Source organism: Apteryx rowi, unplaced genomic scaffold (genome assembly GCF_003343035.1).
Source record: "Apteryx rowi isolate R43461 unplaced genomic scaffold, aptRow1 scaffold_66, whole genome shotgun sequence".
Classification (NCBI taxonomy): Eukaryota; Metazoa; Chordata; class Aves; order Apterygiformes; family Apterygidae; genus Apteryx; species Apteryx rowi.
The window spans coordinates 2,074,460-2,197,920 of NW_020450938.1; the positions used below are offsets into that span (position 1 = coordinate 2,074,460).

At 41.4% G+C, this 123,461-nt stretch overlaps 3 protein-coding genes across 3 annotated transcripts; 2 read left to right on the top strand and 1 right to left on the bottom strand.

Moving 5' to 3' along the window:
• Positions 1-43,608: 43,608 nt before the first annotated feature.
• UNC93A (unc-93 homolog A) lies at positions 43,609-63,513 on the top strand. Its single transcript, XM_026085097.1, has 9 exons — positions 43,609-43,695; positions 46,621-46,802; positions 47,589-47,818; positions 50,743-50,871; positions 53,784-54,001; positions 55,082-55,217; positions 56,679-56,810; positions 62,141-62,373; positions 63,370-63,513. The coding sequence occupies exons 1-9, from the start codon at positions 43,609-43,611 to the stop codon at positions 63,511-63,513; spliced, it is 1,491 nt and encodes a 496-aa protein (XP_025940882.1).
• Positions 63,514-69,823: 6,310 nt separating this feature from the next.
• Positions 69,824-71,482, top strand: TTLL2 (tubulin tyrosine ligase like 2). The gene has a single exon (XM_026085111.1). The coding sequence runs from the start codon at positions 69,824-69,826 to the stop codon at positions 71,480-71,482; it is 1,659 nt and encodes a 552-aa protein (XP_025940896.1).
• Positions 71,483-78,036: 6,554 nt separating this feature from the next.
• Positions 78,037-112,671, bottom strand: LOC112975267. Its single transcript, XM_026085109.1, is given in 19 exon segments — positions 78,037-78,228; positions 79,364-79,484; positions 79,838-79,922; positions 80,626-80,766; positions 82,929-83,033; positions 84,443-84,592; positions 84,840-84,925; positions 85,341-85,485; positions 86,313-86,471; positions 92,023-92,169; positions 94,130-94,345; positions 99,326-99,491; positions 103,210-103,318; positions 104,192-104,206; positions 104,521-105,943; positions 107,729-107,837; positions 110,101-110,230; positions 111,520-111,615; positions 112,578-112,671. Coding segments are annotated over 19 exon segments (3,687 nt in total). The 3' UTR covers positions 78,037-78,038.
• Between the last annotated feature and the right edge of the window lie 10,790 nt (positions 112,672-123,461).

A 123,461-nucleotide genomic window follows, 5' to 3' on the forward strand; every position in this document is an offset into this window, starting at 1 on the left:
TACCTGGGTCAAGCACTGGGGTGGCAGAGACTGGGTAGATGCAGCAGCACCAGCCATAGTGAGAACCTCTGTCCCCACCTCTGACCAGCCCCCAAAATGGACAACTGCCTCATACCCTAGATCAGAGCACCCTCATATCCCCTGAACGTCCCAGAGGTTATTTCCATCTCCTCTCGTGTGAAAGTCTTGTTGTGTAAAGGAGTAAAGGGGACAGGGATGCAAAGCAGTTCAGCAGTGACAGAGGATGCTTCTATCCCCCCCGTGAAAACACCACCAGTATAAGGTCTTCTCATACAGTGGCAGGTTTTTAGGGGTCTTTTGCTCAGGGCTCTTTTCTTTTAAGGAATTGAAATCCTTAAATCAGGCAGCAATGAAGAGGGGGCCGGGTCGCTGCAGCATCATACATGCTGCACATGCAGGGCCACGATGTTGCATGTGACTGACATCTTCTGCACTCGCAGCTCTGGTAGGAGTCAGGGTGTCCTAATGGTGCTGAATATCTCTCTAGACTGGATCAACACTGTCAACTAACTACTTCAGAAATAATTGCAGCCATGTTAACAAGGCATCAAGCACTTTCAGGGCTGCACTCATTCTCTTCCCTTTTTTGAATGCTATTCTGAATTGAAACCATCTATTTCCCCCAGTCCAACCCCCCCTTTTTTGGCTCCTTATTTTCCTCTTAAATGTTACAGAAATTGCTTTCCTGGGACATGAAAACTAATGTATGCAAATTGTTACACAGCATTACCACTGCTGTGGTGCCACTATATTGCTGAGATAGTTAATTACCAGGATAATGCAGTTTGTCTGCTCTCTATCCCCTTGTGCTGCTTCTAAAAGGAAACAAAGGAAACGACATCAGAGAGACAAAGAGAGAGAGAACTCGGTCACCTGTTAATAACTGCCATAAAGGAAATAAAGGATTAAAGATCATTCGCAGCACACATGGCACACGGCTTTGTACGGCACAGATGCTGAAGAAGATCTTGGAGCTGGGTCTGCACCTGGCCACATTATTCATCAAGAGATAAACCTTGAGGCCCTTTCCTAATTTACACTGAATTACTTTTATGCCGAAAGGAATTTCACAGAAGTGAGACCTGAGAGAAACCAAGGCCACCAGCAAGAGCACTGAGCTTGCATTCACATAACACCTCTAGTCTTGGTTCTGCCACTTACATGTGGCTGTCACAATAGCAGGTGACTTAAATTGCCATTGCCTTCCTGGTCTGTGAAAGGAGAGATAACGTTGTCTCCCAGAAAGTATTTTGGGACCTACCTTAGAGCTGAAATTCTACTTCCCTGGTGTCTCCCAACAGGGCAATATGTTCTCAATAAATGTAAGAAGTCAGTTTCTCACAGGAGGTAAGTAACGTTGTCATCACCAGGCTTTTCATGCTCATTGCAATCAATGGTGACTTTTCTGAAAGCTGATGACAGAGAGTGGTTCCTGAATAAAAATGACATGATTTGGTCTTAGGAAGCATAAAGAGACTTAAAAAAATAAAAATCAAGAAGTCCTATGGATTCTAATAATTACATCCTTTTTACAGCTGTTCCGTGGGATTTAATAGCAATTTTAATAGGATGGTTTAAACTGCCATATTGAATATACGATTGTTTATTGCATTTACAGAGCTATTTATTTATTTTTAAAACCATTTCTATTGATCTCATTTAATCTCTTTATAATCGCGTTTGTTCTGTTCCTCCCAAGTTCCAAAAGATGTTTCCATAGAGGAGGGCTGTCCCAGTAGATGACACCCATTAAAAGGGTCGGTTGTTTTGAAAGAAGGAAAAAGAGACAGTGAGAAAATCCAGCACTCACTGAGCGGGTAGGCAATAGCACCCCACCTCCCGCTATCTCCAGCCAATAGCACTACGTGGCGATGAGGTAATGCGTGATTCGATACTCTATGGCAGTGCTTCCCTGGTTTATTAGTCTCCTTAAACCCGACAGAACCAGGAGGCTTCTCTCTCTGCAGTGCGAGTACGAATGAGCATCTGAATTCAGATCTTCACTGTCAAAGGGGAAGTGTGTGGGGGGGGGGGGGGAGCGTGCCAGCGCTCAAGCTTTTCTTCCCTCATTTGTAACACATAAGCAAGGCTGAAGGGTTTTACTCACAGCAGTTAAAGGAAATCTGAACAGGTGTTTTGGTTCATGCTGCAAAAAATCCCCAGGATGGACTGGTTCTGAAGGCTTCTAAGTAAATTTACCTGCCCTTTGTGTATCACTCACATGCCAGCTTACTCTCCTTTTTTCATCTTAACACACTCAAGAAAAGAAAAAAAAAAAAATGTGACTCGGTACTTAAAATATATCAGTGGGGAAAAAGACCATACAAACGACACTGTTTTCCTCAGCTGGTGTATTCTGCCTGCATTTCAATCATGCCTGTGTACTTTCTTTGACAGGAAGAACAGCTTCTCCTGTTGGGGCCACCACTGCTACGGCAGGCAGGCAGTGTATGGGCCTGACTCCCCTAACAACAGAGCATTTTCAAGTAAACCTTGAAAGCAGATTCTGTATTATGGACAATGCTTTTGGAGGGAGAAAATAATTCCTGTCTTAACTCCCAGGCCCCAGGCTACCTCTGCAAAGTTTTAACATTCTTACTAACTGAATGCATTTGGTGAGAAGTGACATTAAGAAAAAGGAGTGGTTGCACACAACAAGTCTGACCCCGATGTCCTGTCTGCACCCAGAGCAAGAGCCAGCCTGGTAGCATTTTTCAGTCACTCTTCTGACTGCAAGAGCAATTTAAAATGGATTAACTGCCCTCTATACTTGTGCATCACCAGCCAGATAATTGTCCTCGGCTGGCCGAACATTTTTAAGTGCTTATTTTTCTGCTAAAAAAAGTATTTCTCCCTTCAATCAAGCACAATTACCCCAACCATCTTTTTTAATCGTTGTCTTTCCAGAAGATATATTCCTTAGGGGCTTTTTGCCAATATCAGTGGATGTTTTATTAAGGGCTTGTATTGAGCTGCTGGAGCTGGTGGCCATCTTTTATCTCCAGCAAGCCAGTGTTAAAACCTTATGGACGTGGATATTCAGATTGCTTGTGGGCATGGGGGAAATGGGACAGAAATGGAAACCTAGAAACACACATGTGAATAGCAGTTGTGCCTCTTGAATTAAAGCCAAAACTCCACAGATGCCCAGCTGGGAGAGTCCATATGGAGCCTCTGGGGCTGGGAGCCATGGAGATGTTACTTATTTTTGAGATGTCTTCCAATTTTAATTGCTGAAGTAGTCCCTTTTCTTTATCTCAACAGGAGTTACAGTGGGAGACCAGAGATACACAGCTTGGCTGTTATTCTAGTATAAATCCACCCTGACAAGGGCAGTGGGAAATCAAAATCCGCTGCCACCTTACACAGCTCTCRGCTCCAGTCCAATCAGGAAGAAACAAAAGGAGAAATAGGAGTGTGTTTCATATTTGCAGCGCATCTGCTTCAGTGCACCCAGATACACAGATAAAAGTTCAGTGAGAAGAATGAACTGAACAGGAACTTAAAGAAATTCCCCCCTAAGGGTACAGTCCGGTGACTCTCTGCTTAAAGGGAAGAGATGTGCTGGCTTTGTATAGCATGTTATAGAAGAGGGAGAAGACTCAAATGCAAGAGACAAAAAGCTTTTATACAGCAAAAAAGACAAAAATGCTTCTTGCTCAATTAAACTCAAAAAATGATTTAAAGTCTGTCTTCACATGTATTTTAAATAAATTTTGCATTATAGTAGGTATTATAATTTCTGTCTTCTCTCTATTCGGTAACTGGCTTGGTTAAGTATGTCCTTGTTCATAGAGGGGGATTTCTTTTGCCTCTTCCTTTTTGCCCTCTCAGAAAAAAAGGGTATTTTGGACAGATTTCTGCACTCGCTTTCTCTGCAGTAGTCTTGCAACATAAGTGTAGCATTATTCTTGGCAATGACAGCAACACTGTCCCTAGTTCCTCTTCACCAGGCAATGCAGCACGGATACACAGAGCTGTGATGGGGATGCTCTTCAAGGTGTTTGTCTGATGTCCAAATAGCATCATTGTACATTGGTGAAAATATTTATCAATTTACTCCATGTTGCCCTGTTATATAAAAGGTCTCTGCCTTTGCACAAATGCTGCCTCTGTGGGATACAGGGGCTGCCATTTGCTACCTGAGGGCTGTTCTAGCCTGTCTGAGTTGCAGGGGGCCAAAAGAAGCCTCCTGTTAGATAACAACAATTGGAGAATACAGTCAAACAGCCACATCTATCTTCCCTCATGTTAAGTTCCCACCTTACCTGATCCTTATTCCTAAACCCAGAGGAGGGATTAGTTTCTCCATGCTGCAGAAACAGTGGAACAGAATGAGTGTGCGGCGCAAAGCTGGACCACCTGAAATTTTCCTTGCTTCCAGCTGCCTCAGAAAGAATGAACCTAGCCTCCAGAATTCAGAACAGGATCCTGATTTTGATGCAGTAGTTAACGGTTTTGAATGCAAGGATTTTGTTCTTGTTGGAACTAGGCGCAATAATCCGATCAGCTCAGAACTTGACCACCAYGCAACCTGCAGGGATTACAGCTGCCACACTTGATTTGGGCCCATGTTCAGGTTAAACTGTGTATGTTCAAGAGTGCTTCCTCCTACAGGGGAATATTGTGAATAAGAGCAGAGGAAGAGTCTGATCCCTGGAACATTTACAGATATTCAAAATTTTCTCGTTGAAGAAACTGTAAAAACTGTCCCTGTTGTGGGAGGAGGAGAGGAAACAAGACCCTCTAGCAAAAACAGAGTCACTAGACTGTCAGTCATGACCAAGAGAGGAACATCTCGAGGAGAAACAGCCATATTGTTTGGCAAAGCAGTGAGACAAAGAGGACTACATTAATGAGGCAGAGCGAGTCAAAAGGTATGCAAGCTATCAGGAGGAAATAAGGTTCAGGGGAAGAAAGATGATATGCAGACATCTAGTTCGTATGACCAAGAAAAGACATATGGAGGGAGAAAAGGACTCTGTAAAAGAAGGCGGGAGGTAAATGCAGAGGGAATGGAAGCAGTGAAGTCAGTTTTCTTAGCCAAAGGCAAAGTACATGCCTGATGATTTGGAGCACTTCTCTCTGAGGATGACCCACTTGAAAGACCTCTCAGTGAAACCTGCTTTCCAGAAACCCATGAGTTCTCAGCCTCTCAGGGTCAGGGGCCCTTAAGAAAGGCAAGCAACAGCACTAGCGATTTTGGCCTACCCATGTAAAAGGAGCTAAATTGCCTCACTACTGCTTGGACTGCCTTGTCCCAGAAGAGCTGCCTACAGCTGCTCCAAAGCAGAAGGAAACTGGGAAATTTTTATATAGGGGAGAGCATCATCATGCCTGAAGGAACACAGAACTTAGGGCAGCGCAGCAGACACATGTGTGCTCCTAGAAACAGGACTTTCCCCAGGGTTAAAGAGCTGGGTGCAGGCTGGGGATGGCATGGGAAGGAAGCAGATAGGAACCATGGACATTTATAAACAATGGAATGGCATGAGGCCATTGGCAGGGAGAGTAAGGATATCTCAGTGAGAAGGTGGAACAAAAAGTCCAAATCCTAGACACCAGGTCCTTGGTGTGTGAGTGTAAGCAGGCTGCCATGCCTCCCTCCCTCCATCATCCTGTGACAAACATCACCCCACATGACACAACCCCATGTGTCTGTCATGCAGTGGGGGAACAGCCATACCTTGTCTCAGCTTCCCATCAACACTAGTTCACCTAATGGTCTTCTAGTGTTTCATAAGCYGTAAGTAAGCTACAGGAAAATCAAAGCATCTTAGCTCTATGTTTACAGTGTAGTTTCCTCCTGTCCTTATCTTATATAACTTTTTTAGCCATTTGTGAGAATATTTTAGCTTTCTCTGTTCCTATCCCTTTCAGCTTCCAAGTGCTGATTTAAATGCAACTCTTCAGATTCTGTTCATTAAATGCTAAACTGTGTGTGTGTATTTCCCTTGGCAAAACAATCTATCTGCTGAGATCCTTTGCTCTGCAGAGGTGACTCTTGCATACTTGAAAGACAGGGAGATAAAGCTAAGAGAAAAAGCTAACAGGCAACAAGGGGAGACTCAATGACCACAGAAACTGGACATCTGTGATGAGATATAAATTGAAAATGAGAGATAGCACTGACATTCTGTTCTTCTACACACAGAGGTGATATCATTCACCTTGTCTAATGAGCAGTGTGCCACAAAACTGGCAAAGAGTGGGATCCAGCAGCACTGAATAATCTTCTAGTGCAAGCTGAACTAACAGGTGAGCTTCATCTGGTGATGAGCAAACATGCTCAGCAAACACAGCAGAAGGATCCCATGATTGTTACATGAGGGGGAAAACAAACTGAATTGCATTTATTGAAAGGGACACAGACAAGAGGTCCTTCTAAATTCTTAGAATTTTCACCTCTGCTCACAATTTTTATGAGTCACCTGGTGGAAGATTGAAACTGAAACCTGGTTCCCTAATAATTTCTTCCCTCCCCACACAACAACCCTCCCTGTTTTTGGCCGTTGGGCTGTGCCAGCACTGATCACTTTGGAATTAGAGAAACACTGATCACTTTGGAATTAGAGAAACACATCTGTGCTTTGTGCTTTTTCATGGGCTATGTTTCAGTGGTGCAACTTAACAGCCACAGAAGTGTCATAGATGCAAAAGGATCAGTCACTTACACAGAGAACAAGAATATTGAGTAAAAGAAGTGCTAATTCTCAAAAGCAATGTGAGAATTTTGGAAGATGTGTACCATCTTCAAGCTTCAGTGCACTGGTCAGCTATTAAATGTGGTGGGTAGGAAGAAGTCATCACTAGCAGCAATTATCCCATAGCTACCTTATGTGGGGTGGGATTTTTTTTTTTTGCACCTTTCTCTGATGTGGTTGACTCTGGTCACTCTTGGATACACTGTACTGGACAACAGAAGCCATGGCACTGGCCAAATACAACAACTATGTTTATCTTCCTATTTCTCTAGTACTGAGAGGTGTCTACAACACCTTTCCTACCAAACCCTTGATATGTTTTACAAGCTTTAAGCACAAGACCCTCAAAAGGTACCATGCGCCTCACTCCAGTGCAGTTCAGAGGGAGTTAGGTACATACTTTTGACCTGCTCTGGACATGCTTTGTGCACTTTGGTCCTGCTGAATTCAGCAGGAGTTCAAGATGTGCAGCAGCATACACGAATAAGATTGAACTCCCATTAATGTCAATGGAAAAGGTTTTATTAGCTTCAGTAGTATGAACAGGGTCCTAGCTGATTAAGCCTTGCTAGGCAGTATGAGGCTGGTAATGACTTAATGCTCTGCAAGACAAGGAACAGTGCTAAAGAAGTGAAGGGGAACAAGCACATCAAATTGAAGCCACAGGGAGAGGTAACAAACAACACAACACTCAAGCCACAAACTGGCCAGAAAGGTAGTAACAACTGTCCTGTAGAGGAAAAAATGCTCTGCTCAGATTCAGGTTAGACAGCAGTAAAAGGCATGTGCAATATAGTCTTATTTATCACAATTGTTTCATTTATCTCTGTTCGACAGGAAGGAAATAATAATAACAGTAAATGATAATGTTTTACATTTTTGTGGCACTACTCATTTCAAATTGCGAAACAGTAATTTAAGCATTTCAGTACAAAGGGTAGTTTATATGTGGGTCACTGAACCACTGAAATGCAGTCTCTGAAAAAATAACATGGCTTGCAACAGCAGTGGGAAAATGTGGTTTTGGTGAAGAATGCTGAAAGAAATAGCTGCTCCAGTGAACAATGACAGGAAAAGCTCATTGTTTGCACTGAGCTGGGAGATTCTTGGTGCCTAARCCAGAGTCCAGAAGGCACCTGTGCTTTACACCACCTGGCACACTCGCTTCCTTAGGAAGAAGAGAGGTTGAGTCATAAAAAATGATGTATATTTTGTTTTGAAAAACAGTTCCCTGTCTGCTGGTATGGCCCTTGAGCGCTAGAAGGAAACGAAGAGGAGAAAGGGCTTAGAATGTGCCCAAATATGGATTTGGGATTGTCAAGCCAGTACTAGTAGCCTCGGGGACCCTGGTGTGTAGCCAAGCCCTGCTGTGCTGCTCATATACACAATAAAAAAAGTGATTGCCTCCTTCTTAACAGTTATTGTGTTACACTTATGAGAAATGAGCGTCACCTTCAGAAAAAAAAAAAAGCCATAATCTCCCCACTCCTCAGCATTAGTGTTGCCTGCAAAAGACTTAGCTCCAGAAGTGAAATTACTGAGCCACTCCCCGGCACCTCTGGGTCAGTATTTCCACACATCCTTCGCTCTGTGTGGATGGGGGGAGTGCCTATTTGCTGGCTTGTCTCAGAGCTAGGTAGCATTACAGTTTCTACAGCCTCTCTGCTCCCCTGGGGTATATTTTAGAAAAGAATATTTTAGAAAAGAAAAGGAAGCAGGACTATGTGGAGACTGTGAGAGGGGGGTGAAGAGGTTTGACTTCTCCAGTATGTCTTTGAAGGACAAAGCAGGGAACAGGAAGAATGGCTTCAAAGTAGAGAACGAATTCCTAACATCATTTAAATGAAACAGGTTTCTCCTCGTTTATGCTGTCAGGATATTAATCACTTTTAAAACAGGTTAATCCAAGAAGTAACCAAGTGGTAAGAGAAGAAGAAAAGACTATCATTGCTGATGCTCCTTTTATCTTCCTATTTCTGCATCTCCGACTACAAGCTGTTTCCTCCCAGCTAGGACAGAAACACCAGCTGGTGCTGGCCCATGATTCATGGGGACTCTGCCTGCAGTGTGCTGGGCAGGACCTTGGTAGCCTCAGAGGCCAAGTTAAGAATCTTCCATCACAGGAGAGGAAAAGATCTGGAAGATATCCCTGACTAAGGAACCACTCCACCCTTCCCCTGCCTGAAATACCCCAGGAGTCAAATACTGGTGAAACAGAAACTCTGAGAAACCCATGGCAGAAGACTCTCCTTGGGATTGCTCATCACAGGGGATGGGGCTTGCCTGCATGCGCCATTGATAGCAGGCCCTGAAAAGGGGCCAGGCAGAGGGGGTGTGCAAGGCCCACACAGCTCCTTCCCATTCTCTGAGGGCCCCACTTTCTTGCAAGTGTCAGCAAGCCCCACAGAAACATCTGGCTGTAAGGAGCACTGTGCAGACCTGGAGGCAGCCGTCACAGGCTAGCCAGCAAGCAAGTGCCAGGCATTTGCCATAAACAATGTTGATCACAGCAGCCATACAGTGTCCTGCTCTTGGAGGTCTTTTGAAAAAGTCTCTCAGCTTTAAGAACTTTACTTGGAAATAAGAAAAACCCACAACTTTTAGATCAAAATCTTAATCAGACTGGCTTAATCCTAAAGGGGGTGAAGGGTGGGGCAAGGTATTTTGTATATGTACAACATACAAATATTTTATATATGCTTCATGAGGGTGACTGGGCAGTCACCTGACTGGTGATATTGCCCAGTTAGAAAACCACTTGTTTTCCAGCACTGTAGGCCCATCCCCCAGCCCCTTTTTTTCCTGCCAGAGTCTGTCAGCTTCAAATGATATTAAAATAGATGTGTTTAAAAAAACAGCACACTATCAAAGCAGAATTTACACACATATAAATGTGTCAGCTATCTATTTTTGCTTCATTTTCTCTGACTTTCTTTCACAATGAAACCTCTGGAAAAATTGGCAACGTTTACATGAAATTTGAGTTAAACAAAGAAAAAAAAAACCGCAACACATCCAACAGTGATTTTGATAATAGAATGATTATTGTGCGACTCACCCGTATAAATACAACTGAGAGTTCATCAAATATGCACTTGGGCTCTGGGCTGCCCACCTACACTCAATTTCCTCTGACTGTGGAATGTCCTTTGGCAGCTTTGCAGCTGACGAATACCCAGGAGTCCAAGGAAAACACTACAACTTGTACAGTATTATTGGTCTAAATGCTGTGGCTCATATTTCAGCCAGACAGCACAAGGTTAGTTGTAAAATACAACCACACCTTGTGAGAGACAAGAATTCATAGGGTTCTGGCTGGGAATCTGTGCTCAGATAGTACTGATATATATGTGTTATTAAAACTGCTATATAGACATTACACTGAAAGGCATCTACAAATTTTTCCTTTCTGTCCCAACCTCTTGGCTCACAAGCCAAGCGGTGTGCTAGTTAAAGAGGAGTCTGAATGGCTACATGCCCATACATAACAACGTATGAGTGCTGATGGAAATACTGCCCCTTAACTCAGGTACCCATCCGCATTACTCAAGTGCCATGCCTAGTGTGCATTCATCACTCCTGTGCCATGCTCCCCAGTGGAGCTGTGACCACCCCTGTAGAAATCCCTTGCTAGTCATTCGACAGGCTTCTGCTGCACATTAAGCTTCCTGTAAGAGTGACAGGAGGCTGCTGTAACAGGTTTTTTCCTTCGCTTCCAGCATCCTTCTTTAGCCAGTGGTATATACTATCCTGGGGAAGGGACCTTCTATTCAGCTTGATTTAGGCTCCCCCAGAGATCAGAAGTGACCCTTACAGTTATTCAAAATATACCTGTATACACTTCTCCATCTTTTTTTGTATTCATTTAGCTTAGCTCATAACCCTTTAAGCAATTCAGTCCCTCTTCTACATGTGCCTTTTCCTCAGAATTGGACCCTCTGGAAGCAGACTGAGCCTCTCTCTCTGTAGGCAAAGGCATCCGTTCTCCCTTTCCTCCTGCTTTGGTGCTCTCCTTACCCATCTCAGTCAGAGCACAGACATTAATCCTAAAAACTTCTGTTTGTTTTTCCACTTCTTCCCAAAGGGGGAAGGGAAGGTTTTCTATTTGACTTACTGCACAGTGAAGCATTTCAGGAGAACCTGTTCCACATTCATTATTCAGAAGTCTTAAGAAATCATAGCAGTTCCCCAAACTGTGACACTGGTCCCCTGAGTTTGTCAGCACTGACCCATCAAATGAGAAACAGTCTTTACTTCAGTGACTGCTGGAGAGGCCTGAACTCAGCAGAATCTAGTAAAATCCCAAGCAATATTATCTCAGAAAGAACACATAAAAATATCAGGATAAGAAATCTTGAACTAAAAATATCCCAAACCCAGAACAGTGGACTTGTAGAAAGGTGCAGGAGCAGAGTACTTGAGCACAGGGGAGTTTGGAGTAGCAGTTCAGTAAAACCCATCTGGCACACTAGGTTGCTTATTTGACTTTAAGGAAAAACAAAGGTTCGCTTCTGATTGTGGGTGCATTAAAGCACCAACTGGTTCCACATTTAGATAGCTATTGGGCCTCTCACTTATTTCTTAGTCATTAAAAATAAAAACCCATAACCTACACAATAACCGAGTAGGATTAGGCTTGCCTCTGTTCCCCAAACGGTAGCTGACTCCAAAGTAGCCCTCGTTCAACAAGACAGATTGTTCCCTCCTGGGCTCCAGTTTCCAGAGGACCATGTAACAACCACTTTCTCAGCACAAATTCCTTTGCTGAAACAAACTCAAAACTAGTATGTGTAAACAAACACCAGACTGCTGGCTCCACCCGTTTACTTCACTGTGTATTATTATTTGTACCATAGTTGCAGCTACAATATACTAGGTGCCTTCTGAACCCAAAAGGGAAACTGATGCTTTTCCTGAGCAGTCAGAGTCTTAGGCCACAGCACAGAATCCATTAAAAGTGACAGGTTAGGGCCAGATATAAGTCCACAACACAAACAATCAGATCACCCTGATCCAAAATCCCCTGAAATTACTGGAAAGACTCTGCTGACTTAACAGGTCCTGCCTGAATAAAAGAGAAAGAAAGTGAAACCTTACAGGGCATTTTATCCATCTTAGTTTATTTCCTTTACGGAACTGACTTGTGCCTTTTTCACACAAGCCAGCAAACCTTCCCACGGCCCTGCCTTTTTTTCACTTATCTCTTCCCTCCCAGCTTTGAAAAAAGGCTGATACCACCAGATTATTTTTCAGCACTGTCACCAACTTGGTCATGACTGCCACTTGCTCCAGCAAAGCAAACCAGAACCCTCCCCTCTCCCAGGGCCCTTTCTGCAGTCACGCAGGGGAAAGGCTACTGAATTGCAGGGTGAGGAAGGTGTGATCCTGGCGCTCCACACTTACCACCCCACCTGCTCCGCCAGGATGGAAATGGCTGGTCTCCTGGGAGGCAAGAGGGCAGCCCTGCTGCTGGGGAGATGGCTTTCCTGCCCCTCAGTATCTGCACATACCTTGTGTTACTTTGCTTTTGCATGAAAATGAGGCTTTCTGCCTAGGTTTTTAACAATGCTTTGTATTTTAGGATTACAAAACCACATATCAGGACACTACACAATTTTACTGTCTTTTTAAGGTGAAAAATTCCAGAGCTTTCACTTTTCAGCTTAACTTCTTAGCTCCCAGGATAGATTGTCATTTGTCTTCTTCAGAACCCAAATCACTTAGGACTTGACTAATGCAGGGATGGCCTTGACCTCTGTCCCTAGACACAGGGATGGAGCTATAGCGCGCAGCAGTGAAGACTGCTGAAGAGTTATGCTAGGAGCTGAACAGATTGCTTTCTTCTATCTCAAACGCCATGTGAGCAGTGAGCTCAGAGACAGTCAACAAACTATTCATTATCTCCTGTGTTTCAGTCAATATTAAGCACAACATTAGTGCTTTAAGACACAGAAAGTAGCAAGAGTAGACTATCATAACAATGCCCTGCTTCAGTGGAACAAAATAGATTTGTACAAGAACAAGCAACATCATTTTTCAGGGGGATTATTTTACATGAAGACATTAAATGCTGGGGGGAGAAAACCCCAAACCCTGAATCATCTACCAAAAGAACCACTCTTATTATCTAGGAGTTGCTTTCCCAATTCGCATTTGAAAAAAAAAAACAACGTATTTTTATCTCCTTCAAAAAGACAACAGTACCAAGCACTTAAGTCATGCATGTGTGTGCACAAGTGCATATATCACCTGCATTCACTGCACATGCCCCCAGATCACATGCCAGCTGATCCAGCAATGGGACATACAGTGCTGTGCAAGTCATAACAAAGACTGCAATGTGGAGAGCAGCCTATCTGACTGGGAGTGATGTGACACTGCTAGAACTGTAAATAAAGCAACAGCTTTGGAAAGGCACCTTTTCCTTTTAAACATCAAGAGCAGGAGGCAGGGGGAACCCAAACCCTCTCTCTATCCAGCACTGCTACTAACCTGCTCCCTTGCCCTGCCAGAGAGGCTGAACCTGAAGGTGCCTCTTTGCTGGGAGTCCTGACATACCAGGTGTAATACGGGTTTCTCCTGAAGAAACAGAATGGCCTGTTGAGGGCTGGACTAATTCACACATGGATCTGTTTGGCTTTGGATTTGGTAACACCTCCCAGGCCAGCGCAACTAGCCAGACCTCAATTGCTAGGGTACCTGAGGCTGCTAATAACTTCCTTAGCTCTGAGATACCTTTAGCAAATACCTCTTCTGCCTCAAATCATACTTACTTGCTGAGCTCAACAATGAGCTAACACAGGACAGAGAAAACATCTTATTTTCATCCCTGCAGCAGGTTAAAATAGTCATATCCTGAGAAAAGGCAGTCACTAGAGAGTGTCATCATCATCTTTCCACACAACTGGAGCTACTTAGCATAAACCAGTTAAGTCTGAGAAAGGAGTTTGTTTCAATAAGCAGTAAAATACACATTTCATTGATGTCTTTAGAAATGCTGTTCAAGCTCTCTGGGACAGAACTTTAACTAATATAGGTCAGTTCCACCATAACCAATCAAACATTAAGCACTTTACACCAGGAGGAATCTGTCTCTTTTTGTAATCTTTGGATGGCAGGATACTAATCTAGTAACCTTTGGACTGGTGGTACCAAGGGATCTGATCTGTTTCTGGAAAAAAAGGGCTAAAATACCCTTCCCAGTATAGCCTTTGCTTATCAGATCAGGCACTGTATAAAAAATTAGTTTGGCTCAAAGGGAACTATCATCTTTGGCCTAAAGATTGTGGTGATGTGATAAACAGAAAATGTAATTAATCAGGAGTGTTATATGTCTAATTTGTGCAACCTTGTAGCTGAGCAGCTATAAATTATATCACCATATTCAATTACTTGAAACATTTCCTGTATCAAAAAACCTCTACAATCTGTAGGGACATCTCCCAATTTCAGATGTACGTTTGTTAATCACTGCTTTAATTTTTCACTTGAAAGGAAAGAATAGAATCTGTACAGAGCAGGAAGTTCAAAAAACMTTTCAATCTGGAGTACTAAACCATTTGAGCATCTTTGTGAGCTTTGAGCTCATAACAACAAATATCCAGTGTAAACAGGCATCTTAAAGATACAGCTACCTTGTACATACAGACATTTTCAGTTAAAAGCCATTCCATCAAAAAATGCTGATTAAATCAAAGCCAAAATGTTTCTCCAAGATATACTTATTTTGATGAAATTTATGACAGGAAGTCTCAAAGGTCTAAAGTGGACTCTGGTAGTTTCTTGAGAGATAACCTGAACTGAAAGCCCAATCTTTTCCAATTCAGTAACTCATTTGAAAAGCTTTGAATTTATTCCAAAGCACAATGCAAACAAAATCTGACACTTAAAAAGTTGTTGCAAAAACTATGCACTATGGCACTTTTTACAAGGCAAGAGAGGACACAGAATGGCAAATGCTGTCTCTTGGCAGGGCATCTTCCAAATCAGTCTTGGGCACAAAGGCTCACCCCAGCTGCTAAGCCTCTTGGTCTGTCATACTGGAAAAGGCACTATGCTCTCCAAGGCACTGAGACAGCAGAAGCTAGAGGTACAGGCCACAGAGACATCAATATAAAGGATGCTGAGAGCAGGAATGAAACAAGAGGTGCAAAGAAGCCTACTTTGATCTTGGCCTCCTCAATACCTGAAAGTGAAACCTGTTAAGCATCTCTGCAGCTGCATCTGGATGCGTGGCACTCCTTCATGCTGACATGAGCATCTCTACCTTGAGCCTTGCTGTACTGTACAGCATGAGCCTTTGCTCAGACTCCACTTCCTTCATCTCAGACTAACAGAGTCCTCTCTTTCATGTCCCAGCATTTCATTAGTATTTACAGCACTAAGGCAAGTAAGACAGCAAAGGCTATGGACAAGTGGTTATGGCAAACACTTTGTGAGCTGCAGAGTCATAGGCCTCTTTCTGATAATGTTTGCACCATCTGTAACCCCAGTGATTTATATTAAGTTACTCTGGCATGACAACAGTAATTGGGAGTAGCCGGTCCTCTTGGTTTAACTCTAAGAAAAAACACGTATTGATTGCCCTTTCTGACTTTGGATTTATCTTCTTTAAATTTCCCATCATTATATCTCCAGCACTGGCAAGAACTAAAGGTAGTGCAGATAAGACACTAGCTGCTGCTCTGTTACCAAAAGCCACTTTGAACAAGAATATGGACAGAGGTGGTTAAAAGGCTGATAGCTGGTATTTGCTTGTGCTGTCACTATTGCTGGCTCTAGAAGAAAGTTCACAGATTTTACTTCAGATTGCCAAATGCTGGAAGAAAAAACAACACTGCTGCATACTTATCCCCCTGGAGAAAGGAAGGGGCAGAGGTGTGCAGCGAATTAGTAAGAGCAGTGAGCTTCAGTGGTTAGACTCCTTGTGCTTTCATCTGAGGAAGAGCTGTCATAATACACAATCTGGACAGAGAGTTAGACTTAGCTAATCCACGCTCGGCAAAGCACATAGATGTCTCGCTGTTTGAAGTCTGAGAGTTGATCTTCTAGGCCAGTACCATAGTCACTGCTGTTATGCTAATATTAAGATTTTCTGCAAAACTGAGTAGGAAGGGGCAAGCTATTGGGAAGCAAATTATGTGAAAAAACAACAGGTCAGAATGCTTTTAGCTGTGTCTAAGGAATGACAAGCTCAGCAGAAGATGTAGTCCCCTTGGTCCTCAGTAAACTCTGAACTTGAGCACTCTCCTAAATGGCACCAACTGCCCATGGCCCAGAGGGACTCTCCCGGTAGTGGAGACTCACTGTGCCAGACAATAGCCTTTCTTTCCCAATGTCTTGGGCAAGCTTTTGAACCATCAGGAAGGGCACATCCTGCTGGGACTCTACCTCTTCAGTTTCTAGGGCTTTCAGTCCAGTATCTTTCATTAGCTCTGCCATGGTTGACACACTCACCCACATTAAAGTAAAATAGTGACAATAAACTAGAGAGCTATGTAAATAAAGGCCCCTTTTACAAACAAAGCTACATTTAAAATACTGTCAGGGAAGGATTACAACAGAAATGAAGCTCTCACTAAGCATTTATTAATGTACCAATAGCAGCTAGGTCCCCTGCAACTAACTGTTCAGGAGGAAGCTCTAGGTAGGAAAAACATTGCTCCCAGTTTCAGCAAAGAGCCATTCATCTCCTATTGAGTAGTCYTCCCAGGAGGTCCTGGTTCTCAAGTCTTTTGCCTCTTAGCAAGTTTGACTTCTTCCCTTCCTCTCTTTCTGAGATTCTCACCCATATCCACACACAAAGCTCAGATGCTAATTTGTTCTTCACTGACTATTCTTCCCTTGCTTCTTCTTCCTCTTTGAAGTCTGCAGTTATCTGCTATGGAAAAATCCCATTTACCCAAAGTATGGTGCAAACCTCGTACACCAGAACCCTTTTCTTGCTGAATTAAGAAAACAAAACTTTCCTGCTGACTCATGATGAACTAGTAACAAAAATATTCCTTTGCTGTTACTTATGCAAGACATAAATCACTTCTAAGAAATTTGTCACCTACTTATTGTTAGATGTGCAAATTGTATAACTATTAGTGGAACAAGCTCAACCTCATTAAAAACAACATCTCAGAAAAACTATAAAAAGGAGAATTGGAAAACAGTGCATGAGGGCTATCACATCACAAATACCTTTGTATGAATAACAACTACCAGGATCAGCAGGAGTAAGCCTGCTCCATGAAGGGGGACAAACCAGGAGCTAACAGTGACCCCAGCATAGGCTATGCCCCCACCAAGGGGACACCATCTCACAGACGCTGAACACAGCAGGCAGAGCTGTGGGCTGGTAACAGGGTCCAGTGACAGCCCCAGACATGGCAAGCAGTGAACCAGGTCCAGAGTCCACCCGGGAGACAGAGACAGGACTGGAAGCAAGCTACCTACAACATAGGTCCAAGGTCCATACAGGAAACAGGCCTGAAGCTACATATCTCTACAGCATATCTCAGGCCAGGATTGACAGCCTAGGGTTGAGCTGAAATGAGGCTCCCAGGTCATGGGCAGAGGGTGTGGGTGTAGGTCCCAGGTGGGGCTGGTCAGAGCCCTTAAGGCCTATTGGTGTCCTCAGGACCCTGACAACAACCTCTCCAGTGAAGTGAGGACTGATCACCCTCAGTTTGGCTCCTTCCTATGTTTCAGCATAGTATGAGTATGTTACATAAGTGTAATGAGAACAGTGTTAGTAAAAGAGAAATATTAGCAAGAAAAGTCTATCAGTTGTCTACTCTGCAATAAGTAAAATTTGCAAGTGTTAGTAATGTATTTAATTGTAACATATCTCCATCTTTCTACCCCAGTCTTCTTTTCTGTCTTGCAAGGCTCAGTACAATTTCAACCCACTCTCCAAATTAACAAATTTGTCCATTAATCTAATTTTTATATTTCATCTGAAGTTTCTCTCACAGTCCCCTTTGTCTATCTTTCATTCTGCTCCCTACACACTTCTYAAGCTACACTTTCTTTGAAACTTAGTTCTGGTAAAATATCAGCAGAGCACAAGCTAATGAGAAATGACATGAGAACATTAGGAGCATCTCTATGACCCTTTTTTTTCCATTAGAACCTGTGTTGTTGGAAGCAAAGGCCACATTGCTCTCCACCGTTAGAGCTCTAAATACACTGCAGAAACTTCCATAACATCATCAATAACAACAGGCATTAGATAACTAGACTGAAATCCTGTAACAGAAGTGTGGAATATCATTGTTATGTTTATTTTTCAATAGCTATATGCACAGAACAGACATGATGAACTTCAAAATCCTGGCAAAAAAACTGTGATGGCTAATACACATGTCTGAAGTCAAGTCTATATATTCTTTTTTATGCGCCTGTGGTAAAAACACTCTGATTTTTGGTGGGCTTTGTGGCTGCTTAACTTGTCAATAAACCAGCCTGGTTTTGTTTCTGTTCTCATGCTTCCTGATTCCTGACTGGCAGGAGAGAGAAATGAACACAAAGGTGGTGTATTGGCAGGGAATTCTGCACTGTCCCAGCTGGAAAGTTTCCCCACCACAGAATCAAGCAGCTCAGGATTTCCTCCTACCATGCAATTGCTTTAAAATGTTTTCACCTACACTCAGCCCACTGGCACTATCATTTCCCGTTCATCAGGAAACAGTGGAAGGTGAATGGAAGATTTCCATATCTTCTATGACTGGGGCATGCTATGAAGTTCAAGGGACATTTGAATCTAAAAACACCCCCAAAKAATAAAAAACACATTTCTTCCAGGTAAAACAAAGAGAAAAGATGTATTGGACTCTAGGTTACTCCCATGGATTTTTTGTCTTACAATGATAGCGATGAGGAGATGGATTTCTAATAGTCTTTGTCTCTTAGCAATGCAGTGTGGCAGAGAGCTGTGATAAGTCAACTTTATCTGTTGGTAGCTCATAGCGGTCCTCAAAAAGGTCCTTAAGGCTATGCTGAAAACTCAGGGGGAATATAAAGAATCAGGAGCTAACAGGAGAGGCTGCCTCTTCCTTTGACAGACCCTTTGAAGCCCAACGCCAGCTAGAGCCCTAGGCTCTGTTTCTCTCTCCTAATCTTAACTATAACCATAGAAGTGGGCTAATCTCCAAACACTCCCACCTGTGGCACAAATAATGACAATCTGAAAGGAGAATTATTTTGCAACTAAACCATACTTTGGCAGCCCCTTTGCAGACCTATGCCAGCTGCAGCTCTAGGCTTTGTCCCTTATCCAACCCTAACCCTAACCCTAATCCTAGGTTATAGCTGTGGCTGAATGCAAGCTCAGAACCCCTACCAGGACCTGCAGAAAAAAGCTCTCAGGATAGTTTTCTTTGCAGCCCACATCATCCTTAGGCAGCCCCTTTGCAGACCCCTAACCCTGCAGGTCTAGGCTCAGGCTCTCACCCAGCCCTAGCCCCAGGATTTTGCCTGGGCCACAGAAGTCTTACACCATTGTCAGGCAGCCCCTCCAGCCCCATGTCCGCTGCTGTAGGCTTTGTTCTTCATCTAACCCTAAGGCTAGGCCCTGGCCTTGGCCTCAGCTGATCCTTACACTACAATACCCATCCATGGCCAGCATGAACAAGATCTCAGGAGGAGAAATCTTTTCACAGCTAACATCATCCTTTGTTGCAACCCCACACCAGCTGGAGTTTAAGGCTTTGCCTTTCTCCCATCCTAATCCTTACCCTAGGCCTTGGCCTTGACTGAACCAAAGCCCTAGTCCCCCAGCCATAGCCCCCCTGAACAAGATGTCCATGGAGAATTTCTTCTGCAGCATACACCATCTTTTGGCAGCTCGCTTGCAGCTTCATGTCAGCTGGTGCTCTAGGCTTTGTCTCTCTCCTGACCCTAACCCTAACCCTCACATTAACCCTAGGCTTGGGTTCATCCCCTCTCCATGACCCCCAGGTGTGTCCCAGATGAACAAGCTTTCAAGGCAGAAATCTTTTTGCAGCCTACTCCTTCCTTGGGCAGTCCCCTTGCAGGCAATGCTCCAGTCAAGAGTTTGAGGCTTTGCCTATCTCCTAATCCTGTCCCTAGTCATCAGCTGATCTCTCAGTCCTCATGTCATGAGCTGTTCCTGTCGACAGGGTAGCTAGAATTATCCCTGTGCACCAGGCTGAAGTGCAACAAGGAATTCAGATGTATTTTCCTGGGATCCGGTTCTAAGTTTTATAACTGCTACTCACCTGCCAAGTCAGTCCCATGCACTCCCTGGAAATAGAGACAATGATTGGCAACATTTTGTTTACTGTCAGGTCTATGTTGTGAGATAGTGAAGTGCACTAAGAACAAGAAGATAACCAGGAAACAGAGTGCCTATGCAGATATCAGCCTCCTAGCTGCACCCTTCTGCTGTGCTAGGAAATCTCCTGGACACAGACACAAAGTGCAGACTCCTTCCTTCTTCAGAAGAACAGCAGCAGAGCAGCAGAGCCTACCTTGTGCTGAAGTTACAAAGGGGTTGCTAGAATAATTCATTCATCACAGTGGGGCTGTAATGTGATCTTCTTCCAGTCATGACTGAAGGTCAAGATGACTCTTTCTGGGGCTCCAGCTGACTGTAGTGTGCCATCAGTGATCATTACACAAATACTCTCCATTACAGATGAGTGTTTGATGGACTCTTATATAAGATACTCTGACATGCTGAAAAGACAGTCAGAATTAGCCTGTCTTGTCAATGAGTGCATATGGCAAGCCTGATTTTCACTCTGATACTCATAGCACTTCCTTAATTGAGCCCTGTGAAGCCCTATAATTTGGGGATAAAAAGACAGAGGCTACAGTTGCCCTGTAAACTTTAGCCCTTAAAACCGCAGTAGCAGATTTCTTTATGAATACTTGCTACAGCTTTATGTCTAAAAAAAAAAAAAAACCCACAAAAATGCAAGAAACACAAAAACACAAGAGCTGCTTTAGGAAACAGCCAGGGACACAAGACAAGATGAGAGGTTCCATTTTCAGTTGACCTCAGAGACAAAATGAAAGGTTTTACAAGTACAATACTGCAGTCCTTAAGGTGAGAACCACATCATGGAACATCTCTGGAGCCATATGGTTTTGATAGCGCTGGCAGCATCTTTTACATCCCATTATAAACCAACCTTCCCACACTTCAGAAAATGTTGGGCTAGGAGCAGATGAAATGAATAGACTTTCTGGATATTTATCCCTTTTGCTTCTGATATTTGTATTTAGTGCAGCCTGTGATATGCCTGAATAGCCGTTGACAGGCATGACACAGTGTCTCTGATTACATGAACACTATCAGTTGATGCAGTGCCATCAAATGCTGCACAATAAGTGCTTATATCCGGCTGCCCTCCTAAGACTCTCTGTCTCTTATTTCTCTCTCTCTCTCTCTCTCTTTCTCCCTCTCTCTTTCTGTCATTTACCTTTCAGACTGATTTCAGCATCACTATTCCTCCCTTCTCCTCCCTGAAAGAATATTTTGGAATGTATAGCTGATCACTGTCAACTATAATTGCTCAAAAATGTAAATGTGCTTCAGAGAAGAGGAAATACGGTATCTGTGACTCATACTTCAGGCAAAGTCTCTAGTTCAAGAGGAAAATGAAAAGACAGGCCCTAAAAAAAAGTAGAAGGCCGGAATAACAAAGTTAAACAGGAAGAGATATTGAATACAGTCAACAAGCTTTAGAAGTAGAAAACTTCTGATCCACAAGAAGGTAACAATAGGCTAAGAAACTAATTATTCCAGATGCACTGTATATCCTGCACACAAGTGGAACAGCAGACCTCAGCTCACAGAAGCATACAGCCTCTTTCAGTTTACATAAATAAAGGCCAGATTCTGACATACATACAATGAACAACACCTGACCCCCTAACAACTCCATTCACTTACGTGTGAGTCACCCCACCAGAGAGCACCTGGCTCTCTGCCAGAATCTCTCTCTCCTTAGAAACAATTGTGTCCAACTCTGGTATTTCCTTTCTTTTTTGCTGATGTCCCTCATGTTGAGTCACTGAGGTCACACACCATGGCTTTAAAGGGGCCATGAGCTCTGTGCAGAGTCAGTGGGACAAACCTTTGTCATCCTTCCGTTACTGCTCATGACCAAGACTTTTGGGCTAATGAAACAATGCAGTGACAGCCGGGGCACGTCACTCCCTCTTCCTCTCTGTTCTGATGACACTAATTCATGCAACACGCTCACTCTAGGCTTCTGCACAGCTGCTGGTGGCATTTGGGGGCCATAAACAAGACTGAAGGCAGTCTAATCTCAAAGCAATACAGTACTTCACATTTCAAGTCCTTCTACATACATCTGCAATCCATGTTTTAACATCTCTGTAATGACCTAATGTAGTTTCTGATGGGCTGGAAGTGTTTCCATGGAAGACTGGCTTTGAAACAAAAAAGCATAACAGGTGGTTGCCCAGGGCAGCAAAATATTAGGAGCTGCAAACTGTCAGTGCAGTGTGTGAACGGCTGCAGGTCCAGAAAGGCTGGATGTTTTCCAATAATGCCACTGACGTCAGCATTGGATGCGCCACTTCTACGCACCTCTCCTCAGTCTGAAAGGTGCAGTGCCAATGATGATCACAGAAAAAAATATGGTCAATGAATATAGGGAAGGACCTGAATCATTGAGCCTTAATATGCTTAAGCTGGAGCTTTCACTTTAAAAGATACCTCAGCAATTACATTTTTCCAGGCAACTTAAAAAGGACTGAGAGTATCCTGCTACTGTCCCTTTCACTGAATACCTAAGTAAAAGCCTAGTGTATTACTTAAATAAAATTACTTTATTGCAGAGAAAAACACAAGCCACGAAGTTCACATCTGCATTTAGATGCTAATTTCCATTGTGTTTTGATCTTGATGTTCAGTGTGCTCATTCAAGGTAGAGGCCAGTCACAGAATCCAGCTCAGATCTTCTCAGATTAGTGCCCAGGCCTGGGTGTTTTTTCAATATGAATCCATCTCCATTTTTTGCATTACTATTTCGTTTTGTTTTGTTTTTTTTCCTGGGGATAGTGCAGACATGGTTCTCCACTACCACAAATTAAAAAAAAAAAAACACATTTCCTAAGTTTGGGGAATTCGGAGAGGGGCTGGCACACTGGGAACACAAGGGATAAGCCCTGCCCCAGGAAACACCCTGCCTGATCATGGTGTCTTTCATACCACTGCTGTTAATATACTAAGCAGCTTAGCACGCTTCCTACTGAGTCACTACTCTGACCTGGCATGGGGCATTAGGTTACAGAAAGTGCTCTTGAGATAAACCCCAAACTTCGGGAATATTAATAAGCATAGTTCCAGCTAAGCACCTGGCCTACCTGCAGCTTCAATAGAATAGCCCTTCCCTATGCTATTCCGAAAAGACRTGGTGTTCTCTGTTCTTTGTTCTTCAGAGCTCTTTTGACTGTGTTGTGTGTATTCAAAATACTATTGTTTAGGGTCACTGGAAAGACTCAAGTTAACTTCAAAGAGCACTGGATGGGGCCTTACTCCTCGTGTTCCTTTTCATAAAAGGCAAATCAGGCAATTTACATAGCTGTAATAAAAAGTCTAAGGCTTTCTGCCCTCCTTTCCCCGCAAGCACCTTGGAACAACCAGCAAAACCAGTACCTCTGCAGAATCCAGGCACCAATGCATACTGGGGGAGACCCTGTAGTGTTAGGTTAATGCCCATGACTGATAATGTTCATATGTATTCCCCTGTAACTTGACTGGGGAGCTGTCCATAACCAATGACACAGCAGTGAAAACAGTTTAAGAAGGCTGGGGTTGTTTCCAACTTAAAGGAGACTGCTTACCATGCAGAACAGTCTCCAAAAAGGCACTGTTTGCACCAATACAATCTGCTCAAACAGCTAGCTGAGGTAGCATTTTATGCCTACCTTGGCTGATCTTAATGTAAAGACATACCCTTTGGGATGATGTTTGGGAGTTGATTAGTGTCTCTATTTATTAGACCTGATTTTCCAATCCCTGACTTTTGATTACTCATTGACATTTGTGCAAAGTGGCCGCAAAATGCTTCCAGGAAGCAAAAGGGCAGCAATTTTTATCCCCCTTTCCCCTTGAAGAGATATAAGTAGATGAAATGCCTACCTAAAGAAATATGGCCTGTTGTTATTTGGGTGAAATATGTGCATAAATAAGTTGTCTGCACAGCACAACCCTTCAAGAAGTCAATCTAGCAGTCGTCGGTTTGTGTTTTGTTTTTCAGCATTAATGCCCTGTGAATGCTGATGGTACTGAAAACAATTGCTAATGCTGCTACATTTCACTTGCTATAGGGAAAAAAAAAAAGGAGTAATTGACTACAAAAATCCAGGTACACTGCTCATAAGACCACATACTCTGAATGCCAGTTCAATTTCTGGGGGAGATGTTAAGCAGAAGAAGAGGCCTTCCGTGTTTTATGAAGGTGACTATAGTCAGCGTTTGCTCTGGAAACCTGTTGCACAGCCAGGCCTCCCAGGGAACAATGGCATTGCCCCTTTATCCCATACTCCCCACCCCTCTCTTTAGACACTTGCTTACCCAGGCTGCCCTTATACGAGTGGTGGGCTGGATCTGCAGCCCTTTTGGGGTTAGCTTTTGTTGCAGCCCTGGATGGACCTGCACTGTGGATAAATCAAAAATCAAGTGGGAAAGACCTGCTCCGATGCGCCTCACCCCAGCTTACTTTGAAAAAAAAACCCAAAGTTCTGCAAAATCTGCTCGTGGGAGATGTCAGCAGTTCACAGCCCCTCTGCAGATACCAGCAAACCTCCCCTGTCACGCACTGGCCTAATTTTAGTAGCTTGGACGTGGTCGCTGCCCTCACAGCGCTCGCTGGCTCTGAATACTGCTCCGTTTGCCTTGGGCCACAGGCTCACGCTGGAGGAGGACCAGCAAAAGTAATTTGCAGCTTGGTGTGCAGCCAGCAAACACAGTTGCACGGCTGGCATTGTTTCGCTGCGCTCCTCGGCTCCATGGACAGGCATGCAGCTTGCTTTATTCACGGGCTGCTTCTTCCTTTTTGCTTTCTTTCTTTCTTTTTTTATGACTACTTGGGAGCTGCCAAGCTTTGCCTTGAACGCGGGGGTCTGCGTTTCCACCCTGAGAGCCTCGAGTTTGGCCACCAGGCCTTTCCCAAGCACCGTTTGCATCTGATATCACACATAAAAAAATTTGCTCACATTTTATTTTCAGCCCCGGTGAATGAGCCAGCCCTGTCCAGCCCCCTGCCCCCGGCTGCGGACATCTGACGTGAGCGGAGACATCACTGCCTGAGGGGGACTTGTACCTCGGCGCTGGCTCTTAATTGACTTGCTGGCTTTTTCCCAGCAATAAGAAAAGCACACGATAATTTTGCAGTTTTCCTGCTGGTCATCTGAAGTCTTATATTTTCAAACAGCAAGCCAAGCTCTGGGTGCTCTTTGTGCGTGTTCGTTGAACACAAACCTGAGCGACGAATCAGGTCATGTAAATGCATGAAAACCCCCGGCACGCGCGCATACCTAAGAGGCACGAGGGTAGAGACCGCTGCGCCAGGCCGGCGGTGGGCTCGCCGCAGCAGCAGGGCTGCGGGGCCGCAGCAGGAGATGAGCAGGGCCCCTGGGAGGTTTCGTGGTGGCGACTGGCGTGTCACCGGCGCGAAGCGCTCGCCGGCGCTCGGGGTGAAAATGAGGACAGTGGCGCCGGGGGGCTGCAGCAGAGCTGAACTGGGACAACCGTGGGGACCTCCCTGGGAATACTCACAGGGTGTAATTAGCAGAGCTCTGACACAGTCACAGGAAAATAAGACAGCATCAGTTATTTCCAGAGGAAAAGGTAACAGCCGTCAGAAAGAGTACACCAGTAATCTTGAGGAAAAGAAAAAAAGCAAAAAAAAAGGCAGTTGCTGTCTCACTGGGATTAGCTTTACTAACTCTTTCTGCTCCACGGGGCAGACCTATGAGCAGCTTTACGCGAGGGCTGCACAGTGCGGCGGGCACAGCCACGGAGAAGGTTAATTCGTGCCGCGGCGGTTTTGGGCGGTTGCTGGGAGACGGTGTCCTGCCCTCCGCAAGGGGGGAGCGGCGGGGTGATGTCGCGTCACTCCTATAGGGCTTGTTTGCGTTTAGTTGCCTGAGTTTCCTCAAGAACCTGCTGAGAGAACAGCAAAGCCGGTTGGAAGAGAAGCAAGTTTCCTTGCAGCTCGAGCAGCTGTAGCTGCCTCTTCACTTAAAGGCTTTGCTTTTTCTCCACTTTCTCCTTCGGATTCCTCAATCTTTTTGCTTCTCCCTTCATACAATCAACTATCCCTTGCCGGAGGAAAGCTTGAAGGGTGTCAGGTGACTTCAAAGAGCATGAGGGTAAAATCTGTGCCACCCAGCAGCAAGTTTTCCTTCATGCTTATTTTTCCACACACAGCACACTGAAGATTCAAGTTTCACATGTGAAAAGATGGGCTCTGAGCTGTCATTCCACTACCTGGGAGCAAGGTTACAACAGTTCCATGAAAACATGGAAAAGTAAATTAGAAATTAGGAATTATTAGGGAAGAAATAGAGAGCAAAACAGAAAGAAAACAGCATTATGTCAATACAGCTCTAAGGGCAGACTGAACAAATACTGGAGGGAATAGATCTATCAAAGGTTACTAAACAGACAAACCACATCAGACTCAGGAAACTGTCTAACTTGAAAACAACTAGATATTGGAAGACCACTTGAGAGGAGCATCACATGCTCTTGCCCAAACCTTACTCTTCCCTGTGCATCTGCCTGTGGCCCAATCAGAAACAGGCTATTGGTGCAGAGGGATCCCTGGTCTGAACCAAAACAGCTGTTCTTATGTCCCGGCTTGGGTGCGTCACTCACATGTAATGACCATTCATTTAATAGCCAAGGGACAGGCACTTCTCAGAGATACAGGGAGTGTTTCTCTCAGTGTAAACGGGGACAAAACACCATTCTTCTAATTCACAGCAGCAGAAGTGACAGAGCAGGTTGTACCGGATTCTGCTCTCACTGTCTGGAAATCCGCTGACACTCATGAAATACTTTGCTAGGAGACCAGAAACAAGGCTGAAGGTGCAAGGCATTGGCAGATTTGACCCAGAAGGTTTCTGAATTACTTGTTCTGCTTCATTCCTACTCTTTCCTGTTTGGCAAATTCATTCCAGTTGAAAGGTCAGAAAGTCTCACAATGTTATGTTTGACTAATTGAGCACACAACTTTGTGTTCAGCCTCCTCGATTGTTTGGACACGGTCAGGAGAGTCAGACTGATTTTTGTTAACTGGAACATGATGTCTGGGACTGGGGCATTTCCAACATTGCTACTTTCAGAGCTACAAGTAGCTGGGAACTGTCAGACTGGCCTGGCTGCTCTCAAGTAGAAATGCTGTTGATTCCAGGCTGTGCCGGTGGCAGTTGTGTCTGGTTTGCTAAAAACAAGCATTTAAAATCATAGATGGTTCCTGAAAACTCCTCTGCTTCCAGCCCTTCTTCCAGGCGCCAAGTTTTCCTTATTTAGCCTGAAGAGTAGTCCCTCCTTTTCTGCCTGCCCAGGCTAAGTCAGACCTGGATGGCTCCRTCCAGTTGTATGCCGAAGGCTGTCACCCTTGTGCACTCCTCAATCACTGCTCCCAGAACTAGCCAGTACCCCTTTGACAGCGGCAACTTGGTGTTGCTGTTTTTTCCTCCATAACCATCACTAGGAAGCATGGCTTATAAAAATACTTGTGCAGAGGTTGATTTAGTTTATGTTTTCACCTGGAAAAAAAAGTGGCATGCTGATGGAGGTTCTCTCTCTCTCTCTCTCTCTCTCTCTCTCTCTTTTTAGTCTTCATGCTATTTGGTATTTTAAAGTCCCAGTTTCTAGACTTGTGTACAAGAATCTCAGCTTTCATTTTAAAAAACACAGTTAGCTGTTAGTCCTCATAACTATTAAAAGTGAAGCTTGTATCTCCAAAACCAGGTGGCAAATGAAATTCTTACAGTTCTGATTCTTGAAATCTTATTATTTTGAAGACAAAATAATGATTTTATTTTCATGATGATGTTATTTATAATAATGATTCTAGCCGAATAATTTTTGAGTATGTAGAACTGGTAGTACTGTCTTCATGATTTGATAAGCACAGGGAATGGAGGACACTAAAAAATCATTTTGAACAGCCTGGGGCCGAAAGCAGTAGTCTCTCCTCCAGATTGCCAGCTGCTAGAACAGTATCATCGTGCACGAATGTACACTCCTGAGTGAATAACATACATGGGACCTAAATATCTTAGTCTGCACCCTGAACAACAATCAGAATGCATATTTTGTATCCCATTTCCATCTTTGGAGAAAATAAACCTCCTAGAAAATTAACAGGAAACAACCCTTTTACTGAAAGACTAACACAGGGCATGGGACTAACCAGGGCATGGTGGGTTATTGAGTTTAGTCTGACAGGTGTCATTTATTACTCTCATAAATTGATTTTTTTTTTTTATTTTTTAATTTAGCTGAGTTTCCCTCAGATCACTTTCTCTAATAAACATCCCAGAATGTCATTCCTCTGATAGTTTGACAGCATTCTCACATGGAGCCTCTATTTAATCATGACTGCTTCATACCTATTTAATCATGCACCATCTTTGTCCTTTAACTTACATAAATTTTCTCCTTCTCTAGTGTTTATTGGTAGATAGCAAGCACATGCTTCTCATCCTTTGTTTTGCTTTCCTTGCCTCTTCCTATCTAACAGACTTTCTCCCTCCCTCAACATCTTGCCTCTATTCAGTATGACTGAATGCGATTGCATGTGGTATCTCCAAAGGAAGGGTTCTTTTTCTAGGATGACATCAGTATTCTTCTGCCTCAGCACACTGAATTTCTTAGATTTTCAGGAAGGGAAAAAAGTAATCCCAGTTCACAACACTCAAATACATGATAGCTCAGTACTCAAATCTGAAGTAGTCAAAGTAAAAGAGAAGAAGCTGCCATTTAGATTCAAAATAATCCAGCCATAAAAGGACGCCAGATATCTTTTAATACCTAAGTGCCAAGCAACAGCCAATGAAGTTTATGGACAATTGAGCACAGTCATGGTAAACCAGGATAGCATCCGATTTTACACAGTGCCTTCTAGAGCTAGAGCATCTTAAAGTTCTTTAAATAGAATTGCTTCCCAGATGGCTGCATTTAGTAATTTACACCTATACATAGCAATAAGAGGCTAGGGAATGCCTCCTGTAGCTCCCATCTCCTCTGAGGGACTTTATGCAAGTATGCTGAGACATGTCTAATGTACCTCTGCAACACTGGACCCAGGCAAAACAAGGGCTAATTGCTTGGGCTGGAAACCTGAGGATGAAGTGGGGGATTACATTTACCCCAAAACACCTCCCTGCTCTGTAAATGGGCTAGTGATTAGAGTACTCCTGCTGTGGGACACAGAAATTCAATTCCTTCTTATTTCTGCAGCGATTCAAACCCATTTCTCTCACCTCCTGCAAGAAAGGTGCCCAGCCTGCTAGCTTATGGGCTGTACTGGTTGTATGATACACTTCTCCCTCTTCCATTTACAAAAAGACCAGAAAATTCATTAGGTGAGAGGGAAGAAAAAAAGCATGTGAATGATTCTGTACCCCAGTGACACAGGTTTAACATTGTGGGGAAAGAGCAAACAGACAGACTTGTTACTGGACCTTGTATTTTATCCAGTGTACTGGTTAATATGAAATACCAAAACATGGAACAAGGACCAACTCTACGTCTCTTCTCCCAAGCACCTAAAAGCAAGGGTTGAGAATTACAAAGCTTTATGTTCTTCTGTGGCTCTGTTCCTAATTCCCCAGCAATAAAACAAAAAAAGTCGGGGGGAGAGGAGTGGTTCATAATATGTTGCTTCTCCTATCCTGTGCTTCTCTGGCAAGTGTATGAGGAGAGGAATGTTTACTTTTAGAATCGTTTTGGATAGACCAGCAATCTGGTACTCTTAAGCACTTATCAGCAAGGGAGAAGTCTCCTAGAAATTATGCCTGCCTTTACAGGCATTTCATACAGTCCCATTAAAATATTTTGGTTTTCAAAAGGTTCCAAAAGAGGCAGGAAAAAAAAAAAGAGATTAATTACATAGATGCAGTAACACTCAGCAATTGTAAATTGACCTAGACCCATTGACTTTAGTGAAAGTACATTGGTTTAATATAAGTACAGATTTATCCTTTGAGGCTGATACAGTCCTAGATTTTCTCCTCTCATTACAAACTTACCCGTACCTGTAAGACTTGACTCTGACAATAGTGCTTCTCTTCAAACAGTAATAGCTGGTCAGCCAGCAATATTGCTTCCCCTCAAACAGCATTTATGAGAAACAGAGGAAGCACCATATATGGCTTTGTGCTTTTGGTGACATTCAACCCACTTAATTCAAACTCACCAGGTCTATTGGATTCCTCAACACAAGTGCCCCAAATGTGATGTGCATGTCTGTGCACATGGACATTCCAGGTAATTAGTAAAAACTCACATTGGGGGTGCTTAGAGTATCAAGCATGAGAGAAATATTATGGTGTGTAATCCAGAAGGCTTTAATATGTTTATATGTGGGGTGAAGAGATCATTTGTATTTCATTTGCTTATAACATACCTGTAGATGTCTGTTTGACTGGGAGGCTTGAGTAAAGTAGAACTTGAGCATGGATGAGTGCTGTTATTTGTACAGTGTTGTGATTTGAGGGCAACCAGAAGCCATACAATAAATTCTTTCCTGTAGCACTGGGCATTAAACACTGCTTTGAGATTTGAAGTTTTCCATTTGGAGAAAACAAACGTRTCTGGAACCCTCTTCCAATGGTGACTTTCCAATGAATCGGTAAAGGTCTGATGCTGCCTAGACAGGCAGGCTTGCCCAGTACAATAAATGCATAGATTCTCATCTATTCTTACAGATGGCAAGACTGCATAAGGAAGTATATGATACAGCATTACTTTCATTCCCATCACAAATAACCTGTGCCTTGGCTGCGTAGCTGACAGACTGATGGTACTATGCCAGGACATTTCTGTCCAGCTTTAGGTCTGAGATCATGTTAGATTTCCTCTGGCCCAAAGTCCCCTTCTCCCCAGATGTGAGCTGGGCCCTCCATGCTCAGAACGGAACAGCGCAGAATGGGGCCATTACATCGCTCCTTTCACAACAGTGTACCTAGGGAGTTCCTCAGCACCAGCTCCCCACAGCCATCCTGGGAGGTGGCTACATGGTACATTACATGATAAGATGTTTACATGATTACAGATGTTATTTGATTGCCTCATTTCTGAATACAGTGCAATGTTAGTAGCCACACATGGACAAAATGGTATTTCATGTTCCCAAATCATCAAATTCCAGCCTTCATTTTTAAACTCAATAGCTCAGCCAGTGACAAATTAGATCAGTTGATAGGTCTAGCCCAGGTTTATAAAGCTATTTGGTGTATTAGGTGGCAAAAGCAGTGAGTGCATCCAAACACAGAATGCCATGACACAGTATCTACATGTTACCCCCTCACATCCTTTTGAATCTGCTTTGAACTGTACGGATCCTCATACTGCCTTTGCAGCTTTTAAAGTGATGTCTGGCTTCCATTTTCATTAGGCCACTGCTACCACACTTCTAAGGGGAGCCTTTGGAAGGCAGCTTTGTCTTTTTATGTGCTTCGTGACACTAAATAAGTTTTCACAGAAAGCTCTTAGGAAAAAGGAGAAAGTCAGAAGAGGCAGAACTCCCTTTGATAATTCACCATACCCAGCTTAAGTTAAACAGATTCAATGCTGAAAGGACAGGTTGCCAGGTTCAAGTTGACAGGTCAACTATGTCTGCTATGTTCAGCTTCTCTCTTTATCCACTCATGACTTACAGACTGGGAGGGTTGGGGAGGGGGGAGATGATACGATAAATAGGATAAAATAAAGACCAGCCATGAAGTAGGTGAGGATCTCTGAATAGATATGGAGGAAGCACAGAGAAAAATTAGTATCTTGAACAAATCCAGGGAAGTAACTGAGGCAAGGAATCAAGTCAGTTYGGTAACTGAGATTTGCTCTGATGGAGAGTTCAACTGGACTGAAAGAGTACATCAAAAATTGAAAAGCAGATCAAAAAGTGTTTGAATTCTTAAAGAAAATTCTTAAAATTCATTAGCATTTGGAGCATCAGAATGCTCCACCCAAGGAAAAAAAGGCATGTGCCAGCTCTAAAGGAAAAATAGATAAGCCTCCCCCAAAATTAAAAACATTTTTTTGCCATGACATGTATACTAACTCTATATCTAGATCTGAATTCTCAGTCCTCCAAAGAACAAGGTATTTAAACTTAGTGATTTGCACTAGCCTGTTATCTACAAATGGATTCAAAATATGAACTCAAAACCAAGACTAAGGCAAAATTCAGGACTATAACCCTGATTTTTGACCACAGTCATTTCTAACAGGTGCTTATATTAACATCTACCTGTCATAAATTTCAAAATGGACTCTGGAGAAGCAGGTTCTCCTTTCTCTATGAGGCCACTCTTCACTTTAAGGCTCCATATGGTACCCAAGCAGTCTGTAAAATAACAAGCTCTCTCCATAAGCATCTAATAGTTGAACATGTTGCTCATCTGTGTCTCTGGGAAATGTCTCAGCAACAGGGCTTCCTGGATTAGGGCTGAAATTCATCAGCAGAGCCATCTGCAGGAAATTCCCCACTGTCCAGTATTATTTCATTCAAGCTAAATAGGTGGCAGTCCTCAATATAGCAACTTTAACTTCAGTCCAGTTTACACAGTTCTAAGACTTATATGGTTTTTCTTTTCAGGTAGTGTTTTAGTAATGTTACAATCTATTGCACACAATTAATGAGCAGAAAAAAACACCAATTCCATAAGTTTATGTCAAGAGCCAGCTGAACTCATAAACCATTCCACCCCTTTCAATGATGAAGTAGAAGGATCTTCGTTCTGGCCAGCCTTAAGTACCTAGCACCGGCCCTCTGAATCACTATCTGGAAGTGCCACTAATTCTCGATTAATAGAGAGGGCATTTAGGAAACCTGACTGACCAGTTGAGTTGAGTAGCTGAGGTGCCTGGAATCTGGCATCACAATAAATGTTTTCCCCCGTTCCGCTGAAGTTTGTGCAGGTAGGGTGTTTTTTTCTCCTAATAAGAGAAGATTAACATAAAATTGAAAATATGTAGTAAAACTGAATGATTATTATTGCACTGGACAAAGGAAAACATTTCCCCACCATGAGGGTAGCACAGCACAGGAACAGGTTACCAGTAAGGCTGTGGAGTCTGCATCCTTGGAGGTTTTCCAAACCTCGGGTGAACAAAAAGTCGTGGCTGATCTGACCTAGTGCTGGTGACAGCACTGCTTGGAGTGGGAGGTTGGACTAGGTGACCTCCAGAAGTCCTTCCCAACCAACATTTCTGTGATTCTATGACTTTTATCCAAAGGGATCAGCCTATTTGTCTCAGATCTGCAGCAAACATACAATATAACACAGTTTGATTTTTACTTCTCTCAAATATACATACATTTTCAGTAGTGTCTCAATTATAAAAGTCAATTTCACAGTCAGTAAATGGTTCATTTATTGATTCTCATCTACTAAATCCAAGCAGCTCCACAAATAACAATATAGTGGTGGTGTACTGAGGGCTGAAAGAAATTACTCACATTTACAGAGAGAAAAAGCACAAAGCTACAAATTGACGGTCTCTCTCCAGTACTGGAACGATAATTTCAAATGTCAAAAACCTTTGACATATACCTCATAGATTACATCTTCAGGAGAGCTGTGCTTCTGTTTAAACACTGAAATGAAAGGACTTTTACCCATTTTAAATTATAATTTCAACAGACTCTTTAGGCTGCAGTATTTAATCTATTTCTGAGATTTAAGTTACTCACGCTGCCAAAATATTCTGTCTTAGTAAAAGCTGATCTCCTTTGGAATTCTGCACCTACACCCGAGACTTAAATAGAAAGGAGGAAGATTTAAAAGTATAATTAATTAAAATGCCATATCAGGACCTTGACTTGTAAAGCACCAAAGAATGCTTGTGACCCAAAATGCAGGCTTAAGCCCATTGCAAACCCAAGCCATGAATGCTTTAGCCTGTGGTATTAAGGCCCTGCTGGTGCTCCAATAGCAATGTAAAGGACAGGAAATAGCTTGCACCATTATATATCAAATTACACCACCAGTTATAGCCTCTACCATTATATAACAAGCTGTGCCTCATTGCAGCCCCAGTTCCACTGGATTTACAATCCCCAAAACTGACATTAACCACTGGATTCATACTGAGGTCCCACTGATTTTTACCATTCCCCTCCACAATAGGAGGATCTTCTGGGGAAATAACATGTGCACCCTGCACCACCAAAATCCCTGGCACGTCAAAGGCACCAGTTCCTCTGAGCTGTTGCCAGACGCCAGAGTTTAAAGCTGCCTCAACACTCAACACAGACTCAGGTTAAGGGAGTTGCAGGTGTCTCTTCTCTGGCTCTTCCCTGCTCTGTCCCCATCCAGCCATTCATTGTTCCTCGCACTTACATAGCCCTGAGGTTTCTGTATAAAAGATGCTTTCTCAGCTACTAGAAGATATTTTGTAGTTTACATATCCTTAAGTTATACATGAATTTAAACAGATGTTAAGAACCTCAGATCTAAACTCTTTAAATAAAACATAGATATAGCACTGCTATGTCACGAATCTGTTGCCACCACTTCCAACTTCTCAAAATCATCAAAACTATGCCAGCAATCCCAAGTACATCCACAATGAGCTTCACCAGTTAGATCCCAGCTCCACCGCTTTTCCCTTGGCAGCTTTCTCACTACAACATTTGTGCAACAAGTGCTGGGGTTTTCTGACCCTTCAGCATTGTTCTGCATGATTTGCATAAATGGGCTAACTGAAAAGAGCTTCAGTCCTTCACCCCTCCTTTGTGACTTTGTGACCACTCCAGGTAAAAGGCTAAGCCTTTTACAAGGTCTTAAAAGCCTTCTCATAAGTTGATAATCTAAAGCGACCTCATTTTGTAGGTCCTGGATTCAAATTCTTAGTGTTCAGATGCCCTTGTTATCAGCAGAACAATTGCTAGAAACAGTCTTACAGGACAAGAAACACTAGTTTGGCTAGTGCTTTCTACAGGTCCATAAGTATCAGCAAGGTTCAGTTTGTGTTAATAACAGTATTCAGTGAAATTATGTGATGCTGGGGAAGATAAAAATCAATGGCCAGTAGTCAAATGTATATGAAGCAGCTGCAGTTTCCAGGACAACTTCAACCCCACCTTATTCCTCACAGTACTTTAATGGGATAGCAGCCCTGAACCAGGACTAGATTTGACCCACTGGGACCTTGTTGAAATTAGTGAAAAAGACAGGCTACAGGGAATCTGATGTATTTATGAGCAAAGCCAGAATCATTTGTGGCTGAAAATAAAGATTAATTACCATTCATTACAGGTTTTTGTAGCATGGATTTTATATGTTTATTGTAAGCCTCTTCATGCATATTCTGCTTCTTTAATAGATAGCTGTGAATGTGTGTCTTCTGCCTCTGATCATTAAAAGATGTGAAGACTTCAATTGTTCAAGGGCTTGGTAATTGGAAAGACGGATCACCGGTTTGCCTGCTATTCTCTAACAGCTCCAATAAACTCTGTGGTGCTCCTTCTTTATGTAATGTGATTTCACTCCCTAATTTTCTTCTCTTCACTTGTACAGTGCAGAGCAGAGATTTCACAAAGAAAACACATATTCTCTGTAGGGTACTCTGGATTTCTTTCCATTGGTCTGTTTAAGAAAAATACTTACAGTCGCTTAAAATGCTACCTCTGGAAGAAAATGTTTAAGATAAAACTTAATTAATTCAGTCTTTAATGATGAATAATTAAAACTGCTATACCTCCAGAGGGCTGGCATGGAAGAATCTGAGTTTAAYGTCACTTTTATTATTTCTGACAGTTAAGCATATTAAAATTTCTTCTTAAAGTAGCCACAGAAATATTTAGTCCACTCTGGCCTGCTTGTTGGCCTTAGGGAATCTAGCAAACAGAATAGATATACCTTTTATCATAGAAAGCCTACTGCAGTTAGAACTAGATACTGCTTCCAGATTTCCTGCCTGCTGCTCTGACAGCTTTTCCTACACAGTTCTCCTGAACTGTCCCATAGTACTTGGAAGTCTTTAGCCTCCTGCTCAAACTGACTTCACCAAGCTTTAGGTCTCTCATGTGGGAATGCCAAGGACATCTGACAGTGCAGTCCACAGGTATATGAAGGGCTGAAGCTGTTGTCACCAAAGTCAGCAGTCTTTCAGTGATTACAGTGAATGCTGGAACAGACTCCAGGAGTGACTCTTGGTATGAAAAAAAAAAAAAAAAAGGACAATTTTCCAGAGATATGATCCAAGCTGAAGCTATCTGTGTGCAGTGACTATTCCTGCAATATTGCTAAATGACTCCAGAACTGGTAATAAAATGTCACTTTTCACCTTCATGTCCCCACTAAGAGCCCACAAGATCATGTTGAGGGTTGCTGACAGTCCTCACCATCCTGACATTATTGAATGGCTTCTGTGAAATGGGCAGAGTGACTCTGATTGATTAGCACCCTGTGCACTTCTCTGGAAGCAGGAGCACTTCTGTAGAATATTAACAGTTCATAATAAATGAATATGCACACAAGAACACATTACTCAAAAAGTATTTACTCAAGGGAAGTTGTATGTGCCCTGTCTTGCTAAATAGTGTGTGTTTCTTAGTTCAAGAATCACATCAGAAGCTGACAAAATAAAGAAAACAAGGATGGGGTAGGAAGACGAGTTTTGCAACTCTCATGAGCACACTGGGGCTGTTTCCTGAGAGATCTGGGCAAGATTAGAAGCACGCAGCAGGGCTTGCAAATAGCCATAAAACGGACAGAAGTTGCAGAACTCGTTCAGAGCAGTGACTGTCAAGACGTTCCAGGCTGGACTCCAGTACCTGTTTCCAGGGAGCTCTGTCATCAGCTTCATAATCTCAATGTACGGGAATCTATTTGAAAAGGTAATTTGATTGGACTCCAGGAGACACAGTCTAATGGACCTGTGATTGGAGGGATGTATGTGGGAGAAGGCAGGGCTGCAGAGGGGGAAGAAGAGTCAGGGAGGGCTGGCAGAGAAAATATATCCTGGATGGCTGCATAATTTACCAATACTTGGGCAAGGGAAGGAGTCTGTTGCTTAGGCCTGGGAGAGACTCTCTGTCACCCTGAGGGAATGTTATGAAGCTTCCCCATATTTTGTGGCACAGAAAAGACCAGGTAAAACAGCAGTACCTTCTCCCATGCACACCAGGCAGTTGGTGATATCTACGAGCATATGGAAGCAGTTTTATCATCAACATTTGCTTCAGGAAAAAGCCAACAACAAAAACACCTGTTCTGATGAATTCTAATTGGATATCTTTACTTGTCTATAACAACCCATTTCAGTAACACCCTACTGCACACCAGCCTGTACAGAACAGAACTTTTTTTTCTGTTTTGCTCTCAAGAGCCCCTGCTTGCACTTCTGCAGCTTGTTAGTTCCTGCTCCTATGTGTGGTTATACTGTATTCAGAGACAAAAAGTACTAGTGAGTGGGAGCAAGGCTTACAGAGGAAGAGTCTAGTGCTACCTCTTCCTTGTCTCCATCAAAGATATTTGTATCCAGGGCAAGTGGGTGGTAAATATTCCTCTTATGCTAGTCACCTGCCCTGGGTGCAAACAATACACAGATGAAGGGTGAAGGGCACTGGAGAGTCAGAACCTCCATGTCCAGAACATCTACACAGATGTGCCTTTAAGCAGCCCTGCTCTCTGGGATCAAGCACCAAAATTTGTGTATTAAGCCAATAGAGACAGCCAGTGATGTTTTACAGTTAACTGTCCACTCTTCTTCCCCTTTTACCTCCACAAGGAGATAAATTGATCACAAGTCCTTATGAGAGCCTTTCAAAAGCATGGACTTCCTGGCTGAGCATTATAGCCCCTTTTTTTGTGTTAGCTTGATAGTGGACATTAATAAAATGAGCAGCCACCTGTGAACCAAAAAGAAAGGTGAAGATACATGTCTGSCAAGTGGTCTGTCTGGGTTACTGATTCTCAGTTGCAGTGGGAGCAGTCCTCCCAGCCCATATCATGGGTGTGTGCAAGGAATTTCTGATGCACATTTATGTGAACAACTAACATGCAGTCAAGCAGTTTCCAGTAAATAGCACTTAAGATTTCAGAGCCGACTGCCCTACAAAAGTCACATGCAGGATCTGCCTCCCTGCCCTGTCATTAGAAAAGCACGAATCACAACAGTGGCATGTTTATCTTAGCAGGGTGTTAAATCCTACCAAATTGAGTCACAGCCACTGTTTTAGGATTAGAAATAGGTTTATCCCAGTTATTCTGAAACATCCAAAATGCAGGATGAACATGTAAGTTCACAGCGCTCAGGCAACAGTTTTAGGACAGTAAAATGTGAATAGGCTGAATCTGAGCCAGATGAGAGTGCCCTTATACAAAAGAATGAATGCAAGACAATCACAATGGAGAAGCAGGTGATTGTTCACTGGCAACTGTTAGCCTGGGGATGCTGATCTCCCTAGGTGTCCTCTGCAGAGAGAGCTGCTCTTCCACAGGGTGAGATCCTTGGGGGGCAGCTCCAAGCAGGAGCTTAACTTCAAAATGCTTGAATCCCTCCCTAGGCTAGAATGAGCATCTGTGAACACTCTCATAGATGTGTTCATGTATTGAAAGCTGACTGTAGTAACATCTATAGTAAGTCCAACACTTTGCGGAACTGTTTCTCTGTCTCTTAAAAATTTATGGGTGAGTTTGGCTGGCATCATATCATCCCATCCCAAATCAACTCCTGCCTTTATTGTAGAGACAACGTAAGTTATTTGGACAGCTGGATCCAACAGAGCAGACAAATAACCTGCAAGGGAAGGCTGCACAGTCCTACTGATAGATAAGGAGGGAGTGGCAGTCAAACCTTTGGCCTGCACCCTCTCCACTCTCTCTGTTTGGACCCCTCTTCTACCATGAGCTGGCCCCCACTGCAGAAGGCAAGACATTTCTCCTCCTTGTCCTTGAGGAATGGTAGTGGAGTTAGAAAAAGGTCTAGCAAGATATTATGAACAATGTGGGGGCAGGGAGAGAAAGGGACCTTCCAGCCAGCAAGGCTAAAAGCAATGCAACAAACCATGAGCTGGGAACACATCCAGGGATTTTCAGGTGGTTCCTCTAAGAAGTAAAGAGTCTGTTGGCATTCAGGAGAGGAGTGGAGGAGGGAAAAGCAGAAAGACAAAGGTGAGGTGATGACCAGGAAATGACAAAGCAGTAATGGAGGACGGGCTAAATCAAGGACAGAGAGCAAGATTGAGGTAGACAGTTGGATGCCTCTGGAGAAAGACAGAGGACATCATCAGGTAGGATTCAGACAGAAGTAGCATATTGATGTCTGTTGCAGCCATGCATGTAGAGGGGTCTTTGGAGAACAGATGAAAAAAACAATATCTATGGATACATTGCAAGGTGGAAAAGGAGAAGTGTTTGAAAGGAAAGAGAGGAAAGACAGCATACTTGGAGACGTGAGCTGAAGTGCTCGAGTAGGGGAAGATTTTTAGACCTTTAGAGGAGCACAGGAGGAATTCACACTGCTGGGGTTTTTGCTAAATAGTAGTTACTGGCACTATAAAAATCACTGTTTTCTTCTGACTCTGTGGGTGGAATGAGTTCACTGACTGGCAACTCCCCTCAGGCCCATCTCCTCGGAGAAGACAGCTTTTGCTTCATGATTTATTCAGCTTGGTATTATGAATCTTACCTCTCTGGAGTCCTGACCCTCTCTCGACATTTGATAGTCTGTATTTTCTAAGGCCACCAACCACAGGTAGCTGTGTCCCAGGCAGCACTCACCTGAGTGGTGCTGATGCAACCTCACAAACATCAAGAGAAGTCAAAAACGGTTTGACTCAGGCAGAATTGAGYACAGCCCTGAGGAAATGGGTGAGCTTAACCTTGCTGAGGTAAACTCCCCAAATCAAGAACCCCCTGTCAGGAATGGCACAGCTTTACAAGGCATATATGTCACATTTAGCAATCCTTGCCTGAACTCCAAAATCAGCATGGCATCAAAGTAGGTGTGGGAGGGGAGAAGAGTAGAGCAACACAGCCAGGCTTTCACAGTAAGAAAGGAAACACTTGGTAGGCAGCTTGTACCAAGCAGTCATGAATTTTAATTACCCTCTTTTCTTCTGAGAGGAGAACTCAGACATTGGACTGATGGGCTGGAACACTGCAGGCATTTCAGGACAGGCTAGTTCCCTGAGACAGAATTACTTTGGGAAAGAAAGAGTGGTCACAGTACAGTTAGACTTGTCTGGGAATCTCCAAGGAATCAGCCATGCTCTCCTACACCGGCTGCAAACTGTGAAAGATGTTTGGTATCTAGATCATTTAATGTTGCCTCATGAATCAGCCTTATGTTTTACAAGAACTCTACTCTCTGGAGAAGTAATTTATTTCCTCAGGACACTCACACCGCTACAGCCTAGGAAGAATATCTTCTGTTTGACAGCCTCAGAAGGTGAGTGTTTGGAGTGGTGTTAGATATGTTAAAGGAGGGTCTTGATTACCCCATAATAGGCTCTGGAAGAAAATTCAGGACTCGTCCGTTTAACAAAATGGATTGTATAGCAGGAACATGAGTTCCACCAGCTGGGAGTATTAGCCAGGTGGTTCTCCTGAACTTGCCAGGTAAGACCATGCAATCTGTTGTCTTTGCCTGAAGGGCTGCTTAGAGATAGCAGCCCACATTTAAGAGCTCCAGCACAAGCTAGTATGCTAAGGGCTTTGTAGTACTGCTACAACTCTGGATAATAGACTCTGTCCTGATGTTCCCCTCTAGTACATCTGTAATGCCCTCACCATGGAAAAAGGGCAGGAATATCTCTCCAAGTGGGAATATGCAAACTCTGTCACCACTCTCCCCTCATCTCATCTTTGTGCTTGGAGGTATCCACAAGCAAGCACCTGTCCTCTGCAACTTCTGCTCAGTGGTCAGTTCCTTGGAGACAAGTGCCAGTTAGGGCTAACTGAGAACAGCTCTTGCAACACTTGGCTACATTATTTGGGGGCCAAACCATTACCCAACTGGKGTATACTCATCCTTTCCACAGGCAAATTCAAGGGATACCGGGCACAGCAAAGGAACTAATCAGTCAACAGACTGCTAAGACAGAGTGGCCTTTGGTGAGTAGTCTGGGTTTTGCTGTTGTTTCTTGTTAAAATAACTGCCTAAGCAATATATTTAACCAGTAAAGAGGGAAATGATAGATAATGATGAAGCACACACACAACAAAAATTAACTTCTGGTTCTATAATGTTTTAAGCAAAGCCTGCCCTCAGTTACACTCACCTTAAAAAATAAACATAGTTGGCTTTGAGATGGAGTCATGAATTTAACTAGCCTCTTCCATCTCCCATTTTTGTGATTGCACAGATTTTGGTGACTGCAATCTCCTGTGCAAATGCTAAGACCAAAATACAGTGCGCAGATCCTAAGGCTCGCTTAATCTTAGTTAAACTGACAGAAAGAACGAAAGATGTGTCAAGGGTGATGCACACCAGGCCTGCTGGAGACACTCGCTGCATGGTACCAAATAAAAAGCTCCTCAGCCTTATCAGATTTCTTCAGTAAAGATTCTGCACATTCCTAAGGAGACGCTCATGACCAGGCAGTTGGATAACCCAAAGCTCTGGGAAAGGGATATAGAACAGGCCTAAATATCTTTGATCCAACAAAAAAAAAAACAACAAAAAACACCATCCCCAAAATGTTCCCAAGTGGTATGTTGCTGAAAGGAGGCACTGAGTTAGGAGTTAAGAATCCTTCCACAACAGAAGTGCTGAACAGATAACCTATCCAACATTGCATTTTAAAAACAGTGTCAGTTTAAGTTGTTTTTTTTAAAAAAAMCCCTTCTTATCAGTATTGCTAATGCCAACAAAGAACATTAAAATAAAGGCTTTAAAACTGAGTATGTTTCGTATCTGCTTGAGCATGTGATAACTATACTTTTGTTTGGAATAGGTATTATTTGTATATTTTCTTAGTGGTTTTCAACCTATGATCTCAAACTCCTAGAATTTTGCAGACTATTTTTAAAGGGCCCAGAAAAGAAACAAGCATGCTATCAGCAAGTGTAAATTTATTAGGCAGGGTTAGGTACTGGAAGTTTGCAGAGGTCCATAAACCTAAAAAGATTGGAATTCACTAGGCCAAAGTACTACCAGTTTGCTTGATAAACCCTATAGAGGGTTGCAAACACTGCAAAACAGGAGTAGCACTGTGATCGAATTGAAACTGTTTGTATGTTGAGTGTAGTAGTCTATAAAATAAAAAGCCAGTATTTCACTATCTAGACTTGCAGTATAGAAGCACCATTAACAAAAGACAATTAAAAGATTATGGTTTTTATGTTAGTTCATGCAAGAAGATTATAAGACAAAAATAAGAAAATGAAAAGGCACATACTGGAATTTTCTCAAAAGTAGAAAAAAGCTGTGACCTCTTTAATGTATTAAAGGAATGAATACATTAAAACTTCCTCCCCTCACCCCTGAAAGTCCCTATGGGAAGCAAAATTCTGCCATCTAGTGGGATTTAGACTAAATCTCAACTGCATATTCCCACTAGACACTACAGACACACTACATGTAGGCCACATCTACTTGATTATGTTTAGCTTATGGCATAGGCTTCTTGGATTCCATTTTCCTCCCTAGTTCAAATCTCTCCTCTACTGCAGGAAGTATTTGCAGATGGTCTGTTAGTCCTGCCTGGCTTAGTGGCAGAGATCATTTTGTGTGTTCAAAAGGGGACTATTCAAAAACCCTGTCAGGACTCGCAGACTGGTCAATAAATCACGGAACAAATAGGCAATGCAAATTCACAAGTCCAGGCTCAGAAACAGAGAAAAGCAGGGGCAAACACTAGAGGTTGGCGGGGGGAAACATTTTACTCCTTGAGCCAGGAAGCACTGGGAAGATAAAAAGGTAAAATACATTCTGCAGAGCTTGAGCTTTTTTGGTGATGGTGAGGAGGAGGCGGGGAGGGCAGGGGTTGAGGGTGGTTGCTTTTTTGTTTATCCGCTAGACCCATATTTCTTCCTGGCTTCTGAGTTGATGGGAAAGATCAGGGAAATGATCTTCACAAGTATGACTTGGTAATGCTGGAACAGCAAAGCCATAATAGGGCTCCAAGATGGATGAAAAATCTCCTACTTGCCAAGCAGAGAGCAACCTTATTTTGATGTACTGCATAGCTATAGAAATGGTGTATGCAGACGACACTTTAATATAAACAATCTGGTTTGCTAGCAGTGTTTTGCAACCACAATTAAGCAATAAGCCTAATATAGATTTCAGTGCAATCTTTTAATCTTTGCCCTTTATTGATTAGTGTATCTTTATAGTGATAGGAGAGAACCATATAATGCATAACTGCAATATTAAAATTGGTTTAAGTGCTGCAAGTGACTTACATACCTGAATATCAAGAACAAACCCATATCAAAGTCCTTTGAGAGCATTCATTATTGCCTCACAGTCACAACAGGTGATACAGTAACACTCTCATAAGTTTTCCTTATCAGAGAAGGTAAAGTTCATTGGCCAATCCTCAAATAATTAACAACTCTTTTCACTAGAAATGCAGTGAGGAGTGACCTTTTCCAACAAAACATAAGCTGTTTTTCCTCCCTCTCAAAGCATTCCTTGGAATAATTGGACCAACTCTGTGCGCTGACAGACCTTTTTCTTGTATGAGTCAACATGGAAAGGAATCTTAAGAATGTTTTGGTCATCTCTTTTGGATTTTTACTTCTCTTTACTGCTTATGGAGGGCTCCAGAGTTTACAGGTAAGTGGAGCATCTGCCTCTAGTAGACAGGACAACTAGCCCGGAAGAGCATCAGGCCAGCTGGTGCTGTGAAATACGAAGGCCTTTCCATGGTTTCTGTGAGGAGGGCACAGGTTTTTTTCAATGAGGTAGGTTAGGACAGCAGCTTGGCAAAGGTTCATATCACTCACCCAAACTCCATAGCATCTACTAAATATTTTATTCTAGTAGTTCTCAAATAGTTTGAATACTCATGCCAGATCATTTTTTCCATCCACAAAAGCTGTATGAATGAAAATTAAATTTCTGTGAGATTTTTCTCATGAGAAAATATTGCAAAAAGGAAAACAAATTCCATTTCAGAGAAGGCTTCTTTTGAATGTTTCTAAATCTCTATAGCTTTATTATTATTATATAGCAATGTAAAATAATAAAAATGTATGTACAATGCACTAAATAATGTATGTATAAAATAATACAGTAACTCCTGATGTCATGATATAACACAAAAATCAAAATATCATTTTATAAAATAGACCACTGTCACATGTACTGACTTTAACATCTTAAAACCCAGTAGCAGAGATGAGTTTCTAAAATGACAAATGACTTGAACACTCAGGATACCACCAGAGCTGGCTTGTTTAGCACAGCAAAAAAAAAAAAAAAAAAAAAAAGTGATATTACTGATGTTTAAGAATATATCAGGGTAGATAAACACAAGGAGAAACTTTTCAGGGTAGAAGGCTGTGCTGGCCCAATAACAAACAAATGGATTTAAGTTGTCCATGAGCAAGTTTAGGCAGGATGCTAAAAGAAGACCCTGAGCATTTGGGTTTTAGACCAATTTTGCAACTGGTGTAAGAATCTGTATGCTTTAAAGGTAGAGCTGGATAAGTTTATTAAAACTTCTCCTTTTTTATAAAATGATACACTTGTCTGCAATAACAAGGGGCTGACCTCATTTCATGAGGAGGTCCCTTCTGGTCCTGTACACCTGCCTTCCTTTCCTAGATCAGTTTCTGCTCACTGACACTGTCAAATTCCAAGCTCAGAGCAATTCTGCAAAAACAATCCCAAAAATGGATGGAGAYGTTATGAGCTGGGCAGACTAACAAGGGGGGAAATGTCAAACACAAAAAGCCATGGGTCAATCACACCATCTGAAACTATGAACTGTTGCAGGAACAGTCCTGGAACATAGTCTCCCCCACTGCAGCAAGAGGGAGTGGTGCAGATTCAGAAAATAACCCCCTCCTTTCTCCATTTTGTCTTGGTGGTTAAGGAGGACTTGTTGAGACACAGTCAAAAGTAGGTTATTTTATTTTATTGTAGCCTGCAGGAGAAACATTAAAAATATGTATAATCTATTTCAACATCCCCCTCCCCACCGAACAACTCTGGTAACAATTAAGCTAATCTTATGATTTTGGAGGCCTAGCTCCTAATTTTTAGAAGCTGTAGCTGAAAAAATCATGTGCTTGATATCTGTGTCTGAACTAAGACCTCTGTGATCAGGAAGTTTCTCTGCGTGTTTACGAAACAGCTATTTCAATTTCCAAATATCTTGACACAAGCATTGCTTAACAGAGAAAATTACCTCCGCACACCACTGTCCTGATGCCTGCTGCCTGCTGTGGGAGCTGTGTGACTGCTGATGTGTCTCTGCTCCACTGGACTGTGGCAAACACCAACAGGCTCAGCAGAATTCAGTGCTGCTACTGGCAGCCATGGTCTCCTTCAGGGCTCTCCAGTGTCACCTCCCTCCTTCAGGAACCTTATGGGATCATGTTAGCTTTTATGAAAACAAACAAGAAAATGTTGATAAGAAGCATTTTGATCTTCTCATTTTTATTTTCACATTACCAAGATAATATGAGAAATATTTTGAACATAAAAATACAAAATCACAGAATCACAGAATAGTTGAGGTTGGGAGGGACCTCTGGAGACCATCTAGTCCAACCTTCCTGCTCAAGCATGGTCAGCTAGAGCAGGTTGTCCAGAAATGTGTCCAGTCAGGTTTTGAATATCTCCAAGGACGGAGATGCCATAACTTCTCTGGGCAACCTGGTCCAGTATTTAAGCACCCTCACAGTAAAGAAGTGTTTTCTTGCGTTCAAGTGGGATTTCCTATGTTTCAGTTTGTGCCCATTGCCTCTCATCCCATCACTGGGCACTACTGAGAATAGTCTGGTTCCAGCTTCTTTACATCCTCCCATCAGATATTTATACACACTGATCAGATCCTCCCTTAGCCTTCTCTTCTCCAGGCTGAACAGTCCCAGCTATCTCAGCCTCTTCTCATGCGACCCTTCACTGGACTCGTTCCAGTAAATCCATGTCTTTCTTGTACTGGGGAGCCCAAAACTGGACACTATTCTAGATGTGGTTAGATCAGGTTAGAACAGTAAAATCTTGTTCCCCCATTGTGAAAATGTGTGTGATTCAACTACTTTCAACTACAAAGGGCCACTATAAAGATATTAGGTTTTTTAGACCTTGGCTTCCGATTTTAAAAGTGTTCAGAYCTGTTAAAAGCAAAGAATCTTTCACTGTTGCTGAGTCAGCCCTTGCAATATAGATCTAAGGATATTCTTGCTTGAGACAAAAAGGGAAGACCAAGAAAAGAGATTATTCTTCACTCAACTTGTTCTCAAAGAAAGAGAATTTCAAATTAATTAAATTAAATAATCTAAAATCTGACTTACCAAAACTTTGAATCTGAGCCCCAAATTCACAGTCCTCACCTGGATCTGAATCAGATTTTCATAAATGGGCTATCATGTGAGGGAAACCATAAATCTTTAATCAGACTGTTTTGGGGAAAGAAAGATATCCAGCCCCAGTTTCTGTGTCTCTTTCTGCCTGAAGCCAGTCTCCATACACGATAGTAACATATGTCTGTGGTAAAGTCTGTGTGAACCGTTGTTTTTGTCTGTGCAGAGCAGTCTCCACTCAGAAGAAGGCCTGGGTGTTGCTTCCCTAAGTGTTATCTATGCTGCTCTTATCTTCTCATCCATGTTCCTCCCTCCAATCCTCATCAAGAAGTTGGGCTGCAAATGGACCATCGCAGGCTCTATGTGCTGCTACATCGCATTCTCCTTAGGCAACTTCTACGCTAGCTGGTACTAGTGTTCAGTTTAAGTAATTGAATTCTGTCCGTTATGTGTGGACTAAATAACCATCAGGGTGAAGTTCTCTTTCTACCCAATTTCTACCCTACTTCCGTGTTGTGGATTTGAAAGTTGGATGCTACCCAAAAGGTGTTACCTGCAAGAAAAAGGGATAAATCCAGTACCAGGTGGAGCAGAGAGATGAAAAGGTGCAAAGAGCCAGAATGAATGCATCCATCCACCCATTCACCTGAAGCTGCTTTTCTAACTTGTGTACGTAGCAGACAACTACAACTACTTTCCCTTCAGAAAAAAAAAAGAAAAGAAAATTGAAAGTTTCATTTAAAAATGCCTTTTAAGACTATTTTGGAAAGATAGAAGGCGAGGCTGTCTTTCAGCTAGTGCCTCTGGGAGCACAGGAGGAAGTGAGCTCCTGCCTTGCCCTTTCTGAGGTGGAAGGACAATGCAGTTCTGCTCGTCAGCAAGAGGGGTATATAATTCTGCAGAGGAAAGTTGTTGTGATCTATGTCTTCTCAGGGGCAGGTGCAATCTAGTTCTCAATTGCAAGGGGATAGGGCACATGAGCACAGACCTAGCCAGTCCCTGGACACAGCTGCAAGTGCTCTCAGATCCTAAGCTTCACAAGGTTGGCTCATTCCTTGCTTCATCTAATAGATTTGCTGAATCACACAAAGGATAAATCTATTTCTTTGATGTCTTTTTTGCCTCTGGATCTTTGGGCAGATGATTATTATGCTAAGGGATGATAACCGTGCTAAATAAAGTGTTCTTTGGCAGGTACACACTGATCCCTACCTCTGTGATCCTGGGGTTAGGAGGAGCACCGCTCTGGTCTGCCAAATGCACTTACCTCACCATTGCTGGCAATTCATATGCTGAGAAAGCAGGAAAAAATGGAAAAGACATTATCAACCAATATTTTGGGGTCTTCTTTCTGGTATTTCAGTCCTCTGGAGTCTGGGGAAATCTTATCTCATCCCTGATATTTGGCCAATCTTCCAACAAAGGTAAAATATATTTAGATATCATAGCATTTCTTTCTACTATATATACCAACTAGCTCTGGATGGTTAAAAAGTAGATCTCTGTAGCTGAGCTAGTGACCCTCAWTCTCCTTCATAGTCAGTGGAAACGGGCACTTCTGATATGACTTAGCTCATCTAAAGGTAGATGTCTGAAACAGTTCAGCTAAATTGCTCTCTGGAAGTGTCTGTTTTCTATCAATCAACTCTGCATCAACTATAAAGAGAATTCAGACAACTAGCTCAGAAATAGATGTCTATTGAATTCCTTTTGAATTCCACTCCTGTTTGGTAAAACATAGATTGGCTCCTGGCAGAGACAGTCTTTCAGATCTGACTTTTATTTAAAGTGGATTAAAACAAAAGGCAAAACACTGAAGCAGCTGTCTCAGGAAGCTTGTAGTATTTAATTAATTTTCTGTTCAAGGTTAGTCAAACTGATGTTGGCGCTTACTAAAATTTAGTGCTTTACAGAATTGTCAAGAAGAAATAGAGCTACCTATTGGCAGGAGCTTACATGCCAAGACTCCTCTGTTGTATTTCAGGCTCAGGCAGCAGATGCTGATGTAGCTTGAAGAAATCACTCAACAACACTGCCATAATTTCCCATGCTTGTAATTGGCATAAGCTTTAAAAGAGTGGTTGTGAAGATAAATTAATACCTAGACATCAGCTTTCAAAATGCTACAGTATTATTGTACTGTCTTGCATGCATTCTCTATCCTATCAAAGTCAAAACAGGATGGAAGCAGAAGGAGGGGCTTTCCATATATACTGCTACTATAAATAGCAAGAAGTTACCTCTCTCCCTGGCTCAGTTAAACATGTCCTCTGGAGGGTATTCAGATAGGTATTAGATTAAACATAAATGTCAGGATGCTGGCATCGGGTTTTAAACCTTGAATCCTTAGGTTTATGGCAGGGTGGTTGTCATGATCCATGATGTTACCAAGGTGTGATACTTGTGAAGAATCAGGCTTCCTTTAAACCCAGGCAACTATAGATGAAACACCATCAAAGCCGAATGCTGAAGGATTATATCAAGTGCAACAGTGTCATGCTGACCTAATTACTGAACCATACACTGTTTCAAAAGGGACTGACCATTTTCATTTCATTTTAGAGCAGAGGTAGCCAAGACATGGTGCAGATGTGGGATCTGCACAGATTGCAGCCATTCTACCCTCCCCTACCTCACAACTCACATCATGTTAAGTGATGTTAATAAGAGGATTAAAATCCTCCTTGTCCTTCTTATATATCCCCTCCTACTTTCATATCTAAGGATGTACTTGTGAATTCTAGGAAAATTCTAACTCTTATTTATTCATTATTACCTATTTTGCATTTCAGGAAATGCTATGATTCTGAGAGGTATGCAATGAACAGCTCTCAAAACCAAAGGCATGGTATATCCGCACAAGGGCAGTGGCAAGAACAGTCATACAATAAACTTCCCAACTCTGCCTTGCCAGTGATCCTCAGTTTTAGTCTACAGGGATCTTTCTGGGTGGGGGTAAGGATCTCCAGGGCACTCAGTCCTTGCCTCAGACACATACTTGCACTTGACGTATTGCTGGCATCACTGCATCCACACACAGCAAGACAAGGTACGCCATGAGGTAAAACTACAACAGAAGACAGTAATCAAAGTAAATTTTGATAGTTATCCTTTGTCACTCATCAGTATTACAAGCCATATTTCCAGAAGAGCAGAGCAAACCATGCCTTGCAGCTTCCGCATCTTCATCTTCAGATGATTTATGACCAGACAGAAAACTAGTTTTACACTCTTCCATGCTTTATTCATCTTTTGTATGACTCATCTTTTGTATGTGGTAACTTTGCTGAAGTTCTTTTGTCCAAAGTGGTGCAGTAATAGCCACTAGCCAAAATAAGGTAATGATTTTCTTCATCTTAATAAGTTTTATCTGATCTTGAAAATGAAGCTGTTCATGAAGCTACTGAATAGCTGATTCATGTCACTGTGATTGGAAGCAGCAAGAAAAACACAGTAGTAGTTACACAATAAGGTTAATTGAGCAATTACAGATCAAGTCCTATTTAAGGAATCAACCTAGATACATTGTATTGCCCTTTGGTTTGCTTGAACCAATGACAAATGCTGCAATAAAAATTGTTGAAATAATTGGAAGTTGGGGTTTTTTTGATGTTCCTCCAGCACTACACACAGCTTATTCAGGCACACACTTTGGGTTAGTACTTTGTATATACAGAAAGAATGCAGGAGGAAGAGGGCATTATGTCTTGTGACACACACAGTGTGTGAATCTGCATATGGATGCATCCTTGACATGTGCCCAGCACAAGACTGAAGAGATTAAACAAAGCAAAGGTCTTACTTTACACCCTGCTAAACTGTTTTATTTTCATGTTCTCAAATAGTAATAAAGCCAGGAAAAGCTGGTTCTTTGGAAGACTCAGTTACAGCTAATTGCAGTTTAATTTTATAAAATGAAAAGGTGTCTCAAGGTGGTTTCCATTCCTGTAACACATACAGAAATTACCTGAAGAGGGACAGTGGGCTGTGGCTGTAGAACTCAGGTCCCACTGTTCAGCGATGTTGTAAACTAAGAGATCTGTCCTGCAGGGTATTATGATTAGGAGGTACAGTTACATACTGGAACTTTAAATACTGAAAATTGAGATTGGATTCAGATTTAAGCCTCTGAATTGAGTATCCTTGTAACCATCAAGTGCTGTGTCTTGAGCAACTGTTTCAGTTAAAGCAAGTTTTCATTCTGGAGTTAAACTTCTTTTGTTGGGATGGATTTGAAGCCATGACCAGCCACTGAACACTGGATTCCCTTCTCATTATATCTTTTTATGTAGTCTGCACTCATCTGATCTCCTCTCTTCTGCCTTTCTTTTGGTTCTTACTGATTTAGTGGAAATCTCAGAGGAAGACCTGGCATGCTGTGGAGCATATGACTGCATGACAAATGATGCCACTAACACCACTGGGTCAGCAGGACCCTCGAAGTCCTTAATCTACACTCTGCTAGGGATCTACACTGGTAAGTAATCCACACAAACTTTAATGAATATTACTGATGGGGAACCTGCTATTTGTGAAACCAAGGATGATTTTGCAGATTAAGTTTCTAACTTCCTCCTTCAATCCAATTTGCTAATAGGAAGTAAGATATCCCTGAGCTGTAAACAAACTCCTTCTTAAAAAGTTTCAAATGCTTTCTGCCAATGCCACATCATTTTTGTCTTAAGGAGCATGACATGCTTTGCATTTATTTTTCACCTGGAGTAAAGCAGAAGCCCAGTATGGTGCCCCACACTGTTTCAGTGTTTCTCTGCAAACTAGAATCAAAAGTATTCCTACACTGCAATTAGAGAATTAGAGAAGTTTGTCTAGATATAAATGAGATAGCTTTAAATTCACAGTCTTTGTTATCAGTAATAGCAAACAAGTTACTGACAGTAGATTTCTATTTGCACACAGAAGCCCATGGTGCTAATAGCAGCCCTGCTAATGGTACCTGAACTAGCTAACTTCTAGCCATCCTGGAATGCCTATACAGTTCCCTCAGAATTGGCTGGAGAATGTCTTACCACATATAACACAGCTTTATCACAAGAACCGTACTGTAATTCGAGGTGGACCTGAACCACAGCTCCCAGAACATACAGTCATTTTGGGGGAGGTTTTGGGTTCCCTGCTGAGATTTTACAATTTCAGTCAAGTCTCATCTGTGGTGCTTGAATTATATCTTAGTGTGAAAGGCAAAAATAAAAGAAACACTAGGTGGATTGGCACATCTCTCTTTCATTTAGTACCTACAGCTGCTACAGACCTTCCTTGCATAAGGTTAGAGAGGAATCAAAGACAGGGAAGGCTGATGCTATCAAAAACTGGAAAGACAAAAATAGTTATGTAAAGATACCTTTCAGTGACATTTTGTAACAATGAGGAAAGTTCAAAATGTATCTGGCTCAAAATAAATTCTTCTCTGGATAACAGGGAAGTATGACAAGGTAATATGTCACCTTACTTCAGTTAAAATATCTTTGCATTCTCTGTACATAGATGCATTCTTTATGCTGAGATTGATGTGCAGAATTTCTCATATATTCAGACAAAAAATGTGCAATCTGGTCAGACCCAGCCCCTACTAAACAAGGCCATCACAGAAAACCCTCTCTCCTTCCAGAACCTCCATTCCTAATTGCTGTGAAAATGCAAAGAATATTCCCCTACTCCCCTTCCAAAGTGTGCTGGAGCTAATGCCTTTCTGTTAAAAGCAGGTTTGGCTCACAAGTTCAAGTCTAAATTTGATGACTAACATATACAGCACTCCCTTAGGCTTTGCTCATATGAAATGAATGCAACCCTGCTGTCTACTGACCCAACATCAGTGGGCTCTCATTTTTCTTTTAAGCTCTTAATAAAAGATATGTGTTTTCCTACCTCGAGGGAAACTAAATAGCTAAATATTTCATTCACAGACATTTTTTATATATCTCCTCTATTTAGTTTCTGAATACATATTTGGCACAGCTTTGGTGGAGATAATAATAGATAAGTGTTTTGTTGTTTAGTTTTCTTGAGGAGTGTGGATATTTCTATCTGTGTTCATACCAACCGCTCTAAAGCCATATAGTTACTTGTCTCCTATACTTGCTCTTGATTCACTTGACACATTTGTTAGAATATTTGTTCTGTAGATGTGAATGTCCTGCTCTCATCCATAAATATCCTGCAATCAGTCCATGAACACTAGTAAACACCCTGACAGAGCTGACAATCATTTACATCACTAATGGTTTACACTCCAGCCATAGTGGAAAACCTGTACTTGGGAAAATATATTCCATTTTAAGAGATATGCATGAGAAATAAGTAATAAAACAGAATAAAAATTTGAGGCAGTTTACTGTCAATTTGCTAATGTATTTGGACATTAAAAGAACATACCCTTACACAGATACCATACCAAAGGAGCACATTAAACAAGCAATGTGGAGGGGAAGAGGGAACTGATTCTCCTCTTATTCTGTAAATCCATTTGCTTCCATGGATGGATTTCTAGTCAACATCAGTAAGAGAGGAGACATAATCACAGCTCACATTTGTTATAAAGCAATCAGTTGCCACTCTGTTGCTGCTTCTTGTATATTATGAACTACAATTATCTTCTTGACAACACGAACAAAATCCTATTGATTCACTTGAAAAGCAACAAACAGACCAATACATACACAATCATTTGTTGATTAACTACACAATTTACTCTTTTATATGCTGTTGCTGCTAGGAAGTTATAGGTTCAAAGCTGTARCATCCATCTTTATCAAGTAATCCTGAGTTGCTCACTGTCATCTTTAAAATAGTACATATTCCTTACTCAAAGCATTGCTCAGAAAAAAATAAAAGAAAGAAAGGGGGGGAAGAAAAAAAAAAAAGAACCAATATATACTGGGATCTAAGACAGCAGTTCTACTTCTAGCCCTTTATTTTTCTTTCCATGCATTTGAAGGAAGATCCCCCCTAACCATGAATACTTTGGCACTGAAAGTGAATATTCCTCTCCTGTGTTGATTTAAAGCCTTTTGACAGATCCAAAGGGAGCTCTTTCTGGCCAGCTCCCCATCCCTGGGACCTCTGACCTGACCTGGAAGGGTGAGCCATTGCCCTCTGCAGCAGTGCAGCTGGCCTGGTGGCTGTAACAGGCAAGTCACAGTTAAGCAGACAGGATTTGCAAGGTCTGCAGCTGTATGCAGAAGATGTGAATTTAGATCAGGCCTTCTTGTTTACACAGAAATGGCCTTTATACTGAAGTGGAATCAAATTCATCTGCCAAAACATCTCATACAGAGCTAAGCACTAAGTCAGAACAATAAAGCAGCAAGCAATTTCCCATCATTCTTCTAGCATTTCTCATTTTTTCATGAACCTTTTTGTTTTGTTTTGCAGCTAGTGGTGTGCTAGCTGTGTTGCTGATTGTTATATTTCTGGACCAGATCAAATCTGACCAAGCAGAGACTGAGAGAGAAATAACAAAGACACCATCCTTTTGGTCTACGTTCCTAGCAACTTTCCAGCAACTTAAAGATAAAAGGCAGTGTCTTCTAATCCCTCTGACAATGTACAGTGGGTTTGAACAGGGATTTCTTGCTGGTGACTACACAAAGGTGTGGATGACTATGACAATGACAAATCTATTTGTGCCTGATTGTTCTTTGTGCCTTTGTGTCTTACTATTGCATCTGATCTATATTTACTTGTTATATTAAGATACTTTCAATGGCAATTTGTGGTTAGCCAAATTACTGTTTATTTCTACTTGAATGAACTCTGAGTGACATTATCAAAAAGGAGAGGTCATCAGTAAATATGTCCCTTGGAACAGCCTTAAAAAGAACATTGAGGAGATCTTAACTCATCAGTGGAGGCCACAGCAGAGAGCTACAGGTTCAAGCTCTTCAGCTTGTTATAAATAACAAACTGGGAGAAAAGCCAGAAGTCTGCAAAGCTTTTATATCTCCCTTCTTTCTGGTTTCCCCAGAATTTTTATAAGTGCAAGTCGGTACACACACTGCATATTTTATTTTGAAGACCTTTACAGCTGGTCACAAGCCCTCACCAGTCACAAATGCAACAGGTTCCAAAACCTGACAGACTGAAATGATCAGAACCACCTCTGCTCCTCCAATTTCTCTATAAAGCCTAGTACACAGCAGGTGTGTTCTCCAGACGTTTGCTGAGAAAGTCTCCAAAGAAAGGCAACAAACCTCCTGAGCTGTTTATTTGACACTTAAGCTTTTAAACCTCAAATATAAGCAGAGGGAAGAGTGTATTTGCTGCTGTATGTTCTTATAGGTGAAGTCCTCCTCATTTCCTGGGAGCTGCTCCACAGCAGTTATAGTGCTGATTGTCAATTCTCATCTCATGGGCTATAAAGGGAAGGGCAGAGCATTCTTCATGCCACCACCAGGAGGTTTATTTGCACAGCAAGCAGTGCTCCAATTTCTTTCCCTGCATGTTACTGCTCTGTTTGCAAGGCACCAATCTGATTGGGAACTGGGTTAGGAGTAACACTGCTGAAGGCCAGCTATGTCAGTATTCCAGAGACTTGTCAGCAAACTCTGTAGCTATGCTCCTTTGATCATGTCCATGCTGGCTATTTACCAAATACTCAGGCTAAGACCCTTGAACCTCAGCCGCATATTTTCACCAAAACGAATGTGTCACCACTGTCTCTTCTCTTCCAGACCTATGTGACCTGTGCCCTGGGGATACATTATGTTGGCTTTGTGATGATCTGCTTTGCAGCTACAAATTCCCTCTGCTCTCTGCTCTTTGGAAAGATCTCTCAGTTCACAGGAAGAAAACTTCTATTTGCAATAGGTATGTAAAGGTCACTTGAAGGACTGATCATCTCATGTGGTTTGTCAAATCCAGTGCTGCCCCCCACCTGCTTGCATGCAGGACAAAGAGTGATCTTGTTATCAGCTATCAATTAAAACCAAAATGATCTGGAGACAAACATGATTCATAAGAAGAGAGGCAGCACAGTTAACTGCTGCATTCGAGTCATTGCCTTAAATTATTTTGCTGGTGGTATAGTTCACCCTGCTTTTGAGGGCACTATCTACTCAGAAACAGCATTATAGCTCTAATGCAACTGGTGATAAATGATCTTACAATACGGATGTCTATACCTGAGAAGGATTTCTCTATCCAGGTCAAACCTCCTCACATTTATGGGGTGAAAACCACAGAGAATCTAATAAGAGATACCATTAACTTGAGACAGAGGGTATCAGAGAACTTGGAATTTTAAGTAACCAGTCTGATCATTTCAGGACAAATTTTAAAGGTTGGACTGTGTCATTTTAACTGCTTGTTCTATATGGTGAAAAATATGCCAGTATGTCAGGCTAGAATAACTTGAGGGCCTGTCTAATGGCCAATAGTTTTCAGGTTGCCATGAGAAGAGATTTGCATAATTAAGAACATCTTTCTCTCTAGAGGACACTGTTCCAGTGAATAACTGGAGATAGAAAAATATCAAAAAATATTTCATTTGTGTCCCAGTATCCACTAAGTTATTCAGAGTGAAGTGTACTTCCATGAAGCCTGTGTGCATCTTTCTGGACGTTTCCTCCACAGGAATTTTTAAGCTTGGACAAAGAAGAAGAAATTTAGAGTCCTTCATGCTGCAGTCACTAATTTAGTGTTTCTTATATTTTTATGTCTGTCTTTAGCATATGTTTCACTCAGGAAAATCATTTTAGATTTAAAAATAACCAACAATCCAAGAAAATATGGTTTTAGTAATCCAAGACCTCTGAACCCCTCAATTCTCCTGAACAGGCTTTGAGTGACTAATCTACATTCTGCCTGCAAAAGAAAGACAGAAAGACAGCAGATCCTTCTATATATGCTTACTTGTCTCCTCTGGCCCTGAAAGGAAATCTGTGTTTAAGAACTATACAAAGAGAAGAGAACAGTGTTTCCTTTCCCCTTCCACATGCCCCACTCCARGATTCCAAATCTTTCGGCAGCACCTTCTCCTACTCAATGATGTTTTGCTTTGCTTGTTCCCAATGGCAGTTCTTGACTTTTAGGATAAAAGCCATATCAGCTCAGAGGATCTCTGAGTTTAGGACAGTGCTCAGTATTATTAATTAAAGACTGTTAAAGGACTGTGTTGTCTTGTGTTTCATGTGATATCAACTCAGTGAGTGAAAACAAAAGAATTGCCTTGCGTTTTAGTTGGAGGAAGAATTTGAAAGTTTACCTACCTGTCCTATCTGTCCTGCTTATAATAATTTGTATTTCTCTTCTTTCTTTCTAAACTGACAGCTACAGTTACAAACATTGCCAGTATAATAGCACTACTGCTGTGGAAACCTCATCCTAACCAGCTTGTTGTGTTTTTCATATTCCCTGCTCTTTGGGGCATATCTGATGCCATTTGGCAGACACAAACTAATGGTAAGTCCTGGTGAAAGTGAAATGAATTCTCTTGAGATATAAAAATCTGCATGTTCTTATTTATAAGCAACCTGTTTTAGGACACATGGGCATAAAAATTATAATGGGTTTAAGATGGAATATGAAAGAAACATGATAGCTCACCAGACAGTAAAACAAATAAGATCAAATTGGGAATAAATAACTAGACGTTTATAAAAGCAGTTCTTTCTAAGGTGTAGAAGGGGGAACATCCTGGAGGATGATGACAGATTCAGAATAAATCTTCTGGAGGAGTATGGGTTTTTCAAAGAAAACTACACAGTTCAGAAGAATGATATATTTAGCCTGTCTGTTGTAATAAGGGAGAGTACTCTGAAAAAAATCAACTCAAAGCTCAGCAACAATAGACAAAGCAAATAGTCCGTTAGGAGTAATCAGAAAGAAATTGAAGGAGAAAACCACCGAGAGCAACATTATGCAACCAAGTAAATCCATGATGCATGCAGTTCTGATTTGCTCTATTTCAGAAAACATATAATCAAATATAATAAGGTACAAGAAGGCAGTAAAAATGAGTAAAGTCATGGGAGACTTCCACATGAAGGAAGACTAAATATACTAGGACACTCTATCCTGGACAAGTGATAACTAAGGGAGACTATCAGTAAGATCATAAATAGTATGTGGAAGTGAATAGAGGATGATTTATTTACTGTTCTTATAATAACAGAACTAGAAGCACCAAATGAAGTTATCGGGCAGCAGTCTTAATACAAAACAAAGGAAATACTTTTTCATACAACGCACAATTAAACCGTGGAATTCAATGCCAAAGGGTTTATGAAAACCCACAAATGTAAATGGCTTTAAGGTGGAATTACATCACTTCAGTGAGGAAATATTCTTGGGTGCTATTAAGCCAGACAGTCCAGAGGAATTCTCCAACTCAGGAAGTCCCTACTTTTTGATTGCCAGAATCAGGAGGGCATTGGAGGGGAAAGATCATTCTGTACTTGTCTCATTTTCTACACTCTTATCCTGAGAGTCCGTTACTGGAAGTATATGGTTGGGCTTCTTGTCTGAGGCATTACACCTGTCTATAATTTTTTCTTTTGTCTGTTTTGTGATTAGATATGACAGTTCATATAATGAGCTGATACAAATTCACTGCTGTAAGGGATTCTTTAAACTTATAGCTCACTCAAAACCAGAGGAAGTTCTCTTACAGAGAGACTGAAGTACATGCAACTTGAAGACAGATTCTAAAGTGCTAGAGAGAGCAAGAAAGAGCTATAGTGTCTGGTGAATTGAATTACAGTCTGGTATTGATTGTCAGTGAGAGAGTTTTTAGCTCAATGCCATAATCTGTGTCAGCAAGACACAGTTAAATGCTTTCCCATCTGCTCACATGTTTTGCTTCCTTATTTCATGAATAATTTTTTCCTTCATCTCCAATTCAGATTTGATTGATACCATATGAATACGCATTTGACAGAACTAGCTCACCTGGGCCCACATGAGGGTGTGTGGCTGGGCCTCTCTTSTCCTTATCCCTCTGGTTGCTTGAGTAGTTTAGATGACTTTGCCCACTGGGTGAATCAGCATGTTCCTCCTAGAGAGCCAAAGGGAAAACACCATGGTCCTTTGCCTGGCACTTACAAGCAATTTCCTTCCCAGCATATGTACAGTCTCACCTCTACAAACAGGGAAGTGAACAGTCGGACTTCTCTGTCACTCTGGCAGCTCCAGATCATATCCCTCAGATGAGAGCAGGTATGCACATCAAGCAACACCTTCTCATCTTCTCTCATCCCAACACACAGTCTTGTGCCTTTGGTACAATTTTAAATCGGCAGCTCTCATTACTCAGGTTCATGGAAAGATGGTATCAGTGGTGATTTGCCCTCTCTGAACTAAAGCCATTCATTCATTTCTTGCCTCTTCAGCCAACAGTCTTCCGGACTATTCATCAAGCTTTTTCCCAAAACTCTTCTGAGAGCTCAGTCTCCCACTGGAGAGACTCTCCTGCTTCTCTCTTCCCCTGCAAGCCTTGCCCTCCAACACTTGACTCCTTTGGGAAGGACATCTCCTCACTGAGAACCTTGCATGCCTGATGAAGGGGGACCCTGAGCCATTGTTAGGAAAAGTTGTTAGGTACAGAAGACCCAATGGGCACAGAATGAGGCTGTGAAATGGTTGCAGTTCCCCCAGAAGCGGTACAGATGATGAACAATGCTTTGTGCTTACAAAATGGCTAATGAGCTTTGCAGTGCTGTGGCAAGACTGACCTCTATTACAGTACTGTATTGTCCCAAATTCCTGGAAGATATTTATGACAATTTCACATTTTGTGGCTAGCTGGGGAGGGGGAAGAARAAGTCTTTCTGTATGCACATCTTTTTTTTCTGTACCTTCAGCTGTTCTGCAGCTCCCAGTAACAAAACTGCACAGGTCGCACTGGATTATTGAGTGATGATCTTAATAGAGACCTTAATAGAGAGATTCAGTGACATTATTCCATAAAGAAGCATCCCAGAACAGGATCTTCACTTTGTCATGCCCATTTAGGACTAAATCTCTTCTCCCCTTCATCAGTTTTATACAGGGGTAAGAGCATTAATATCATGCAAGAAATTCCCAACTCCAAAGGCTGTGAGACTAAGATCTCTAAAATAGTAGTTGTGGGGCTAAGACCTGTGGTCCTTCCTTTGGCAAGTTCCCATGAATGCCCCTTCRGTATCAATAGGCTGAATAAAAACACCAACATTGTGCCCCATAATTAAGGCATTTTAGAGTAATCAGAAATGGTTTGCTCTGGTCTATGGTAGATAGTTAGTACTAGAGTCCCCCCTAGAGGATATATAGGCTCATACTAGATGAGTCACTTCATCTTATAAAGGTTTCCTATTATGTTTGTGTATGTGTGTGTGTGCTCTCATTTATTTCCAATGGAACCCATCTCATTTCAGAGTGCATGGTACCCTCTCTTATCTAAACTGAACACAGCTGCTGTTATTACCTTCCTGGTAATAATTGCACTTCATACAAAACAATTGTGTAGCACAAGTCTATCAGGTAGACTGCAATAAAATAAAGTTCTTTCCAGCCAGACAAGCTTCTTTAGAAAGGATATGAATCAGTCTGGAAAGTTTATAGAACTGGATTCAAATGATTTCCAGCAGTCCTGTTGTATACACATGCCTACAAGTACCAGGGGAAGGTAAGGAAGGTGGAGGAGCAGCAAAACAGAGGCAGGGGTAAGCAGAGGGATTTATTTCCATGAAAGTGAAGGTCTGTCACTGCCAGCAAGAATTCAGACTTAACAGCCTCTCTGCTCAGTCCTGCAAGTCCTCCTGAAGCTTCAGCCAGGCAGCTTGTGCCAAACACTGCACTCAACAGCATTTGTGATACGGACAAATGTTTAGATTTGAGGAAGAGAAACTATYGTGTTCCTATGTGACTGCTAGCTAATACCACATATGCATCCTGGAAACTAGAACTTTCCTGCCAAGCCAGCTCTTCCCATAGCTTAACTTCAAACTTGATCCCCACTTGATTCCCCCATTGTTTTGACTAAAAAAGAAAGCTTCAAAATAGCAAAAAAAAAGCTACCAGCTAAAAGCCAGAATCTTTACACTTAGATGTGTCATGGCATCAGAAACCATCCTATACAAAACTCCCTTCACTAATCTGCTATTTTCATGTATGCAAAAATCCTTTTTCAGAAGAAAACACAGGGCACATCAGCAGAGTCTCTGCTATGAACAACTTGTACAACAGCTCATTTATTAGGCAAAACTATGAAGGATTATCAAAAAAATCGCAGTACACTACACTCAGTGAGGTTAATGAACTAAGTACATGTTGTGATACATTCGCCCAGGTTTTCCATCATGTCTGCTCACTTAATAAATTGAAACATTCAGTAAATGTCATCGTGTAGTCATCAGGAAGCAGTGAGTTTTTACATACACGTCATGGCTTCCCCTTCATAACAAAGCTGAAAGGTTAGTTGAGTCTACCCACACTTCTAGAGAACTTTGTACTCCTCTGCCTCTTTTAGCTGAATGCGCATATTCTAAACAGATGTGCTGTTAGATACAAAAGTGGATAAGAAGGGTCAAGGTTCATTGTATTCCTCCCTCTCCCTCCCTACACACCACAGCTGAATCAGTGGAAATGCCACTGGTGCTAGCTCAGCACCCAGAGGAAAGCAGACACTCTTCCCTGTTCTGTGTCCCTGACCAGTCATATGTGGAGGCTGGGATCCCTCCCTGAATCCCAGTTCTGTGTGTGCAGCTGACTGAACTCAGTGAGAGCTTTCCAGTTAACACAAATGGAATAGGGCAATTGATTTAACCCTGTGCAATCACATAAGTCTTTATCAGCAAGCAAGTTATCCGGTTGCTGTCCACAGGTTTGGTATGCCTCAAGGATATCATTTTTGCCAGTTCATTCAGGAGCAGAAAATTTGGAAACTGGATTATCTCTGAGAAGCAAATCTCTTTCATATATTAAATATGAGCACAGTTGTAGCTCTGTATTCTATTTTCCAGGACTCTGATTCAAGTGTTTTGGATCTGTTTATTTGCTTCATATAACATAGCTAGTATGAATAGCACAAGTTGCTACCACTGGTAACACTGTGAAAATCTTACCTAGGAGTTTCCAAAAGCCAAGTTTTGATGAAAACAAGGTATTTTATGTAAATAGTCTCTGCACGTTCTTAGGTGGACAAAAGAAATGGTTTGAGAAAAAGTACACAGTGTATGCAGGGTCCCTGCAGRTTCTCCCACAGAACTGGGAAGGATGCCAGCAGGGAGTTCTTTATGGTTCCTTGATCCTTTCTACCCCACATGGTAAAAGCAACTTGGTTCCTAACGACCCTATCCCCTGTTCTTTGAACGGTTGTAAGGATTTGGTCAAGACTTCTCAGGCTCCATATAGCTGTACATGGAGACTCTACCGCACAGAGTGCCATTTCTGTCCATTTTTTCTTCCTCCTTATTTACGTTCTCACTGGTCAGTGTGAGAACCTTCCTGTTTTTGGCTGATAGTTTGAAAAATGAACTTCCTGCCACCTCACTTCAACAGAAAAGATTCTTTCTGCCTTCCTGCTATTTTTGTTCCTTTTTTCTCCAATATTCTATATTTTGTCACTTTCGCTCTGTTATTTAACTTCTTATAACAATTTGTATGAGTGCAAAATATTCTAAGACAAAACTTTTATTCTCCTTGATCTGACATTTATGCGGGACAGTTTATTCTCACCATTGTGTCTATTTACACCATTGCAGAAAATGGTTTCAGACTTAACCATCACAAGCCTTGTCTCTCCTTCCTCACAGGACTCTATGGTGTTTTATTCGAGAAACACAAGGAGGCTGCCTTTGCAAACTACCGCCTCTGGGAATCAGTTGGATTTGTCATTGCTTTTGGTTATAGCACCTTCTTGCAAGTCTACATCAAATTGTACATCCTATTGGCTGTGCTTGTGGTGTCTATGGTGATGTATGGAGTAGTAGAATACACAGAAGCCAAGAGCTCTCCTGGGACACCTACTACACCCACTGCAGAAAAGGTAAAAATAGGATCTCTTACCCAGGAAACACGCATGTGATCCAACAGGGTCAGAGTGATGCACGCACAGCAAGCTGGCCAGCTCCTCCTACATACGGTGTCTCCAACGGTGTTCTAAAGTGTACTGTCTGTTTCCAGAAACAGGGTAAAGGAACAGATTTCAAGCTCTGAGTAATATACATGTCTTAGGAGTAAAAAATCCTTTTGTCATCTCAGCTTTATAAGGGAAGATTATCTGACTTCATCCTTTCATACATATGACCAACTAAATTTTGTCTATTTTTAACTAATAAAATCTTTTTTTAACTTAAAACTTTTAAAATCCTTCTGTTTTTGTATCTGTGGATCAGACATGGCACAATAGATTTAGAACCAAACATGAAAAGCACACAAGCAACATCAGAAGAAGACAGCAACTGGGATCGCTGAGCTGTTTGCAGAGAACACACACCATAGTATGGAATCACTATTTATAAAGATTTGTATTGTTCTCATCCTGCATTTTTACAATTTGCTGTATATAACATCATATGGACTGGCTGTATCTATAGTTTGTATCCAAACATCATAAAATCCACTAACTGAAGAGTCCACCAATTTGTCTTAGGTCTTCAGATGACAGTGTTTTTGCTGATGTTGTTCCTTCATCATGGTACTCTTTTGGTTTTCCTGCTTCAAATTTTTCCCTCACCACTTCAGTCAGCCTTCCCCCAAAACAGATACCTTCCACATCACCAAATCCTTAAAGTCATAATGACCTTTCCCACCTATGGATATAGATATTTTATAGGTAAGCAGCCAGGGCATCTGCTTGGGGACCCAGCCATGAACAGGATGCAGATAACAGCGCAAGTCATATAGTGAGAAGGAGAAAAGAGGGATGGACCCACACTAAAATATCTCTTTGAGACCTATATGAGTCTAAGACTAGCTTTTCATACAGGACTCCTCTCATCTAAAGTTCTGTTTAGTTTTAGCCATTTTATATTGTTGTAAGGTCTGGATTGTTGTGGCTTTATTGCGAGGAAGAGAGTGCTTTTGTGAAATTACTGAGCAGTGTCCCAACGCCTTGAAGAGAGAGCAGCATACAGATATTATGATCTTTACTGGTAATGACACCATGATCATATCCTCTGCATGAGGCAGACAATGTAAGAGAATGCTGTTCACCTCCAAGATTAGTATCTGCCCTAGAAATAAACTGCAGTGTTAGTTGTGTTGCTGCATACAGTGGAGTTAACATTTGAAACTAATTGATTGGAGGATGAGTCCCCATCTGGGGACTCTTCCATCCCACAGGTGGTGTAAGGAAAAGCTCAATTACTTTGCTAATGGAAGCCACAGATACATGTGGAGATACAGTGAACATGTTTATTCCTCGGATAGGGTAGGAAGAAGATGTCTGACTGTCTTAGACACCACCAAAACTGAAATTGCTGTTTAGAACATCATTATACATGAACAGTTCACACTTATGAAATTTATGTGATTTTATTTACTGTAAAGTCAATAGGGATTTTGCTGCATAGTGTTTCAACACAACATAAGGCAAAAGTTGAGCTAGAAACACCTCCTTACTGAAATGCAAGAAACAAAATCCTGGTTGAAGTCACTGTGGTGTGAGGCCTCTGCGCTTTCATGGCCAAGCCAGCCTCCATGAGCCCTGCTTCAGTTGAGCAGGCAGCAAGCAATGTATGTGCTGTTGTGTTGACGCCTGAACAGGCAGCAGGGTGCAGGCAGACTCACCCTTCTCTATCATCTACCTCACGTCTCACTACTACACAACCTATGATCTTAGCCACAGCAACAACCGTGTTCACAGTGAAACAAAAGCTTTTATCAGTCTGACTCTGATTGTGTGAGGTTAATGACAACCGATCTGATAGCAGCGCTAGCAGTCTCAGTGGACACGAACTTTAGGGTTTGAAGTCGTAGCAAGATGAATCCATGTGTCTAAAGCCTTCAAGAGCTACAAGCCTGGCAATGGGCAATAAGCCCATGTTTATCTCCAAAATGCTTATCTCCAAAATGCCTTGTGTCCCCTGAAATCTTCAGTCACAAACTGTACTTCCCTAAAGGCATATGAGGAGAGACAAGCGTTTAAGCAAGAGAACCCAATGCATGAGGGAGCTCCTCAAGGGAGGGACCACCTGTGCCAGACGTGAGGAAAGGCCTTGGGAAAGGACAGCCGAGCCACTCCTCACGGAGACTTCAGAGACTCACGCATCAGCCTCTCTTCAGGAAGCAGGTTTTAGGTAGCCTAGGAATTACAGCATTCATCTGAAACACAAGAGAGTCAGGTACAGGTAATCAGTCTTGAAACATGAAGCAACTGTTCTGAGCAAGCGTGTAGTACCTTTGGGTCTCGGGGCATAAGCCAAAGGTCTGAGCAGCTGGAGGGTCTTGGGCTGGAGGTTGGGGACCAGCAAGGCCTCTGACGGCCTCCCCAGCGCCCAGGAAGCCCTCATTTCTGCACGCCGGCCGCCCCGAGCGCTGTGCCAGACAGGGTCTGCCCTGGCCTGCAGCGGGTGACGGGGTTTCTCCCTTCCGGCTCCCTGTAGGTACGTCGTCACCGTGCAGCTTGGGTAAAGAGGACACGGAGGGTTAAAAAAGACAAAACCAGCACCAACCCCTGTCTCCCACTCATTCCCGCCTTCCTGCGGGGAAGTACTGCAGGCTTCGGCTCACCACAGCAGGGCGAAGGAGCCCCGGAGGCGCCGCCAAGCCGGCTGCGCCGCGGTTCTCCGCCTTTGTGCCAGCTGGCTGTTTCCCATTGCTAGGCAACTGCCCGCCAGCCCCTTGGCGGCCCCCAGCAGCCCGCACCGCCGAGCCGGGCAGCAGCGGGCACGGGCACGGGCACGGGCGCGGGCACAGCGCGGCGTGGAGCGGCGGCCGCTCGCCCTCTCCCCGCGCCCCGGTGGCGGCGAGGCCAGGCCTCGCAGGCAGCAGCAGGCCTCAGCCGGCGCGCCGGGCCGCCGACGGCACCACGGGGAGCCGCGGGAGGTACGTGCCCCTCGTCGGGTCCGGTTGGGTTGGGGGATGGACGGAGACCTGCCGGAGACTTCCTCTCCGGGCCCTGGTTTGTGCGGAAACCGCGCATTTCCGGCCCGCCGCCTCGCCCTGCAGGAGGGAGCCCGCCTGGGTTTCGGGGGCGAGGTGACGCCTCCCTCTAATATAAGCAATAACCGCGTTTTAGATGGCAAGAGGTGCTAATGCAAACTCAGTATGTACCTGTTCGGTCTTGCCCCTGCTCCTTTAGCAAAGTTGCTTTAGTACTAACAATATGTACTACTAATACTAATCCTGCTGCTGGCAGATTTTGTACCATCGAAGCTCCAATGTTTAAAGAAAATGCTGTTATCAATGAGTTAGCCTTTATGCCTTGACTTTAGTCAAACACTAGTTGTCTGTACGAGCACCTGGATGAAGTCATATAGCCTGGGATATACAGGGGTTGAAACGAGATGAGCCAGCGATCCTTTCCAGCCTTAAAATATATTGCTGCTTACCAGGCAGAAATCGTGAGCTAAAGAAATAATTATAATGGTGATTGCTGAAATTAAATCAACGAGTGGGCAGCTTCCAAATCCGTGTCACGATCCGTGGCCATGAGGGTTTAAAGGCTTAATGCRACAGACTACCAGTCTAATGACTGAGTCTAGACTCACCAGACTAATCAGTCTGATGAGTTTAATTTTATAGCAATATGCCCCATTAACACAGCAAACAAACTGTTTTAATGCTTAACTGTTAAGGACCATATTTCCAAAGATTGTGACTGCCTCACAGAGGTGTACAAATGAGCAACAGAAATGCATGGACCTATCCCAAGTAGCCATGAAAAGCAACCCCTAAGTTTGCATGTATTCCTTTAATGGCAGGCAGGAGTTCTGGCTGGTGTCACAGTGCCAGTATTATTGCAGTTGTATGTGGAGCTGCAAGAGATGCACGATGGTGTTCTTTTATTTTTAAAGGGAATATCATGGTTTCTGGATGTCAGTCTGCAGCAGCTGTAGGTAGATGTTTAAATTTTAATGCAGTTAGTTAGATTTTTGCATTGTGAAAGAATGCCTGCAAATACACAGATGGATCTCCAAATTATTGAAGAATGGGCTAAAAAGAAAGCCCCGTGGGAATGCAGGCAAAATTTCACTGAATGAAGAGATGAGTGTTCATCTAGGCACATATTTACACAGAGTAAAGTGAGTGAAATTTGTGTTCACTCATTTAGACCAATGACTAATCCAAAGTTGTCTTTTGCTAATTGCACTTCAGTTAGAAATTGCTTATATGTGATATGACTTCTTTAAAAGCAAGGAGGTGTTCTTTGTTAGTGAAAATGTTTTATTTTCTTTGTATCTCATAATTACCAGGGAATTTGAAGTTGACATCTATTATATTCAGCCTTGTTGAGCCAGTATCCTGTAAACTACTCCCTGAATACCAGAGGTATTAAAGATGTTCCACTGATACAAGCTGACGTGAACAAAACACCAAAGAAGGCTGCATTGTTCAGACATTACTAACAGCTTAATTTATGATTACCTAGTGAAGACCATGGTGGCACAGTTTACCGTGCCCCTGGATTCACATGCCACAGTGCCTTTCACTGAAACACTACTAGTAGCAATGTTGCATCATGCAGAAAACTCAAATCTAACTGTAGTCTGTAAGTTGATTCATCCAGATGCTTATTATGGCTACTTCAGTTACAACTTTTTTTTAATTTAATAATCTTTGCCAGGTACTAAAAAAATTGTTTAGTTGTTGTACATTTTAGTTTTTAATTTTATCATGTTTTTACAAAGTGCTGTTTAGCAAGCAGGCATGAAAGAGAAGTCCTAGGAAAGAAAGCAGAAAAAAAGACAATAAACGTTTCTGGGGACCATCACATAAGTGTGTGCAAGCTCAGAAGCAAGCTGACAGTTTTCTGGGATCTGAAAAGAAGAACTGACTGCAAGATACACAGCAAGACTACTTTCCCCTTCATGGTATTGAGGTAAATCCTGTTACATGATGACTGCACTTCAGTACTTACTTACTCATCATGTCTCTCTCCCATTCCCTACAAATCCTTCACCCAAGGAAAGGTTTCACTAAGACAAATTCAACTGCAATCTGTGCAGAAGGGGCCTGGAGGGATTCTCTGATCACTAAGGGGTTTCAAAGAAATAATCACAGTGCAAGTTATATCTTGCTCCATTCCACCACTAGCTTAAACCTGAGGTGAAAAGATATTGCAAGTCTAATTGTAAAACATCAGTAAAATATATTAATACATGTGTTACTAAAATGACTTCAGAATACAAAAATCATCATATACAGAAATACAAATTTTGGCCACGGTCTCTACTCCTGAACAAGGCCTAAGGTCCCTTTCCAAAAGGACTCCCATCATTCCTCACACAGCCTGGGCCAAAGCTGGCTTCAAATCCCCTCCTTTTTTAGGCACTGATTCCCTCACTGCAGGATATAAGGTGGTCCAGGGCCTTTTTTCCCTACACGTTACAGTGGTGCCATCCTATGGCAAAGCAGCTACATACTTCTGACACCAGTGCTCTGCTTCCCTACTTCCCTGAAAAATACCCTGGACCCTCCTCTATAACCCCCCTCCTATCAAGCTTCTATTGAGACTTTCCTGTTTTTAGTCCCAGTGTTGTACTGATGAGGATCCCCTTCCCATCTCCATTCACATCACTGTGTGGAGAAGAGCTCTGTGACTGTTTTGTGGTTACCCTTGAGAGCCAGTTAGCAGCAGCAGAATGCATCAGACAGCCAAGGCACAKTTGCATCATACAAGAGAGTCACCAAATGTCAGTGAGGAGTGAAACAGGTTTTCATCCTGCAAGAATTTTTGCATTATTTTTCACATCTGAATGAAATAATGAGAATCTTATGCTGTTTTGTGAATGAAAAAACTTTTGAATTATGTTAACTAACATTTGATAATGGTAAAACATTTCATTTCATATTTGAGCTTTTAGTTTTAAAACTATATTAGTGTAATTATTAAACATAAAAACTTCCTGAACCAGAGGTCTCAAATCTGTCTTTTTTAAAAATGAAGATGAGATATTCTGACAACTTCAAAACAAGTAAAATTTGAATCAGAAAAAAAGCTGGCAAAGATTACTTTTTGCTGAGGAAGAAAGCTTTCCATTTCAGCAAATTGTAATTTTTTTACAAAAAAAAAAAATCACCCCTGGCCAGCTCATTTGCATATTGCATTGAGTGCTTCCAAGTCTGATGTCTGCCCTCGGTTTCCATAGCAGTTTGGAAGGCAGGGGCTACACATTCTGGAGTTTGAAACTCCAGGGTCACGATTCTTAACTTGAAAAGAAAGAACAAGGATATTAGTCTGATAATACATTAGCAGGACTTGACCAGTATCATCTAGGATATGTTCCACCCATTTTGTATTTCTATTGCTTGCCTTTTTCTATGAGTAAAATTTAGAGCTTGTCCCTGGAGGGGAGTTTCCATCCTTGGAGGAGGGAGAGGTAGGTTGTTAATGTTGTGTCAGGCTGGTGCAGAGCACAAACACTCTTCGTTCATCCAAAACACACTTTCCTCTCCAGATGCAGAGTCTAATCCTCAGGGAACAGTTCTGTAGGGTTTCAGAAAGGAAAAAAAAAGAGAGACAGCAACACTCTGTAGTTTACAGGTCCACCGAATATTTTGCCCCCTGTGCCATCAGTCAGTATGATGCACAGAGTTTTTAGTTTTAGCCGTGTGTATTTAGAACTAGCTGGGAAGGGAAGAGCACACTTCATGAACAGTTTATGTGAAAATTGCTATGCCCAAAAGAACTCAAAGTGTATTTCTCACCCATAAGAATAGACAAGAACCATCACTGGTTTCCACTGTACATCCTGTGAAATGGTATTTCATTCAAAGTCTACATACATATCTATGGAACATTATTTTCATGAGAGGGAAATTATGAGAGAAGAATATGCCCAGCTCTTCAGGAACTGGAGAAGACTTCAGTGGAAGAATAACAGAAAAGTATCAATTAGTTTAATTAGCAGATGTCAGAGGAAGAAAATGGCATTTGAATTCAATGACAGTTTTCCTACTGTCTGCCATTTTTTTTGAATCAGGCCTTATCCATGAATTACAAAAGCCTTGGGGCAAGTACTGCTGCAATAGGCTACCTTAAAAGAAAAAGTAGATAAAGCAAGTGTGGAGACATAAATGTTTGCAGCAATCAGTGCTTTGCATTGCCTTACAGCTATGTGAAATAAATGCCCTTTTACACATCTTTAGTAAACAGCCTTTGACTTGATTTCTCATTCACAGAATTGAGAAGCACAGGGGTGAGATGTTTTAATACACTGAGAGTGGCAGGCATTAAGAATACAACAAGGGTGATGACTGCTAGCACAATCATCTGTGGCATTAATTGTTTTCTTCATGATGATTCTTTTTTTTCAGCTGGTAAGATCTAAATGATGGCAGATGAGCATGATGCAAGAGAGATCTTGAAGCCTTTGGTGTTCCGTCTCCATGAGAATGTCCCTGCAATAGTCCGTGAGGTTTTACTGGAACGTGGCTGGACTGAATTTGACAAAAAAGAGCAAGATGACACAGACTGGAACCTGTACTGGCGGAACTCACCTTTCCGTATGACAGACTACTGCAGCATTAAACCATGGCAGAGACTCAATCACTACCCAGAAGCTGTCAGGATCACCAGAAAAGACTATTTGGCAAGGCATCTGAAACTTATGAAAGGAGCATATGGATCAGCTCTATATGAATTTAGTCCAGTGGTGTTCATCATGCCCAATGACTATGTCAAATTTATGGCAGAATATAGCAAAGAGAAACAGTCACTGGGTAGAAGACCTAGCTACTGGATTTGCAAGCCTGTGGATCTCTCCCGTGGAAGGGGAATACTCATTTTTCAAGACATTAAAGACTTTGTATATGACTGTACAGTCATTGTGCAGAAGTATATTAGCAACCCCTTGCTCATTTCAGGGTATAAATTGGATCTCCGCCTCTATGTATGTGTCACCAGTTTTTGCCCCCTCACTATCTACACTTATGAAGAAGGACTGGTGAGGTTTGCCACTGAAAAGTTCGACCTCAGTTCTTTGGACAATGTTTATTYGCACCTAACAAACACTAGCATCAACAAGTATGGAGCTTCATATAAAAAATATAAAGAAGGGATTGGCTGTGGCTGCAAATGGACATTCAGCAAATTTCGTTCCTACCTTCGAATTTATGGGGTGGATGACCTGCTCCTCTGGAAGAAGATCAACAACATTGTGATGCTGACCCTGCTTGCTGTAACTCCCTTACCAGCGGCTTCCAATTGCTTTGAGCTCTTTGGCTTTGACATCCTGATTGATGACAAATTCAAGCCATGGCTTTTAGAAGTCAACTACAATCCAGCTTTGCGTTTAGACTGTTCCATTGATGCCACTGTGAAAAGAAAACTTCTTCATGATATTGTTGAACTGCTGAACTACAAGCAAATTGACGCTCTCAGACAAAACCAAGTGGCTGGGACAAAAGCTGGTAGAACGCATGTGCCTTTGAGCACACCTGGTGAAAGTGCACTGGAGGAGGCCTCTGACTTACTCACTTGCCAAGGAGAGGCTGAATGCACTGCTACTTCTTCAGTACAATCTGCCTTGCAGGCTGCAAAAGGATCAATTCATAAGGTGGTCACTCAGACTAAGAAAACTGCCAGAGGACACCCAAGGAAAACACTGACTTCCCAGCTACGGGAAAGGATGAACATGCCAAAAACATCCTCCCAAGCAAAAGCTGATACAAAAAGCAAACAACTCCCAGGAGCTGTGTATTATCCACACCAGTTTGTCCAGCCCAGCCGCTGGTTACCTACACCTGAATTCTGGAACTGCAAATTAACCACGCTCCCCTATTTTCTCTCTGATAAAGACCAGAAGCCTATCCCCCRGGTAGGAGATTTTGTCCTTACTTTTCCTTTTAATGAAGCTGCACTTCAAGCTTCCAGGGATGGGATAGATGTAAAGAGCATCATACAGGAAATAAACAAGTTAGTGAACAAAGAGTTGCCATCAAAACAGCAGAAGACAAAGAAAAGGGTAGACTATTTAGCTTCTGTGTAACTTCATGGTGTTAGCTGTTAGATGTATCATAAATAACATCTTTAGCTGAAAGGTGGTAGAGGTACACTGAAATTGTATCAGAAACAGAGATATCTTAAGACATACACAATTCAGAAATTGATCTTGTAATTTAGCAATTACCATGAGATTATTTTTTAAATAGAAAGCACTGAATAATTCTTTAAAGTAATTCTTCTAATTTTTAAAGTCCCAAAATAAAAATGGAGAATTGCATTTCTCAAAAGATTCTCAAAAACATCAATCTTCGTTTATTATTTTTCTATTAATTTCAAACCTTGATCTCAGAGATCTTTGCTTCTTTTCTCTTCCTGACTAAGGGGGCTTTATGACTTGAAGAAGCTGGTCAGTTTGCACCCAGGAGTATTCAATATGTGCTCAGTTTACAAAGCTGCAAGTGATATGAATGGTTATAAAACTATCACGTTATTGAAGAATCCTGTAAGCTTCCTGACATTGCTTTCCACAGATTAATTTTGCACTGTATGAAAAAATACCATCAAATAAAATAACTTTCATTTTATCACCAGTAAGATTCTGTAGAAATTATTATGAAAGGTAATTTAAAAAAAATCTATACACTGTTCCAGTCTGTTTCTCAAATAAACTCTTAATAAAGAAGGCCTTGTAGACTGCATGAGTAAGAAAAATACAGTAATTAGGTTTTCCAAGCTAACAGAGAAATTTGATATTGGAGGGGGAATATAAACTGCAAGATCACACTCAGAACACCAGATCAAACCTCTCTCTCACTGACTCTGCATTAGCCATTTGACGGGTGCAGCAGTTAGGCAGCTTTGTCTTGCTTGCAATAAAACTTCCTCAGCRATAAACTGAGCATGGAAAAAACCACTAAACTGAAGTATTTTCAAAATACTATCCTTCCCTTGAACATCTCTGGTGCCTCCAGTTGTCTGAACGGAAGTAACTCTGGAAGTCACAGTGAATTTTGGAAATCACAATAAATTTGACTCAAAATTGAGGTTAAATACTGGCTGTAGTGTGCTTCATCTAATGTCCAGAAAACCTGTGGAAAAAAGAGAATTGAGGTTTCCCCACTGTGTTCCATCTCCCTGAAGGATTCATAAAAATTTGTTCACTATATGCCCTCTAGGACAAAAATCATAGAGAGCTGGCTTTTCCCAGGTAGATATGTATACCACTACAGTTTAAGCAAACATGCAGCCATACCTGTTTGGATTATTTGTGTTTCCACAACTAATCAGCTATAGCTGGTAGAGCCATTGCTGCTTATGATAACTGATGCATGGTGTACTTTACCATTGCCTTTGCAGCAAGAGGAAGTAGAGGAGATAAGATGTGAGAATCAGCCTGCGACAAATGAGCAGTAATATATGTCATAATTAATATCGGAAGAACGCCTAATTGTAACATACCTGACATGGCTCTTGTCATTTATGTAGGTATCTGTCTCCTCTTTATCAAACCAAAGTAATTCCTGCTGCTTGTTTCAACAAACCCATTGCTGTTATACTACAAAATATTACTTGAAAAAAAATGCCTTGGTAAGACTGGTGGCCAGAAGCTGGATGGCAAAAGTACTGTGAAATCCTTAGTAGTCTCACCCTCAAAGCAGTAGTTCTTTGTTATACTGGTAGCTTTGTTACATTACAGCTTTAAAAGGTTATGCTTAAATCTGGCTTGCCATTGTATATAGACAGCATACAGATAATGGAAAATTCTGTATTTCTTTTCATGGGGCCATCATTCACCAAGGTCAGTATTCCAAGGCTTTTCTTGAAAAAACAGCAAGAAGAGTTAAAAAAAACCTCTTGGCTGAATAATACCCTCAGTACTGTGTACTGGCAAAATTAGTAAGTACTTAGAGTACTTTTTTTCCTGTCATCTTTTCTGTAAGAGTCTTTCAATCTGTTGTTGGTTAAACAAAAACGCTTTGTTGGACAAAAAAAGCTTTTCTTCTTCACATGCATGTGAGAAGCATCATTAGGAAAGGTATAGTTCCCTTAGCCTGCAAAAGTTTTAGAAATTCAGGAATGTTTCCACTTTGCATTGAGATGAAAGTTGGGAACTTTTAACTTTTTTCGAAAAAAAAAAAAGGCAAAAAAGAAGATATCCTAGTGGCCAGAGAACTTTCATGGGTTGTGAGAAGGCAGAGATTTTAATTCTTGTTTTAAATTAGGCAGTGATTTAAGCAGTGGACTTCCACCTCCTTATGGAGTTTCTTATCCTCTGGGTTATTCAGAGGTAAGTTGTTTTTGATCCTTCAGCAAAAATTCCCCTGGAAACTAATAACACTCAGTGACATTTCATCAAAATTTAGTAGAATCCTACAAAAACAGGTATGGTTTTAATAAAAGCAAATATTTTACCAAAAAGAGTTCTGAACAGCCTTACTGGAAATGTGCTTGTGGTATTTCCTTTCAAAGACCTACCTTCAAAAATCTGTGTGACTGCGATGACTGCAACATATACTGCACTGGCATGAGCCAATGGAGGGAACGTCTCTCAAGGGATTTAGTAGGGGAGAATATAATTGTTTAACTGTTAGATGAGAATTTAAACAAGAAATATCTTCCATTCATTATTGATTGTTTCATGTATCTCATTTTTACTTTTGGTGAAATTCAAAGTAATGTCTTTGATCTACAAAGCATTACAGCACATCTTTTAGACATAATTGTGTGAGAAGCAGCCTCTTTTTTCATATGCCAGAGAGTACACTTTGCTACAAAACGTAATATCACTCTATGCACGTTGATAAGGACAACAATCACAAAACAATTCCCATGCTTTTGCCAATGTTAGCAAATGCAAACAACCCAGACAACACAAGCAGAGAAAGCCAGTGTAAGCAGACCATGTAAGCACACTGTAAGCAGTGTGTCCTAATCCCAGCTCATTCAAACATTTCTCAGAGCAAGGGCGTAACGTATATAGAAAAGAGCTTTATAGTTCCTGATGTCCTTTACACCACACAGATAACTGACAGCAGGAGCACATGTATAAAGGAAAAACATCTGCTCTCTGAACTTTACAAATACTTTTCAAATACTAATCAGAGCTGAGCAGTTTGTCACTCAGGTCACTGAAGGTGCTCAAGATGTTATTTCCTTCATATAAAGGCTACAGGCTGGGTTCAAAATAGTTTTTGTGGCTAGCCCTCAGCAGTGTAATTTGCTTCATTTTTAGGGTGGAACATGCTATTTGGAAGTTGGCCAAAGGTAGATGAAAAACAATATTTTGTTGGATATTTTACAGGGATAAGTTTACTATTTTACGGGCTTTTTCATAACAGACGTTAAAAGTGTGTTTATTAGACTTCACTAAGTGCCAGAGAGAAGGTGTTCCACTGATAAATATATTTACCTGAGGGCACCCCTCTGCAAATGATTGGGAAAAACAATAAATAAAACTTATATGTTGATATGTACCACACATATTTAGTTGCATCATAGGCGCAGTTTTATGAAAGAAGCCTAGATGTTCAATACAGTTTGCTATTCAGAAATATTCCAAAAGACAGCATTTGTACTATATAGTTTGCAAGCAGGTTACAGAATAAAGTTTCAGACAGGTTTCTAGAATTCTACGTGCACTTGCCTTTCTAAAATGCAGTACCCATGTACTGCATATTTGGGGGCTCTACATATTCCCACAGGTCTTGATCCTGCCCCTTTGATTTCACCAATGAAAGTTTTGCCATCGATTTTTCAGAAAGCAGAATCAGACTCCTACTACTATCATAACACCCATGTAAGCAGGACTAAGCAAGGTGTATGCACATGTGAGCCAGGTGTCTGCACACATGCATGTCTGCATGCACAGTTTCAGAGACTGAGGCACTTATGCATATCCCCTATGTGTTACACCTATGCAGGATAGTAGGCCTCATTATTCCAGAACATGAATGCTTCCTGCAGCTACAATGAGATCTGAGAGTGCTTAACGATGCTAAGGAGCAAGCAGCATACAAACAAGATTATTCCCTTATTTAATTCACAATTAGAAGAAATTATACACACAGATTGCTGAATAGTAAAGCATGGTTTAAGGCTAAAAGTTGCAAACAAAACCTGTCTGTTTTCTATAGGACTTCAGAAAAAAGAAGCCATCAGCATATTCACTGCAGAACAGGGACCTTTTGTTAAAAGGAATTCCTGGGAATAAAAGTGGTGTTCCTTTGGAAAATGTTAGTATCACATTTATTTTCCCAACCCAACTGAAAATGGATCTTCACATTCACTTTTGTTGTGATGATTAATTGAGGAAAAACCTTAGATTTGTTTCAGTCAGCATTGAACTGAAATTCCTATTAAAAAACAAGGAAAAGAATGCTCTCTCAGAATTCTTTAATTAGAGTTTCCTCTTACAAAGCACATAAAATGTATTAAATATCTCAGTAGTGAAAAGCATAGGTTTATTAATAGTTTCTTTGTTATACAGGTGTAAAGGAAAACCAAYGCAATTACGTTATCATACCAGCTGACATCAAATTGCATGGACTGAAAACTGAACACAAGAAAGAGCAATTCCATAATCTTGCAGTTATTTTGCATTTAGGTATGAGAAAAGGCTAAAGCAGCATGCTCTAAAAGTGTGTTGGTTGCGACAGGAATTTGAAGGCCATGAGGAGATAACTGGTCTTCTGAGTCACTGGGCAGGTAATGAGCTGAGCTCTACAGGGGAAATGCTTCAGTGCTTTAGAAAAATTCAAGGCAGATGATGGACAGACAGTCTATGGGGAAGACAGCTGAAAGCAGCATCTGATAATTCCCTTAGGTACAAACTGCAATCCAAAGAGCCTTGAAGCGGGACAGATTCACTGACCAGAAATATTTCTACAGTATCAGAAGAATAAAGGCAGTAGTGGAAGAGGTTAACTCAAAGGCAAAGCAACACAGATGAGGTCTGGAGAAAGACTGCTGGGGGAAAAAGGAAGGGTTGTTACATCTGGAATAATGACCAGGATGGAATAAGCATTAATTTTTTACTTCAAATGCAATAGACTATCAGATTACGATCACAGAATCAAAGAATAATTTAGGTAGGAAGGGACCCCCAGATGCCGTTCAATACAACCCCCCACTCAAAGCAGGTATAATTAGATCAGATTGCCAAGGGCTGTGTCCAGTCAAGTCTTGTACACCTCCAAGGATGGAGATTCCACAACCTCTCTGAGAAGCCTTTTCCAGTATTTGACCACCCTCATGGTAAAATCTTTTTTCCCCCAATATCTAATTGGATTATTCCATGTTCCAAAAGTTCAGTTCTAAGAGTTCTCCAAAATACTTTGGCCTTGAAAGTGTCATGCAACTTGGTATCCAGACTACACCTCTGTTCAGGCACTCCTCTGCTTACCCTCTCTGAGAAGTACTGAAACTCAGATCTTCTGATTGTGGAGGGAGTGATGGAGGCGCTGAGCCATTCAACAAAAGGATAGTGCCACTGGCAATATCATGGAAAGAGTTTCTAAGTTTCTAAGTACTTTTGGGGTCTAGCCAAATGTTTGAACCTGCAAATGAATTCTGAAAGCTGGACTGAAGTAATTTAATTTGAAAGAGAGATGATAAACAATACATAATTGCCCCAACCAGATAATACTGGTCCAGATCCTCTTCTGAGATCAGTCAGTTCACCTCTGCTCAATAGTCAACAGTGCTCTCCCCAGAGAATGATCTGACCCAGAAAAACCTTGGTTCTCTTCAACCTTGAGAAGCTGCATTTACATTAAAGATTGCATTATATTTTCAACCGATGAATTGGACCTACCATGCGAAACAATAAGAATGGTAAAACCTCACATTGATTTGATAATTTTTTCTCCAAAGAACCCCAAATACTTTATAGATTTGAGGTTCTTAAGCCATACTCCTTAACTGCAATCACTTTCGTAACCAACTAGCACAAAAACAAAAAGGGAAAATGTGACCAGTATCATGGAACAAACACTTTGATGAGAAGTACCACAGGCATTTTAATGTTACACAGAGAGGGCATGACTGTATTTCTCTAAAGTCTCACTCAAGAAACATTTCATTCAGGTAAAAAGTAAGGGGTGCTTACTCCAAAGTAAGCATCAGTCACTGAACCAAAGCAGATTTTAACCCTGAAGATCCATCCATTCATTCATTTTCACAAGGCTTAAATCTTCCTCATCAATTTTGACMCTATGCTGTAAAGCAATCTAAGCAAAATAACCTTATGCTCACCCTTCTTGTTCTTCCCCTTACTCCATAACCCCAGCACACAGAGGTAAAGAATCCTCCATCCATTCAGCTGTCTATATATGTATTTTTTGTGGCATATTATGTTAATTTGTAAATGTAGAGAACAGAGTCTATTAAGAGTTTTATCCTTAATTTATTTCAACAGAAATGGTAGTTTCCACTGCTGCACAAGTTCCAATCTTAATTATTTCAGGGAACAGAAAAGCATCAGGGATATAAGGAAAGATCCATATTAACAGCCATACATATCCAATGGGTGGATATATTAAATCCTGCAGAGAAACTGGGTTGAGCCACTTATGTACAGCGCTGCCTTTTAAGGGGAGGAATCACTTCTTATCTAGAATGATATTACCCTCCTCATCTTTGATTCGAACCCGTCCAGAAGCAAACTTGGTTTCCCGTCTGCCATTGGAGTAGACAGTCTTTACAGTGCCATCTGGGTACTCTCGCCTCTTAAATTGCGCAGTGTGGATCTCCTTCTGACCATTACTGAATACCATTATTTTATCTCCATTCCTGAAAGCAAAGCAAACCAATCAGAAGATCCAGATATACACAGCAATACAGCACTGCCCAACAGTCAAATATACTTCATGAGGGGTACTGTAATAACACAGTAGAAACCTGGAGAAACACTACCCCTCCTTGGACTGCCTCCAAAGTGGTCAGCCTTTAACAATGATGAAGGTGAGATACTGCACAAGCATGGAAAAAGCCACAAGACAAAGACGCCACAGGCACCCTAGCTCCTTCACAATGAATCTTTCTTGTGATGTATGGGTTAAGGATAGGATAACAACCTACGTGCAACCAACATCTTCCTTTCCCAAAGATGATAAAACTAGGTCAGAAGATATATACACCTCCGCCAGGGGAAGGCTCTGTCTCTTATTAACCTATCTCACTGATCTATCTAATGTGATATAGTAAAAGTGAAAAATAATGTCAGATGGAAGCTTTCTCAGGTTGTAATTCACCTCAGAATTTTACATGCAATGGCATTACAGATCAGATCCCACAATATGAGATCACCACATGGATTCTTCAGTACATAAAATAATACCTAATTGTGGCGGGGTCTGCAGATCCTGCAGAATTCTTCATGCAAGGATCTCAAGGAATTTTGCAAGCAGGAAATTATTTTTGCAACAGTGTAGTTCCTAAGCCAGCAAGGGACATGCATAAGTAAGTTCTAATATCATTAGTCTTAATTTTACACAGAGGAATAAAGAGATAATATCTAAAATGTTTTGCCCAAGATCAGAAAGTGAGCCAAAAAGCTAGGAAAAAGCTCAGGAGTCCTCATCCTCAGTCCTTCAGTGCTTGCACTGTTAACACAGACAGCTGTTTCTCCCATGTCTTGCAAGTTACACAGCAGTCCCAGCCTGATGTACAAAGCAAGTGTGAAGTTACATGGAACTGAATTAGGAACATTTCATGGTCACTTTGCCTGTGATAAATTATCACCTATGATTCAAGAAGTCAACAATTTGCAGTGACTTATTACAGCAAAACCCTAGTCATCTTCCAAATCCTTTCTCCTTTCGTCCTGAAATTTCTCAACCATACAGAATACAACCATAGTTTTAAATGTCAGGATCATTGTACCTGTGCCCAAAGCCCAGTTCCTGTCATTTAACATAAGACTTACTTTTCTACTTTTACTACTGTACCATCTGGGAAAAAAGTTTCCTCGAGTCCACCACTATAGAGGCATTTCACTGTCTGATCTGGGAATATAATTTCTTGTGTGCCATCAGGATGATGCTTTTCTGGGGGAAATAAGATGCAAAAAGTTTGTTTACAATTTTTTTCATGCTGCTTTATGCGGAGCTAGATTCTTGGGGGACATGGTAGTAAGGATGGAAATGATATCCAACATATTGCTAAAGAAATTAAAGAATCAAATAATCAGATAATCAGAAATATAAGCAATGCATTAGCACTTCATTGTTATCTTGCTTTGTAGGATGAACCTGAGCATGAATCATACTGGAAGTCAAATACAAATACAATGCAAACCAAGGAGAAAAAAAACATAATGTGCTGGAGTCAGAATGAGACAACACTTTCATAATAAAAAACTTCCTGTACATACAGTCCACATTCATGAGCTCTTGCATACCTATCTGATTATTAGGGAACTGCAGCACCTCCAGGCCATTGGGATAAGCAGTGTGGGTTGTCTGCGCATCTGCATAATAATAAATCTGTAAGGAGAGTGAAGTGTTTGCAGCATGTTCACAATATATGCATAAGCAGATTCAACCATAACAATGTGCTTAAAAATAAGCTGTCTTAGAAAAGTCATTTCAAGGTCATTTTCTGTATCTGCCATCCATACAAGTAGCTATGTTTGCATTTCTATTCCTAACTCTTAATCACTCCACTCCTTATGGATGCGTGTAGGTTTTGCTACTTTCCTCCTGATAAAGTACAACAGAATAGTCCACTCATGAAAGTGATCTTCCCGCCTCTTTGCTCTAGCTCCCATCCAGGCACCATTAATTTAAAATGTTTGCACTCCCATCAGACTCACTCACTTCCACTCTAGCTCACATTATTATTAACTATTCATATATACATAATACCTAGAGGGAAGAACCCTCTGTGCTACCTACCATACAAATGTAAGAGCCAGTCCTTGCTTCAGATAGCTGCCYTCGCCCTTTGTCTTCTTTCAGTCTCCTTTCCTCTGGAAACAACTACCCTGTTGTTCCTTCCAAGACTGTTTCTTCAGCCTCTTTCCCTTCTTGTCCTTGTATATAGAGAAGCCTCCCTTTTCAGGTTTATTAAATCAACACCCTTCCTAATCCATTTCTCCCAGAAATGACAGATTAACACAAATGGTAGGACCTTGTAGGACAAATCACTTAATTAATTTTCCTTAAAGAAAAAGCAAATGTTACACACCACTCTCTGATCCGGCATGATCTTCTTTACATCTCCATTGAAAAAGCTAACCACTGTCATCCTTTTATCAGCACTGATCTCTTTTTTGGTACCATTGCGAAAAGTGATGATTCGACGTCCATCAGTAAGCACCTCTTCCACCTTCAAACACATAAAACATCTGATGCAAATGAAGACAAATCAAGCCAAAGCAGACTCATTACACAGCAACATCTGAAACTATAGGGAAACGAGTAAAACTGCACTACCTTCCAATGAAATTGGAGCTTGAAGTATTTCATTGGACCCATCCTATGTCTTTTTAATTCAAAAGCTATTTCTGCAACACAGGCAAGCTGTTTGCCTCATTTGTGTGTAAAAGAGAACAAATGTCAGGTATTTTCGTTTCTCAAAATGATCTCTTCTGCAGCACTTGGCCCAAATCTCCCCTTCTCCCCATCACGTTTTTTTTTTTCTGTTAATCTGTAAGGCACAAAGCCCTGTGGCAACAGTGAAGCCATTCAGTTTATTACTTGACTGACATCAGTTAGTTACTGTCTGTACTAATTTCATATATGCTGGTACAATTCCACCCAAGAGACCCAGATTCTGTATTGTGCAAACCAAAATGATTGAACTTGATGTATTAACATAGATTGCTGACATATGTTAACAACCATTTTATTCCAGGTAATGCAAGGCAGGAAGGACATTCAGTACTACAGAATTAAATGTGGCTACATGCAGAAACCTCCTGCAAAACCACTCAAGACTTCTTAACAAGACAACAGGTGGCAACAATGCCATCAGTATGCCCTTCTACCACCAACATATTGGTCAAAGAGACTTCTTACCTAGCATAGCCTCTGGTTAATCAATTTTCCTGGAATCACTATGGCAGCTAGTTCTGTCTAGCATATATCAAATCCCATAACAGAATTCATTTGATGAAATACAAAGAAGAATACAACCAGAAGGTGCATATAACTCAATTTTATGAGTAAAAGCCAGTGGTAAAAATATCAGAGTGCACTATTTTCATAACTGTTTTTCTTTCAAGGATCAGAACAACAGACGCTGTATTTTCTGCTTCTGCAAGAATGAACTGTGATTGGTAGAAGCTTTCACAAAGCCCACCTCAATATCAACTATAAAAGAATTGGCATCTCAAACCAGTATCCCCTGAACAAATGTTGTATCACAAAAGCTGTTTCTATGACTACCCACTGGTAAGTATCATTAATCAACACCTGCATTGGCAGGGTGAGAAGAGAGGCCTAGGACTGAGCAAACAGAGAAACTAAACTACTGTCTTAGCTTCACCTACCCAAAAACCTTACCCAGAGCTGACAACCGTGATTAGGCATAGAATTCCCTCAGTCAGTCAAAAAAGGCTTTAACAGGATGAGCCTACTTGGAGCAGTGTAGCTGAAGAGACATCTAAGACTGAGTTCAGATCTGAACCATAGGATCAGTGATGGTGCTGGAAAGAGTGCTTCTCTATCAGCAGCAAAGCTAGCGCCAGGTCACTTGGTCGCATTGCTGACAATCCTTCCCAACATCAACGCACCCCAGATAATGCAATGCATAAACTCATCTACAGAATCAGCCTTTCAAGATCATTTCTGAGCTGCCATGTAGGAACATGTTGCCTAGTTTGGCAGCAAGGAGCACAAAGGGAAGCCAGCAGGAATTGCTCACTCATCCCCTCCTCCCAGTGACAGGGACTGCCGAAGGGTGGGAAAGCCAGCTGCCAAGCGAAGCTCTGGTTCTAAGGACAATGGGCAGCTGGAAGCAATTTGTAAGAAGCAGCTGAGAAAACTTTGGGGATTTTGACAGGTGGTTTGAGCAAACTGGACTAGGCTGCATCTAGCGCAGAGCCTCTGACATTACTCCAGGTGTACTCAACTGCATGTAACGAAGGACTTCTCCCACAAGTGGTGTGCAGCTGGCACAGTTTACTGACATTATATTCACTTCCAAGGAAAGAAAGGCATAGTCTTTTATCTTGCACTGCAAAACTGTCACTACCCTACCAGCATATTTTCATCTCTAAACAGTATCATTCCTCCCATCTCACAAATGAGGTAGCTGAAACAAAAAAGACCTGATGAAAGTCATTGAGCAAATCAGGGTGGAAAATAAGAGAATTTGGTTACTGGACTTCCAGCCCTTCAGCTACTTTATACTTGAGCTCTCCTGTAAAGGAAAGACATTTCATTTGAGAAATAATTCTTGGTGGCTCCTTGAAGCAGTGATTCCCATCAATACTGCAGAACTACTGATGATCTCTCCAAGTCTTTTTCCTCCCTAATTTCTCTCACCTTTCCATCGTGATGCTCTATTTTTTCCTGCACATCTTCCTCACTTTTTCTTCTTTCTTGGTGTAAAAATGACCTTCTAGATAATATTGATTTTGGAGGCAATATCTATGAAAATATCACAGTCACAGTTTTAAGATTATTATTATTATTACATATTATTATTATTATTTAAAAATATTTTCATTAACTTTAATCAACTGTGCAAAAAAGGTGTTTATCTTAACATACACACAGAGGAAAGCTGCCTTTCTTTGAAGTATTGCCTTGCATTTACAATAAATTTTGATAATCTTTTAGTGAGACCTAGGAGTGCTTCATATTAGCTTCAATTAACTTCAGTTTGCAAAACAAAAAAGAAAATACAGAGAGTCCAAAAATCTGGGAAAAGAGTGCATTCTGGGAAACTACCCTGCAAGAAGTGGAGAGAATAAAAAGAACAAAGAACAGAATTATCTGTGAATATTGGGTTTCTGATTTGCAAAGGAACATACCTGCATTAGCTGGATCCTCTCTTCTGAAACAAATGACAGGGTTCTTAAGTGTAGGTAATGCTAACTATGTAACTAAGGGCTAATCAGGATGCTACACGCTCAGTTTACTGTTACAGTGAGCGCTCTTTTCATTTTATGGCAATGTAAAGGAGCCTTAAACTAATTGACATTCAGGACATAATTTGCTTGAATAAGGGTCAGGCCAATAGCATCCAAAACAATTATTAGCTAACGTTAATTACAGTCTGAGGATGTGGTGTATTTTGAATTGTGGGATCCAATGGAACAGTGAATTCTTCTCCCTACAGCGCAATGATGTGTTCTAGTAAAAAGCTGTTAACTGTGATTAAAGTACCCAGATCCACTCCTACAGCACTGTGTCTGTTGCACAGCACCCTTGCAAAGCTTTTGCCAGCAGAATGCCCTCTCTCATCTTAGCATTCTCACTGTGGTGTTTTCCACAGTGGCCTCCCTTCCCTCTAAGGATAACATCCTTCAGTTCTCCATTTCCTTTCTAATCCAGACTTCATGTATGCAGGCCAAGACAGTTTGAGGTTTCTCTGGTGCTGTTGCCTATATGTCAAAATATCTCCCAAGGACTGAGCACGCTTTTCCAGTAGAGCCTCCAGAGCACATTAGCAATGCCAGGCAACAGATTGAAAAGCCACACATTGGAAAACTCCAAAGCCAGCAGTGGCATCTAAACACTAGCAAAAAAACTCAAATTTGGTCTGTCTTGCTTCAGGTTTGCATTGGAGACAGGTACAAATCTTATGGATAGAATAACCCCTCTCCCTTCATAATAATAATACATGTAATTTCATTAGAAAACAGAAACCGTGTTTTTCAGGAGATTATGACCCACTGTTAGTCTCAGAAGTAAAGGTTCTAAGTTTTACAGTGGCCAGGAAAGAAGTGTAAATATAAGATTTTCTTTTTGCCAGTGTGCTTCATTTAATTTCACAGACAGAAAGAAGACAGTTGCTGATCAGTACCAGAGCCAGAACTGTAAGTTGCTCAAACCTTTGCTTCAGCCTCCAGAAGAGTAGGAGAACTCTCTGCAGATATTTTGTTGTCATAAGCATTTATGCCATTTCTCCCATTAGTGGTCACAAAAGCCACTTTATTCCAAGGTTTACGCATTTTTTCTATCTTTTTAAGATTCTCTTCTTCCTGAACCAAAATTAAAATGTTAACTAGCAACATAAATCTGTTTATGTCAAACAGTCATACAGGACTAACCTGATACAGAAATCTACTGTATTATTTGTAAGCCATTACAATATTGTTTTAAATACAGATCATYGTGAGCAGATGTGAGAAAATAAAGCCAGGAGAGCTAAATGGTAGTTAGCATGCTATATATGAAAACCGTGATCACAGAGGCACTCGATCATTTTGTAGTTACATAAAGAAATACCTGGGTTTCTCCACTGTTACTGCAGAATGTAAAGCTACAATTGTCACTGTCCTGGTTATGTGAGAGAGGCATTTCTTCTGTGCTACCTGAAATGGACAAATACCTGCCCGTAAGAAAACATAAATGAAAAGTCATTGAAAGCGTATGGAAATTGCTGAATCACATGCTTCCACACCTCTCAGAATGTTTTTGAAAGATGCCAGCTCTCAGATTCCTGCAACATATCACTTCGTATAGTGACAATGTTTGCTAACAGCTTGCCCATCCTCCTGAAGTCGCTTCATCCTGGACCAGAGCAGTGCAGCCCACCTCCGTTCTCTACCTTCTCTGCTTCCAGGACAAACTGAGCAGGTAACTACAGGCAACAGCATAATCTGCTCCCTCTTTCTTCTCAAAGTTAACTTTTTTAACTTCTGAGAAAAAGAGGAGAGTTTTCATGACAACACATTGTCTGTGATCCAAAGGTTGGAGAGCAGTGTCTCCAAGTCATTTGCAGACTGCTGTCAGCAGGCAGAAAGTTCCCACAAATCTTACCTTTTACATAAGAAGATGAGTCAGGCTCCTTAAAACCACTTGGATGCAAGACAGCTCCAGGTGATTTTCTATCATCTGTCCTCTTCCCCATAGGAGAGGGTGGATATGCAACCTGAAACAAAATGAAGAGGCACTGACATACAGCCATGCTTCACTGTAACTTGGGAACTGTCATTGATAGGGCCCAGAGTGCACTTCCCCTTGCTAGGAGTTTAGCTGTCTGCACTCAAGGCCAGCTTGCTGATAAGCTGCAGGTGTCTAATCTTGGTTCAGACTGTTGTGATGAAAGAGACAGGGGTGAAAGAGCTGGAAGAAGTCTCAGAGGGGGCTTCTTCCCCCACTCTCTCAGGAACTGAATTTAAGCTGAGGATCTCATTCCTAGTCCTTACTGGGCTGCACTGCAGCTGTGCCTGTGCCTGGCCACGCACCTCACTGATCCAAACTTGGACCTTGACCTGCCAGCCGACTTCCCGGCCTGACACTTCTCAGACCTGCCTCATCACTATGAACTTGCCTGATGACCAGGACTCTTGGCTGACCCCAATTACCACCCCCTCAGCTGCCCTGCTCCCTCGCGGGGTGGTGGRATAGGGCCCTTATCAGTGAGGTTGCTGTCTTGCCCACCTTGTCGTCACCTCAGCCCCTGGGGAGTGCCGGCTCATGCTGCATACCAATACTCGCTGTGTGTGATCAGCTGAGAACTTTTCTGAGACCATAAGAAGGGCAGGTTCCCAGCATTTACCCTTGCTCAGGCCTGGATATACCTGAATAACTCTATGTATGAACGATACCTGAGGTTATTTCTGGCAAGAGTATGGAAGAACCAGGGAAGGAAGACCAAGGTGTAGCTATGTGGGGACCGTGATCCCAATCCAGCTTCTGAACCACATTGTAAACAAAAAATAGCGACAGTCCAAATTGTCCTTGCTACTGACTTACTTTTTCTGGCTCAAAAGGTGTTACTCTTTCTTGATGAGGTGTTCTCCTGCCAGTGGGTGTTGTGCTTCTGCTAAGGAAGCAATTAGATGATTTCTTTTCTTGATGCTCCTTTGTTACTGATCTTAAATACTCAGTCCTTTGTACAGAGCTTTTTAGTGCCTAAAAGGTTTTGAATAGATTTGTGTTAAGTTGATATAAACATCTTAAAATACCATGAAAAATCCTACAACAGGAACATGATTAACTGTTCAACACTTTTAGAAAAATGTACATTTCTGTATGTGAGAGCTTCCATGCAGAACAGCGTTAATAAAGGTACTCCAGGTTGCTATATATGCTATTGTACAAGCTGCCCATTTCATTTTTTAATGTTGGCCATAGCATAGATTACACAGTTTTAAAGTATACACTATCATRCCTACTTTAAAAGCAATAATGACAGGGGGATCAAGATAGGTGTAGAGAAGTACCTGTGGTCTTTGTTTTTGTACAGATGGGTGTCATTCTAAGAGATATTATTTCATAAATAAGAGCAATCACTGTAATCCAGGCAACCAGGTACTCAGTATTTGGGTTAGTCACACATGATCAGATTCTTGATGAAGGCTCTCTCAATTCTACCATTTTCATAGGCAGTCATCAAATCATCTGAATAAACCTTTTGGCTTTTCTTCACTGGAAGCAAATGAATCACCACTAAAGGAAAACCCTTGATGCAAAAAAGGTGCAGGGACTGAGGAGGAAACAGCCTTCCAGCATTAAGTAAAACTTTCTAATTAAAAGAATAGTTAGGCAGCATAAGATGCCAACTCATTTTGGAATCCTTTTCACGGGAGCTAGCTAAGCACATATTAATTAACTGTCAGTGTCACTGATCCTGCTCTTGGCAAAAGGAAGGACTAGCTGACCTCTCAAGGTTCCTTCCAGTCCTACAGATCTATGCTAACAGCCAGGCAGCAGAGAGCAGGAGTAGGTGGTGTTACTTAGAGCCTATGTACACCATACAAACTTTAAAAATGTGTTCTCCTTGTTCCCAATGTTCAGCAGTAATCCTTTAAATTTTCTAATGGGATCTTCCTCCCAGATTTTATACCTATATTTTTTTGTGATGCTGATACAAACTGGATTATTCTGGAAATCTCTCATTTGTCAAATCCCATAAATAAGGAGCTCTTATAACCTTCAAATATCACGGTTTGTGTCATATACAGTTTGAATTCCCACACCTTGACTGAAAAGCTGGGAAGAAGCAACAAATACTCAGATAAAGCAGTGAAAATACAGGTGCTACAAAAGGCTCTTTACATACTTCCAGAACTCATACTTCCCTGCTTCATAATTAGTAAATTCTCAGAAAGAATTCTCATAGACAAGRAAAGAACATAATCAAAAGTTCTCAAAATCCATGGCAAAATTAGACAGCAAAATCCTCCTAATAAGGTTAGAAGAAAGCACATTTGACCTCCATTGAAACTTTTCCAACAAGAATGTTAAAAAATAGCAATTTGTCTTTCAGCGTACAGCTCACCCTTATGCAGAGTGTCTCTTTTCTCATAGAAATCACTAATATCTATCCATATCCGTATGCCTTGCAGGAAACGGACATCTCATTTCTGCTGAAAATCTAATGTGAGGCACTCAGAAATCAGGTTGCCTGAAAAGAGTTGCAAGAATTATCCACTGAGGCCAGCCTGCAGATCTTCCAGGCCACACTCAGTTCCACCCTGCCGGAGGGGCCTGTGGCAGCTCTTGACTCATCATTGCATGAGCTGCTCGTGTCCTGTGCTCCCTGGGCACAGAGGAAACACGCATTTGCCATTTCCCTTGATAGGCAGCAGAAGAGGAAATACAGCTTTTTCAAAGGATATGCATTTATCCCTGCAGTTCCAAGTATTTTAGGAGTGAGATAAATGGTGACTAGTATCTTCAGAGTTTCCAAGTGTCACCTTTATCCTTTTTATAAACAGACACTAGCGGGTAAAATCCTAACAGTGGATTTGCTCTCCAGCTTTAGGCTTGTAATACAGATAAAAGGAACTAGTCCTTCCCCTCAAAAGAACGCTCCTGGACACCAAAACCAAAGACAATTGTACTGCAGTTAGGATACCACCAAGATCCCTGACTTGATCCTACCATGGTTTTCCATTTATGCTCTTCTGATTACAGACTGCTGCCTTTTGGGAAAGTGCCCTGGTAATAAAACTGACCCGGCACAGTTCTGCCCTTCCAGCTCTGGGGGCTTCTGTATCTTTTCACAGAAGTAAATGACACAGTGTGGGTTTGGGTGGGAGGAGAAGCATGTTACATTCAAAGCTGTAGGGACAGTATAAGCACCCTTCAAGACATGCTGTAAGTTTCTGGGTTCTTCATAAGTCACATAAAACAGTGACTGGATAACAGGGAAGAGGACCTCTGTGGACTGTATTTGTTGCCCTGGCAGAGTCCTGAGGATTTTAAACCTATATGCAGCCACACTGCTTGACAACACTTCCTTATCAATTTAGCACCTTTAATTCTTGCAGTCATAGTCAACAACTCTGTTATTTTTCCTGTGAACAATGTAAGCTTGTTTCAATTTTATTTTTTTTTGTATCCCGCTGGCAGTAACATGTCAGATCTCCGGTAGGTCAAATGTATTATTTTGATTAGATCAGTACCACTTCAGAAACTTGTTTTTCTTCCTAGGTATCAGGCTGTCAACTCCAGTGCCTGGAGGGGACATAACACAGTGTTTGGTTTTAAGGTATTTTTATAAATAACCAGGCTCCCCCAGTCAAGCCCATGCTCCTATAGAACTGACAGAAACCTGCGAACATAGCTGTCCTGACAGCTATGCACAGCAGGGCACAACCCTCAGAAACGCCTGGCTCTACACAGACTTTTTTTGACATCCAGGCTCATAATAAGCATCATCATGCAGCACTAAAACATAAGAAAACACACACTTTAAGCAGTAAAGGACATGAACTCCGGACTTGAAAATACCTCCACACCTTTCTCCTGTTGCAGAACACCTTGATGAGGACTCCTGGACATTGTTCAATGCTCCTATCCTGCCTCTTTTTTTCTCTCTCTAGAAAATACAATTTCTCAAGTAACTTTCTGCCCTTATCTGTGAACCTTCAGTGAGTTTCTCATCAAACATAGCTGACATGCAGGTGGTTGCAGAACTCAAACTACTGCCACCGTTGTTTAAAGCCACTCAACCCTTCTCTTAGAATCAACAGTCTAGGTAGGCTCAGATAGCTTTGTTAACCCTATCTTTCAAAACAGCCACAGTATAGATCAGTGATCCTACAGCAACCTCCTGACCTGATTTAGACACTTTTTCCTCTCAGCATCAGATAGAAAGGAAGGATTCAGACAACCTCTCCATTGCAAATACAGCAAAGTCTACAGGTTTTGGTGCATTCATACCACCGCCCTTGCACATCTAATTAGGAACTACCTCCAGTGCTGCAGTGAATGAATCAGTGCAAGTAAGTACACAAGAGGAAAATTTTGTACAAAAGAACCCTAAACTTTTGTAACGTCTTTTTCCCTTTTCTTCATTTTCTCTATACTAAACTTTGGCATAGGAGTGTTCAGGGGCTACTTGATTCTTTCTAAGGGATTATCAGTTGATGCCATTCACTTTCATGTGCTCCCATGCACAGTCTCTCAATTTTGGACAGAAAAAGCAAGAGAGTTTGTTTTATCTGTATCCAGAATTTATATTTGTCCAGATTCACAGAATCTTTTAGGGAAAGCATCCACCTGCTAGCAAGAGCTCAAATGCAAAAGAAATACAAGTGAGTCACTATATTCAGATCTACCACTATTACACAGATTTTGTCCTTCCTGGCTCTTTGCACTACTTCTTAGTGTTCTATTTACTTGAGCCTTCATTTCCTCATTCAAATAATCAGAAGCTACTGTGTTAACTACAGAGCCTTCCTCTACCACAAGATCAAACAAAGAATGCGTGCCCCTTCAGGTATTAAGAGTTCACTCAGGACATCCGGGCACTATGCCCGTCAGTCTTTCTCATGCTTGTGCTGGATAACGGTTGGACTGGAACCAATACTAGCTGGATTATGAAGGCTCAGACAACAGCTAGCCTAGAAGTCTGCTGTCCTCAACTTCCTCCTTCTCAGAACTGCTGCTGAAGACACAATTTTTTTTTGCACATTGCTGAGCACTGTATGAGGAAAATGAACTTAGCAAGCCTTAGGGAGCCTATAAGAAGATCGAACGTTTCTGTGTTTTCCTCATTTCACAAGAATGCTGGGGATGTTCCAATGAAACAAACTCTTTCATACCTTGAAAACTTCCAGGATAAGCTAACAGTTAGGACAGTTAGCTTTTGGCCATTACTGCCCACCTCAGCTGCAGATAGTATATCTCACATTATTGTGCTGGTTCATAACTCTGCCCACCTCAGCACTCAGTGACAGAGATCCTGGCTGTAGAAGAGACTGGGGAGGTCCAACATCAGTATAGAACAAACAAAACAATTTCCTGCACCAAACCCATCAAACTTCTGATTTCTAAATGGCATATACTGCTTAGAAAGGTAGCCAGTCTTGAAAGCAGACACCTAATATCTGTGTCCCATTCAGAAGCTACTAYTTCTGACATGAGTAACTCTGCTTTCTTATGCATATTCAGTTTGGAGTCATTTTTATGATCACCTTTTTTCATATCCAATACCATGCAAAATTCATTAAAGCCACTGCCTAGTGAATTTCAAGCCACACATTATCATTATCACTACAAGAGAATAGAAGCCTCCTGTCTCATTTGACATGCTTTAAGTTTCATTTCAGTCCCTAAACAGGCAGGGAGGGAATGGTAGTGTGTTGGCTAATCTGAGCTAATTTTTGCCATAGCCAGTGGAATCTGTTCCTATCAGAAGATCATTAATTTCCAACAGAGAAGAGGAATTTCAGAGAGGCTGTTCGCTGGAACAAACCACAGATTTCAGCTAAGTGTGAACAAAAAGAAGAAGGAGGGCTTGTAATAATTGAGGCACTCAAAAAGCAAGAAATATGAAGCCAAGAGAAGGAAAAGCACAGCAAGATATCTAAAAATATATATATTCTAAACTGTGAGCTGTGTTAAGCATTACAGTAAGCTAGCTGTGGAAGAGCAGTCATAGAGCTACCATTCAGAAACAAACATCTCATCTGACATAAAGAACCAACGTATCACAACTTGTAAAAAGCAAAGTGATTTTCCCACTGACTTTATCAGGCATAAGGGCACTAGGGATAAATTTTTGTTTTACACACAGGGCAAATTCTGTGGCATCTTATTGACAAGTAATGCCTTGAATGGCAAAATTTGCCGTTCTGGATTTATGCTTCACAGAGACAAGGTTGGAAAGAGCTCCTCTAAGTGGACTCCGTATGGTATTGCAGCCTTACTCTGTGACAGTTCTCTATAAAACCAAGCTGTGAAGCAGCATCTACAATGAATTCTGAGTACATCCGCAACAATAGGTAATTCAGTTAGGAAGAGGAGAAAGAAGCTTTCTCTCCTGCTATTGCAAAACCAGAAGACAAATACAAGTAAAGTCATGCTGAATCACAGCACAAACGTACTGCAAAAAACATGACTATGCTTTTACGGACACTTTCATTTGCACAAATTTTGATACCAAAGAACATTCTTTAAAATAAATAGTCGAAATTGTGGAAATGTAACTACTGACAATAGGAATGCATACTTTGCTATTCACATTTCTGAAGAAGTGTTTCTGCAAAGATGTCTTCAACCCCACAGGGGTGATGCTGTGGCTTTTATGACTGTCTCTCCATGATCTTTCTTCTTGTTTGGATGAAGATGATGTCTCTCGCAAAATAGCTTCTGCAAGCTAACGGAGAATTTGTTATAAATACGTAACTAATAGTTCAAGCTGCTTCTAGTAGAATCAGACACTTCTTAAATATGGCAAAAATAAGCAACAACTCTCAAAGCCTTCAGGTTTTCTGTCGTAATAAGAATGATGTCATCTAAGTATACCGATAGCCATTACTCAGATAATATGCTAGGATGGTGCGTAACTGCAGATTTTCTTTCAAAGCAAAGATACCACAGAGGATGGTAGTCTTTCATTATGAAAAAAACTGAGACTAGCATATTTAATGGCTCAGGATTGAAACCTAACCCCTATAAATTTAAACACAATGAATGAAATTCCACATCTTCTTCTGCTGATGCTCCCCAACATCAGAAACAGCGATCTTCATAATGTAGCATCCTAACATCTTTACATACAGATCCTAATGCCTGGCAAAGCATTCTCATGCCAGGCAAGAATTACTCTCACACAACAAAAATCTTCAGTGGCTTGAATGAAAGCTCTACATCACCAAATGTCCCAATAGAAGTGAGTTGGCTTTTTTCTTATCCTTGCTTTTACTGGAATTTCTATATCATTTATTCTGCACATGTGAGTCTATTCTTTTTTTTTTCTCTGACCTTAATAATATATGAAAGGATGAGCCATACTAAAAGATAGGTTTGGGCAAATTAAAAGTAAAGTGAAAAGCTAACTTGAAATGACATTTTCAAATGAACGTAACAGTGTTAGGTGATAAGTCTCATTAATGAGAACATTAAAATCAAATAAAAAGGGAGATCAAAAATTTGTTCACTACATAAATTATGCAAGAGACAGGTTAATTGGTGGTTCTAACATATTTTAAAGATACATTAATAGAAATTAGATATACAAATTAGAGAAATACCTAGGAGTTAAGGGCTAGATTCAATTCTCTCCTAGGAGCAGGCTCTCTGTGGAAGAGTAGGATTCATCTCACCAGACTGCATCATCTAGAAGATAGCTATCTATTCTAGATCCTCCATCTCATACAGGATGAAATTAATCACTCTTTGAAGGCACCTATTTTTCTCTCTTGAGTATACAAGGAAATGAAATAACCAACTTAAACCAGAGTTCTGTCTTTTGAATTCCAGTCTGAACCATTTAATTTCTCCAGATTGCTTTCCGTTGTGTAAAAAGGGGATAATAGCATTCTTCTCCCTCCCAGCATGCTGGAAGATGAACACATTAAATGTGGTTACTCAGTTCCACAGTAAGGTAGTGAGGGACCCTACAAATGTATTAAACAAATGAACTACTGAATGGGAAAGGACAATAGAAACTGTTAAACTATGATTAAACCTCTTCAATTTCAGAAGATCACCAGAGGCATTTATACTAGCCAATCATATCCTCCACCCTGCTCCTCTTCCCTGCTCCACCCAAGTATAACTCCCATTCAGTAGTCCAACTGCTGCTTTTGTAAGGCAGGCCACTGAGAGTGTTTTCTCCCCTGAATATTTACAGCACAACATAAGAACTGAAATGAGGCTTACTAAAAGGTCCCACTATATCTATTACTAACAACCAGCCTGCAGCTGGCTCAAGGGCTGCTTTATTAAAAAAGTAAATGGCATTAAACACATTCAGAATTCATCTCATTTGACTTTAGCTGACTAAGAAGTTAGGTACTTCATGTGACTTAGTTATCTAGACTCCCTCCTTTGTCAGTGGAGGGAGACAGGTACCGTCTGCCCTGATATAAGTGTCTGAGATAGGTGGTTTAAATCACCTGGTGGAGGTACACATTCCAAGGATAAATAAGACCCTAATGGAGCAGTCCCACACAAAGAGTATATTTAAACGTGGCTTACTATAGAGCTGATTTTTACCTCCTGCAGGCTAACCATGGAAGTAGTAGAGGAAGAGTATTCACACATGCCTGCTCAAAAGAAAAACTAAATCTGAATTTTTCAGAAAGTATTAAACAGATAATGTCTTCCAGTACCAGGGTCTCTGATTTTCTGTCCATGAAATTCACAGCTCCTGGKTTTTTTTCCACTTTCAGCCTCTGATGCTCTGAAACTCTGAGCTCATCTCGAAGCTCCATGTTCTGTCTGGTCAGCATCTCTACCTGGTCTCTTAGCTTGCTGTAGGCAGCATGCCAGCAGGACTCACTTCTCTTGAACTCCTCCTGCAGTCCTGCAATCTGCTGCTTTAATATCTGCCAACAGGAAAAAAGCGTGCCATGTCATTGCATAGCTCTGGACTAGGCATGCCCATTTTACAAATCCAGAAGGAAGCATGGAGAATTTTATTCTGCTTAAAGGTCTACTGCAATATTTAAAGAACCCATTTGAAATTACCTTTAAAAAAAAAAACTGAAAACTCCTGTATTTAGAACAAACTAAATCTCACCCACACATTTAGCCAATAATTAATACAAAAGAAAAATGAATGCAAACATAAATGACTGACTGAGAGTATATTTTGTCTTGGCTCCTTGAACCAAAGAAAGGTCCATCCTTGCTGCTCAGCTAGTCCTTTATTCTTAGTGGCATTGACTCAGTCAAATGGTTTGCACTTGACTGTGAATATCTTCCAGCTTGGAATGGCTAGATTATAAAGCTAGAATTGCTCACAAAACTCACTGAGTCTAGCTTCAAGCATAACACCGACCGTGGTATCTCACCCAATAACTTATGCACAGAAGCCACMAACTTTCTAGATAACTGTAGGTTTTCCCTTTAATGTTAAAAAGACACAATATATTTCTATCTGAATATATATACCTTCAGTGTCCAAACAACATCCAAACAACAGATCTTAATATGCACGCTCCACTAGAATCAATGAACCGTCTGGTATTACAAATCATTTCACTGTGTAGGCACTTGCAAACCATGACTGAATCATCTCAACCTTTTTTGGATAAATTAGGTTTAGAACTAAAAAACAAAATCCGGTTATTTCTGTTTCTTTTTTTTCCTAATTAATTATTTCCAATTTCTCATGAACTTTTTTTGAGAAATACACACAAGCTATAATTTCAGAAATGCTTTTACCAGTGGCATATATAGAAATAACACTGTCTTATTCTGCCAACTTGATATTCACCTTCATATATCCAGAGTTGCCACCTGTCCACTTAAATACAGCATTTCACTGAGATACAGTGTAAGCAAGTCACCTAGAATGTCTTTTCCTTGACAATATGCTGGTCTGTAAAATCACATTTTCTTCTTGTCCTTCATGTTCAAACATCTGTTCTTCAAAATATCTTTTCACTACTCTGTATCACCATACTGCATCTTTTTCAATATACTATTTTGCATTGCTTTAGTTTAACCTTTGGTTATAGATTAAATGTTGTAATTTCAACCCCCTCTCCCACTTTCCAAGATTTCAGGCACCTACTGTCTCTTCAGCATTGCAATGCAATAGATACATTCCTCGTTATGATACTAAGACAGGAACAGGTTATCAAGAGGTTTACTTACAAGGGCAGCAGTATGTTTCACCCAGTCTATCAGGCAGAGGATAAGTCAAAGATGCTACGTTTATATGCAGATCAACAGTGATGATTTCATGGCACCACTGAAGAAGTGTGAAGAAAGCACAAATAAAATGTGTAGATAACAGGAAACAAAGCAAAACACAAAAGAAAAAAGGAGGAAGAAGAAGAAGAAGACATGACTGTGTAAGTGGTGGGTAGAAATGAAGTGAACATGGGAACAACTGAGGTAGGCAAAGAACAGGCAGCAAAAATACAGAAACAGCTGGCGGAAGAATATCTGAAAGAAGGAAAAGAACTGAGAAAGTGGTGAGAAGAAAGTTAAAGGAGCTTATATGAGATTTGCCAAGGATGTTGATGAAATACAGACACAAACAAAACACTTCAGAGACACTCATTTTTGATGGCAATGGATAAAGAACCAAATACTAAGGGTACCAACCACAGTGCAGAGCTCTTGAGCTAGTTTTAAATGAGCTAGTTCAGGTATGATAAAAGGTCTAGCCCTGGTAGCATATAGATCAGCAAACACAGCAAAACCCACTTGAGAGACTGAATAAATTTCCCTGAACTGAGCAAAACTGTCAACCAGCATCTAATCCTCTCCATACCATGCTGTAGTCATTGGTGTGACAATACTCTTACAAAGATAACAGAGGGAGGTCTGTGTGAAGAAAAAGCAGGAAATGAAAATTAATCATGCAAATAAACACCATTAAATGCAGATGTTTTCAAAAAAAGGCAAGGTATGTCTTAAAGTCAAAACTGGCAGTTCATCAGCTTCTCATGYAGTGACAAGGGCACATGATCAGTTGAATAGTTCCCACAAACAGCAGGGAATAGCAAAGACATAATTTGTAACTGAGGTAAGGGAAATGGCAATAATGAAATTTGGTGCACCTTGGAGATGACTTTTTCATATGCATATGTCACTATAATTTTCCTCTATACTCTTCTTCTACACTCACCCATGCTGTCTCCAAAACTCAGTCTTCCAGTTTGTTCAGAGCACTCATGCTGGATACTGAAACTGTGACACCAGTAGAGTTAAGCAAGAAACATGCAATTTGCTCTCTAGTCAACCAATCGTCATGTGTACTCCCTTTTTCTTACTTTCCCTTCATTCGTGTATCTGCCTAATTCTGTCCTTCTCATCACCATCCTTTATTTGCTGTGAACTGCCCATTGTCAGAAGTCTGTACATCAATCAGCCGTTTTCAAGAAGAAACAGACTTATGAACATGGAAATCTCGCAGGTTTACAACTGTTCTGTTGCAAACTTTAATTTTGAATGTCAGCTCGTTATGTTGACAGCTGAGAACAAAAGATTGAAACAATTCTATTAAACTTCATTTCCAGGGCTAGACCTAGTCAGGAAACAGAATCAGTCCTCAGAATCAGTAGAAATTCTAACAACTTTTTAAAAACCCAGGTGGAGAAAAAGCTGATGTTTCAAAATATTTTGCAGAGAAGACATTCAAAATATTTTTATTCAAAAAGCTAAAATAACCTCACTGAAACTATTTAAATTTTCATGTTGTGAATGTTTCACTTAGATGAAACATGAGCAGAGAAACCATTCACTATCTGTGTAGTACAAAAATTATGTATTTCAAAAACTTACAGATGAAAAACAGAAAGTACATAAAGTTTGAACAAAGCACTATCTTGCCATTCTGACTTTTTCCAAAATTTTTCTGGTCAAAAATTTCATTGAAATTGGCATGTTCCTGTCAAGTGTATCACATCCTTTTGTGCCAGAACATTGTTCTGTCCAACTTTTCTTACTAGGGATCATAGCCACAGATATTCAAATATGACTTTATTGCTAAGGAGACTGAAATGGAGGATGGAATAGATGGAACTCCCCTAAAGGAATTTAGAAGAATTTACAATGAATGACTCAGGAAAATGAACTCGAGAGCACCTAGAAGAAACCTTGCATTGGAAGAATGCCTGAAGAGAGAGCATCACCATCCAGGACTGGCACCATTCACAATGTGGTAGCAAGTAGCTCGATACCACGATTCTACTAAGCAACAACTGCAGTTCATGCTTTCTATCCTCTCAAATTAGAGACTATCCTGCTCCAGTAGATTATAATTTTATTTTGGTTGTGCACATCTTTCCTCCCCTACCTGGACTACCCTAGTGCAGCTCACCAGAGCATGAAGTTGACAAGATTTTATCAGACGCTTTCAAATTCTTATTAAAAACAAATGTAATGCGTCTCCTCAGCAAAACCAGATGATCAACGGCCTCCACAGCTTATTCTACCTTTTGGGTATAATTCTTTGTCTACGTCTAAATGAGCTAATGATGCTTGAGTTTGCTTTCCCTTTTCAGGTACACTAATTTTTCAATCAGTCTGTATAGCATCTCTTACCTTACGTTCATTCACCCATCAAGAGTTTTTCAAGTTCTAACCTTTCTGTGTACCTAGCTGACCTATGGACTAAGCCTTACAGCTAGCAAGAAGCAGACAAATTGCCTTTGCTAGATATTATTCTTTCTCAGTGTTACTAACCACTTCAAACCAATAGGTTTTGATGACGTTTTCACTAAATCTACATGAAATTCATGTTTTATTTCTATTTCTCATGACTCTGATAAATTCATTATTATTTTCTTACACTGAGTTTTCAGAGATTACTGATGACAGAGATGTTGGAGAGCATGCTCTGCCTCCCATGGGCACTTTGGGCAATTTCTAAGGACACTGAGATCCCATTTCACTGATCCTCCTCAGGAGATTTCCATGCTTTTATCAGAGACTTTATGGATAGATCTGTGGAGACAAGCTTTGGAAAATGGATTATTTTTGCATGTGTAGGTTTCATCTGAAGTAGGTAGACTAGAAATTAGTTGTCAGTAGGTGCAGAGCTAGAGAAAAAGCTGACTAAAAGAACTACAGACTTCGGAAGAAACCTCTGAAAGTGAATTTGGAAGCTTGGGTCATTTATAAGAGCAGACAAAGCAGGTAAGAAAGGGATTGATTGAACAGATTTATTTACATAACCTTGGCTCCCAGGACTGATTTTCATGGAAACATAGCATAATTAGGAAACGAGCCACTCCTAGATTATTTTTTATGTCCAGAAAGTACAATGTGAAGTACTCATACTTTTGTCTTGAGTGTACCCTGACATCTCTTGAAGGCCAGTGTCTAGCATCTGGCACTCAAGTTTAAAGTAACCTAGAGCCTTTTTAGGATGAATGTGGGATTTAATTGGGCAGGGCAGGCAGTTAAATTAGATACATAGCTAGATATATTCCAGGTACCAGAAAAACAAAGATCAGGATAGTTAAAAATCTTCACAAAGATTTAAAGTCCAGTATGGCAGGAGATGGAAATTTTTCAAGAGCCAGTTCAAATTTGGAAAAGCCAGTCCACAGAAATATAAAGAATAAGGGAGACCTCACAACCTTCTGCACCAAATAGAAGGCACATTTCTTCAGCCTATTTTTTCTTCTTATATAAAGATAATGGGATGTACATTTAAAACAAAAATGAAAACAATGACCTATTAACACAAAAAATCTTCATTGTACACACAACTGACCCAAGAAGTAGAAGAATAAATGGCCACCTGTGACAAATTGAAGGATTCAGGAACTACCATAAGATGCCTGCACTGAAGGACATACATGGAAGAAAACAGTGCATTTACTCTACAGAAGACAGCTTACTTGTATTTCTTCTGATTTCACATTTTCTCCAGTGACTCTAGCTCTTCCTTTGAACTTGCTACGTTCAACTTTTTCTTTCTGCAGTGTTTGAATTTGTTCTGTACTGTATTCCAAACGGTGAGTCAGCTCCTGGTTCCTGATGGTCTCACACTCATCCGTTCGTGTTCTGTTCAGAAGGTAAACAAGGAGTATGAAGCTGGCATAAACACTATAACAAAGGACTGTCTTTAGGTATGTCTTCTTTAGGCATGGTTTTTGGAGGGCTTGAGCATGTCCCAAATACACTGATATTGCTGGAAGTGGCAACAAGAGATCAGCACTTCTGAAAATTCAGATCCTTTGTCACTGGAAACAGTCATGCACATGTTCAGCTGCAAAATTTATTCTACTGAGCAGATGGAAACAATTCTCATTAGGGTTTTCCTTCCCAACAGCTCAATGACCACAAAATTAGAGACTTTCAAACTCATTTTCTGTGCACAGGGAAAGCTAAATTAGGGCAGACCTGCAGAAGGCACTGATTGTTCCTTGGCACTGCACTTATGAAGATGAAGCACTTGACCATGCAAAGCTGGGTACTGAGCTGTACTGCCAGCAGTCCCGTCATTCCTGCAAATGAGAACAGTCACGCACCTGCATGGAAGGAGGTAAAGTACTTTGCTTGCCACAGATAAGTAAACTCCAAGTGTTAAATGTGGAAGCTCAGTATCGAGAAGACATTTTGCCTTCAAACCTAAGGTGTCAAGGCATGAGTAGTCTGGAAGTGTACCTTGTGTAGCCCTAAATGCAGCATATTTGTATGACTGACACAGCTGTTTAGTTCATTTTTAATATGTTATTAAATTATTTGTTAGCTTCCTGCTTCAGCTCACTTCATGGCCTACAGCCACCATCTGGCCATCAGTATTACCTGAAAGGCAACAAGAGCTACAGGTGGCAGCCATAATCTCATGTTTTCCTCTCAGTGATGAAGTTTATCACTTCAGCAGAAAAACATGAAAGTTCACAATGCTCCTAAGAAACAAATGGGCTTCCCATATCCTGTTGCCCAATACATTTATTACTTAATTTTTAATTTTTGGTTGTGTTCTATCTTAAATCTGACCATCTAATATTCTGGTTAAATGCATGTTAAAAAGAATGTCTCATCACTATTCAATAAAATTATTAATTTTTCTCACATTAATCCAGTTAAATTATCAAATATAGCTCCCGCATGATTATGTCCAACCCACCACTTCTCCAAATCCAGACCAGTTGCCCTGAAATATGATATACTTGAAGAAAAGCAAGAACCAAGTTCTATATAGAACACTTTCCACCAAAGACTGAACAGTACTGTTTTTCTTGCATCCAGTAAAATAAAAGCCAGGGAGTTATTCCCTCCAACATCTCAGCTGATATCAACCTCTTCATAATTACACAAAAGTTACGTCTGTACAAGTAAGCTAATCAGAGCTGGAGCACAAAGTCAAGCATGGAGTTGTCCACAGTGCCACATTGCTGATCTCTGGTCTTGGCGTAGGGCAGCAAACACTCCACTAGACAATGCCTGGCAAGGCTTGGAGGTTAGTGCAGGCCAGGAATCATTCCCAATAGGCAGTTTGGACGCAGCCACCCTGGTCTGCAGGGTAAGATAGCTTAGCTGTATGGAGGTGTTATGGTTGGCCTCAAGGCCAACAGCCTCTACCCTGGAGAGATGTAACAGCTGACGATATCAAAAGCAAGCACAACAAAACCTCTTACGAGCCTCAGATATACCACAGTTCATACTTCTGCTATAAACTGCAAATAGGAGCAAGGTGCCCATCAGAGATGTAGAATRGAGAAAAAAGGCTATGTATTTTGTACCAACTCAAATTCTTGCATGACTCCCGAGCGTACCTCTGCATGAAGCACACTGCAGCGAGCTAGCTGTGAGGCAAAAAGCATACATATGTGAAGCAAAGGTCTCTTTCCAAGAAAAAGCCTCTTAGACAAATGCAGATGGAAAAAAAAAAGGATGGCTACTGCTGTAGATCCATGAACAGTGTGGATTCAATACTACAAGCAAATTATGTATTACAAATGGCAGACAATTTATCTTTGTTGAGGGAACTTAAATCATCATCACTGAATCCTCCAACTAATATCAAGAGTCAGCAGCAATTCCCTCAGCGCTGCCTGGGAGGAGTTGCAGCTCACTGCCTTGGTGACTCTCCAGGCTCCATTAGGCACAAGATAAACACAACATGCTACACCCCAACTGTTTTAAACCTCCTTCCTAAATCTTTCATGCCTGCAAAGGTTTAAAAACAAAGTACTTGGAAACCAAAGAATGGATAGGCTGGGCAGGTCCAGGCACGTCAAGTTGCTCTCAAAAGGATTTTCATTGCTTCCAGTGAGCACACATTGTCAACATGACATAAGTGAAGTGCTATTGCTGTAGTTACCAGCTAGGGTTCCTGATAGGCTTACTGGCTTAAAAATACAAAGCAGATACTCAGATTGCATAAATCAGCACAGGACCAATGTGGTCAAAGAGGATAAACTGCTTTTCACAATTAGTTTTAACTCATAATTTAGAAGAAGGAAATAAAAAGATGAACATGTCAAACTTCTCATGCATTTTTGGATAAATAGCTGTGTGAAAATGCTAGGGGGTACTGTGGCTGATGATATGAATAACTCCACTAAAATTTTGTTTAAAAACCTGTGGTATCATGAAACATCAAAGCACTGCCATCTGTAAGGCAGCCTCATTGGGAAGCACTGTCAGAAGAGAGAGAACGCAGTGCTGGCAGAGAGCATGCTGCAGTCATTCTGCACCAATATATCTTTCCACAGCCAAAATTAACACTAGGAAAAGTAAAAGCTGCATCTGATTTCATTAGTAGTTTTATAAACTGCCCAATCCCACAAATATTCACATCTGGAACTCCTATCACAGTCACTTGGAGATCATCTTCCAAGATGGTCGGAAGATCACAAACAAGATGGATCTTTAATGAAGCCATTTATTTTAAGACATGCAAAGGTATTTTGCTGAAAGATAGCTATAAGAGGAAATCATACAGACTGATAAATATTATTCTGAAATACCATTTGCACTAATGGAACATAGTAATTTCTAACAGATTTCATCATTTTAAAAAAGAACATGTTTGATTTGATTGTAAACATACTAAAATTTTATTAGTCATTTGCATAACCTGTAATTAGTTACAGTTGTGAAAGCACTTCCATTCCAAACTCCATAGTTTCAAAACTTATTTCTTGCAGGGATTTTGTGCTAAGAATTATTTCCCTTTTATGAAGATGTAAAAAACAAAACAAAACAAAAACAAAGCAATTTTCAGCACTTCTATTAMATTTTAATAATTTTAAAAGCAACTCTTGAAATTTCAAGTTTGTCATTTATACAGTATCAAACATATCCTTGATCTTGCTTATATGTATTTATGAAATTACAATGCTGGTGGCATTGGCATGTGCTATACATTTTTTGTTGATTTTGGAAATACGGGCTACTTGAGTCAATGTGACATGAGAAGTTTATCCTTTACCCYATTAGAGGCCTGATCCCATAAAATGAAATATCCTCAGTTCTTACTGATTTCAGTGTAATTTGAAGATGCTCAGCAACTTATAAAAAACATTTGGCACTACTCAGCTTTAAGCCTACAAAATGCACCAGCGTTTTCAGAGTTGGCCCCTTCAGTCAAACACTTCATTGTGTTATCCACACAGTTTGTTTTCAGCACTTCAGTTTTCAGAGACTACATGGCTGCCTTGAAATGAGGCTAGCCAGTAAATATGAATTTAGCAGTCTCAATTTAAGGATCCTGAAGGAAATACTGGCCTTACTTCATGATCAAATAGATTTTTGGTGGATCCAGATTTACCTGAGAAAATGCCTTGCTTTCTCTTGTTCTTCTTTCATCTTAGTCAGTGAAGGGGTTCCTCCAAGACATACACCAGCCTCTAATCCTCTGTTAAGGATGTTCTGGGTTTCTTATATAAGAACAATCATTTTAGTACACAAAACACTGTGAATACTGACAAACCCTGTCTACGTATTTAAAACCACAAACAGACTGAATAAATACAGTAAGTTTTACTGCTTAACCTTTCAAACAGAATTAACTTATTTGTGCCTAATTATGCAATATTCAGTTCCCGGCATAGTTCTTGTTAGTGGAATCCAAGCTCTTCTGAACATGACATGGGAGCAAATTTGGGGATATATCAGTGTCAGCGGATAATTCCTTACTGGGTATGTGAATGGCAACTGATAGTTTAACCTTATTTTGAATGCAACTTTCAGATAGTCCTCAGGTACTCATTTTGTAACAAGAACTCAACATGGAGTAGACACAGTATGCTTAGCAAGCTGTGACAGAGCAATTGAGAACCATCAGAAATTAAAGTTTCTGCCTCAGTGATTGCTGCAGGCAGGACAACTGATTTTGATTGACTCTAAACAAAGAGACAGCCAGTGGGTTTGGGATGAGGAGACAATCTGAAGGGGGGAAAAAAGTCCTCCAGTGAAAACTGAGGGAACAGAAAAGTGTAAAAAGCAGTTTAATAAAAAGGACTAAATCCTGTCTAAGCAGGTATCATTTCACTGCCAGAAATAAGATGACCAGGACAAAAAAAGCTAAAAAGATTGGTTGGCTGAAGAACTGTAACCACATCCAGGACTAACTGAGAGAAGGTGCTCTTAGGAAATCACCATTTTCCACTGATGTGAAGCACTCCGTGTTCTAGGAACAAAATATGCAAATTTGAAAAATTCTTTTGCTCAGCTTGTGCCTCTTTTCTTGAAGTCACATTATATCTGAAGAGTATTAATAGAAAACATGGGCCTCCCACTACCAAGGGAACACTGGATGAATATATCTACGCTACAGGGAACTCCAGCACTGATTTCAGGGACTCATTGAAGAGAGCGTGAGTTCAAGATTCTGTATCTGAAAGTGCACTGCAAGCAACAGGTTTAGGAAAAACGGCCAGTAAAGATGGGGAGCCAAGCATAAAAAGGGGCGCGCAGGTGCACCTCTCCTCTCCTCTCCTCTCTGTTTTTTCCAGATTAGGACTTAGAAATACTGACAGAGGTGGGCATATACACAGGTAGCATGTATAGAATGAGTCATAAACTCTGAGAAATTTATTTTGCCTGTATCAGTGGAAATCAAAACTCAGGTAGCTCTTACCTAATGTGTTTGTAGACAGTTTTTTCTGTGGTTCCTCCACTGCAGGGGTTTCTTTAATCTTGAAAGTAGGAATCTGGCTCACCGCTGTTGAGGGTGGCACATCCAGGCTTTTAACATCCCTGACACTATTCTCATTCTTTGATTTAGGCTCACGCCCTCTCCTTTGGGATCTTGTGAGATAAACTGGAGATCGCTGAGGAGAAGAGTGAGCCTTGTTCCCTTTTGGTCTGACAACTCCAGCACTGGAATCACTGCTGCTTGTGCTGAGAGACAGACCTTGCTGTCTTGAGAGCTCTTGAACATCTTGTTTCCTCAGAGCTGATCTGCTGTACTTCTTCACAGGCATTTTTTCTGTTCCACTGGGCTCATCACTGGCATAATCCCCATCACAGAAATCCAAACACCTGCCAGTATAGTCTACCCCCTGAGCCCCACAGTTCAAGGCATAACAACCATGGTGAGATTTGAGGTCATCATCACTGTCGGAAGATAAGAAGCTTGACTCACAGGACAAAGATGCAACATGGCACATCGGTGCGGCTGTGCCGTTCCTTTGCCATCCCTGCTGGAATGCCAGGGATGAGCTTTTCTTCTCCACAGCCTGCGGTGAGCTATGGGCAATTTTTACTATCTTATCATTGACCATCTTAAACCCAGTACAGACTCCTCTTTTGCTTTCTGAGCTCTGGCTCCCTGTGACAAGTTCCTCAGGACATATTTGACCCCACTTCTGAATCTGTTTGAATGAAGGGGCTGCACTCCCTTCTGCCTGCCTGATTTGGCATCCTTCTAAATTCTTAAGTGGAGAATGCCTTTGTAGGACTTCAAAGGGGGTTTCTGCTCTGTTTGTGAGATCACCCGTCAAAGGCTGGTCCACTATACCTACATCCTTTTGCACAGTACCCTCCATAGGTCTTCCTTCAGTTTTGTTTGCTTCCTCTAGAGGATCTGTATGATGAGTTACACTTTCCTCACTTACTCGTAGGTTCATTTCTGTTACTGTTTCATGATACCGTTGCAGGAGTTCAGGCCAGTTTATTTGAGATGAGGCAGTAGGACTCCCCTTTGTATCCTCATCTCTCCCAATCCCTTCTCTTTCTTCTGCACTTTGCTCAGCTGCTTTTGCTTCACATTCAGTCTGAGCCTTCACTTCCCTCTCATCTAAAGCACAATTTGCTTGTTGTTCACGTGCACCCATCTGCATGGAGCTTCTGGCCTGCAGATTTAACTGAGGGCATTTCCCTAGCTGCAGTATGCCTGCATGCCCTGGGCCAGGCCAGGAGAAGTGACTCCAGCAGTCAAAACCAGCTCTTCTGGAATGCTTTCTCTGTTCTTTTAAAAGGTTCTCTTTATTTTTTTTGAGCCTTGCCATACCTTCTCTTCGTTTCAGAAAAGACTTCTGAGGGTTTAGTTTTGCTTTGCTCTGAAAAACACCAAAAATTGTGAGAATCACACAAACTTGTGATAATCACAAACTGAGAATCATTATCCAAAAAGGAAGGTATTTATGATAATGTAAAAAGTTGAGACACCAGAAGTGTTAAAGTAAGACACTGGCTTTGGATAGCTGACTGCATGTATAACACCCTCCAGACCACAGGGAAGATAAGAACTAGAATCAGTAGCTGTGCGACTCCTCCTTTAGTTCATTAGTAGAATCAAATGGTTAAGATGGTGCTAAGTGTCACATCTATAACACTTTCCTGCTTTATTTACTTTTAAAAGAATGTGGGGGAAAAAAGAACAGCTACTGAGATGGGAGAAGTTCTGCCTTTGTAGTTGTCTTTAAGGAAGTTTGAGTGTTTTGCATAAGATTACATATAAATACATAAATGCATCAGTTTGAGTTGTTATTTTGCCCAGTGACATTGCAAAAACTCCTTGATAATCAAATGTGCATCTTCCCAGTCAACAAGCCTAACAAAATGTTGAGTCTAACACCTAAAGGCTCCCAGCAAAAAAAATCCCTGTTGTATTTGGCACTAAGGGTTAGACTTTTAAAAGAACTCAGGTGTTTCCAGCAGAACAGTTGGGTATCCAGTACCGAGCTTACTTGAAAAGCTGACCATTAACTGTTGTCAGATTTGGCAGGAAGAGCCCTGAGGGGAAAAAAAATCTTTTCAACCTTTAGCTATACACCACAAAAAGCAAGGACAAGACAGCTTATGAGATGCTTCCACAGCTATTGTGTGAGCTGTATCTCCTCTGTGAACAAAGTATTTCAGCTTTCAGGCCTTTGCAGTGCAATATTGTTCATGAGCCGGTAGGGCATAAAGCTGCCAACTCAGCCCTGCACATAAACTCATATTAATCTCTAAGCAGAGCTGGCTCGGGGTATCTCAGCAACAAAATGAGTTTTGCTTCTTAATGGATGAAGAGTGAGGGCATGGCTAGAACTGGACTGCTCCAATCAGGGGAAGTGAAAGGGACAGAGAACCAGCAGCAAAGGTGCTCCTCCTTCTGCCCCGGGGACAGGATGGGTGACGTGACATCTACTGCTGCTGGTGTCTGTGYGTGCACATGTGTGCACACATGCTTCCCCCTTCTCCTGCAGCAATGACTACCACCATTGCCCCAGGACCACCACACAGACAGCAGCAGCTGCCACGCTGCCTTTTCAGAGCTCTCAGAGGCAAAATAGGCAGTGGAGCCATGGCTGTTTTGCCACCAGGTGCCACTGGCATCCATGCCAGCAGCAAATGCCAATTTGACTATGCCTAGAGCCAGTCCTGCTTTCAGTCCTGTGAGAAATCTGGTATGAATTAGTGAGATCACTTCCATGCTTAAAGCGTGTGTGTAAAGGCTTGACTTGATTTGGACCCTTGGCAAAGGCAAAAAGCAGAAGAGTATTACAGAGTGACTGACAAGCAGTGTTAAGAAACAAACAGAATCAACCTTGAGGTTCAGTTTAGTTAAGTGACTGTGACCCAGAAAATATGTGGAAAAGAGAAAAATCCAATAGGAAAGAGTGGGAACTGTGACTGTGAGTGAATACTAAACAATCCACGCAGTACCTCACAYGCCAATAATGCAAGGATGGGGGCATTTCTGAATACATTTTTTTTATTTGGGGGAAAATATTCTAATATTACATGAGAGATCAGTGGAAAAATTTGCTGTCATGCATTGAGTCAAAACATGGCCCATACAATGCCCAAATCCATGAGAACTTGTCAAAAACAAAGTAAAGGCACCAATGGGACAGTACCTGTTGCTCCTGCTGCTGTTCTTCTATGAGTTGAGTGTCTACTTTAAGTTGTTCTTCAACAAATTCTTCAAAAGTCTTCCATCTTATACCAATTCCTGGTGTGATTGGCCTAAGCAAGAAGGTACTAAACTGTAAAGTTCTCCAACTAGTTTTCTTTTGGTAAATCTGATGGAGCTGACACTGAGTTTGGAATTCCAATGTTTTGCCCCCTTTTTTTAAAAAAAACGTTAAGTGTCTTAGCAATAAGACCAGTATTACCTGGCACCCAACTCTCACTTTAAAATATCCTGTTTAGACTGAACATAAATTATGCTTTTAGTAGATTATGTTTTTAGGCTGGTATCAGCCCCTCCTTAAAAATGGAAAATAGAAACTATCCAAAAGGAAAAATATTTCAGGCATTTTCTCCAGACCAGACCTAGTTACAGTCACAAAGAACTCTGTAACTCTCTGTCAGAGAGGTTTGAACAAACTGGTGAAAAGAGTGACAGAAAAGAAAAGTGATGTCTACAATGTTCTGGAATGACAAAYTGAAGTCTGACTAAAAATACAGCATAATACAGCATACATGAACATACGTTACTCCATTGGAAATGTACTTAGAGGCTTAATTCACGCACTTCCTAAAAATTCCTACTGAACATGAAAAAATCCTGCACGTAACAGACATACTGGTTATACACCACATTACAGCTTTTAGTATACCACACATCTACCTAACATCCCTGTACCAAAGATCATCTTTTGCTTTGTCAGCCTGGCTCTGTCCATATTAGCAAGCAGCATGGCCTAACAGGAGTAGATTTGCTGAGCAACAGTTGCTGCTGAGGACCCAATACACATTTCAGGGAGGGTTATTGCCAAATAGCTGTAGCCTGGTCACATGAGGAAAATGTCTACAAAGAATTGGAGCTCATTCTCTGCTTTAGTTTCATCCAGAGAGAATTAAGTTTGTGCTCTCTAAGACTGCACCACAGTGTGAACCAGAGCACAGTAATTACTTTCAGCCTGTTTTGGCTAGAAGTTTGCTGCTTCTCTTTAAAACTTGAAGGAGGGCTTACTGTGCCCAAAAGCTGCTGATTCTATTTGCATTAGGTGAGCAAAGGTAAGAATTTTAAAAGCATTTCTTCCATCACTAATGCTAGCATAACCAGTTTCTGCCTAGCCATGAGTTATCACCGCATCAGTGTGCTGGTACAACTCATTTGGCAATGGAGTGATGAACCAGATCAGAGCGCTGATAGAAACTAAAAATTACATTTCTCCCCTCTCCAGAAAACTTCAACCTGCATCACTTCCCTGATCTTGTTCATCATATAGGCACATAAAAATTAGTCTTGGCACAGCTGAAGAGGCAGGGCAAGGACAAGAGTGAATGAGCTACTCAGACTGACACTGCCATCACAAAGTGATGGTCACTGCAGACTGCAGGGCCACTGCAGAAGAAATGATGGCATAAGAAAAGATATTATTTCTCCCTGACAATTTTTGCCTTACTTACATCCTTAGAAAATCATAATTGCAAAACTGCTATTCCTTAAAAAATGTTTTAATCTTTGAATGCTAAGACAAAGACAAATAGAAGAACTTCAATTTTATATTTTGTAGTTCTCTTGAGTTTATAAGAAGCTGAATCACACTATTTTAATACATGGGGCTTGTAAAAATTATTTGTGGGGAAACATTACCTATGACTGGATGCGAAGTATTCTGGCATACAAGGAGTTTCACAAGGCTGATCTGCTTATAAACTTAAAAGAGAAGCTATATAAAAAGAGGTGAGCATAAAAAAGTGCTTGCTGTTGTGGTAAAATGCATATCTCATCTAATGAAGGATGTTAACAAGAAAACCATTCACTACTACTAGCTATTTTTAGTGTGATTACCAGGGTGTTTAAACACATTTCATTTTTTATCACAAAAACAGAACAAGATAAAGAGTCCTGGAATTCCAGTCCTTGAAATACAAAGTATTAAGTCTTAATCTCCTGTATTCTGGTTCACATTAGTGTTACAGTCTTAAAGGGAAAAACGCTGTTTGACAGTCATACACATTGCTTTGGCAAACCTTTTGGAAAGAAAAGCCAAGGCTAGTTCTGATGGCCTTGGGCTGTTGTTATCAAAGATTAATACATTATCTTCTAGCAAAATACACACCAAAACAAAAAAAACAGCAAACCCAGAAAATGTAGAAGTAGATCAACCACCAGTTCTTAGACCTGCCCCATCTCCGCCCATTCATACTGGCCACTTAAGCAAGGGAGAGAGCCTTTGTGTTGCAAATAGTTGCAAATGTAACACATACAGTATACATATAAGCAAGGAAAACATGCTTTTGTAGCTATGCCAGACTGAGTAAACCCATTTCTCACCTGTCTTCTGGACTGCTAGTCTTCAATGTTGCCTTTATACCAAAGGCAGATGGAGCAAGCTCCTCATTACCTTGTTCTYTGACTGCAGAAGTAGTTTCAGGGAAAGTTCTTTCTTCTAATTGACTATTATCTAAACAGCAAGAAAAAGGTCAATGAAAGCAAAACCTTTATTTACATAAATAAATGAAAAATGAACATAATAAAATAAAATAGAAATAATATTCTCAACAACCTGAAAATTTTAGGTTTTTGAAAATGCTTCCTAGAATGCTTCAGAATTAAGTAGGAGGAATGATGTAGCTCATGAAAAAAACATGCCTCCTAATCCTCAAGTCTAATGGTTGGAAAGAAGGAAAGGAGAAATGGTATGATTTCTACTCCTCAGCCCTAAAGAATTCCAGTGTATGCTTAACATGTTCACTGCAGAGCATTTCTCTTCACTTTGCTAGACAGTACTGAACTGCTCATGTGCTTGTGATTACAGGACTGCAGGCCAGTTTGTTAAACAAATAGAGAAGAGTAGTTGTATGCAGCAGATTTTGTAACTAGGCTTATTCTATTCTATTTCACCAAAGGGTTCACACTGTCCAACTTCCCATTGAAGTTTACTGGCTATGTTCAGTAGAACAAGAAGGCTCCCACTCCCATGCATTTTCTTCCAAATGTCAGCTAATGGAGACTTGCTCTTTTAGCTCAAGTTAGAACTGTCTGCTGGAGCAGAATGCCTTTGTTGGCTCATTCATGCTAAACACTGTTGGTATAGTCACAAGCCACACAGCTCACTTCCTGAAATTAGGGCTTCCAGTGCTACTAAGTCTTGCAGGATACTGAAAGCACTTTCTGGTCTTCACCTTCCACAAAACCTCGCAGTGCCCTTGCCAGATCTCATGACTCCATCTGGCTGAGGGAGCACAGTGGTTAACAACTATTTCCCTTTGTCTTCAGTGACATAATGCAAGTGATTTCCAATAAAACACCAGCACTGGTAACATACAAGTTTCCAAAAATCTCCAGTCTCATGGTGGACAAGCAATCCTGCTTCTGCAACCCTCTCACCTGCCTCAGACAAGAATATAGCTCAGGAGCTAGAGATGACACAGCAGGTACGTGGCAGAAAGGGACGCACAACTCACATGTCCCTGCGCACTTGCAGTCTTGTGTGCAGCTATGCAGTTGCCAGTGTTTCAGATGGCCTACCCATCTCTCCATGAGAAAAGTGGTAATGGGAATGCTCTAACAGGAGAGCTGCCCCACAACTGCAATTTTCAAACTAAAAAGAAAATGGTGAATACAAGACACAATTGAACAAGAAAATGTTCCTGAGAACTCTCTAAAAGACATTTCTTGTTTTTCACACTGCAACTGGTTACTCCTAGTACTGTGCAACAACAAATGGGTCCAAGCAGTTCTGTTATTCACCTTTGTCTTCCGTTATGTCCTCTTCTTGAGCATCTTGTCTGGAAAGAGTTTTTGTGGGGCTCCCAGCACACTGAAGCAATGGCTCTGTGTTTGTCCCTTCAAGTAAGAACATGAAGTATTATACATGCCACCAGGCTCCTGTTGCCCTCCTCCATCCTCCCCCAGTTGTGCTTGCAGCAGAAGTATTTTTACAGCTCTCTGAAGAACTGCATCAGGGAACTCATCCAGGCTCAGATTAACCCAGCAAAAAAATCATATTCCTGGACAAAGGAAGGAGACAAGATTGCTTCTTTCAGTGAGAGCCCTGGTCTGAGTCAGCTTGAGGTATATGAAACTGAAATTTCAGTTGTTCTTAAGACTGTATCTTTGCATCATAGGCAGATCTTGCTGTACAAGTCCAAAACAATCTCGCATGAAGCTCTTATTTACATCCTCTTCCCCTTTAGTTCTTCTTTCTGTTTTTTTTCCCTCCCATTTTTAAACCTCTGATTGCTCACAAATTAGTCCTTCATCTTTCTCACCCTTTGGTATCTTCTCAGAGAAAACAAGGCTGGCCAATCATAGCAAAGAGAGGAAGCCAAGCAGTGGCTTTCATCTTTTTTCCTCCAAACAGAGAGATTACAGGTCAATGTGAGAAACAATGAGATTGTTGATAAAGAGCTGGCCTCCTCCACTAAATAGACACATTCTCTCACCTTTGGAAGCAAGATTCATGTTCTACTTTTTAACTTCTTCCCCTAAATGTAATATATTCCTTATGTCAAATGACTTAACTTTCCCATCTTAATGACTTTCTGCTCCATTTATATCTACGAGGCCCAATTTCTCTCTCAGTATCAGAAGCAGGGTGACTGTGATCTCAAAAAGTAAAAAAGAAAAAAACAAGTTTCCAGTTATTTAAAAGCATTTATGACAAGCTAGCAAAAAAAAAAAAAACAAAAAAACAAAAACAATTCCCCCCTGCCTTGCAATAAAATCAGGGACAGTCTTAGCATAGGAAAAAGTCACAGGACTTGTACAGTATCCTTAGACCCAGATGTCCCATGTTTCTTACCCACCTGAATCTGAAAGTTGCAGGTGTTCTCCTGAGATTTCTGAACTGCTCTCATTTGGCACCAACAGTGGAGATCTTCTTTGCAGGGCACAGCGCATTATCAAGAGACCAGTCTGTGAGCAGTCTTGGCTCTGGACTTGTGAAGAATTTTCTGATGGAAGCTGGACAGGGATTAAAGTAGCAGGGAAGCATGGCAGGGTTGTCGTCATGGCAACTAGATGAGAAGGTATCCCAGGAGAAACTGAAAAGCCTAAAAGAAAGTTACCAGAGAAGAACCATTAGACAAGCATAGGACAGCTATTTTCTGCTGAACTGGAAACCTCTGGCTATACTGGTATTGCACAAAGACACTGTTGCTTCCATGTTCCATGGTGTTTTGCATATTCAGTGTGAAAGGATCAAATTTTATTATCTTATTGGAATTATAAAATGGGCTTGTCATAACCAGGAGATATAACCAAAATTATTGAATACCACAAGGATGCTGACTTAAAAAACTCTTAAAAAGTATAATTAAAACATACCTTTCCTCTAGCCCTTCTTCAGTCTCTTAGCAGATAAAAGCTAAGTCTTGCAAAGCATTTCTGAGGCACATCTCATTGCAAGAAAAAGGAATGTTCTCTTTTGAACTCTGCATGGCTTCTTACACATCTTATTAGAAGATTTCCAGTGGAAAAGATACAAGCAGCTCTGCAAGGGGACCAGAGCCCAGGCCTCACTGCTTCCAGGAAAGAATCCCCTCTAAAAGGTTACAAAACAGGATTAGTCCTTCTGATTTTCTTTCTTCTGACCCATGATTCCTTCCCATACAGTGACATAACATGAGGAACAGAGAGTGCCTGTGATGCACTCTAGCCCCTAGTTAGGGAACTTTTTGGAAGAAGGTTGATCTGGGGATTCAAACCCTGTCAGGTTGATATGGGCACGGGATAAAAAAAAAAAAAGCCTCTTAATTTCTGGACAAATGCTCTAACTACTCAGCTAGGTGGGCAAAGCCATGATTTTACTGAAGGGAATCAATGCAGTGCAAGCAAGTTAGATGCCCCTGCAGGAACATAAGCAAAAGTGGAGATGGTTGATTTCTGGCACCTTTACATGTTACCTGATGTTCAATAATAATTGCTCATAGAATTGCTCTCGGTGTTTTCTTTAAATGCATGGCAATATTCAAGCAACTACCTCTATCTCAGTATGGTGAATCTTAATCCTAGTAGTTCTTCAGATTTTACCTCTTCAAAGCTCAATGGAGTCAGATTACACAATCATATTGGTACCCTCAACCTACACTGCCTTCACTAATAAAGGAGAAATTCCAGTGCAGGCTGTGGTCAAGTTTTCATCTTTAAGTTACCATTTTGGCTGTGGCTTTATATGTGGGTTAGAAATATCTGAATATATAAACAGACACACCTAAACAGCATCCTACAAATGTACCTCCAGATGAGCTGGGTTTTGAGCTCATGATACTGACTGTACTTACTTCCTTCAGAAATGCAGAAGTGATTTACAGTACTGGGGCAGGAGCAACAATATTCTGTATGATGGCACAGGGCGTGACCCAGGGCACCTTCCTTCTTACACAGTTCAGTCCTTCCTTAAGAAGGACTTCCCGAAGAAAATGGTGCAGTCTAACCATTCTGCTCCCAGTGAACCAGTGGAAATAACTACAAGCATCCTGCCAGTAGTAGAATTTGGGCTGTGATTAGTGAGCAATAAAATTGCTCTGTGAATATTCCACTTTCATTTGGAAGTTTGAAAACCACATACTGTGTGCTTGTTCAGCCTGGTCATCGCAGGCGGCTTGCTCAACATTTGCATGCCATTCCAACTGGTCTTTTCTCTGACGCAAAAAGCATGGGATCATAAAGATTTCATATATCCAATCACACTCATCGTATTGTCTCTTTCTCAAGCTGTCTCCATAGTATTCCTTACAGACTGGCTCTTGATAGCTATATCACAGCGGTCTCCTCCACCTGGAAAATCAGTACAATCACAGCCAGGCCTGCTGGAATTGTTCCTGGTGGGGCTTGGCTCTGGCAGCAGGGTTGACGGTTGACATCCTGGTTACCCCCCAACCTAGAAATCTGATCAAATGCCACAGCATYGAATCTGAAGGAGAGACCACCTTCTGCACCATCAGGCATGATGGCATGCACCTGCTGTGCCAGGCACAAGGTTTGTGTACATGATACAGAGATCAGACACCTGTACAACTTTGCACGTTGATGTTAGAATATTTGATATCAATATCTGCTGCAGTTATCTTAATAGTGCAAAGAATCTGGTTGCAATTGTTTTTCCAGCCCRACTTTTCAGCATTCATACAGGAAATTCTCTAACCCCATGCAGCTGAAAGGGAATGAAGCAAAGCCCCAGAGCACTGATTTTCTTAAAGGATACTGATACTTGAAGTCAGTGGAGGTAGTCTCATAAATTTATACAGATGCATGCATGCACATAAACAGGTTTGAAAGGAGACTATTCTTCCTCTTCTTCCATTTTTTTGCACGGACCACTGTTGTTTAATTCTGCTTTTCTAAACCCTTTTATTTCCTTGCCCAATAATTGCATCATATGTATTATCAAGGTAGAGAAAACATGCTGCAACTTCCATTTCTTTCATGAGAATGACAATATAAAGCCTTGTTTCTCTAAAGCCAACTGGAAAACTCCCAAAGACTCCAGAGAAAAAAAGAAAGCAGCCCTAAACCATGGGTAATGATACACACAGAGGTCAAATAAATTCTCAGAGTTTTTTATTAGCATCATTACTTCTGCCTAATGTAAGGTCTATTTTTTGAAATGGACCTTGGCAAGCAGACTTTTCCCATGCAGTGACTGAAATTCAGTTCTGATTTTAAATAGTTCTCTCCAAATTAGTCAGCTGTGCGTTATGAAGTATTTTTTTATGTGCATAGAGGGATCTTAGTAGAAGGAGACCCTTGCAGGACCCTCACTGGGCAAAGCAGCTCGAAATTAGAGAGAGAAAACTGAGGCCAGCTCAATGCACAGATGCCTGCAGGGCATGTCCTAGGCTCATCAGGCTCCTACCACATCCTGCCCATTACATAAAGCTGCCTCCTCTGGCAGGATATCTGAGGACAGCAGCAAGCCACAGATGATCTGGCCTTCCTGTGCCCTGGTCCATGTTCCCTGTTTGTTGCTAGGCACAGCACCCCTGCTAAAGCCATATATAATCCTTCGGCAACTCCAGATGATCTCCCAAAAGTCCTCTTTCTCCATGGAGTCCACCCCAAGGAAAACATGCTACTGCTGAGAGCAGGGTGGAAGGGTGGTCTCCCTCTTTGCTACTTGCTGAGCAGATGCTGTTTTCTGGCAATGCCACTTGTAAAGATGAAGCTGTTCAACAAGTTGTATCATGCTGGGCGGAGTAGGCTGTATTATTCATGTTAAGAGTCTCTTAATAGAAGCATGGCTTGTTGACTTTTTTTCCTCTCCAGCTTTTCTGTAATACTCACCACTATATTAAAGCTTTCTGCAGTACCATTCAAATCTATACTTCAACAGATGTCTTTACACGAAGGTGGGTTATTAAACATGAAAGACTCCTCCTCATATTTCTCCTGGAAATTTGATGTACACAAGTGGAAAGAAACATTTTCTGGGGTTTACAGTTTGTGCACAAGTGTGTGTGCAGAAATAAATATTTTAGCCCAACTGCCAGATGAAGAGCCCTCAACCACTGCAAACCACCAGCAAACCTTGTGTTTCTTTAGGAAACTGCGACCTTTTGCTGCTGGAGTGCAAGCAGCTGGGGGCGGGGGGAGGGCGGGAGGGCACACTGCTGCAGCCTCAGGAGAAATTCCTCAAGTACCTGGGTTGCAAAATGCAATGATTTTCTGCTGTTCAGCCACCAGCCTTTGTAGCTGCTCCATCTGTTGCCTCATCACTTGGTCCTGCTGCCCTGGGCTCTGAAAACAGCACAAAGATGTAGTATCAAACTCTGTTTTGGGATGCTTCTTAATAAGAAAGAATCACCATATCAGGACTTTGGGTTTAGGTATTTCTTATGGTGTGTTATTGTATATCTCTGTATTTAAAAACTCCCTTGCCAATTTACAACTCAAACGCTACATTGACATTGTGCAGATAGTATGTGTTTTAAGCAGAATCTGATACTCTGCCTGGAATCGGGGCATTTTCCTGGCATCAGCCAGTATTTTCTTCTTGTCTCTGTGCTGGGATTTCCTTCCCACAGAAGCTAAAGCACAAACAGGAGAGTAGTGTGCATCCATGTTTCATACCAGTAAGGTGTCAAAACACAATCAAAGTAGACATCCCCCCAGTTTAGACTTAGCTATTAGGGTCATTGTTTGTTGAACTATCTGCTAAATGTAAATTAACAGTATCATTGATGAAAAGTAACTTTAAGATTCTCTCTGTTGCAATAACTTATGTCCCAGGAAAGAAAAAACTTTTTGTTTTGACAGTATCCTCCCCTATTTTTATTTCCTAGACTTTCTTGTCTGATGGTATTTTTATTTTATTATTTCCTTTTTCAGAAATACAGATGTTTGGGCAGACATAGAAATAATAAGCGGTTACTGCAAAACACAGTGTTCTACAAAATACTAGGGCTAGGCTTAGTTCATAAGACTGGCCCAGATAAGAAGCACCGCGATGAAGAACATCCCCCCACAGGTCTGGGGGAGGAACCACCACCAAAGGGGCAATATTCAGTGAACACAGATGCAGCAAGAACACCGTCTGAAATCTAGGACACCTGGGTTTTATATTGGCTCCTGCTTCCTACACTGCTGTCTAACTTTGTATCAGACACCTCATTGCTCAATTCCCATGCTTTAGTGGCCTGTTTACTTAGACTGACCACTCTCTGAGGAGAGACAGTCTCTTTCTCAGCATTTATATGCTGAGAATACATATGCCCGGCATAATTAAACACCAAATTTCACTTGCAGCCCTCAAATGTTGCTGTGTTAAAACTAAGTAACAGCCACGCTGGATGCCCTCTGTAGACCACAAAGACCTCCCCTGCTGGTCCCTGGACATTTTTTGTGGAGGCTGCAGGAGAGGAGAAGAAAGGAATAGACAGTAGAGGTCCAAGACCACATGCTCTGCACTACTCTTCTCTCCACACAAAAAGACAGAAGAATAAACCCAGCCTTGGCCTCCACAGAAATCCTTGCCAACACAGAGAAAGGGCTGATTCTGCCCCCAACTAAATTGGTGCCACTAGTTCCCCATTCCTCCTTCAGGCAAGGCGCTTCCCCTTGCCTCTCCGTAGCTATGCTCTGATACCACTGGCCTTGACCTTCAGAGTTTCCCAGCTGACGTTTATTTGACTCTTCCTCCCACCACTCTCCTTGTTCTGCCCCCTCCACTGTGAAGTATTCCCAGACACTAACGGTGCAAGAGCCAGTTGCGAATGAAGAGACAAAACCACCACAAGCTTCCAGAACCAAGCAAGCGGTGCCTTCTTTCTCCTGTCCTTCTTTGCCCTTACCCTTCCATTTATCCTCCTTCCGCTTTGCTTTTGCTTAGACTCCAAGCTCTTCCAGATAAAGCTCATGCCTTTTTTCACATTGCGAAGTGCCAGGTCATTTAGAGAACTACAACTCACAATGTAATAACACCCTCATGTTGTTGCCGTGCCTGGGATCTCCCAGGAGTCTCTCTGGAAGCACCATTCTCATTCTACTGCTCCTCCGTCTGGTACTACTCAAGAAGCATCATGTAATAAAACAACTCCCAAACTCACTTTTCCGTTATTGGACTCTCTGAGAGCATTTCAAGTATTTCACATAGTCAAACGCCAGGAGCCACAAGAGAGCAAAGAATGTCCATGATCCAATACCAGATTTTATGACTAGCTGGTGACAGTTTAGGATATCATAGAGATGTTCTGGTCATTAAACATTATAATCTATTTTATGTCATCCAGAAAGCAGCAGCAAACTTCAGTCACTCACAAGAACTCATCTTCAGCTACAGCCTTGTCTGCATGATACTTTTCCAACAACCTGGCAATAAGAAGCTTCCTGCCCCTATATGCAAACTTCTTTAGACCGAGAGCTGAAGGAGCTGGTCTCCTGACTGGCTTATCAACACTGCCTTGAGAATGGCAGTGGGAACTGGATCCCAGGGCAGCCTCACAACACCACATTCAGCAGTCCTCAGTCACTGGGAATTTAGATTGCCGAGGAGCCACTGCACTGACACAGCCCAACYGCAAATCTCCTGACATACGACTGAAGAACAACAGCTTTCCCAACTCTTGTCTGTTGTGTGGCTGTGGTACCAATAATAACCACAAAAGAAGCCCCAGGGTAAAATGGGCTAAGGGCAAGAGGCATGACAGAGCCTTGGTAGTACAAATACTTCCAATTTTTGTATCTTCAAAAAAGGTTACAGTGATGGTAGACTTACAGTGCAGAAAAGGTTGAAAACTCCCAGCACGGGGATAGCCTAAATAATAAATTAAACTGTACTGGAAATATAAGAGTTTCCTTAAAAACTGCAACTAAAGCAATGCATTGTTTACTATGGCTGGTTAAGAAGCACGCGGGGCACTCAGTAGAGGAGATAATGCTGAGTTACTCCTGTCCATCTCTTTGTCAAAACTAACAAGAAGAGAAAAAGTCAGAAAAAAAAGACAAAAAAAAGATGGAGGATGAGAAGAGATTGGCAGAAAGACACAGAGCAATAAAAACATGCACTTGACCCATAACCATCACACACATGAAAATGTGGTGCCAGAACAGGAAATCATTTTCTCCAAAAGCAGGGAAGATTGTAATAACTGTCCAACTAGAGGAATAATAAATTAGCTTATGGACTGTTTCCTGGCAAAAAAAAAATCAGTAATTATAAATCTTCAAAACACAGCAGCATTTTATTGCACGGACGCATTACAGCAACCTAATCAGACACAGGATTATATCACACTTCCCAGTGTTTGCCAGGAAAGCCTCCTGCCCATAGACACCAGCCCACTCCTGAAGAGGCTGTGCAATGACAAGAACATCAGAGAGGTTAATATGCAATTACAGATACCTTCAGTAATTAGTCAACGCAAACTAACCTGGTCTATGCTTTTGTATGTTGTAGCTTCTGGTCTCATCTGAGAATCTGAGGCAGGGAGCAGACAAGGACTGAATGTTTCCAAGGTGTCACTGGTTTTACCGGCCTCAAGAACACCAGTCTGGGTTACACTGGAAGCCAGCATTTGATGAAAAAAATCAGAGTTGGCCGAGTAATACAACTGCCTTGCATGAAACTCTTGGTCATTGCCCAAGTTATTTGAGGAGTCACTACTGTTGTCCATCTCACGGCTGGCTTCTGAACTGTATTAAAGTGGAAACTGCTTGCTGGAGGACTGACTTGTGTTGTGAACCCAGCCTGGGGATATGGAAGGCATGACCTTCTCAATTATTCTGGTGGGAGATGGCACTACTCTTGCCAGATCATTGGCAGTCTTCTCTGACAGATGGTCCTCCTCCTTAAAAGCAGCTGCTACCATATTCTGATTTCCAAAATCCATGCTAGGGGTATACAGTAAAAACAACTGTGAACAGATGTGTCATACCGATATGGTAAATCCTTGAGTTTGCCTTCTTTATCTTTTTAATCCAAGAGATTTTTTTTTAGGCCAGGCTGAAAGCAAAGTATCTTCTGACTTCAGAAACTGTAAAATATATACAAATATATATATATAAAATGCAGTTAGGAAACAAGTACTACAAAAAGCTATAAGATCACAGTATTTCTACCAGCTAAAATGGCTTAGATATAGTGCCTGCTTTCTAAGTTCTAAAGTCTCAGACAAACAGGAATGGATATAAGACTCTACAACAGGAAAAAACAAGACTCATTCAGCACTAGAAGCATTTGCCAAAGTGGCCTGATCTTGCCTTTCAGCTGAATCATCAACCTTTCAGACCAGAGAAAGTACCTTAGTGGCCAAAGATAACAGGAGAAAACAGGGGCATACAAATGGAATGTGGAAAAAAAATAGCATCACCAAAAAAACACCTGATATTTCATAACTCAGAAGACAGCTTATTTCAAAAAGATGAAATAACACTGTCACAGCTTGCATCCATCCTCTCTGAGGATGCTGCTCTCTGAGAACAGTATGACCGAGTCAACTGTGGAACAACAGACAAACATCCTGCTTTCCCTGTTTAGGCACTTAGCTCCATTGTTTCTCAAAGAGCGGCCAGTCATTTTCTACTTACTGTGAAAGTTTTTAGGGGACATTTATTATTTCAGTGGCTGAAGCTTCTGAGCTCCCCCATCTTGTCTGCTACAGGAGGATTCAAAGGTAGTTTATTTGCACTCCTTGAGAAATGTAGACTTTCTAGGAACTTCACTTGCAAGAAAATGATTCAGTACCTTCTTCTGACTTTAATGTAAGTGGTTTGCTTAAGATGTATACACAGCCTGTCAGGTTTGATGACTACTTTGACAGATCCAACATGTGGAGCTAGGAAACATGATGTTGTTTGCAAGTTTAAACTCCCTTTAGAGTAATCTACACTTCCACTGGGAAAATTTCAAGAATCTACAAGTCTAAAACAATTGAAACCCAGGCTCTCTGGGTGGGAACATGCGCATTAAAACAAGAACCCTGACAAATGTATCTGCAATAGGAGTGAAAAAAAGGAACCATGTGTGGTGAAGACAGAGGACCAGGCCAGGGAAAGATCAAAAAGGATGGGCTAAGCCAGAGTTAGAGAAAAGAGTAGAGCCCAGGACCCACTGCTGTAATTCCCACTAACACCTAAGATGGATCTCCAAATTCATGGGTCTCCCCATTCTTCTGCCATCAGTGAAGCCTGGGAAACCTCCTGGTGGACTGGACATTGGAGTCTTTACTGTTCCTTGCTATTGCACAGGATATGATAACTAGCTTCTGCTACAGATCCCCACTTTAGATCCATCCCAAGGGGAGCTAAAAGTTCCAATCTGCCAGTGATTTATGCAGGTGCAAGCAAYGCTACACGCAAGTCTGTTTTCGGTTTGACTTTTTGTTTAAAGACCTGGGAAACAAACACATACACAGAAAAACCACTTAGATACTTGTACAAGGGTACAAGGTTTAAATGGTAAGCAGTTAGCATTTGCCAGCAGGAAGGTCACTCTCAGTAATAAGGAGGAGCTGTACAAAGGCCATCCATGGCCTGCCCCACTGCTGCCACATCATGCGCAAGGTGCAGTCTCCACGTTCCAGGTGTGCTCTGCCCAAAACATAAGGGCAGCAGCTACAATTTGAAGACTGTCAGTGATGGGCTCTGGACACAAGCAACGCTTGCTGAAGCTCTCTCCAAATACAGACTTCCCATTGGGCACCACACCCACTGCAGAGCAGTTAACGAACTTGGAAGAGCTTGATTTTATGAGGAAACCTCCATGATATCAGCAGCAAGGAAAAGTTGGTCAAGCCTAGATACTGATAAGGAGGTCTTGGAGAAAGTAACTTGATGGTATCAGCTTTTGCCCCATTCAGTATAAACATAAATATGATAATGGTCCATCATAAGTTGATTTTTCTGCATCAGCTTGACATATTGTAATTTCAAAAAGAGGGATATATATTTAATGTATGAGGTTTTGGCATAAGAAATTACTTGTATACAAAATTTAACACTGCCTAGGCTACTAGCTGACTTCAGTTTGGAGAAGAAACTGAACACTAAAACTTGCTCCATCATGACACTTTTCAGTGTTTGCTTCCTCACTGTTGTGGATCGCCAGGGTATCAAGCCAGTGAGTAAACACAAACTCTCCTCCCCAGCCCTGATCCCAGCAGTACTGCATCCTCAGCACCACCTACACAAACCCACTCAAAGCCTCCTGCTCCAGGCAACAAAGCAGTTCTTCAGGCAATATGGCCAAAGTCGTGGAAATTATGCCTGCCAGGGACAAATACATTTGTACAGAGCACCTTAGTAGCCACAGGAGCAAACAAGGAAGCACAGAACAAGCTGACGACTGTCGTGTTCATTGTTTGTGTGGATTCTCTGTTTTAACAGATTTTTTCATTTAAAAAATATTATAAAGATTAACATGTTTTACCTGAAGAAGTCTCCCAATAAACAGAAGACAAAATGCATCAGTAGAATACTTGGCACTTTCATAGACCCTTCCATCCAAGCAGTTTTAAAGCACCCAGTGTGCTCACAGCATCCATAAAGTCAAACGCAAACGTACACGTGACCTGATCTTAAATCTGGTAAAACCTCACAAAACCCACGGAAACCAAGGAGAAAGCTAACCAAAAGCGCTGCGAGTTTTAATAAGGTGCCCAAAGAGAGAACGAGGAAATTACCACATGCCTGACAGCCTCCCGTGCAGTCCAGAAGTGACTCGGGATTGTCGCTGACATGGGGTGAGCCCACCACACGCAGCACTGGCGGCAAGGCTGCTGCAGGAAGACGTTTCCCAAAACCTGGAGCAGTTCCCCAAGTCTTTTCCTACTGGAGGTGGCAATGACAAGTTATAATTTACAGTTTTTCCATTTGCTTTTTTTGTAAAAATTGTTTTATTCGGAATGCAGCAACAGATGTAAACTTGATGCCCACAGACAGAGAGAATAATGAGACATAAATCACTGGCGACAATGTTCTTGGAAGCAGCACAGAATATAAAATTCCCAACAAGCAATATAAAATACCCCAAATTCCCACACGACGGAGCTGCCCTACTCCTTACCGCGGCCCTGCGCAGCTCCGCGGAGCACCAGCCTGTCACTTAAAATGCTTGAAAATCGTCATTTCTGTTGTTTCACCTTCTGTCTTATCACGAAAACAGCAACTATCACTGGGGGGAAAAAAAACAAAAAACCACACACACACACACACACACACACACACACACAGAAAAACCCAAACCCAAGGCGCAC

Coding starts and splice junctions, on each gene's coding strand:
- UNC93A (XM_026085097.1), top strand. CDS start 43,609: ATGGAAAGGAATCTTAAGAATGTTTTGGTCATCTCTTTTGGATTTTTA. Junction 46,803..47,588: donor GGCAACTTCTACGCTAGCTG/GTACTAGTGTTC, acceptor GTTCTTTGGCAG/GTACACACTGATCCCTACCT. Junction 50,872..53,783: donor TCTGCTAGGGATCTACACTG/GTAAGTAATCCA, acceptor TTTGTTTTGCAG/CTAGTGGTGTGCTAGCTGTG.